Here is a 115,799-nt window from a genome sequence, read left to right as displayed (position 1 = left end):
AGGTGTTTCCAGGAGAGCCTATCTATACGTTATGCTGCAGAAGAGCTGGATTCTAGCCATCAGGGTGATATATAGTCCATGCCCACATGCCTTTCAGCAGTGACACTTCAACCTTTAAAGAGTTCTTGGCACCCCATGTCCTTGCCACCCCTGTTGTTAGGCCCTTCTTGGCTTAAGGGTTTTGTATAACATCTTAACGAGGAAATAAGTGGAATAAGAAAAATAACAATAATAAAACAGAAGTTAACCCTTCCAGAAGCTCACAGTTCAGTAGGCTGCGGGCTGCAGGACCGACCCCCTCTGAGCTCCAGTTTCGCGCCTGAAGGTGACAACCTGTCTGCACCCCTCCCCCCGACCTGAGTGGAAGGGGATGTTGGTCCCTCACGATGAGAATCTACAAAGCCAGTCTGGGCAGAAAAGCCAGTGCTTTGTGGCCTCAGGTGGATGATGCACATCTCCCTTTCCAGGGAGATGTCAGATGAAACTGGGTGATTGTTTTCAGCTTAGCGTTTCCTCCTGGTTTATAACTAGCTGCGGCTCTTAAAGTTGGAGGGCTGGTGAGACCACTCACATGTGAAGGTTTTAGAGCATAGATAAGTTAAACTAAAATCCCATGGAATAGGCATTATCCCTACTTAAGAAGTGAGAAGACTAAGACGTTAAAGCACGTGCTCAAAGGCAGATGCCTCTCTGCCTGCTTCCAAAATCCTTTTTGCTTTTTACTCTGCTGCAAGACAGTAACAGGAATGGGCCCATGATCATCCTTGGTGTGTATTTTATTAAAATTTGGGTCTGAGGAATGACCACCAGCGGCACTGTAGCTGCATATTCTTAAACATGCTGACTTCCCTGGGGGCATGGCAAGACCTGGAAAACTCTGAACTAGAACTTCTGTTCCTCTACTTGACTAGACCACCACACCTTCCACGCTGGTTCACATGGAGTCATGACAGAAGAGGGCTCTTGTGAGGGAGGGACGTTTACCCAGAGCGCTGCCTGTCCAGAGGCCAGTGGGGACAGCTCTGGCCCAGGACCCAGGCCAGCTGCCAGGCTCGGCGCACAGGCCCGCAGCCTCTCTGATGAGCAAGACAGGTGGGTCCTGTGGTGGAAGGAGGCTGTTTTACAGTCTGGGCCCCTGTCTTCATTCCTTGGCACACTCTGTAGGCCTTGAGAGTGAAAGGCAGTGCATCCGTCTCTAATGTTTCCAGTCGTGCGCAGAGCCCATCTCAGGTGTCCTGAGAAGCTGCATTTAGCTTGCAGACTGCTGACAGTGCCCTCTGCACACACAGCACCTTTTATGTGACGCAGCTGCCATTGGCATTTCCCATGTTTTCTATCTGCACAAATTCAGCATGAGAGTAGAAACAGAAAAGTTCAATTAGGTAGTCGAACAAATTCCCTCCCCAGTTCCCCAGGAGAGCCAGACGAGGGACAGAATAAAAAGAAGGGGAAGTGAAATGTGGCGATGCACTTCCGGCCCGCCCAGCCCCCAGCCTCCTGCACTCTGGTCCCCAGGCCCAAGTGGCCAGGCTCCGAGTACAGAGCGCCCTCCACCCTTGGGCCGCCAGCACCACTCAAATCCAGGGCATAGGCTTTGTCACCACCTCAGCCTTCAAAGCTCTTCTCTCCCCCTCAACTCACCAAAGATGTAATTATCATTCATTTGAATAATTTTCAAATATGCACATGAAAAGATTAAGGGAGAGGGCAAATACAATCTTGTAACTACATGAAATGCTATTCAATAAACTCCGGAGATTTATCAGTTTTCTTTGTTACCAAATTAACAAGACCAGGACAAAGCGCCTTGCACAGTTGTGAAGGCAGCACACGTTAAAATGCTACAAATTATAAAGTGCAGAGGGGAGGAAAACGTGCATCCTAGTCCAAGCTCAACTTCACGGACTAATGTGGGGCTCGGGCCTGCCAAGAGCTGTGGGAGGGGCGAGAGAGGGCCTTGGAGGAGGCCACTGGCCCAAGAGGCAGTGCAGGTGAGGAAGCCACCAGTCCCAGGTTCTTACCCGCCGGGAGAAGAGCTCTTGCCTTCACACACTCCGCCCTCTCTTCCTGCTTCTGAATCACCCAAAAAGGTGAGCATCCTCAGCTCTGCCCCCTCACCCTCCCCAGCCAGAGTTTGCCTGAGGATTGAGATCACCAGGTGGCCATGGACCTGGGGAAAGAAGAAAGAAGATGGCCACTGGCTTTGAAAGATCCCCTCCATTTCTCGAACAATTTAACATAGAGACTTCTGATGCCACTTCCCAGACTGGGAGCCGGAAATGCCAGGTGATTAAAGGGGAGGTGCAGGGATCCTTTGAATCTAGCCACAGGCTCTAGCTCTGTCATTAAAATATATATGCATTCAAGGATCGAGCAACCCAGCTCTAGCAGCCCCAGCAGAAGTTAGAGGGCAGTTGCCCCGGCCCGCTTGCTCAGGTCCGGGGAGCCCTGGGAGTGTGGTTCCTAACTTGCAGCCCATCTTGCAGGTCTGTGTGTTCACTTAAACAGGTAGCAGTGCCACCAGACTGCCCTTCTGATCCTTCTTTTCTGAATGGGAGGCACAAGACAATTTTCTCTGCTCTGCTTGGTGTCAAAGTGCACCACCTCCCCAGCAACCACCAGTAAGCTCTGCCCACACCGCCCTCCCCTCCAAGAGCGCCAACATTTCAGAGGATAACTGTATCCCCCCCGGGAAAAGAAATGGTTTTGAGAAACATTGGGCCTTTCAGGTTGTAAAGCAAAAACTTGTAGTTCACAGTAATACTGCACCTAGGACTTGGGGCAAAGAAGAGACGCTAACAGCAAGGAAAGCTGGGCGGAGGGAACCAGTGATGAGGGGATGGAGGGTCCAGGCTCCCTCTGGACTGGGGAACAGCAGCGCTAAGTCCTGTGGGAGAAGGTGCGGTGGCGGGGGTGGTGGGTGGACCAGCAACTCTGGAGACAAGCAGACCTGCCTGCTGACCTGGCGCCCCATGGCCACACCTACAACCCTGAGCAGATCCTTAATCCCGAGGCTCAGCTACTTCGTCTATTAAAAAGGGGGATCTTTTTACCCACCTCCCAGAGGTGTCACTATAATTAAATAAGAACTAGAGCCTGGGACATGATAGTTGCTGAAAGATGTGAATTCCCTTTCCATCCAGAGCCCTGAGCCTGGCCCAGCCTCCCTCTGCCTCCCCTGGCAGGCAGGGCACACACTGCAGCTCGGCAAGGCCTCCACTTCACCCTTTCCAGATCTCACTTCATCACCTCCTGCCCAGCCTCCCCACCGTGCTGGCACAGCCTCTAGAAACCCCGCTTCCCTGGGCAGCCTCCCTACACAGTCCCGCTCAGATCCACCTCCTCCCTGTAGCCAGACCAGAGTTAACCTGCACTTCCCAGGAGCCCTTGAACCCCCACACCCCTCCCGCACACACTTCCTGTGTGATGCAGCAGAATTCCTTACAATAGTCAAAGCTCACATCACAGTGACATCCAGTGCACCTCTGCCCCTCCTCACCTGCTTTGACCACTGACCCTGCAAAGTATGTACTGCAAGTGCTCTCATTCCTCCAGGCTGTGTCCTACAGGCTCCACCCCCTCGATAACCTCCCTGCAGACAGGAACGCTTCCCAGAGAAAGCGGCCTGGCACCTAGGTCCCAGAGGTCGGCTGCTTTGGGGCAGCAGAAAATATAAAAGTCAGAAGACACTTCACTGGGCGGGAAGACGTGAGAGAGCAACTTCCAGGACAGAGAGGCTCAGAGCAGCCGAATGACTGAGTTCATGGACAGGAGGATGGGAGGCCCGTTGTGGACACTCAGGATGCGGGCCTTTATGCTGAGAAGGACCAACGCGGCGCGCGAGCCTGGTGGGATGTCGGATGCACGTGGTGGTGGCGCAGCTTTCTTGTGGTGTCTGTCACTGACCGCCTCCAGCCCGGGCCGCACCACCTAATCAGGTCATGCCTGGCTCCTGAAGCCATTCTGGTCTGGGGGGCCCTGCAAACAGGCAATACTGGGGCCAGTAGAAATACTAAAGATTTTGACACAGGATCACAGACTTGAGGAGGTCGGCGATGGGGAGACTTCTGGCTACAACTGCCCGCCCTCCTGAGGGTGAAAACAAGGCGCGTTCAGTGGGCGGAGCGGAGGGCGGCCGGACACGCCTCTGCAGCCCAATCAGACTCACGGATTAGGTGGGTGATGCTGAGAAGGACTTTGCCGCCTGGGCCTTCATGACCGTAAATCCTGAGCCTGAGGCAGGGTAACGCCTAATGCCTCTCCCTGAAGCCTTGCGCTGGCCCAGAGCCGCTGCCCAGCAAACGTCAGTTCCCTGGCCTATAAATTCTCTCTAGAACATTAAGGCCTCCTCGTCCCAATTCTACTCTTGTCCCCAAACCCACTCTCTGCGGAGCAGCCAGGATGTTCTGTATACATTATATACTGAAAACCCTCCCTCGGGTCTGCAGCTGCCGCTGGGCAAGCTTTATCCTTAGACTTCCGCACACCGCTCTTGAGGAAAGCTATCCCCTTGTAAAATTTGAGGCCACATGTGTAGATCTGCCTTGTCCTTCGGGGTCCCATCGTTCTGTGTGGCAGCCAGATCAGATCAGAAGACGCCCTGTCCCCTCAATACCGCCAAGGTTTTCCTGACCAGCTCCAGCTTTGGGCCTGGACCTGCTCCTCCCCCGCTGCACCTTCCAGAATCTGGCAGCCAGAGCTGAGGCTGCTGCCTGGCCGGCATGCTCTCCCATCACCTCCTTGATGCCAGGTCCCACGCTCCCTTGTCACCTGCTCCCCAGGTCACTTCATGGGCAACAAATAACACCATGATCACCCTGGCTCTGTTCTGTGGGGCTGCAGTCCCTACACTGGCCTTCTAGCCACTTCTATAGCTTCAGACTAGGCACCTTCCCACCGCAGGGCCTATCGGCTTGTGATGCCTCTGGCTGGTTTAACCTCCAGGTACCTGCATGGATCCCTCCCTCACCCTCTACTGCTGTGTGGCCCCCCCCCCCAGGGAGGCCTTTCTGACCACCAGTAATAGAACTGCCACCCGGGCGCTCCCTCGGGGATGCGCCCCATTTCCGTTTCTGCACAACACGTCTCACCATGGAGCTTGTTTTCTGCTCATCTTCCTCAGCTGGAAACAGAAACCCCATGAAGACAGGGGCTTGATGTTGTTGGTTGTTCGATGCATGTGTGATAAACATCACATTGCATGGGAAGCAGAGGAATGAAAGTTTTGGAAATACTTCCTTGATAGAGTGACAATTCAAAGACTATCACATTGATCCAGGTGAGAGATGCTGGTGGTTTGCACTAGGGTATAAGAGTGGAGTGGTTGGATTTGGAGTACGTTTTGGAAAAGTAGACATGACTATGAAGCAAAGAAGGGATGACTCATAGATTTGGGAGAGTCTTTGAGGTTTGAGGGAGAGAGGATAGAAGATAGTCAATGGTTCTCCCTTGGCCATGTTAAATTTGAGATCCTCATTTGTATCCAGATGAAGATGCTAAGTATAAGTTGGATGAAAGAAGACAGAACTCAGTGGAGTGATCTAGGCTGTGGAAATACATCATTGATACACGAATTGCACTTGAAACTGTGGAATTGGATGAGATCACACAAGAGGAGGGTGGGGGAAGGGGCTGAGGACAGGTTCCTATAAACCCTGATCTATTTATAGGTTTTGTAGAAGGGAGGATCCTGTAAAGGAGCTTAGAAACAAAGGGCCTATGATGTAGTAGGAAAATGAGGCAAATATAGATTGTGGAAATCAAGACAATAAATAGAGAAAAGGAATGTAGAACCATTCACTCTGAAAATTCCTGTGTCTTGTGAGGATGCAAATCTTTCCTGATGGATTCACTTGGGTGATGACCTACTACCTAAGCCTGAGCTGACCTGACATTAAAAGGTGACCTGTTCTGATAGATCCCAGTTCTTTGTGTTTATATCCTACCAATCACCAAGGAATGCCATCAAACTACAGAGACATGCTCAAACCTTTTGAGACAAGAAAAGTCCAAGGAATAAAGATCCCCAAATTTTTTGTAAATAGGGAAATAAAGGTCTTGAAAAGCTGAGGATTTGGGCTCAGTATCCCCTTTGTGTCCTCTTCCTTGCAAATCCAGAGGTAAACAGCTTGCCATCCTCCCAGGAGGTAAAACAGTGATGGAATAAACACATTCATCTTTCCCTCTGTTCTCATGGTGTGCACAGTTTGTCATTATAACTAACCCCTGGCATACAAGTTGGAGCAAAAGCTCCAGGTGGTCTCTGCTCAGCGAAGTTTAGGTGTGAATTTGGGATACAGGCAGAAGAGGCTACACTGTGACTCAGAAAGGCAACCCTGGCACCAGGACATCACAACACCCTGCATCTTTTCCTTGAGAAGAGAAATTCATGAGTCACACAATAAAAATATAAATTCTAGTAGGGAGGCGCAGGATAGGGGTAGGGGATTAAGACATACAGTCTACTCTGTATAAAATAAATAAGCTACGAGGATATATTATACAGCACAGGGAATATGGCCAATCTTATATAATAGCTATAAATGGAATATAACCTTTAAAAATTGTGAATCTGTTGTACCCCTGAAACTTACATAATATTGGACAACTAGACAGCAATAAGAATATATATAAATTCTAAAAAACAAAAAATCACATTGTAGAGGGAGCCTGGATCTGCTTGAGTGAGCACAGCTTGGGCAGCGGCAGGGACCCAGGCCGCACATACTCGGTGCTGCAAGGCTGTGGGTCTGAACTCTAAGGCCATGAGCTACTGGAGGTTGGCCCCTCCTGGCACCCCTGCTGCCCCGGTCCTGGGTAGGCAGAAGGTCGGGGGCCTGGAGCCTCAGGGCTTGGTGGGGAATGGGGCCGCAGCCCCTGTGCCCTGGGGTTACCATATGTGGGTTTGAAGGGTTTCCCACAGATGGCAACGGACAAAGTCAGAACCCAGCTGTGCGTCCAGAGCTGAGCTCTCGTCCAAGGCCTGGTCAGCATGCAGACAGGGTGACACTGACCAGAGCAGAGTCATTCTCGGTGGGCTCCAGCATCCCCAGCAACAGCCGGCAGGGAAGGCAGCTTTTACACTACCCACACCCCCCCACACCCCCCGCCCTGCCCCGCCGCCGGCATCATTACCTGCACCTCAGACCAGTGGGCACACCTGGGAGTGAGCGTGATAAGTCAGTACAAGCACTCCCCATGTGCGTCCGCAGGCCCTAGGCTCCCTCCTGCCCTCTCAAAGCCCACTCCTATCCCCCACCCCCAGGTGGCTGCAAGACAAGGCCAGAGCAGGAGGAAAGCAGTGAATGGGATGAGACACACAGCAGCTGGGTTTGCTGCTTGAGCAGCTTCCAGTTCTACCATGAATTATCGGCAAGCAAGGCACCTCTGGGCCTGGCCCTGGTGCCAGGGACGTGGGAAGCCAGGGACCTCTTCCAGCCACACATTCTGAGACCACTGCCTGGGACCCCGCGGATGGTCCTAAACCCGGCAGATGAATGAGTGAAAGAGCGGCCTTCTCTCAGGTGACCTTGTTCCTCGTAGTCATGCGCAAATGCTCCTTGACACTCGTCCCAAGTCCTTCATTTCTACCTTCAGGTCACCTTCTGGGCCAAGTGAACAGGCTCCCCAGGGTGACAGGACTAGCATTGCTGCATTAAGTTAAGCCAAAAGGAAGCAAAACTGAGTTCTGAGAACCTACAGACTTTATTTGTGGGGAAAAATTGTGCTGAAAAAATGAACTTATTTCCTTATAAAAAAGTACTTTCCATTTTTTATAGAAAGTAAAGCCCAGAGAGGTTAAACAAGTTGCCCAAAGTCACACAGCACAGGATGGCAGCTTTGGAATGAGAACAAGTCTCACTTCAGGCCACAGAGGCCAGTCCACTGTGAGGACAGGGCAGACTGATGACTTGCACATGCTAACCTGGGCTGCCTTCACCTTGGTGCAGCCACCACACCAGAAAAAGGTGGTGCAGAAGAGATGCAGGAGATTCAGGGTGCAAGAGTCTGTGTATTCACGTTCCAGGGCTCCAGTTCCTCTCAGGGCCCGAGGTCAGTGTTGGCCCATGTGCAGTGAGGGCCCGCAGGTGAGGGCTCTGCCCAGACCTGCTGTCCCTGAGGAGGAGGTTGGGTAAACTGCTCCGGTCCCCTCCTTTCTCCACCACCACTCCATACCCTGGTCACCTCTGTACTTCACTTCTTTCAGTGGCCCTCTCAAGGGAACAGGCCACAGACCACAGTCCAGTCTGGCTGTCTTCCCGTGCCATCATGATCTGGTGGGAGTAATGCAAGACCTGTGCACAAGGGAAGCAGCAGTGTGGACCACGGAGCTCTCTGCGGGGTGCCTGGGACCCCCACCCCCACCCCTGGGCTGGGTGATGCTTGAGGGGCCGCCTTGTACACCGCAGGACATTCACCAGCATCCCTAGCCCCTCCCCGCTAGATGCCAGTACCTCATACACACCCCTAGGTCCTAACAAAACATGTCTCCAGACATCGTCAAATGTCCCCTGAGAGGCGAAATCGCCCTGGTTGAGAACCAGTAGTGTACAAAACATAAATGCTGTAGGGTGATACAGAGAAGAGGGAGCATGGTGAGGGCCCCAGGGCAAAGGAAGACAGAGACTGGCCTGGAAGAGTCTGACCGAACAGCGTGGCAGAGACAGGGACACTCACCAAACATCCCCTGGGCTCCCCTTCCTCTCCCAGCCCCCCTGGAGCTAAGAGGGGTCGTGTGACTAGTTCTGACCAATGAAATATGAGCAGAAGAGACAAGGGTCACACGGGGGGTGGTGGGGGGGAGATGGTGAGAAGCCCACATGGGGTTCTCCAGTCTCTACCCCCTGCGACAATGCCTAAGAGACCATGTGTTCTGCACAGTGCAGGGGAAACCAGGTGCCTGCAGAGCCAGGAGGAGCAACGTGACCCCAAGCACACACAGAGCAAGGGATGAGCCTCAGAGGCCTGGATGTTGTGGGGACCAGGTTTGAGCCTCGCCCATTCTGACTAAAGGAAATGGGGGCGGGAGCCTGAGGGAAGACCTGGGGGTGGGCAGGCCTGGCTCTGCTGGAACAGCACACAGGTGGGGACGTGCGGTGGTGAGCGGGGCGTAGCCCCATAGAAGTGGCCAGAGAGGCCAGAGTGAAGTGTCGAGAGGCGGGCGACAGGGCAGACTGGATGCGTGTGATTTTTAAGAATCCATGAGTCGGCTGAGTAAAAGAAACCATTCACTAGGGTATGAGCAGAATAACTGTGTTTATATGAAGAACTCAATAGTAAAACCTAGGTCTCCTGTTAGAATTCAAGATAGCACTTGCCCTTGGAGGAGAATTGAGTAAGAAAAGCACAAGAGACTTTGGAGGGAAGAAACGTTCTGTTTCTGGTCTTGTGCTGATTCCACTAGTGCATTCAGTGTGTGAAGATTCTTCATGCTGTCCACTAAACTACAAATGTTTGTACTTTATATTTCAATGAAAAGTTCTTTCAGTGCAGTAGCTTCAGCGTTATCAAAAAGCCCCAGTTAAATGTCAATTTGTGCAAGGTTTTATCAAAGGAGAGCCACACACAGGTCTTGGATTCTGGTTTTAAATCCGCATTTCAGGGCTGATTTTTGGCCGGCATTGATTCATCTCGTGTTTTACCTAGAATAGAAAGAAGTCATAAGCATTTGTCCCTGCCCAAGGCAGTGGGCTAGAAGAGGACACTGATTTGCGAGAATTACTCATACAGACGGAAGAATGTGTGCCGGCCCCAGCTGAGTGAAGGGCATCTGGCTGACTCAGACAGCCTTGAGAACATTCAGTTCTGGAGTCTGACGGGACCAATAAACAGAGCTCCTTCTCTCCTTCCAGCGCCCCCTGGGTCTCTGAGTGCGGTCCCCGGTCCATAGCCTCACCTGTGTACTTGGTAGAGGTGCATGTTCCTGGGCCCCACCCCTGACACTCTGGGGATGGGGTTAGCACCTGTGGTTTCACAAACCCTCCAGATGATACTGATGCTCATCAAGTTTAAAGTAAAAACCACTGGGTGAAATCAGTTGAGAATTGAAGCAGAAGAATAAGCAGGTGGGTGGATGGACCTAAAGACTGTCATACAGAGCGAAGTAAGCCAGAAAGAGAAAAACAAATACTGTATGCTAACTCATATGTATGGAGTCTAAAAAAATGGTACTGATGAACCCAGTGACAGGGCAAGAATAAAGATGCAGATGTAGAGAACGGACTTGAGGACACGGGGTGGGGGGTGGGGGGGCGAAGGGGAATCTGAGATGAAGTGAGAGAGTAGCACTGACATATATATACTACCAAATGTAAAATAGCTATTGGGAAGCTGCTGCATAACACAGGGAGATCAACTCGATGATGGGTGATGCCTTAGAGGGCTGGGATAGGGAGGGTGGGAGGGAGTCGCGGGAGGCAGAGGATATGGGGATATGTGTATAAACACAGCTGATTCACTTTGGTGTACCTCAAAAACTGGGACAACAGTGTAAAGCAATTATATTCCAATAATGAGCTTAAAAAAAAACAGGTGAAGCCCATTAGATCACCTTCATCCCTGATGAGGCTTGTGCTGGGAATCTGGGTGTATGCCTAAGGCAGCTGGGCTCCCTCATATTGAATCCCACATTAGACAGCACCCCTCTCGTGTGGGAGCCGGGCCTGCCTCAGCAGAACCAGGGCATGGAGGAGCAGACCACAGTGTGTGCTTCCTGCAGACAGAGAACCGGACTGCGTACACAGCTCCTCTCCAAACCCACCGCCCAAGCCACTCGTCCCCACTGCCTGGAAAGGAAGGAGGGGGACAAGAGGGCAGGAGCGTTGTTCTAAAGAGAGTCGTGTCTGTGCTGGAGGAGGTGGCGCTCCCCTCACTGTGGTCCTAATTGTGGAGGTGGAGTATTTGTGACTGGAAGTGAACAGCGTTTCTCTCTGCGGGTGGCGACACCCCATGGGCTTTGCTTGACCAGGACCGAAGTCCAACAGTTCACAAGGGCCTGGGGTGCTCTTCAATGCGCTGCCCCGTCCAGTGGGTGTGAGCAGCTCCTGAAGACAAGTGGCTTCTTGTTCTGAGGCTTCAATGCCCACCCGGCTGTCCCAGGGCACAGTGTAGACAGCAGTCTTTCTGCCCGGCGCAGAAGAAAGCCTGTGAAGAAATCCAGCCAGTTTCCTCTCCTGTGGGAAGTGAGAACTGAATAAAATACATTGTTTCCTCAGAAGGGGTTTGAGGAAGGTCGCGCTTTAGTGTGTCTTTATCTTCGTGCCTGTCTTGTTACCTGGAAATAAGCGATCTTCATTCACTCTCCTCTGCTTCTCAGCTGCCCACCTGCACCGACCCATGACCTTCCTCTTTAGCATTAAAAGTAGGCTAACTCCCTTCCCTTTCCAAAGGAGGAGGCTCAAAGAACAGAAAGGATCTTAGAAGTCTGTTTCGGCAGACGCGTCCGAGGCCCAGGGCATCGGAGTGACCTGTCCAGGTTCTTAGCCATGACCCAGGTTGCAGGCTGAAAGCCCTCGACCCTCCACAGCTCCACGAACAAGCTTGTGAACTGCTGGCATATGGCATTGTCCATAATTATGTTTATCTCTTATCGCACTAGAACCAGAAGCAGCTGGTAATTTGTCCTGTCTCTTTTTTAATAGTCTCCCCCTGTGTTACCGGTCCTAACCGGACCCATCTACGTGTAGAAAAGGTGTGTCCAGTGGTAGCGCTTGGGAATTTCCTGTGCCTTCTTTACCTGCTGACCTTGAGCCTCAGGCTCCCTGATGAATCTACTAAAAGGTGAAAGTGAGAACACCCTGGCATGATTGTTCACACGGTCACCTGATCAGTGGTTCAAGTGCCCCAACCAGATGATTTCCTCAGGTGCTTCCAGTCTGTCTTGTTTTAATATGTAAAAATCAGTCTTTCAAGCGCTACCTGGGAACCTCGGCCACACGACACCAGCTTCTGGTTCCACTGCATCCTCAGGCCTTAGGGCCGAATGGTTCTACACCACCTGCCGCTTGTAATTGAGGAGAGGCCTGGGAAACAGCAATTTGATAAGAAACCACACAAAGTATGTGGTTATCTTTCAAGTTATAAAAATGGCTGATAAGCAAGGATTTCAAATAAATTATGAGAACACTTTGGGAAAAGATATTCCTTGATAGTAGACGAACAGCCCTATTTCTGCCAAATAAAAGGGTTGTTTGCTATGTGTCTCCTTTAGAAGGGCACAGTTTCTCAAACAACCAGACTTATTTAGTGCCCTTGAAAAACATCAGGGACAGATGGAAAATTCAATGTCACATTAGCATATTTTGTGTGATTTTTCTGAAAATCTTTAAGGGGTAACTTTGTGCCTGGCAGGTGAGTACCTGTCATCTAATTGAAGCACAATACATTCTTGAAGGATGTAAAAGTGAATATTAAAATAGCTGACTCCTGATGCAAACTGTCACCCAATCCTCTAAGCTTCAGTCTTGAGACATTCAAGCCACCTCGGAGTGTCAGGAATAGTGCCACCTAGTGAATTAATAATGTGGCTTCATGTCCCTGCTCTGCCACCATACCCCTCATCCTTCTTTCTCCAAACACTGGCCAAGGCCAAGCTAACACTTTGTGAAATCAGAGAAGATGAGAAACTGAGATGGGGCAGGTGAGCCCACTGGTCAGTAGGGCAATTCCTCGAGAATGTGATATTCACTGCCTACCATCAGTGTGGAGAATCAAGCAGAAACTAATGCCCCAGGCTGATGTTAGAATATATTTATTGCTACATTTATATACAGTTATACAAACAGCCTGGACAGGAAAGGGAGTGTTGCAACAATTTCTCCAGATGCCACAGATGTGTGCCAGAAACAGAGCTGTATGCCACTGATTTTGCTCTCAGTTTGAAGCCCCAAATAAGCCATGTACATTTTCTTTTTTAAGTGGAAAGTTCTTGAAAATTCTCTCTGCATAGCCCTCTTTACAAGCTAGTCATGCAGAAAAAAAGTGGGTTCTCAGAAGCCTATGGCTTCAGGCATCTGTTGGGGGACGGTGCCTTGAAGATAGGATGCAGAGGATCTGCAGTGCAGTGCAGAGTTCCCACATCCTGGCCCATCTCTCTAAGGTCTGTCCCTAGAAAGGCGATTGAGAGGGGTGAGGAGACAGAATAGCAAGAAAGGGAAATCCAACAGTCGACTGAGGTGTGGAAAGAACCATCAATGAGAGCCCTGATTGAGGGGACATTGGTCCATCAGGTTGCAGCTGACATTCTGGACTTCGGGGGATACAGACATTCAGAACATCAGGCACGTCTTGGTATGACCTTATCCTAAAGCTCACCAAGTGTGTCAGATGCCAGGGACCTGCATGAAGACACAGAAAGTGAACAGGAAAGTTAGGCAAGAAAGAAGAAAACTTTTAAATATTACCATAATAGGGTTGAAAAGGGCACAACCCTCAACACCTTTCCAGTAACATGTAGCTGAAGAGTTTACTACTGAATTATGAATGCCGCCAAGGAAACACACTGACATACAAATTGCACCAGAACAAAGGTGGTTCCACAGACTCTACACTCTGACCTTGGCCTTGCTAGAATTCTTTTTTGGTCTCAAAAGGAATCTAACATGGTAGATCTTGCAATGTTCAGATCCAGAATCATGATGTGGATATGCGATCAAGGTATAAATATACTCCCCTTCATGTCACAGTCTTATAAGCTTCCGTGATGAGAATCACAAGAGAAGTAGCTAAGCTGCCTGTGAGGCAGGTGTGCCCAAGGGATTAGTCACCTTATTTACACCAGCTCTGTCTTACCCACCTCAGGCTGCTTCTCCCACCCCCACCCCTGGGGTCAGGAAAGAAGTCATCAGATCAGGTCTAACACAGCCTCCTAAGCTAAAATCAGCCTAGCACCCCTGAGAAATTACAAGGCCTGAAGGCTGAGAGCAAGAAGCCTGTGGGTCTGAGTGCACCAGACAACCAGAGCCCTTTGGGGTTGATTCCTGCTTGGATACCACCTGGCACACAGGGCTGCAGGGCGTTCTATCCCTGAAGAAACCAGCCAGCCATAGCTCATCCACGGCTACCCATGGGCTATCAATGTCCTCTCTCGTTCCTCCTCAGCCACCACAATCCCACAGGCCCACCCTATCACAAGGAAGAGGGTGAGGATTCTGATGCAGAAGCCCTCAGGACAGTGGAAGTGGGACAGGAAACCTGTCAGAAGTCCCTGTGGCTTTCCTTGGGTCAGCAACACTATAATCAGCTAAGGAGGGCCCAGCTGTTCTGAGGCTGTCAACTATGCGACTTTTCAAGCTGAAGGATGTAGATTGCCAACTCCCTTGACCTTTAATAAACTCAGCTTTGGACAATTCAAAGTCTCTGTCATCTGATCTTGACTCTTCTGGTGAGTCATGCAGAAACTTTCTTTTCCTACTTCTGATGGCAACAGCAGAGTCAAACTCAAACAATTCACTCTAAAAAGCAAAAACATTAATGGGTGAAAATCAATGAGGAAAAATTGCAAAACATCAGGCAAATTTCAGTTGGAAGGATTTTACCAATCAGCAAACAACGTGGAAAGAGTTACAGAAATTCCTGTACTGGAAGAAATGGTTTAAAGACGGATAGCTAAGAACAGTATTCTTTGTGGCAAGCTATGGGTCATTAAGAACATGTTTTAACCAAGGATCTTAGCTCAGATATCAGGAATAAGATTAACTGGATTCTAGAGTCACAAACAGCCACACCTCTTTCAAAACAAGTGAAAGCAAACAATGATGGATGTGTCACAAGGCTTCATGTGGATTTTGAAACAATGAAAATATTTTGGTGATGTCATGGAATGTCAGAGATTTTTGCATGACCTTAAACTTGTTTCATAGCAATCCAAAAGTCAAGGTCATTAAAAAGAATGAAATAATACCATTTGCAGCAAGATGGATGGACCTAGAGATGATAATACTGAGTGAAGTAAGTCAGATAGAGAAAGACAAATACCATATGATATCACATGTGGAATCTAAAATATGACACAAATGAACTTATCTATGAAAGGGAAACAGACTCACAGACATAGAGAACAGACTTGTGGTTGCCAAGGGGGAGGGGGAGTGGGGGGAGGGAAGTATTTGGAGTTTGGGTTAAATAAATAAATAAATAAATAAGCAAAGTCAAGGCCAAAGAAGCAAATCATTTCTAAAAATTCCCAGCCTAAGTGAACATATACCACCACTTTTTTATGTCACATGAAAAAACCCCAAAATAATACTGTTATAACAGACATCTTTAAGTGTTACCTCAAATATATTCACATATTTGAGTCTGATTTAGAGAATTTGGGGAGGTTTAATCAGCAAGTTGGGGGAACTCAACTATACCATTCAAGATGTACAAAATAAACTGCATTGCTGTAGTTTCATTTAGAAATGGAATGGGTCAAAAAATCAGTTAAGGAACTGTGAAACAACCTCTCATCATGGTCATCTGTTGATCAATGATTTTTTAAATATTTCCAAATTGAGATCAATGCATAATACTAATCTGGCTTACGAACCAATTCTGGAATTCTTCTACTTAGTATATAGGTATGGCACTTCATTTTTAAGTATATCTGGAGATTTTTTTAAATAAGAAAAAAAAATAACCTTCCAGCAGCACACAAGTGTCATATGTGTGAGCTTACACTATAATACTCTACAGCAAGAGGGTTCCTTCACAAAGGTAAGGGAACCGTCTAAAGTAGCATGTCTAATTGGCTAACCAAGATTATAGGTAAAGTCTCATTTTAATAAACTCTGTCTGACCTCAATGTTCTTGATTGGCAAAGAGTCGAAGAGATGCAAACAGTAACTGAGAAAGAATCTGGAGGGGGTGGGATTAGGTGCTCTAATGGTAAGGCGAGCCCTGGGTCAGTTCTTTTGACTGGCATTTCACTAGGCTAAAGGCTCTGGGCTGTGGATTAACAGATTCAGGTTTTATGGGGTCCCCCCAGCATTTCTGCAGTGGAGAGGGTGTGGCAGGTCTAAAGGGAAGGTGGGCTAGCCCTGGCCACGGCTGCCAGTTGTACTTACCCAGTGAGGGAGAGAGCCTTCTTCCTAACTGTTACATTTGCTTTATACTGCTTTGGCAAGAACGCATCTGGAACAATGCATACAGTTTGGGTCCCCACCTTTTAAAAGAGACATCAAAAGGTTAGAAAGCATTTAGCAAAAGAACACAGAAGGAAGCCAAATACTGTAGTACAGAAGCCAGAAGCACCCTTGTCACCCTGCATTATGTAGAGCCTTCGAGGCAACCAAACTGCCAAATCTTTAACCTCTAACTTTTCTTTTTCAATCACTTTTGAATCTCCACTATTACAACGTGGAAATAAGAATAACTGTAAATCTCCCTTTTAAAGAGATGCTAGTTTTTTGGGGGTTATTAATGCATTTTATTTTATTTGCAATATTTGTAGCTTTAGTAGGGCTGGATGTTTTTCCAGGCTTTTTAATTATTTTTGCATTCAAACCATTAAATCCCAGAATTTCAGCAATGATCCTGGTTATTCATTCATTCAACAAGTATGTGTCAAATGCCGACTACATGCCAGGCAGTACCCTGTGCTAGAATTCTAATAGTTGCAGCAGCTCTGCACAAACTAGTCAGTTTCACAAGCCTGCCAGATCTCAAAGCCATCAAAAGCTTTTTAAGTACTAGAGTAACACTGAAGACCAGATTTTATATTTTGAGGTTCTATCTTGATTCAAGTATCTTTCAGGCACCAACCAGACTTAGGTACCCAAAATGCTTTGTGGTGCCTACTTTAAAATCAATACTTGCTATCTATGAATAAACAAAGGTTCAATATACTGTATCTGCCTACTAAAAGACTAGGGTGAGTAAGGCAAACACGCAATCAAAACCCCGGCCCCTGCAGCCACGTTAGCACTACAGTGGCTAAAGAGATCCGATGCGGCCCTGCTTTCCCTGTTCTGTCTTCTTCAGCTGACTCTCCTGCCATTCTCAGACACAGCCCTTAGAAAGACCAAAGTCACAATTAACTCTAAAAAGAGATCGCTAAACCAATGAAGCTTATCCATGTGTGAGTTTTCTGACTGGGGAGAATATTGTTTACACTATCTTCTATGTCTGAGGGTTAAGCAATGGGAAATTTGCTTACTGGTAATCTGTGTCATATAAGTGGCTTATATATCAAAAGGGCATCTGTGGTGGGCTATTTCCTATGGAAACCATGTTATAGATGATTAGTTTGGTTTTCAAACAGTTTAATGCTTAATGAAAAATGGAGTCTTTGCAGTAAAATACAGTATAACCCTCACATTTGGATATAGGAACACAGAAACAACGAAACAAAGCAGTTTTAGAATTTTCCCTTAATAGTGAACTTTGATGTTAAATGGGCAGAATTAATTAGAGGGTAATTAAGTAGTATTTGACATTTAAGAACACTTCAAAGAGAATTTTAAGTATTTTCAAGGACTTTGACGGTTAGCAGAGTTGGCACCTTATTGTACCAAAGGTCATTTTAAAATGTATTGCTGTATCTTTTCCTCTAGTAACCAGCACTATTCTCACCATTCTGAACCATAATTGAGGTGGATTTACAGTACCCATAATGGAACAAAAGGGGAGAGAAAGAAAAAAGGAAGGAAAAGAGAACGATTTGCATGAGCACACTGAAAAAAATTTGGAAGAGCAAGAGAAAGGAGGATGGGGGGGTAAAGTGACTAGATATTAAGGTACAAGAGAGAAAATCAAATTAAATGAGGGGTCACAGTGATAACAGAGGAAACTACATGTATGGATTTGCCTGAGAGAAGAAAGGAGGCGAAGAGATAGCATCAGAAATGTTGAAAATTTGCCACCAGGTGGCGCGACGAAATTAAAATACATCTAGAAAATAGCAACCCTTGATAGTGGGGTGGTGGTGGTGGTGGTGAGTGGGAGGTACACACAAATCAGAGGGACAGGATATTCACAATCATGTGACTCGTGTTCACGGACCCTTAAGCCATAGCTTAGGACATGCATCGTATCAAGTTAGCCCAGGAATGAAACTTGGTTTAATATTAGACCAATCTACTAACTCAATATGTTAACAGACAAAAAAGTACACACACATATTATGTCAATATACACAGAAATTGCATATGATAAATTTTAAACATCTTTTTTATTTTTAAAAAACTTATAGCAAAATAGGCGTATATATATAAAAGGAAGTTTCATTAACCTGATAAAGTCATCTACCAAAACAGCAAACACATGTCATGGTAAACTTTAGACGCATTCTTCTTAAATCAGAAATGAGGTCCACTTTTATGTTCAACATTGTACTGAAAACTTCAGTCAAATCAACTTGGTAAGGAAAAGAAGTAAACTGTATGGATAGAGAAAGACTGAGAACTGTATTAATTGCAGAAAATGCCTAGTTATGCAGAAAGCCCAAAAGGCTTCACAAATTATAAGAAACAATAAGAATTGACCAAGGTTCTCGAATATAAGGTCAGCAAACAAAAATCAACTTCATTTTTATATACCAGCCACAAATAGCTTTAAAACGTAACTAGTAAAAAGACAGTAAAAATAAGATGCTTAATAATAAATCTAACAAAAGATATAGATGATCTTAATGGAAAATTTAAACTCTACTGAAAGGTACTGAGCAAGAAAATAAATGGAGAGATATTACATATTCATGATTAGGAATACTTAAAAATAATACATTTCCAACCAAAATGTTTCTTTTCCAGAATTATTTAAACTAATTCTAAAATTTATGTAGAACAACAAGGGTCAAAACTAGTCAGGATTTTATTATCAAAACAAGGTGGAGAAACTTCTTAAGAAAATAGGCAAACAAAAAAAAATGAAAGACATAAATTTAAGAAAAATTCTGAACTATGTTAGTAATCAAGAAAATGCAAACTAATCTATCAAATTGGCAGAAAGTTAAAAAGGCTGGTGATATCAAGTGTGCTGAAGTCAGAGTGGATGTATCTTTCCTTTGGAAAACAAGTTGATGGTTACATAGCATGTGGAATATGCCCCTGTAACTGAACAATTCCCCTCCCTAGGTAGAGATACTGTTGCTCACATTACTAGGAAACATGTTCAAGAAGATTTTCGGCTATATTGTTTGTAAGATAAAAAATACTAGAAACTATCCAAGTGTCCATCATCAGAGGAGTGCACTCATAAAACAGACACCCTCACGGCAGCGAAAATGAATGAGCCACAGCTATATTCATCAAAATGGATGTGTGTGGGCGCATGTGTAATCAAAGCAGGCAAAGTTCATCTGCATGCAAAAGAAGACATTATATTGTGGATACAAACAGTTAAAATCAAAGAAAAGGGAGACCTGATGGAGGAGGAATACAGAGTGCCAAAGTTACTGGCAATGTTCTATTTTAAAAACTGATACATGAGTATTTATTATATATATATTTACATGTATAATACTATATAAGAATATATACTCTATATAATATTTCTTTATATTTCTCCTAGGCACTGTTGTAAAATAATCTCTAGTTTGTAAATGTTTAAAAAGTTCAGAAATTGATATTATAATAGACAGAGAAATTATAAATTTGGTTCCAATTATCTTTGGTCTTTGAACCATTAGAATTCTGAAGGTGTCAAATCGTCTGGGTAGAGAAGTCAACAGCTACTTTAAGGACACTGAGTAAAAGAAGCAACTGTGTTAGTCCCACAGCGTCAGACACCCTCATCTCTAAATAAGTGATTCTCAAAGTGTGGTCCCAGGATAGCAGCATCCGCCTAACCTATTACAAGTCCAAGTTCTTGGGCCCTTTCACCTGTTACAAGTCCAAGTTCTTTGGCCCCATGTAGACTTACTGAATCAGAAACTTCAGGAGCCCTGCAATCTGTATTTTAAGTCTGCAAGGGATTCTGATGTAGCCAGTTTCAGAACCACTGCTGGAAGTGTTTCAAATGTGTAAGGAAATCTCTTCATTGCTACAAATAAGACCCTCTACCATGAAATAAACAACCTAGACAGCTGAGAAAGCCACACCACCGGCCCTTGGAAGAACTTAACTGCTTTTAAAATCCTTTAATTCAGGGCCAGCAAACTATGGCTCATGGCCCAAATCCAGCTCCCCATCTGTTTTTGGAAAGACCACGACTTAGAAATCAAAAGAAGATAATTTTATGACATAAAATTATATGAAAGTCAGATTTCAGTGTCCACGAATGAAGTTTTACAGGGAGGCAGCCAGGCTCCTTCACTTACATATGCCTACGGCTGCTCTTGTGCACTATTTGGCTCGCAAAGTTGAAAATATTTAATATCTGGACCTGCCTTTACAGAAAAAGTTTGCTGACTCCTTCTTTATTCAGTAATTACACTCTACTAACTTCAAAGCAAAATATAGATAATCATAGTGATTTTCTCTTAAAAGTACAATTTTCCTTTCAACTCCACAGGCGAAAATCTAATAGTTTAAAAGAATTCTTAGGAAACCGAAATTAGATCCATTTTTATCTACAAGGTAAGTCAAATAACCCACACAGGACATCTGGAGAATATTGTTAATTATGCTACTGTTCTCTCTGTCATCAAATATTCTAATAAGTGACAAAAAAAGACTGGTGAATTTTAATGAAATCTTCCATCATGTTTTGTTCTGAAAACTAGTTTAGCAATCTCCTCCACAGGCATTTCCTCAGGTGGTTCACTTAAGCTGTGAGCCTGTCTCAAGGCTGCCCGGTGACTTATTTCTCAGGCCTCACGTTGTGGCCACCTTCCTCTCCAGTTCTTCCCCAGCTGAAACTCTCCAGGCAATCTGATCCTCAACCTCTTGAACTTTTCCTAGACCAAGTTCAGTTCTTATCACTGAAGTCCTGCTCACCAAATTCCTGAAATATTTTATTTAACATGTTAACTAGCTGAAACAGCCTATTTCTATTCATATCCATCTTCACGTCTCAAATTTCATCTTCTTCTAAATTTCTAAGATCCCTTGAGCACAGTTGTTTGATTTCGAGGGATTTAACACTCAATAAAAAGAAAAGGTGCTTTCTCACCCCCACAAGAATAAATTGTGTATTTCAACTTCAAATCTTTAAGCTATACTCACCTTGTCTTGAAAATGAGAGCACTGAGCTCTTCACAGGTTGGCACTACAAGCCCATACAAAACAGTGGAATAAGTCTGGTCTCCAATTTGATGGGGTTTAATCTCCAGGTCACTGTTACCCTGTATTCAACATAATATTTAGAGCATTCTTCTTTGGCCTCTAAACTAATGAATACATTCACTTTAAGTTATGCAGACAAGAAAATCCTCCAAAGGGCACTGTCACGTGAACATGTCTCAATTGGAAAGTTAGCGTTTTGTAGTTTTAGAAAAGGGTGGGAGAGGCTTTCAATTCAAAGAAACCCAAACCCAAATGCAGGCTCTGCTACTATGCTGGCCTTTGGGCAGGTTACTGAACTCTAAAATGGGATAGTGTACCTACCTTCAAGGACACCTGCAGCATTTATAACATCTTTGTACAGATTTGGAAAGGGCGTCCCTTCCTCCAGGCACGTGTGGTCCCAAGGTGCATGCTTGTCTGGTACACGCTATATTTGTACGTCTGTCTTTCTACTTCTGCCCCTGTGCTTCTGTGAGATCCTTGAGATGTGGCTCCTTTCCAACTTCATCTCACAGACAACTCTCCCCTGGGCTCACTTAGCTCTGGACATACTGTCCTCCTTCTTGTTCCTTGAACCAGTAAGCCCTTTCTTGCCTCACGGTTTTTGCATATGCTGTTTTCTCTACCTGGAATGCTTTAAAGCAAAGCATGTAAATTGGTGTCCCTAGTGGGCCACTTCTGGAGAGCAGATACATTATTTGGCTTGCAAAACATTTTCTAAAATTTTTAAAATAGCTGACAAAATTTGAGAGATTTCACATAAAATTACATTTCTATTTAAATATTTAAAGCATTTTTCTTTGGATCCTTTTTTAAAAGCTGTTTGCTGGCTTATCTTGGAACATCTGAAGGTATAGCAGCACTGAGGGTACTGCTTTGAGGAGCTGCTGCTCTCTTTATATTGGGCGTGAAGATCCCCCACCAGACCCAGTGTGCTCAGCCATCTCGATTGGCTAGCCTTCTCTTTTTTCAGGTGGCAACTTATATGCCACTTCCTCACAGAAGCTTTTTCCAACCTTCCTATCCCCAATTATCATCCTTCTTTCCCCAACTCAGTCCCTTGTTTCCTTCATAGTATTGATATAAATTTGCTGCTTTTATAGGTCAAAGATGGTTCAATATTAGCAACTTTACACGATTCAATCTAATACAATTTACAACTTTTAAATTATTCTGCATGTTTCATGTCTTACCATAGAAAGTAAGTCCATTGAAAGGGATCTAGTCTTCTTCACTGTTATATTCTCAATGTTTAGTAAGATGGTACTACGCACTAAAATATTTGGATGAATACATGCAAGGACACCTACCAAAAGTTCCTTAGTAGCTCCAGAACATACACAAAACCCATTTTTACCTATCCTGAGGTCCCTAGAAGTAGCCCAAGTTATAAGTAGACTTTCCTAACCCGCAGTCCAACTCTAGAGCTGCTTTGATCCCAGACTTCATCAGCCTCTGCTTACATAGCTGACGCCCCTGGTTCTAGCATTGCAAACTGCTCCTAAGGTACGATATTTTTCAAGGAACCCCTGTGCAAACCAGCCTTGAGACCACCACTGGACATCCACTGAGTGTTGCCACAGCCTTAAAGGAAAGCTGGGGGAAAATGGTACTTGTTCCTGATATACCTGCTGACAATTGCAATAACTTCTACATCCTTGGAGATGTTATCAAGGGGTCTACTGTTCGGCAGATCTTTGTATTTATTGGGTTGGCCAAAAAGTTTGTTTGGGTTTTCCTGTAACATCTTACTTCCGTAACCCTGAACGAACTTTTTGGCCAAGCCGATAGCTCTTGTTTACTCATCTGTCCCTCTGTATCTTAACTCTTCATTTCCTCCTGTAGACTATGTTTTTAAGAATTATCTGTGAGAATGATTTGAGTAAAAGCTGCTCTATTTGATTAAAAAAAATTATGAATCCACAGGACCTAACTTCAAGCACTTAATAAGTGCTTAGTGAATGAAATTATTTGAATGGATTAAATCATTCAGATGCCACCATGGTGCACCCCTAGAAGGTAAACATGGATACAGATTTTCATTTACTGGTACAATCTCACAGACTTGAGCAGGGGTGTGGGGTGGAATTCATGCCAGTGTCAGCTTCAGACACCTGGAGTTGACAGAGGACACTACTAAAAAGAGCATTTTCCCATTCTCTGTTTGTGGGAACCACTTCCCAGAAGACACTGTACAGTTAAGCTAAGGGAAAAACTAGCCTAATTCCAAAGAAATTGCGCTCTTCAATGATTTTCTTGCTGCCAAAGCCAGCGTACATTTAAACATTGTAACGCACGTCTGTTTCGTGTGGCATTGGCAGTCACTGGTGATGCTTAACTCTGCCCTGCAGTGTTTCTGCAGCTCTCTCTTCTGAATGTACTCCTCTTGCTTTGGGCAGTGCTTAAATGTTGGTGTTCACCAAGGCTCTGTGCTAGCTGTTTTTTTCTTACACTTTCTCCCTGGGATCTCTTACGACATTCCATCAGCATTCCAAACTTCAAACTGTCCAAAACAAGCATCACAGGCACATCCACACCTGCTTCCCCCCGATTCTCCAGTGTTTCACAATCTCAAACTTCATACTTTGTCAATACAAGCAGGTAGTTCCAGCACACTCCAGGTCTTTTTGTGCCTGGAGGTATGTGCATACACAGTTCCTGCTATCTGGACAGCCCTCCTAGCTTCACCGCTCACCCCCTCCTGCCGATTAAGAATAACTCATCACCTCACACCAATCAGAATGGCCATCATCACAAAGTCTGGAAACAACAAATGTTGGAGAGGGTGTGGAGAAAAGGGAACTCTCCTGCACTGTTGGTGGGACTGTAAGTTGGTACAGCCACTATGGAAAACAATTTGGAGGTTCCTTAAAAAACTACAAATAGAACTACCATATGATCCAGTAATCCCACTCCTGGGCATATACCCAAAGAAAACCATAATCCCAAAAGAAACTTGTACCATAATGTTTATTGCAGCACTCTTTACAATAGCCAGGACATGGAAGCAACCTAAATGCCCATCAACAAATGAATGGATACAGAAGATGTGGCATATATATACAATGGAATATTACTCAGCTCTAAAAAGGGATGAGATGGAGCTATATGTAATGAGGTGGATAGAACTACAATCTGTCATACAGAGTGAAGTAAGTCAGAAAGAGAAGGACAAATATTGTATGCTAACTCACATATACGGAATCTAAAAATGGTACTGATGAACTCAGTGACAAGAACAAGGACGCAGATACAGAGAATGGACTGGAGAACTCGAGGTATGGGAGGGGGCGGGGGGTGAAGGGGAAACTGAGAAGAAGCGAGAGAGTAGCACAGACATATATATACTACCAACTGTAAAATAGTCAGTGGGAAGTTGTTGTATAACAAAGGGAGTCCAACTCGAGGATGGAAGATGCCTTAGAGGACTGGGGCAGCGAGGGTGGGGGGGACTCGAGGGGGGGGCATCAAGGAAGGGAGGGAATACGGGGATATGTGTATAAAAACAGATGATTGAACCTGGTGTACCCCCAAAAAAATAAAAAAAAAATAAAAAAAAAGAATAACTCATTCTTCAAGACTTGGCTTAGAAATCATTTCCTCCAGGAAGCCTTGCACCAAGATTAGAAGCCTTCCTTCTGAGCTCCCAGAATTCATCCACCCCATTCATTCAACGAAAAATACTGAGCGCTATCATTGCTCGAGACACTGAGCGCATTTCATTGCACAAAACAGTAAAATACCTGCCTTCGTGAAGCTTACATTCTAGTGGAAGACAAATAATAAACAATAGGTAAAAAAAAATTAAAATATATAAACATAAAATATATATTAAAATATTAAAAATATATTTAGTATGTCAGATTAAGTGCTATAAAGAAAAATAATTAAAAGACATGGGTAGGGAATATTGGGGAAAGTGCAATTTTAAATAGGGTGGTAAGGGAAGGCCACATTGAGGTGACAGTTAAACAAAATCCTGGAAGTGGCAAGGAAGTGCATCATAAAAACACCTGAGGAGAAAAGGCATTCCGGGCTGAGGTCACAGGAGCACCAGCTAGTTCAGAGAATAACAAGGAAGCCAGATGACCTCAAGTCAGTGGGAAAAGGGGAAACCAGAAGATGGGGTCTGAGAGTGACAAGGAGTCAGCTCACCTTGGGCTCTGAGTGACCACTGAGAAGGGTACAGCGCCTACTGAGGCGGAAAAAGTCTGGAGGATTTTTGAGCATAAGTGACAGGACCTGACTTACCTTTTTAAGGCTACTGTCTTCACAGACTGTAGAATAGCAAGAGAGGGAGCCAGAAAACCCATCAGAAGGTTCTAGCAATAATACAAGCAATGCTGGTGTGTGGAACGGGGTGATCACTGTGGAGGATGTATGAAACAGTTATTTTTTGGAATATATTATTTATTTTGAGTGTTGGGCCAACAGGTTTGTGGTTGGATCTGGTGCAGTTTATGAGACAAAAGGAAGAATCACATTACAGTCAAGGTTTGGACCAGATCCACTGAGAGGAGGGACAGAGGAGAGAAGACTGAGGCAGGATCACGTGGGCGGAAGCGGGGAGAAGACCTCGAGTTCGGTTTGACATCATGGCAAGTTTGAGGTGCTTATTAGACATCAAAGTGGAAGTGTCAGCTGGATACACACATCTGGAGTTCAATGGAGAGGGTTCTGGCTGGCGATCTGAGTCTTTAATATACAGATGGTATCTCAAGCAACGCTGGGTGAGGTCACTAAGAGAGCCAAGTGCAGACGGGGCAGACTCCAACATTAAGAGGCTGAGGAGGGAATCTCACTTATTCAAACACGCACACTATTCACCTTGTCTCCTGGGAGCAGACCACGCATGCTTTACTGCTCAGGACAAACCCTGTCTACTTCATCTCTACACACTCAGCACAGGGCCTGGCCCACACTCAATAAACATATGCTGAGTGATACCTTCTGAAGAGAATCACAAACAAAATCCTTAACAGGCAAGCAGGCAGAAGACAAAAACATTGGAATCCAAAGGACTGGGGCACAAATACTAATGCCCATAATACTGAAGATGAGCAAATGTATTATGAGAAACAAAATGACAGAAGTTAATAAACACCTTTAATACGCCAGGCTGTAAACCAAGTATTCCATGTATATTATTACAGTCAATGCTCATAAAATCAATAGTTACTCCCACTGACAGAGGAGGAAACAGAGGCTCAAATGGCTGAGTGGCTTCCTAGCGCCACACATCTAGAAAGTGGCCAGGCCATAATGCAAACCCTGATGCAATTAACTCTACATCATGCTGCTTCACACCTATTTCAAACACTCTAAATGCCAATCAGGCTGCCTGTGTATCTATCGTGCTCTGGACCAATAAAACCTGGATCTAAGTATCCACTGTAAAAAACCAAGAACAACTGCTGAAAAAGCAAGAGAATCTGGGAAAGGATCCCTGCACCCTTACAACACAGATAACCATGGACTACGACGTCTGTAATAGGTGACTTGACAATTTCTGAGCATGCCTGAAAACGTATGCAGAAACAGCAGGGATCAGAACTCAGCAGCACTGGGCAGCTGGAAGAGCCATAGAAAGATCAAGGACTATAGACCGAGGACCTAGACTTTGTGAGCCTCTCCAGTATATCAGCTTAGAATTTACCGTGAATCTCAGGGAACAGGGGAAGAGAGGGAGACTACAAACCACTAAGATCAGTGTTTCTTCTATCTGATTAACATGAAATATCATTAGCACTTTGAAACTAATCTAGGCTATACCTCTAAAAATACTTAGTGCCCAAGAAAATCACTTAAGAACCAAAAGTTTATAGGTACAAGAGCAATATTTGATCTGAAAAGTAAGGTCTGAAATCAAAGGACATTTTCTTAAGGTCAGAAAGAAATCACATAAATAATAGGATGAATTAAGTTGATCTACCTCCTTTAAAATCAAAGAAAACTTTGATATTCTTTGAAATACTTTTGCTGTTGCTTGGTGTCATGGTCGAGTATTTTGCAATGATCTGAGTTTGTCATTTTCCATTTTAATAAAAGTAGACAAATGAAAATCTACACTGAGGAAATGGTGGCACTCAAAGGAAATTAAAAACCAAAAAGCTCCCAAAGTACTTTTAGAAAATCCTATCCTATTGATTTGCTTCTTTTTTTAAAATAACATTTTCTGATTATAAAAGCTGAAGAAGTCAGAGAAGTTTAAGTACTGGCACATCTTTTACACTTGGACCCTCAAAAGTGACACACTAAGACCACTACACCTATGTCACCTTTTAAACCTGAAATACAGAAATTCAATTTACGAAAAGTGCCTACTTATAAAGCTGCTTCAATAAGCACATTACTATCTAAATTTTTAAAATGTAAAAAGTGCACCTACATCATTTAAGTAAAAAAATAACTCCCTATACTTTAAGAACACCCAAATCTTATGTAAACTACCTCACCCACTGGACTATAACACAGTATCTTCGGATAAAACACAGTGTTTGTACAAGAATACATGGCAGTATTATATAGTTAAGGTGCACCCACGTAATTAAATACTGTGGCATTTTTGTACTTATATGCAACGATTTCCAAAATGCTCCACTCAGTGAAAGAAGCGCAAAACCGTGTATACATAATGCTATACCTTAGGTAAACAACAACAAGTATATAACATATGTATCTTTCTACATGTTCAGGTAATTTCCAGGAGGTACAAGCAGAAAAAACTAGTTACCTTTAGGGAGAGCTGCAAGATTAGAAGACAGAGGAAGCAGACTTACTTTTTTGTGTTACCCTATTTCTATCCATTGAATTTTGTTTCATGGTCACTAATTTTTTTAAATTTAATGATTTAACCAAGTTTTTTACAAATTAGACTTAAGTCATGAAGTAGCTAAGTATGACCTAAAGCACCTGCAGTATTTGGCAACTCCCAGCACATAACATGATACTAGAAGCCAATGAAAAATATACTTTTCTTAAAATAGCTTTAACTTAAGACCTACTTTTCTAGTTTTTAGAAAACAATTTTCTTCATGCATAGCTGAAAACTGTTTTTTTAATGAAAAAGGGGAAACTCTGGCAATAATAATTATTTTAATACTTAAAATAATCTCCAAAGAAAATAACCAAAGGGGGGGAAATCCTTAAATATCCCAGTTTTCTGAAGCTTTGCTATGATACAAACTATTGCTATATACATTTACAAAAATCAGCACAGACGATTAACCAGTGTTTGAGAAGGAAATTCTACCTGTACTGTTTGAGGTAATAGATATTCTGATATTTACTTAAAGTAAAAAAAAATAATTTATAGGAAAAAAAATGGTAAACTTAAATAAGTAAGTAACAAAAGGGCTGTAAGAAAAATTTAATATTAAATTATGTTTCAATACTGGCTATTCTAATATAAACCATCATTAAGGTTGCTTATATTCAATAAACTCTATAATAAGAAAACCAGACACACTGATATTAAGGAAAATGCAATTCCTTAGTGGCAGAGAACCAAGTTAACATTAGCTTGCCTACCTGGTGATTAATTTATAACTTCGATGCTCCCCGGCGGCTGCAATTTTACAAATGGAGAAAATACTTCTCAGCCTCATTAATCAAGTCAATATTATGGTTCTTTGCATGCTAATTAGCACCTACTAATAACCTCTCATTTTAACTCCTGAACCTTTTATCTCAATTTGTCTTTTGGTTTTTACTACTTTTACTTTCTATACTGTAATTTGAGTCCATGTCTCAAGTCCCTAACTACAATTTCCTTGACATAGTCACAGGGTCACATCTATCTCCTGTAACTCTACCAGTGCTTTGCATAAATAGCAACTGCTCAGTAAATCACTGGAAGAATGACTGCATCTATGAATGCGTATGATTATATATATTAACCTTATTACCTTATGGAAAAAAATCCATGCCTTGTTTCCCATTCAGCTTTCCTTTCATAATACCATTAAACTGAAAACCTCTTAAATTTCTAACACCTAAGAACTAACATAATTGCTCAAAAATAAGGTGGTGGAGGGACTTCCTAGGTGGTGCAGTGGTTAAGAATCCGCCTGCCAATGCAGGAGACATGGGTTTGATCCCTGCTCCAGGAAAATCCCAAATACAGCAGAGCAACTAAGCCTGTGCACCACAACTACTGAGCCTGTGCTCTAGAGCCCGTGAGCCACAGCTACTGAGCCTGTGTGTTGCAACTACTGCAGCCTGAGTTCCTAAAGCCTGATAGAAAGTACTTTTAAAACACATAATTAAAAAATGGCAAAATTCTACATTTAATCTACATACCAATGAGAAACCAGCCTATGTTAAAGTCAGTGAGGAGAAAAACTATGCTCCTGTAACTTTCTAGAGGACCACACGCTCATGTACCTATATTCAAAGTTTTCATGGCCTAAAAATTCAGAAGTATATCGTATTAAGAATCGTATCGGGAAAACAACCAAAAACAAGGGGAAAAAAACTAACATATCATTTGGGCATAAGCACATGAATCAAATCTAGCAAGAAAGCTAAGTCGATGAGCATAATCGAATGATGCTTGACTTTAAAAACCTACAGAAATTTGCAACGTCATTTGTTCAAAGCTGTCACAGCCAGTAACTAGTCAATTATGCGTGTATATTCTAAGATAACGTTCACTGAGCTGTGTTTTGATGAATACAACCCCTTCATGATGACCTGAAAGAACTTTTTCCCTAACCCCTTAAAACCTATTTCAAAAAACCCTTCGTTTCTTCCAGTCACATTATTAGAATCATCTGACAGCAAAAGGATGTTAATAGAACTGTTGTAAGCACATTCTGCAGTAATAGCTTTTCAACTATTAACAAGTATTAATAATTCAAAAGTACATGAATATTAACATTAGTTATTACTTTCTAGTGAAACATTGAATCTGGAATCTAAATGTCTGTATCTGATTCCAGAGAAATGCTCTGAAACAATCTGATTCAGAATTATGAAAATGCTTATAAAACTAGAGCACAATAGAGTACACGAACCTACAATTAGAACTCAGAATCAAACCTACTTGTTTTTGGTTGTCTTTAATTTCTAGTTCTCTTTTTTGTGCCACTAAAGAACCCATTCTTAAAAGGTCATGGATAAAAGAGGTCTTAATTGTCCCCCAAAAGAGGTCATTTGGAAAATAAGCAGAAGGAAAAATGTTACTACATATAGCAAACATGAGAGCAAATTACATCCAGATATTTCCTTTAAATACTCAGAAGGTAGTAACATCATTCCCACTACCACAGCCTTTCTCCAGACTAATTACATTATAGCACTTTCTAGTACACTTTTCATAGCAGCATGGATTTTCCTTTGGAGCAAAGTTTAGTTATTAACCCCTCTGTAACTGCATTCCCAAAGGCAACAGATGTCTTCAAATCAAACTAAACCACCTCAGCAGAGGATTAAAGGCTCCATAAATTCCTGGCCCAACCTACCCTAGCTTTATCATCTCGCAGTCAGTACACAGGAAATTACATTTTCTATTCTAGTCAAGACAATTTACTTTACATCTCTCTAGACTCTGGCCATTGTACACCATCTCTTCTGTTGCTTTAATACCTTCTTCATTAAAAGATATTTTTTCTCTTTAAAAAACGATGAAAAGTACAGGCAACAAAAAAACAAATTAAACTTCATCAAAATTAAAAACTTGTGCATCAAAGGACACTATCAATAGAATAAAAAGGCAACTCACAGAATGGTAGACTATTTGCAACTCAAGTATCTGGTAAGGGACTAACGTCCAGAACATATAAAAAACTCCTACAATTCAACAACAAACAATTCAAAAATGGTCAAAACATGAATATACACTTCAGCAAATAAGATACAGATGGTGAAAAGCACATGAAAAGATGTTCAACATCAGCGAGAAATGCACCATAGGGAAATGCAAATCAAAACCAGAATGAGATGCCACTTCACCCGCTTGGATGGCTAGTATCAAAAACAAACAAAAAAGGGATTTCCCTGGTGGTCCAGTGGTTAGGATTCAGCACTTTCACTGCTGTGGCCTGGGTTCAATCGCTGGTCTGGGAACTAAGATGCCACAAGTAGTACAGCCAAAAAACAAACAAAAAATAACAATTGTTGGTGAGGATGTGGAGAAACTGGAACCCTTATGCATTGCTGGTGGGAACACAGAATAGTGCAGTTGCTGAGAAAGATAGCTGTGGCAGTTCCTCAAAAAATTAAACACAATTACCACATGATTCAGCAATTTCATTTCTGGGTATACACTCAAGAAATGAAAGCAGGAACTCGAACAGATATTTGTAGACCAATGTACACAGTAGCACTGTTCACACAGTCAAAATGTGGAAATAATCCAAAAGTTCATTAACCAATTAATGGATAAAGAAAACGCGGTACATACATACATTTGAATATTATTTGGTCTTAAAAAAGAACAAAACTCTGATATGTCCTCTGTTCACATGGATATGAATGAACTGAAAAATATTATGCTAGGTGAAATAAGTTAGACACAAAAGGACAAGTAAGGAGCCAGTCCACTTACATGAGATACCTAGAACTGTCAAGTTCAAAGACACAGACATTAGGATATGATCACCAAAGACTGGGAAGAGGGAGGAATGGGAGTTAGTATTTAATAGGTACAGAGTCTGTCTGGGATGATGAAAAGTTCTGCAGATGGATAGAGGTGATGGTCGCATAACAATGTGAATGCACTTAACATCACTGCACACTTGAAAATGGTTAAAATGGTAAATCTTACATATATCTTAACACAATAAAGTAATCAAGATTCAACTGAAATCTCCTAACTCCACTAAACTTCACAGTATTTAATACAGATTACTAATTACTACATATTGAGTGGTTTGTCAACTGGGTATAAAATGAATCTTTCTATACAGTTAGAAAAACTTAGGCACGTTTTTTAGGATATCTTTAAATATTGATCAGTGTTTAAAATTTGACCTATAAAATTAAAATTAAGCAATTTATCAGAGAACAAGCATACTTGAGAAACTGTACTGTGTATTCTTATTCTCTGCCAGTTACTTATCTTCCTCTATTGCTCTTCTTTACGTTGTAGTAGTCTCCTTCATCACATAGTGTAACTTTTTATCCAAATTAGCTAAAATTTAAAAGCAAATAATTACATAAATGGAATGATGGCATATAAGACTCAAATGCTAGATATGAATTACACAGACTTTTCAGTAAAAACAAAAGGAAAGTTGGGGAGGAGGTAGTACTGCCCCATGAGCCTAAGACATACACGCGTTTCTAGGCCTAAAACAAAAGATAGAACATCTTAAGTTGCAAAAAATTAAGAGATAGCATGGCATACATTATAACACAGTGCAGGAAGAATTTGATATAACAAGTCCATATTTTATCAAAAGGAATTTTTCTAAGGATTATTACATAAATCTCAGAAATTCTGATCCCATGTTACCATTAGGAAGATGGACATTTGGCTATATAAGACTTATTAAAGATAAACCTGTAAACTACTTTTAGGAGCAAACTAAATGACATGCATAATTACCAAAGCAAACCTAAATTTTAAAAATGTTCATTAAATAAAAGTGAACAATTAAAACAGAGTAACAAATTACAAGGATGGAAGCAACTGACTAGTTATAAGCATGGAGCAATCTGGGCATACAAATAATGTGAATCAACAAAACGGTGTTGCCATCTTAAAAGAAATCTAGTATTGTAACATATTATTACAAATGATCCAAGAGCTAAGATAAATATTTGAAGTTTCACAGTTTAAGATAGTCCAAACGAAAGGGTCACAGTCATTCTAATCTTGCTTCTATATCCTAGAATATAGCATGTACTTAAACTGTACTGGCTAAATGAAGGTCATTAATAAGAACCTGGAAGCGTTAGTAGCTAGGCAACTCCAGAGCCACACACAGACTTGAATTTAAAAGCTATACCATGGGGTAATTAATTATCTTAGTCATAATTTTTAACCTTAAAATTTTGTGAGAAATAATGATGGATACTTCAACTCCTAAAGCAGCATATGTAACCTCTAATCAGAAAACTCTTGTCGTCACAGTTTAAAGGAGATTGAAATATTGAGGCAACAAAGCAAGAAATCATCATCTTTCCAGAGGGAAAATGGCAGCTCTTAAAAAATCACTAAGGATGGAGATATTAAGAAATAGGTCCACTAGGAAAAAACGGGAGTTAAGACTATTTAATTGGAAAAGCCATGGATGGAAGGTGATAAGCTTTAATATATGAAACACGATCGTGGGCCAATTATTCCTTGCTAACAATGTAGAATGTGAAGGGTCGTAACTGCCTCAACATTTTATGACGTTATCACATCTGCTGAATCCACTTGTGCTTCTGAGATGTACTAGAGTATTATCATTCTACATGATAAAACACACTAGAATGTTTAACAGATTACCGTCTAGTTAAAAAAAGAATGAAGTACAGAATAAGAAAAGCTAAAGTTCTGTTCATTTAGAACAAACTTAAAGAAGAGAGGACTGTCTACAAGTATAGTTCCATATTTAAATGTTTCCCCTTATTCTTATTAAAAATATCTAAGCTTTGGTTTACTAATCGGTTCAGTAAATTAATGCTAAAGGCAGTAATTCCTATATTTCAGTTTTAAGTTTTAGATTTTAAAAAGACTATTTTCATTATGCATACATAAAATGTGATGCTTTGGGATCTAAAAAGTCTTTTATCTTCAATTCTAAAACTATCACCAATCAACAGGTAATAAGAACTGAGACAGAAAGTGATGGGGATTTTTTATTTTTAATAACAACACTAACATTGGAACTCTTTTTAATGATAACCAGGACTGAGTTCCAATACAGTCTAAGATAACTTTCTAAGTGCTAATTCTAGTTCTTAAAGAAAAACTTGAATTAGATATAAAGCAAAATCTTATAATACAAAATTCCCTTTTCTTTTCTAACAGGACCAGAATAAAGAGATCACTACCTGTCTTTGAGAACAGAAATAAGAAAGTGACACTTAAATATTACTATAAACTGAGAACACACCTGGCTTTTACTATTCTTAGCACAGATTCATCACTTGTTTAAGAAGAATAATCTTTATGATAAAAATTAGTAAGAAGCACTTAGTATATATAGTTCTTTAAAGAACACTAGCATTTTAATAGTGAGATTAATCAATGACAATGAAACTGTTTCTTCCTGAGGAAAACTAAACACTCACTATGCAATAAAACCAATGACTAGAAATCTTAAATGATATTCTATTATGCAGAGAGTCGATTTAAAGATTTAATTTTCCCAGAGAATTAAGAATTACTTCCTGCCAAAAGAGCTATATAATTTGGGGGAAACAAATTTAAGAGAATTTTGAACTTTATCCTATCCACTTCCTGTTTTTAAGATGTAATGATTTACGGATCTAATAGAGATTATAATTTTCAGGAAATATACAAGAAATCCATGTTAAATAACAACAGTGAACCTTGAAGGCATGAGCTTTTGTCACTTTATTGTTAACCAATGATTGTTATCCAAAATTATAGATGTAATTGTAACTTAATTGTACAACACAAAATTATGCTAATGGTAAAAGCCTACTGGAATTTACCAAATACTCATTAATATATTTTTACATTGCTATATGAACATGTGCTTCTCAACTGCTAATAATAAAAGTTATAATTGGTTTAATGAAAACCCATATATTGCAAATAGTTGTTCCTGTTTAGAAAAATTCACACAGCTTTAAAAATGGATTAAATCCATCTTAATCCTAATCTACAAATAGATTATAAACAGCAAATATAACTGGTAATTTTTCAACACTGATATCAAACTGATGCAGGGATGGTAGTGCACATAATTCAAAATGAAGCAAATTAATAAAAATCCAACAAAAATCCAAGTTTTCACCTATTATGGCAATTGCTTTAATGCTCTGGAAGAGTGAACACATGCTTTAAACTATGAATAGTAGGGCTCAATATCTACTCCTCTAAGGTGTGCAACGAGAAACATCCTCTTCCACAGTGTTCTGAAGCATGTGCACAACCACCATACAACAGTCACTTCAAGGCTAACCAGTTATCCTTTGTCCTACTAAACCCAAAAAATATATTAAATGCAACCTTTCCTTTTCATAATGTCTGCCCAGATTAATCCTTTTAAAGTCAGCAAAATCAAAAAAGCACAAGAGATATTTTCAGACACAACTTGAATCTACTGTGCATGAAAAATGTCTAACAAAATGGCAATTTTAATAGATAAATGTAAATTTGAATGCATAATACCAAATGGAAAGTAGCTGAACCACACAGAGAAAACAAGGCTTTCCTTATCTCCAAATCTAGATGTTTTATAATAAAGAAAATGTTAAAACATGTGAATATTGAACATCTGTCAAACTGGAAAAATTTCTTTATAAAACATAAGTGAATTAATATAACCTAAAATTATAATTTCTAAAATAGAATTAACTAACCAAATTTAACTATTTTTCGTTAGAGAGTGAAAAAAAATAAGCACAATGATTTAGCAACCAAATATGCTAAAATGATTATGTAATAATTACATCAAGAAATGAAGGTACAAACATACATCATATGCTACAAGGGCAATCTCTCTTTCACACACACACACACTCTTCCTCAGACATACAACACCCCTCCAGGAAGATAGTATACCAGCGAGAGCTTACAATTTTAACACAAATCAGTGTCCCACAGTTCAGTTCAACAAAAAGGCAGTAAAATTTAGCACTCTAAAATATTCTGAAGGAAAAGGAAATCTCAAAAATATTCATTCATGATTGAAAGTATCACTATGTATTATAAAACATACAGCTGACACACTTCACTGTGTTTGAATAACCAGTCATTGCAGGTATAGTAGTGAGGTAGTATTACTGTCCCCTCCTTGGGACCAATGTTTTCATATGCAGCCCTTCCGGGAAGGTCCAGGGTTTTTTTAATGATGACAATCAATTACCAACAAATGTACATTTTCTTTTATTAAACATCTGCTTTTTAAAATCAATCTATGAAAGAATCTTTCAGAGACAACTGTTATTTGCAGTAGTGTTTCATCAATAAACTTTCCTAGGGAACTACTTACTACCTACTAACTATACCTCTGTGAAATCAGTGGGCAAAGAAAACCAAAGGATGATAGGAGATAAAATAATCAATTCAGCTGTCAAAGATGACTGTAATTAAGTAAGCAAATATCCAATATCCAATAATGTTATTAAACTGGGATTTAAAAAATTAACTACTAGCCATACACTACACTATTAAACATCCTAATCCTTTTCATGACTCACAGCCATCTTCTACACAATGATCAAAGATTGCCCACCCTGTCACCTATGCTCACATTAATCACTGCCAATGATCTGTATAGTGGCAGCGCTATGCTTACAGGGCTTATCAAGGTATGAGAAGTACTCACTGAGAAAACATGAATGAGAGAGAATTGTGGAAATACACACAGGTAAAATAGGGAAGGAGAAAGGAAAAGAGTGCTCTACCTAAACACTCATCGAGTCACCATCAGCCTTGAAAATGTACAAAGTGCTTAAATCATACAAACACATTTGTCAGACATGATAATTAGTGTTAATCTTCAACAGAAAAGAAAATGGAAAATGAAAAATGTGAAAAAGGCGATGGAACACTGTTCTCTAATCCCTGGCCCAAAAGAAAAAGAAAACCAAGCATGATATCACACTGCCTTAATGTTGAAAAACTCCCCTTAAATGTCTTTCAGCCACCATAGTCAAACTGGTATAAGTGCTTTGGCAAGGTGGGATGCATTCCATCACATCTGCAAAGGCCTGCTTTTCTCTGTTGGTGGTTCAGCTTATGAAGAACACGTATGCAAAATAACAGCTCTCACATTGCTTCAAACTCATCAATACGCTGCTTTGTATTGCCTTGCCGAATCTGTCGCAGAGTCTTGTACTTATCACGGCCTGCTTTAACATTCTCAGCGTGAAGAACATCATTTTGTGTTTTCTTGGTTTCATCTCTGGCTTGGGCTAATTCTGAACTTAATGCCTATGTTTAAAAAATAAAAAGTATGACTATTATTATAAATTTTTTTTACTGTAAAAATCTATGGAAAAGGTTTAAAGACAAAAAATTATCACTGCTTTTTAATGTATACTGTTTAAAAACGAAATTTGTTTCTTAAACAGTATTAAAATATGTACTACTTTTTAGCATGGGTCAAGCTATAATTAAATAACTTACTAATTAAGGCCTCATTACACAAGGCTAACAAACATCTGGTATCAAGAACATACAATGGAAAAAATGAAATAATGTGACTGTGGGCCAAGCACTTACAAACCAATCACAAGGCCAGCTACACATAAAGCCTTCCAAAAATCAAATATCTCTTTTTAACAGATCTGTCTTAACAAAGGAGGAAAATGAAACTATATTTAAATGTGCATAGGACTGCAAATTTTAAATACCTGGAGTTGTTTTTTCACACGCTCGTTTTTCTGCGTCTCTGTCACGCGCTCCTCCTCACTTCTGTGGTCTGGCACCCCGTCACTTGACAACTCAGCACTAGCCTCCGCATTATTCTCATCGTGCTCATCATGCTCATTTTCTGTCGGAGGAATGACTGGTGGAGGTGGAGGTGGAGGCGGGGCAGACATCACAGTCTTTAACTCCTCTTTGGTCTTTTCCAAGTCTTCCTGGGCTGCAAAAGCCTGAACATAAAAAATAAGTTCATCAGCAACGTACTTTGAAAATGGGTGATTAAAAGAATCAAGTGATCCTGTCTTTCTAATATAAACTATATTTCAGGGTAATGAAAACAGGCCCTATTGATAAAAGCTTATTTTTATAGAAGAATGCCAGCAGGTACGTGACAGAATTACAGAAATCACTGTGCAAACCCTAATAAAATTATTAATTCTGGCAAGGATTATCAATTGTTGCTAAAATCATTGCACAAATGGTTGATGAGAAAATGGATATAAGTATTTGAATTCCATATCAAATAGACCACATTTTACCAATGATAAAATATAAGCAGACAACGGAGGAAACAGACTTATTACTCTAATCCGATGATCAATTAAAATAACTAATGGTGAATTAATCAGATATTAAGTGTCTTCTGATATAATACAACAGGAAGTATCCAACATCACCAATTATTTGAGTAATTAAATTGTGCTGGTTTGCCTGGAAAAGTATTGCTTTACACTGTTTGTTGTCCTGGTATAATTATTAACATCTTTTCACTCTCAAAAGTGTTCTAGTTTGGATGATAAATTATCTGAAAGTCTCACCTATGAGGCACCATAACCAGAAATTTTTAACTTGAATCCTTCAAGCTTTTAGGTTTATCTTCTAGCTTACAAGAAATACTGATGATAAAAAGATAAGTTGAATGACACCATAAGGAAGGAATTAGACAAATACAGGAGGAGGGACAATCTGTGGGTCCTTTTGATAAACCAATGTCATAAAAAGAAGAACTGCCTTACTTTAAAAGAGACTTAGAGTGAACGTATGCAATGCAAACTCCTACTCTGGACACTGGCCGGGCAAATTAGCTATAAAAGACTTTTTGGGTCAATTCTGAATATAGTCTGAAATAAACCCACACATATGGCTAATTAATTCACAACAAAGTAGCCAAGAATATAGACTGGGGAAAGGACAGTCTCTTCAGTAAGTGGTGCTAGGAAAACTAGAGAGCCACAAACAAAAGAATGAAATTGGACCCCTACTGTACACCATACAGAAAAATCAACTCAAAATCAATCAAAGATTTGAATGCAGGACATGAAACCATAAAACTTTTGAAGAAAATATAGGTGGTAAGCTCCTTGATATAGGTCTTGGTGATAAATTATTGGACTTGACACCAAAAGCAACAAAAGCAAAAATAAACAAGTGGGAATACTTCAAACTAAAAGGCTTCTGAAAGCAAAATATATATATATCAAGAAAATGAAAAGGCAATGTATAGAATGGGAGAAAATATATGTAAATCATATATCTGCTAAGGGGCTGATACCCAAAATATATAAACTCATACAACCAAACAGAAAAAACAAAACAAACAAAAATTCTACTTAAAAAATGAGCAGATGATATGAATAGACATTTTTCTAAAGACGACATAGAGATGGCCAACAGGCACATGAAAAGGTACTCAACATCACTAATCATCAAGGAAGTGCAAATCAAAACCACAATTAGATAACACCTGATACCTGTTAGAATGGCTATTATCAAAAAGACAGGAAATAACAAGTGTTGGTAAGGATGTGGAGTAAACAGAACCCTTGTTCACTTTCACTGGGAATGTAAATTGGTGCAGCCACTGTGGAAAACAATATGAAGATTCCTTAAAACACTCAAAAACAGAACTAATGCATAATCCAGTAAATCTACTTTTGGGTATTTATCCACAGGAAACAAAAACACTAACTGGAAAAGATATATGCACCCCCCGCGCCTAGAGTCTGTGCTCCATGACAAGAGAAGGCACTGCAATGAGAAGCCCACGTACTGCAACAAAGACCCAACGAAGCCAAGAAATAAATAAATGTAAAAAAAAAGAAAGAAAGAAAAGATATATACATCCCCCCATGTTCACTGCAGCATTATTTGAAATAACCAAGATATGGAAGCCACGTAAGTGTCAGGCAGTAGATGAACAGACAAAAAAAAACATGGTATACATATTACTTTATAGTGGAATACTATTCAGCTATAAAAAAGAAGGAAACCATGCCATTTGCAACAACATGGATGGACCCTGAGGGTATTATGCCAAGTGAAATAAGTCAGACAGAGAAAGACACATCACCATATGATCTCACTTATATGCGGAATCTACAAAATAAACCAGAGATTGGTTCAAGATGGCAGAGTTGAGGATGTATGCTCACTCCCTCTTGCAAGAGCACAGGAATCACAACTAACTGCTGAACAGTCATTGACAGGAAGACACTGGAACTCACCAAAAAAGACACGCCACATCCAGAGACAAAGGAAAAGCCACAATGAGATGGCAGGAGGGGTGCAGTCACAATAAAGTCAAACCCCATAAGCGCTGGGTGGGTGACTCACGAACTGAATAACAGTTATACCACAGAAGTCCACCCACTAAAGTGAGGGTGCCGAGCCCCATGTCAGGTTTCCCAACCTCCCCTGGGTTCGGCAATGGGAGCATGAATCCCCAGAGAATCATACTTTAAAGGCCAGAGGGATTTGATTGCAGGACCTCCACAGCACTGGGGGAAACAGAGACTCCACTCTTGGAGGGCACATAAAAAGTAGTGTGTGGACCAGGACCCAGTGGGAAGGAGCAGTAACCCCATAGGAGACTGAAGCAGAAATACCTGCTAGTATTGGAGAGTCACTTGCAGAGGTGGGCAGGGGGAGGGAGGGCTGTGACCAAAGGGATGGGGACACTGGCAGCAGGGGTTCTGGGAAGTGCTCGTTGGTGTGAACGCTCCTGGAGTCCACCAGTAACCCCGTCAAAGAGCCTGTAGGTGCCAGTGTTGGGTTGCCTCAGGCCAAACAACCAACAGGGAGGGAACTCAGCTCCACCAATTAGCAGACAAGCAGATTAAAGTTCTGCAGAGCTCTGCCCACCAGAGCAACACCCAGCTCTACCAGTCTCTCCCATCTGGAAGCCTGCACAAGCCTCTTAGATAGCTACAGCCATCAGAGAGCAGGTAACAGTAGCAAGAAGAACTATAATCCTGCAGCATGTGGAACAAAAACCACAGCCACAGAAAGATAGACAAAATGAAAAGGCAGAGGACTTTGTACCAGATGAAAGAACAAGATAAAACCCCAGAAAAACAACTAAATTAAGTGGAGATAGGCAATCTTCCAGAAAAAGAATTCAGAATAATGATAGTGAAGATGATCCATGACCTTGGAAAAAAAATGGAAAAGATGCAAGAAATATTTAACAAAGACCTAGAAGAATTAAAGAACAAACAGCGGTGAACAATACAATAACTGAAATGAAAAATACACTAGAAGGAATCAACAGCAGAATAACTGAGGCATAACAACAGATAAGTGACCTGGAGGACAGAATGGTGAAAATCACTGCTGTGGAACAGAATAAAGAAAAAAGAACAAAAAGAAATGAAGACAGCCTAAGAGACCTCTGAGACAACATTAAATGCACAAATATTTGCATTATAGTCCCAGAAGGAGAAGAGAGAGAGAAAGGACCTGAGAAAATATTGGAAGAGATTATACTCAAAAACTTCCTTAACATGGGAAAGGAAATAGCCACCCAAGTCCAGGAAGCGCAGAGAGTCCCAGGCAGGATAAACCCAAAGAGAAACACGCCAAGACACACAGCAATCAAACTGACAAAAATTAAAGACAGACTATTAAAAGCAAAAAGGGAAAAATGACAAATAATATACAAGGGAACTCCCATAGCTGATTTCTCAGCAGAAACTCTGCAAACCAGAAGGGATTGGCATGATATATTTAAAGTGATGAAAGGGAAGAAACTACAACCAAGAATACTCTACCAAGCAAGGATCTCATTCAGATGTGACAGAGAAATCAAAAGCTTTACAGACAAGCAAAAGTTAAAAGAATTCAGCACCACCAAACCAGACCTACAACAAATGCTAAAGGAACTTCTCTAAGTGGGAAACACAAGAGAAGAAAAGGACCTACAAAAACAAACCCAAAACAATTAACAAAATGGTAACAGGAACATACATATTGCTAATTACCTTGAATATAAATGGATTAAAATGCTCCAACCAAAAGACACAGACTAGGTGAATGGATACAAAAACAAGACTCCTATATAGGCTGTCTACAAGAAACCCACTTCAGACCTAGAGACACACAGAGACTGAAAGTGAGGGGATGAAGAAAGATAGTCCATGAAAATGGAAATCAAAAGAAAGCTGGAATAACAATATTCATATCAAATAAAATTTAAAATAAAGAAAGTTGCAAGAGACAAGGAAGGACACTGTATAATCATCAAGGGATCAATCCAAGAAGAAGTAACAATTGTAAATATATATTCACCCAACATAGGAGCACCTCAACATATGGCAAATGCTAACAACTATAAGAGAGGAAATTGACAGTTATGCAATAATAGTGGGGGTTTTAACACCCAACTTACACCAAAGGATGGATCATTCAAACAGAAAATTAATAAGGAAACACAAGCTTTAAATGAGACATTAGACCATATAGATTTAATTGATATTTACAGGGCATTCCATCTGAAAACAGCAGATTACACTTTCTTCTCAAGTGCACACGGAACTTTCTCCAGGATAGAACAGATCACATCCTGGATTACAAATCAAGCCTTGGTAAACTCAAGAAAATTGAAATCATATCAAGCATCTTATCTGACCACAGTGCTATGAGATCAGAAATCAATTACAGGAAAAACCCTGTAAAAAACAAAAACACATGGAGGTTAAACAATATTCTGCTAAATAACCAAGAGATCACTGAAGAAATCAAAGAGGAAATCAAAAAATATCTAGAGATGAAGGACAACAAAAACAGAACAATCCAAGACCTATGGACTGAAGAAAGAGCAGTTCTAAGAGCGAAGTTTATAGCAATACAATCCCATCTCAGGAAACAAGAAAAATCCCAAATAAATAATCTAACCTTACACCTAAAGAAATTAGAGAAAGAACAAACAAAACCCAAAGTTAGTAGAAGGAAAGAAATCATAAAGATTAGAGAAGAAATAAATGAAATAGAAAAAAACCAATAGCAAATATCGATAAAACTAAAAGCTGGTTCTTTGAGAAGATAAAATTGACAAACCTTTAGCCAGCCTCATCAAGAAAAAAGAGGGAGAGGACTCAAATCAATTAAATTAGAAATGAAACAGAGGTTACAACGGACACCGCAGAAATACAAAGCATCATAAAAGACTACTACAAACAACTGTATGTCAATAAAATGGACAACCCGAAAGAAAGGGACAAAATTCTTAGAAAAGGATACCTTCCAAGACTGAAGCAGGAAGAAATAGAAAATATGAACAGGCCAATCACAAGTAATGAAAGTGAAACTGTGATTAAAAATCTTCAAACAAACAAAAGTCCAGGACCATATGCCTTCACAGGTGAATTCTATCAAACATTTAGAGAAGAGATAACATCCATACTTTTCAAACTCTTCCAAAAAATTGCAGAGGACATAACACTCCCAAACTCATTCTATGAGGCCACCATCACCCTGATACCAAAACCAGACAAAGATACTACAAAAAAAGAAAATTACAGACCAATATCACTGATAAATATAGACGCAAAAATAATAAAATACTAGCAAACAGAATCCAATAACACATTAAAAGGATCACACACAACAACCAGGTGGGATTTATTCCAGGGATGCAAGGATTCTTCAATATATGAAACTCAATGTGATACACCATCTTAACAAATTGAAGGATAAAAACCATATGACCATCTCAGAAGATATAGAAAAAGCTTTTGACAAAATTCAACACCCATTTATGATAAAAACTCTCCAGAAAGTGGGCATAGAGGGAATGTACCTCAACATAATAAAGGCCATATACAACAAACCCATAGCAAACATCATTCTCAATGGTGAAAAACTGCAAGCATTCCCTCTAAGATCAGGAACAAGACAAGGATGTCCACTCTAGCCACTACTATTCAACATAAGTTTTGGAAGTCCCTGCCACAGCAATCACATAAGAAAAAGAAATAGAATCCAAATTGGAAAAGAAGAAGTAAAACTGTTACTGCTTCCAGATGACATGATATATATGCAGAAAATCCTAAAGATGCCACCAGAAAACTACTAGAGCTAATCGATGAATTTGGTGAAGGTGCAGGATACAAAATTAACACACAGAAATCTCTTCCATTCCTATACACTAACAACGAAAGATCAGAAAAAGAAATTAAGGAAACAATCCCATTCACCATTGTAACAACAACAACAACAAAAACACCTAGGAATAAACCTACCTAAGGAGGTAGAAGACCTATACTCAGAAAACTATAGAAAGAAATGAAAGGCGACACAGATAGAGAGATATACCATGTTCTTGAACTGGAAGAATCAATATTTGAAAATGATTATACTACCCAAAGCAATCCACAGATTCAATGCAATCCCTATCAAATTACCAATTACATTTTTCACAGGACTAGAATAAGAAATCCTAAAATTTGCATGGGAATGCAAAAGACCCTGAATAGCCAAAGCAATCTTGAGGGAAAATAAACGGAGCTGGAGGAATCAGACTCCCTGACTGCAGACTATACTACAAAGCTACAGTGAGACAACATGGTACTGGCACAAAAACATAAATATAGATCAATGGAACAGGATAGCAAATCCAGAGATTAAACTATGGTCAACTAATCTATGACAAAGGAGGTAAGGATATACAATGGAGAAAAGACAGCCTCTTAAGTGGTGCTGGGAAAACTGGACAGTTACATGTAAAAGAATGAAATTAGAATACTTCCTAACACCATACACAAAATAAACTGAAAATGGATTAAAGACCTACATTTTAAGTCCAGACACTATAAAACTGCTAGAGGAAAACATAGAAAGAACACTCTTTGACATATATCACAACAAGATCTTTTTTGACCCACCTCCTAGAGTAATGGAAATAAAAACAAAAATAAATAAGTGGGACCTAATGAAACTTCAAAGCTTCTGCACAGCAAAGGAAACTACAAGCAAGACGAAAAGACAACCCTCAGAATGGGAGAAAATATTTGCAAACAAATCAACAGACAAAGGATTGATTAATCTCCAAAATATATAAACAGTTCATCCAGCTCAATATCAAAAAAACCCCAAACAACCCAATCAAAAAATGGTCAGGAGACCTAAACAGGCATTTCTCCAAAGAAGACATACAGATGGCCAAGAGGCACATGAAAAGCTGCTCAACATCACTAATTGTTAGAGGAATGGAAATTGAAACTATGAGGGGGACTTCCCTGGTGGTGCTGTGGTTAAGAATCCGCCTGCCAATGAATGGGAACAGGTTCCATCCCTAGTCTGGGAAGATCTCACACGCCTTGGAGCAGCTAAGCCACAACTACTGAGCCCACAAGCTGCAACTACGAAGCCTGGGCACCTAAAGCCAGTGCTCTGCAACAAGAGAAACCACTGCAATGAGAAGCCTGCACATCACAACGAAGAGTAGCCCCCTCTTGCCACAACTAGAGAAAAGCCCAGGCACAGCAACAAAGACCCAACACAGCCAAGAAATTAATTAATTAATTAAAAAAAAAACCCACAACAATGAGGTATCACCTCGCACAGGTTAGAATGGGCATCATCAGAAAATCTATAAACAGTAAAGGCAGGAGAGGGTGTGGAGAAAAGGGAACACTCTTGCACTGTTGGTGGGAATGTAACTTGATACAACCACTATGGAGAACAGTATGGTTCCTTGCAAAACTGGGAAGAGAGTTACCATATGACCCAGCAATCTCACTACTGGGCATATACCCAGAGAACACCATAATTCAAAAAAAACACACACACTCCAATGTTCACTGCAGCACTGTTCACAACAGCCAGGACATGGAGGCAACCTAAATGTCCATCAATAGAGGCATGGATAAAGAAGATGTGGCACATATATACAATGGAATATTACTCAGCTGTAAAAAGGAATGAAACTGGGACATGTGTGGAGACATGGATGGACCTAGAGACTGTCATGCAGAGTGAAGTAAGTCAGAAAGAGAAAAACAAATATTGTATATTAACACATATATGTGGAATATAGAGGAATGGTACAGATCAGCTGCTCTGCAAGGCGGAAACAGAGACACAGATGTAGAAAACAAACCTATGGACACCAAAGGGGGGAAAATGGGGGGGGAGGTTTGAGGTGGGATGAATTGGGAGATTGGGATTGCCATGTATACATTACTAATAAGAAAAAAAAATGCATCAAATTGTACACTTTAAATATATGCAGTTTATTGAATGTCAATTATATCTCAGTAAAATTTTTAAAAACATAAATTTAAAAAGATTTAAGAAAAAAAAGAAAAAAAAGAAACCAAAAGAAAAACAAAAAAAAATTGAGCTTATGGATACAGAGAACAGACTGACAGTTATCAGAGGCAGAAGTGGAATAGGAATGGAATTAAAAAGTACAAATTCGCAGCTATAAGATAAATGAGTTATGGGGACACAATGTACAGCATATGGACTATAGTTAATAATACTATATTTTATATTTCAAAGTTGCTAAGAAAGTAAATCTTAAAAGTTTACATCACAAGGAAAAAATTTCTGTAGCTATATGTGGTGATGGATGTTAACTAGACTTACGGTGATGACTGTTTCACAACAGATATAAATATCAAATCATCATGTTTTATACCTGAAAATATATGTCAATTATACCTATATGAAAAATTTTTAAATACAGTCTAATATTAGATGAGATGAAAACTGACTAAAATGGAATAGTATGTACAGCATGATCTCACTCTAGACATATAAAAATGTATGTATACAGACTGCAAATAGGAAGAGATCCTGGAAGCATATGTACTATGGTGTTAAAACAATGATCCTAGTTTGTGGGAATGTGATTTCTCTTTTGTGTGAATTTTCTAATTTCTACAATTCACAGGATTTGCCTTTGTGGTATGCTATTTTTATAAGTTTATGTGTCGCTGAAGTTCACAAATCATCCTTAAAAAGCGATCATACAATTCTAATAAAGAGTGTTAACAAGTAAGTGAAGTGTTTTTCCTTTTGCAGAGTCCTATTCATAGGCACATATATATGGTAACTCTCAATAGCAAAAACTTCCCTATAAATTTCAAACTTCTACAAAGAAAATTAAGAATGAAAGAAAACTGATTTCTCTAATAAGTATATTTTGTCATAGAAAAATCATAGAACTGTATGTCTTTGAGTGCAAAAAATGGTTATTATTACAGTTCCATTTAAGAGTTAACATTATTTAAAGTTTGAATTAAATTCTCATATTTCCCATCCCTCCAACTAAAGCCTTATTTTTCACTTTTATGCCATTTCACACAAAAGTGGTTTCATCTGGTTAGGAACTCAAAAATCTCAGTATCATCTTCATTGCCTTCTTCTAATTCAACTCTATATCCAATTGTTTGGTTGCTCAGCCCCTTTATGTTTACCACAAAATGTCCTTCAATAATTGCCCTTCCTCTTTTTTCTCAATGCCACATCCTTAGTGTGAGTCATTAGCTCTTAGGCAATCCGGCCAACTATCCCAATGCATCCTTCCCGCGGGACTGCTAAACTGTTTTTATAAAACCATGCTTGATCATATTACAATTCTTTTTTGAAATCTTCACAGCCCAAAGTCTACAGATACTACTCCCAGCATCTTGCCTTAGCAGGGTATTTATTTAAAGCCTTAGACAACTTAATTCCCTAACTTTCTAACTTTGCTCACTTACTAGTTGACCTCAAATCTGTCATGCGTTTTTAATACTTCCTATGTGCATTCAATTCCCGCAATCTGGAATGACTACCTCTTCAGTCCCCGTCTTTTCTACCCCCAAACTGAAGGTATTATTCAAGAGCCAGCTTAAACTTATAAGGGTTTCCCCAAAAGCTGCATCATTCCCTCAGAAATTAAACATTTCTTCTGTGTTCCCAAAATACTTAGATTCCCAAAGTACTTATATCACTAGATTAATATTTACTACAATACGTACACATTCATAGAGAGGTACCTCTTCCCCTCTAAATCATGACAGTATCTTATATTTATCTCTATAAATTCCGCACACTGCTGGGCACAAAATAGGTGTTCACTAAATGACAGTGATGAACAAATGATTACTTTGTGTTGCCACTCAGTAGCTTCCTCTTCCTTTTTCTTCTTGGCTTCCTCTAGCAGTGCAATCTTGGCAGTGAATTCGGCAAGTTCTGCAGCCTAAAATAAACAAAACAATTACCAATGCTAAAAAAGTAATATATTTTAATAATTTATATTAAGTCAAAACAGCTTTAACGTACAGAGACTGTTTTTTTTTTTTTTGGCCACACTGTACTGCTTGTGGGATCTTAGTTCCCTGACCAGGGATGGAACCCATGCCTCCTGCAGTGGAAGCACAGATTCTTGACCACTGCCCCGCCATGGAAGTCCCACGTGGACTGTTTTGTTTGTTTTTCATAGATAGTCTTCCATTTAAAAAAGGGAACTATTTCTTTAAGATCATAAGTATCTTATTTGTACTAGGTATAATAAGGAGCTAATTAGGAGACAAAGTGAAAAATATTTTATTATTCTTTATACACATAGTTATTCCTGTTTTCGTAGCAGGAACCTAGGAGTTATTTTTTAACTTTCATCAATAACATATATGCTAAAGGCTACAGAAGGAAAAAAAAATGCTATTTACGTAACGCTTTATAATTTAAACAGCACTTTGTCAAATAACCTCATTTGATTCCCTAACAATCTTATTCAGGTGGTATCACTCCTTTTTTCAAAGGGAGGGTAAGGCTCAGAAAGCCCCAAAGACACATAGCAAGGAAATGCCTAAAACAATATTTAAATCCCAAATCTTCTAGGTGTCATGCTTACTCCTCATTATTTGCAAATCCACTAAATACACAGAAAAACCCAATCAATTATGTTGATTAACCTATGTTATTGATTATGTTAATAACTATGTTATTGATTATGTTGATTGACCTATGTTGATTAACCTATAGTTAACCTATGGTTATCTTACAGGATTCAGAATATAGGTAATTATCAATTTATCTAAAACAAAACATGCCAGTGGCTTATATAAAGTCTAAGCGAGTCAGAATCTCTTGTTAGCAACAGGCTCCATGTATCTTTTATGGTTTAATTTTTAGGCTTCTTTTTAAAAAAAGAAATAAACCTTTTAGGCTTATTTCCATACTCTTGTTACTAAGTTACTTGTATCTTTGGTTTGCTTTCCAAAAGGTGTAATATACTTAATTTTACAAAGGTGTGTTTTTTTTTTGTTTCCATTATTTGAACTTATTTTATTATTTTATTGGTACTTATTAGCAAACAAAATTTTAGTGTTGATTTTGGATATATTACAACACACTTTTGGTAGTGGCTGCATAATACTGATCATTTATTTACTATACTAAATACTGCAACCTCCGAATTGTCTATTTCTACACTGGTATTTCCTGTGTGGTGATGCGTATTCCTCTGTCTGAATACAGAAAATGGTCCATTTAGTCTATGGTTTTCAGATTTCTTTGTTATTCTACTTACTGCTTTAAAATACAGTTGAGGGACTTCCCTGGTGGTCCAGTGGTAAAGAATCCATCCTGCAATGCAGGGGATGTGGGTTCGATCCCTGGTAGGGGAACTAAGATCCCACATGTCACGGCGCAACTAAACCCACACACCACAACTACAGAGCTCATATGCCCTGGAGCCTGTGCGCCACAACTAGAGAAGAGAAAACCCGTATGCCACAACTAGAGAGAAGCCCGCGTGCCACAACAAAAGATCCCACGTGCCACAAGGAAGATCCCATGTGCTGCAACTAAGACTCAACAAAGCCAAAAATAAATAAAATAAAAATACCAAAAACAAAATATTCAAATAAAAAAACGTAAGTCCCTTGCAGTGAGCACACACATACCACAGTGAGGAGAGTTGAAAACATAATCAACTGACAGCTTTGTGCTCAGAGAATAAATAGTCTGAAATTGTGGAACCAATTCTGTCCATGCTTTTGTGTAGATTTTCTTTTTCCCTAATAGAACCCAGGCTCCCTACCAGCTGCTCCTGATTCTTCATCTGGTCGGCAGCCTGTTTTGCTATAGCAGACTTGGCCTCTTCAGCAGCTTGACGCTCCTTTTCAAGCCTTTCTGCTTCTTCTTTTGCTCGTTTTCGTTCCTGGTCCAGCTCTAGAGCTTTTCGAGTCTGTTCTTCCAGTTCTGTCAAATATATGTATCCCCCCAAAACAATGATTAATTCTAATTTTCGCATTATCAAAAGAAGTCCAAATAGTAGCAAGGACTCTAATTTGTACAGTTTCTAAAAAAACAGCACATCTGCAAATGAACATTACCTCGTTTTTAACTTGGCAAAGGCCTAATAACTTTTAAAACTCTATTACACAATTCAAAGATGCAAAAGAAATGAAAATTCTCTGTAATTCAAGTTATATCATAAAGCTAGAAGCACATCCTTTATTTTTAAAAAATACTCTCTCCAAAAGGGGACCCTCCTACACTGTTGGTGGGAATGTTAACTTGGTGCAGCCACTATGGGGACAGTATGGAGTTTCCTTAAAAAACTAAAAACAGAACTATCATATGACCCAGCAATCCCACTCCTGGGAATATACCCAGAGAAAACCATAATTCAAAAAGGTACATTACCCCAATGTTCATTGCAGCACTATTTACAATAGCCAAGACATGGAAGCAACCTAAATGTCCATCAACAGAGGCATGGATAAAGAAGATGTGGTACATATATACAATGGAATATTACTCAGCCATAAAAAGGAAAGAAATAATGCCATTTGCAGCAACATGGATGGACCTAGAGCTTGTCATACTGAGTGAAGTAAGTCAGACAGAGAAAGACAAATATATGATATTGCTTATATGTGGAATCTTAAAAAAAAAGGGGTACAAATGAACTTATTTACAAAACAGAAATAGAATCATGGATATAGAAAGCAAACTTATAGTTACCAGGGGACTGGAGGGGGTGGATAAACTGGGAGATTGGGACTGACACATATACATTACTATATATATAAAATAGATAACTAATAAGAACCTGCTGTAGAGCACAGGGAACTCTCTGTAATGGCCTGTTCAGGAAAAGAATCTACAAAAAAAAGGCGGGGGGGGATATTTGTATAACTGATTCAGTTTCCTGTGCACCTGAAACTAATACAAGATTGCAAATCAACTATACCCCAATGAAAATTAAAAAAAAAAACTCTCCAAAGTTCTGACCTAAACTGCCATGTTTCAAAAGTCTATAAAATAACACATTTTAAAACTTACATAAGTTTTTACTTATCTAAACTAAGTATTAGATATGTAAACCCAAGACATTAAGACTGAAAACAATACTTACTGACTCAGGGAGGAATTCTGATGTGAATTTATGAATTACTGAAAATGTTGAGTTATTAGTATATAGCCATTCCTCAAGCACGAAGACAAATAAGTAATATTTGGAGATGAATGAGATGAATTTTAATCCATAAGTGTATGGGTCTTAAAGTTAATTCTCTTATTCTAATGAGTTGAGTGAGAAAGGAAAATACTACTAGTACAAAGCCAAAAGATTTTAAATCAATTTGAAATATTATTCTGACAATCTTTGTTTAATAGCAAGGACATCTGTGACAGAAGACAAGGGAATGTCATCTATTAGGGTGTGTGCAATGTCCTACGAAGAATGACTCCCCCTTTCTGTATACTTTAGAAAAGAGGAAAAACTGAAAATCTATACATCAAAAGATTTGAAAGCTAACTGTAATGTACAAATCACCTTACTGTTCTTAATTTGTTGTTCTTGGTCAGAACTAATTTAAGTAACTGCAGTAAAGACTTTGGAGGTTTTGAGAAGACTGGGAAGAAAAAAAGACTTTAAACTCCAGATAAAATGTAAAAATTCTATGTGACTATTTGGCTATAAAGATGAAATGTACCTAACAAAGGATGTAACTGAAGCTAGGGTTATTCATTTTAGTATTTGTCTTCCAAAACTTGGACATCAGAGATAGCCCATCTAACTTTTTTTATGATCATTCTTTCCACCTGGCTGACTGACACATAAAATAAAGCTCACAAAGTTCATGACTTTACCCTTATTCTAAACAAGTAAACAAATAGTTAAATAAGGAAAACAATGCTTTAGTTTCTCTCATAATAAAAATTCTTTCTGTACTCTGAGACAATAAATAAGCCCAGGTTACAAAGTTAAATGTCAAAATAAATACTCCCCAATATTCTTTATTTTCTATCAGTTTTTTTGTACTAAGTAGTAATTTGAGGAATAGCAAACAAAGCAATGGTAGTTCTGTGGTATGTTAAAAATTATACAAAAGTCTAATTTTTTTTAATATTGAAAATGAACTGAAAACTTCAAATTTACTCTACTCTCCTCTAGAAAGGAACATTTTGCAGTGCCATCCAGCCAACAATGATCCTCTTTCCTTCCTCTCCAGTTAACCATGATTGGCCCACTGACCAAACCCAGCCCAATGCCCTATTTTTGTAAATGAAGTTTTACTGGAACACACACCTTCATTCGTTTAGGTATTTTGAACATGACTGCTTTCACGCTGCAATGGCAGAGCTGATCGCCGTAACGGAGACCATGTGGCCTGCAAAGCCTGAAATAGTTACTATCCAGCCCTCTCCAGAAAAAGTCTGTGAACCCATAAATTAGAATATTTCAGGAGTTCCCTGGCGGTTCAGTGGTTAGGACTTGGCGCTTTCACTGCCATGGCCCCAGGTTCATTCCCTGGTCAGGGGAACCTAGATCCTGCAAGTCACACGGCACGGCCAAAAAAAGAAAAAAAAAAAAATTCTATGAAACAAGCATCTCTCCAGACCTTGGATCCAGTTAGAAGCCCCTGAGGAGAAGGATTAGATGAGAAAGGTGAATAACATCAATGTTTTACTTATCTGAGTCATAAAAATCTAGAACCTACAATTTTGAGGTCTGGCACGTGGGAAGAAGGTACCAAGGAATCTGGCTTCTTTTAGAACCTCAGCTCTTTCAGGACAAAGATGAAAGGTTACAATAATAAATTGTTTCTCTCAATAGTACACAGTATATTGATGTAGATGGTTATGCAAGTTAATGAGGAGTAGACTAGGGAAGTTAGAAGTTCAAGCTAATAAAATTTGTGAAAGCTTCCCTTTCTCAATCAGGTTTGAACATAAGCATCGCTCGATTTTGTTAGGTCTAAGACTTTGCAAGCTAAATGATCTCTAATGTTACCCCCAAGGGCAAAGACTGGAAGCTATAAAATTCTAACAGTATTAGTAAAAAATATATTAATAAAAAAATCTTAGAAAGATTACAGATTTCTTCTTCCTCTTTCCAGTCTAGGGCAATAATTTATTTTTACCCTGGGGAAAGAACTAATACTATTATAAAACAAAAGCAAATAAAAGTTCTATTATCAAAATTCTTAAAAATCATAGAATTAAGAATATGATTACAAATTACTGAAAAAGCAATTTTAAAGTATCTGTAGTACATCTCAGCAATGCTAACTGAAAACAGCAAGGTGCAAAAGGATATATGTACCTTTTGTTTAAGAAAGAAGTGGAAAGAAAAACATATCTTTGTATGTATATCATGTATTTGCTTGTTTTATATATAAAAACTTGGTATATAATATTCCTGGTAGAGTGGAATAGAGGCAGAGCCTGCAGTATTCTATCAGGCTAACAAGACAGAGATTTAGATGGTGGGCTTGCCAAAGCGTCCAAGGCTTGAAAGGACAAGATTCTGAAAAAGAGTAAATAGAACAGTCTCAAGATCTGTGTGTACTTCCCTTCAAGGTATCTGCCAACTCCTAAAATGTACACATATGGGCTGAAATACTAGGGAACAAGCAAAAAGCAGCTGTAAGAGGGCAAAGAGCTTACCAGAGAGATTAACACTCTCTTACAGCTTGAGAGTCAAAGGTTGGAGTTCAAGGTGCTCTAAGATAGAAGGGCCCCGGTAAACACTCAGTCATTCAGATGACACTCCCAAAGGGCTACAGACGAGCAATAAAGGAAAACCAGAAAGAGACCAACCTTAACAAAGCCTGAAACCCAGCTCAACTCCATCAAGGTGATCTGCACATATTCTGCCTGTCAAAAGAAAATTAAATCCTCTCTAAAGGAAAATAACGCCATCCAAAGTCTCTATAACTTTTCATATACAATGTTGGACATTCAATCAAAATTACCAGGCATACCAGATAAGACCAAATGAGCCCCTCTGCCCCCTCCCCTCACCCCAAAAAGGGAAAACAGACTATAAAACAGGCCCATAGATTACCCAGATATTGGAGTTAGCAAGCAAGGTCATTAAAGTGACTATGATTGATACTGCTCATCTAGGAGAACGGGAAAAAAAGCAAAGCATGAGGAAAGAACAAAATGCCAGAGGAACACTGACAATAATGTAGAAACAGATTTTCAGGGGTCCTACAAACCCTCTGCAAAGATGCCAAGGGCCAGAGTCCCCTTTATTATAAAAGTTCAATTCATCAATGTTTTCCTTATGGTTACAAACATATTCTCTCCTTTACTACCTTCCAGAAACTTCATTCTGTCTTTAACGTTTAGCTTCACCATCCATAGGCCCTCTATAAAGAAGCTCTATGACAACTAAAACTTCAGGAGCTCTATGACAGGGAACCAAATACACTACTAATTTTTATTTTAGCAGAATAGTGAGCCACTGCACTAGAATCATGCATTGAAGGGGGGGGAAAAAAGGCCCCCTCCCCATCTCAAAAAAGATAAAACATTTATAACCACCAAATAAACAGCAAAACTGCAAGTATGAAGAGCATGTGAAGCTCCTCCTATGGCTGAGAATGAAAGATTAAAGCAAGAAAATCTGAACAGGCCAGACTCGGACAGCGGTGGGGAACGTAACAGAAAGCTGGATTATAAATGCCAACTTAAAGATAAATCAGAGTTATGGAGCTAGTCATCGCGTTTAGAAACTGTTATTATCACATTCTCAACCCACAGAAGTCTGCAGCAAAGAGATTTCAACAGTTGATCCTCCTCTCGTGGATTTTCCATCTCCAGAATTTCCTCTCCAGGAGCTCTGTATGCAGGAAAGGACTGTGAATGACTAGAATAGGAAGCTACAGAAGATGTGAGGAAAGGAAAAGTACAGTTAATACAGCAAAGAGAAAACTACCAACCCAGGAATGATCCAGGAGGTGCATCCCCTAGCAATACTATGGGAGGAGAGGGTTTATTCTGTGAGATACGAAGAATATTCAGACTGTTGATTTAAATGGAGGAGTCTAGTCTTGGCAGATATTAAACTCTTCTGGAGACTTACTTTGTCCTGTTATAAACTAAATAGCTCCCTGTAGTAACTTTTTCAAGTAATTATTTTCCTTTTCTCAACTTAAGGATTATAATTCATAAAAAGTATATAATGTGTAACAATTAACAACTAATACCATAAAAGATGAAAGATAAAGTTAAGTGACACGGGAGCCTAAGAGTTGCCTTGTTTCTGAAACATGCTTCTTACCATTTTATTATATACCTATGACTTACTTATGAGACATGTCAGTTAAAAATCTTTCTAGATACAACTAGTAACTGAACACTGGGGCACTGGCAACAGGATAGACAAATAGGTAAGTGGGATAGAACAGAGTCTAGAAATAGATCCATACACAGAGACTTCTGGATTTGTGACAAAGGTGATGCTATATATGGTACAAAGTCTTTGCAATAAATGGGTCTGGGTCAGTTAGAAATACATATGGGGGCTTCCTAGGTTGCGCAGTGATTAAGAATCTGCCTGCCAACGTGGGGGACACGGGTTCAATCCCTGTTCCAGGAAGATCCCACATGCCACGGAACAACTAAGCCCATGTGCCACAACTTTGAGCCTGCGCTTTAGAGCCTATGAGCCACAACTATTGAGCCCATATGCTGCAACTACCGAAGCCTACACACCTAGAGCCCGTGCTCCACAACAAGAGAAGCCATGGCAACGAGGAGCCTGCACACCACCACGAAGAGTAGCCCCCACTCACTGCAACTAAAAGAAAGCCTGTGCACAGCAAAAAAAGACCCAACACAGCCAATAAAATAAATAAATAAATAAATAAATTTATTAAAAAAAAAGGAAAGAAATACATATGGGACAAAATAAACCTTGACCCTTATAAAAATCACTTATATATGGATTGTGGACCTAAGTGTGAAAGGTAAAACAAAGTTTCTAGAAGGTAGTAAAGAATAATAGACTCACAACCATAAGGAAAAAGAGTGATAAATGGAGCTTAAAGTTAAGACTGTCTCTTCATTAAAAGATACCATTAAGAAAGTAAAAAGGTAAACCATGGATTTTATTTTACAATATATGTAAAGACCTCCTACAGATCAATAAAAAGAAAATTCAATTTTTTTTTTGGTAGGGACAAAACAAGTGAAAAGGCACTTCACAGATAGCTATAAACATTTGCTAAAGTGCTCAAATCATCAGTTATCAACAAAATGCACTGTACTCACTGTATTCACCAGAATCGCTAAACAACAAAACAAAAAAGAAACCCTGATAATAACGAGTGGTGGATATAGTGATGAACATGTAGTGCACTGGTAGGAATGAAAATCGATACAATCACTTTGGGAAACCGGTGGCAGTACCTACTATAGCTCTGTATAGCTGCGATCCCCCAATTCCACTCCTAAGTGCGTACATCCCACAAATTAGTAGGTAAGTACACCAAGTGCTATGGTCAAGAATGCTCATAGCAGCCTTATTTTATAACAGCCCCAAACTGGAAATATTCCAAATGTCCATCACCTGGAGAATGGATAAACTGCGGCAAATACATGCAACAGAATATTACACAACTATGTGAAAAAACAAAGTAGTTTCCTGAATAAGTATGAGCAAAAAGAAGCCAAAAATAACTATAGACAAATTCATGTCTATGTAGTTCAAACATAGCCAAGATGATTCTAAGGCATTACACCAAAAGCAAAAGCAATAAAGCCAACATAAATAAATAGACTGGATGGATTTCATCCAAATTTAAAATCAAAGAACACCATCAATGTAGTAAAAAGATTACCCAAGGGACAGGAGAAAATATCTGCATAACACATATCTGATATATGTTAAGGGATTTATATACAAATATAAAAGAGCTCTTATACCGCAACAACAAAAAGACAATGTGACTGAAAAATGGGCAGAAATTTTTAAAATACATTTTTCCAAATAAGATATATAAATGGCCAATAAGGATTTGGAAAGATGCCCAACATCATTAGCCATTAGGAAAATGCAAATCGAAACCACAATGAGCTACCACTTCATACCCATTATGGTGACTATAATCAAAAGACAAACATTAACAAGTGTTGGTGAGGATATGGAGGAAACATGCCTTGCTGGTACGAATGTTACATGGCATATAGTTGTTTCAGAAATCAGATGGGCTGGTCCTAAAAATGTTCAACATATGACTCAGCAATTCTACTCCCAGGCTTATACCCAAAAGAAATGAAAAATACAGATACACAATTACTTGTACACAAATGTTCACAGCAGCATATTCACAACAGCCAAACAGTGGAAACAACCCAAATGTCAAACACTGATGAAAAAATAAAATGTACCATTACATGCAGAGAATGGAACATTATTCAGCAATAAAGTCCTTGAAACATGCTAAAATGTGATGAACCTTTAAAACATTATGCTCAGCACAAGTCACAACAGACCACATTTTGCATGATTGCAATTCATATGAAATGTCCAAAACTGGCATATCATGATTTGGATATGACCTGAGTTACTGCATTTGAATGAGAATTCAGCATAAATTACAAGACAATAATACAGAGTTTAGGACAGCCTGGAAAAGCTTTATTATTAGAAAAAAAAACAAAAACAAAAAAAAGACAAACTGGATGTCCTTTGTCTTAGGATGACTGACTTGAAACTGTCTTGACAGGGATGCTCTATATTCTGTCTTATGTTCTATCTTCCTTATATTCTTAGGTGCCTCTTTACTTGAGTACTTTTCTCTATGTAAATCATTTAATATTTTTATTACACAGCCAAAATAAATGAGATTGAAAGATTCAGTGAACAGCTATTCTCTCAGAAAAGGTATCATGTAAATGAAAAAGTGCTATCCTTCAATCTTCTCAGTACAGTAACATAAATTTCTGTAAACTTCCCTTTTTCAAAAAAAACACACTTTAGTACATTCCAGAATTTTTTTTAATAGCATTCTTCCTCTAAAACTGTTGCTTACACTCTTCACATGGTGCTCAGTACATGTTACCTCACTTTATCAATGTTTTTTTTATGTCTACATCTCATTTCTGTCAACCACACAGGCTTCACTCCTGTGCATGCTATGTATCTGTCTTTCTAAAATACAGCACAAAGCAGGTACATCATGAATGTCTGCTTTAACTGATGAAAAGGCATGTAGAATGCTAGAAACAGCATCAAGTTGGAATTCAGGAAACAAGTTCTACCCTTGTGCTATGGCCTGTAAACAAGTCTCTTCACTACCTCTGGGCTTTAAACTAAATAGTTTCTAGGTCTTTTCTAGCTCTGAGAAATGAGGCTTCTAATGAGTCAGAATAAAATCCAGGTTTTTTTCTATTTCCTTTCTTAGAAATATTATTTCCAGTCTTCTTGCAGTTGGAATGATCGGTTCGTGGATTTACAACGTCCTCTGTGACTTCCTCCTCTAGCTACCCCATCTGCAAATTATACTACCCACTGCTCAAGAGCATCTCTTCAGCGAAGCAGGCGGATGCGAGGAACAAAATAAACCTTAAATAAGACTACTAGCTATTTCCAATAGAACTCAGTGCCTGGTGCTAGTTGTCAGGAAAGCAGGTATTAATTCTATTTTTATAAATAATGTAGATTTCATGTTATCCCCTAGATCCTACTGCTTAGGAAGGAGCATAACATCTTATTTTGTTTAATATCATTTTTCTTTTGTTCTCCCCACTATTTCTTGTTTGAAAGTAGTATATTCTAGAGCTACTTTATATCAACCACACTCTCTAAATCCAATGTATCCTTTCTATACATATACTGTAGCATTTTGGTTACCTATGGCCTAGGAAGGAGGTTCTTCCAAACAAGTTACCAAAAACAAAACACTTGTATGTGCTGTGCATTTTTTAATAAACTGAAATTAAATTTACAGACTGAGTCCCAGAAGAGTTTAGTCAGAATAGCTTAAAATGCCTTAAACTACCTAAATGCCTTAAAGTTCTTAAATATCCACAAAATGCTTTTGTTTAAATGCCAGAAAATATGAAAATGTGTTTTTGTTTATGGAACCCTGAATAGTGATAGGAATAAATGAACACATACAGTCATTTGCAATACACAATAAGAGTACATATAAAAATATTTGAGTGCTTAAGTAAATGAAAGACAAAAAATATATGAGCGTTGTATAGTTAAATGTGCCTTAAACATGTTTATGATGTAATTCCACTAAGTATTAAATTGGCAATTAAATGTAATTATTCTATAGATGACAAGATTTAACAGGGTAAGAAATACTATTATCTGTTGACAGAGCAACAATTTTGAATCCTGTGTCAAAAAGAAACTTTTACCCTTCTGGGCTTTTGCTGTCTGTTCTTCAATTTGCCTCAGACGTTCCATTAGCTCTTCCTTTTCACGTTCTATTCTTTCCTTTTCCTTTTCTGCTATTTCTCTTTTCTTCTTTTCATTCTCTAATTGCGCCCTTAAAAGGAATTACAATTGTGTTATTACAAATTAATATATGGAAATATTCACATGAGCCTAAGTACTAACTACGAATCAATTAAGAAGAAACTACAGCATAAATATTTTAACAGGGTCCTCATTATATTCAGATGTGTTCAAAAATCATATAGTTGAGAATATAGAAGTCACTGTTACATACTCATACCCTGGATTATAATGTATTTCTTACATTGAGGTCGCAAAAAGTATAGTGAATGATGGTTTAAAATTAACTCCTGACACTAAATTATATGTTAGCACAAAGCAAGTTAACAGCACAGCTGCCATCCCCAAGAACATGCTTTCTTTAGACTAGCAGGAGCACTCCACTGGGCGAAATAACAAAGGCTTGAAGGGAGTACACAAGGCTGTGTCACTTTAAACAGCAAGAAAACGTGGGAGGGCAACAATTTTCAACCATTAACAATTAATTAATACAAGTTTAATTTCTAAGGTAGTACCAACTTGCACTTAGATACAAGATGACAAATCAGTTTTATCTCCTTTGACAAATCCCTTCGAATGATAGCATGTATCTAAATACAAACAAATTCATTCACTAAACATCTACCAAAGGCCTACTGTGGGTCAGACTCTATGTTGAGGGCCAGAAGTATAATGATGAATAAGAGTTAGATGAGATACTATGTTAATTATCAGATAATACTGTCTACTTTAAGGGGGATAATTTTCCCTTTTTTAGTTAAAAAAATCGATTATGATTTCCTCTAAAACTTATCTGAACATACGTGAATATTTCTAAGACACTGATGACATGATGTCAATTCTGAATTTCAGACCCAAACCATGTAGTTTCTCAACTTACAATCTCTGATAAGCTTATCAGCAAAGATTTCTTACCAATTTCTTACTCAATAAACCTAAATGTAAAAATTCCTGCAGCTCCTAGTACCTATCTGCCTCCAACATGAAAAGAGAACCCAGCTTTAGGACAAACAGGTAGAGTTGTGACAAGTCAGCAAGACATAAGACAGACAAAGGACGGTGACTGCCTAGTGACCAAGCCAATACGCTGAGTGTAAGGGTGATCATACCTCCCCAACTGGCTTTAACAAACCCTCACAGCATTTAATAATCTAGGGCCTGGGGTTCGTTTATTCAGGGGAGCTCCACCTCTGTTCTAGAGTTCCCTACAAGGTACTCTCTCAACAGCCAGGGGGAAGAGTCAATAACTAAGCACTCCCTGCCCCCAAGACTTGGACTCCCTCTGCAGAACATTCTCTTCTTTCTTCCTATCCTGTTTCAATCTATAGAGTATATACAGTTAAAGAGAGCCCCTACCCTTCTAGAAGACAGGGGTGACAGAGATTTAAGGAAATGTTTGAGTTTACCAATCTCCTTGTGCAAAGCAAGGGCCTGGTGTCCCCCACAAAGGGTGCTGCCTTTCTGTATTCTTCAGAAAGCTGAAAAAGCAGGCTTGTCGGTGAAAGCAAGAGCACAGTACTTTCCAAGTAATTGCTAGTATGGCCAAGAACTACTTTTTTCCATGCCAGGCTGCCTACTACTCTAGGATGCTGAATAGCTTACCCCCAACACTCTCCAGCCTTTGCGCAATCAAATCCAGTACTGCGGCAGTTCTCCAAGACAGTTACCCTCCTCCCTCCCTCCCTCCCTCCCTGAGGCCCTGAGACACTTCATGAGGACTTACACCACTAACCATATCTCAAGACCAAAGGCTACAATAATATTCCATGAATTCAGAACCTTTCAGGTCCAGCTCTGGCACACAGATGGCCCCTTCTGGAGATGGGCACTGGTGTTACTTAGCTTTTCCCTATTGATGTTTCATTTATTATTCCTCAAGGATGGAGGTAAAGGAGATATGGAAGCAGAAAAAAAGACTGAAGTTAACAACAAGCAAGTTTGGGGGAAAATTTAGTCTTTGTACTGAAAAAATGGAATAAATGTATAGCTGATATTTAACTTGACTATAATATTTAAAGCATTTTGCAAAGTATACTCTGCTGCACTCTTATGAGGCTTGTGTCTCATGTCTTTTAAGAATTCTCCCCTGACTACAGCCATCACCAACTAATGCCTCATTCAATTAATACAAATGCCTTTGGCTCTCCACATTTCTTAAGGATAACTAGTTTTTGCAGGCCTGTCTTGTCTCCCTCATGAAAATGAAAAGGCTTGCTTCTCCCCTAAATACTGCTGGAGGACCAACCTGGTCCATTCATGGGCCACTAGGCATGCCGTGCATATTCTTATCTTTACACATTTGCTTAGGCTGGCTTCATCTTCTGAAAATATCTTACCCCTGTCTCTAACTCTCAAAGTGAAGTCCCCCTTTCCCCATGAAGCCTCTTGTGATTACTCTAAACCACAGATATAAGTATTTTTACTTAGGGTTTGAATTTGGAAACACTTGTTTGACCAAGTTGGTCTATTTTAAGAACATAAATAACACATTAATAAACTATCAATTCTCTGTACTAATATGCAAAAAATATTTTAGAATATATTACTTTTTAAAGAATACCAGATGGTCCCAATTACATTTTTCTTAAAGTGAAGATTAAAAACTAACATATTCAGACCAGCTTCTCACACTAACTTCTATTCAGACTATGTATTAATAATATTAAGATTTATTGCTACTATTTATTAAAAGCATCAGGTACTTTGCTAAATGTTTCTATATTGAAACCACTATTTCACACAAAAAATCTTCAAAGCAGAACTACTATTTTCATAGCAAGGGCAAAAGAACAGTGGGTCAGAAGTTACTTTTCAGCAAGTATCATAAAAGAATTCAGACCCAGATTTACCTAATTCCAAAGCCCGTATTCTTTGTATGACACCAGCTTAGTCCTAGTGACACAGGCAGTCAGACACACAGAATACCCTGCAGCTAGCCCACAACTGGTGTATCTGACTCTAAACTGTACACTCAACCCAATTTGCATGCAAATGACTTAAGAATACAGAATACAGGGACCAATAACTCATGGAAAGTAAGATCATTTCCACTCTGCCACAAAGCAACTAAACCCGTGCACCACAACTACCGAACCTGCAAGCTGCAACTACTGAGCCCACGTGCTGCTACTACTGAAGCCTGCACGCCTAGAGCCTGTGCTCTGCAACAAGAGAAACCACCACACTGAGAAGCCTGCGCACCACATTAAGAGTAGACCCCGCTCACCACAACTAGAGACCCAATGCAGCCAAAAATAAATAAATAATAATCTTAAAAAAAAAAAAAAAAAAAAAGGCCATAAATGCCATACCTTTCCAGCTGCTTCTGATGTTTCTCCTCTCTAGCCTGAGCCTTCATCTGTTGTACTTCAATAGTATCAGGTTTCCTTCTTCGCATGTAGAGTTCATGGTTTCCCATGCATAAGGCCAAAATCCGCTTATTGATTCTCAGACGAGGAGCATAAAAAACAAAATCCTAAACATAAAGGAGCCTGAATTTAAAACCTTCATGAAGGACAGTCCCTCCCACAACAATTTGTACTAAATTTCAACCTGTGCTATGAATTCTAATGTCATACTCCATACAGTTTAGAAATCACAAAATTCTTCACTCCTTGTGTGCATGCCACACTTTCACATTAGCTGGCTCTTCACCTTTTCATTCCCTACCAGTTTCGGGGAGAAGCTAATGTTCTTACCCTCTCAATGCATTAAATGTCATTATTCTTTTTTCTTCTCCAAAGGAACTATGAGCATCAGTTCCTTCACCTCAGAGGAGAAATTTTTGTTTGTTTTGCCTTTTGCCATTAATCTCAAAATCAGACCTTTGTTCGGGGCTGTTAAGCTTTTTAACCTAGAAATGTTCTCCATATCTTTGTCTTTCCAATAACTGAGTTAAAATACTGGAGTATACCTGACACTAGAGGAATCAAAAAATCTATTTAAATATAAAGATTTCTTAAGTTCAGGGCTTCGAGTTACAAAAATACAATGTTCATAACGCAAATCTCTATAAACTACTTAATTTAGAGTAGAGCTACCTCTATTAATTCTAGCCACCAACATGTTTTTTTAAAATAGGAATGGTGATTGTTTTCAACCACCTCCTAATAAACATTACCTTCCTTATAGCTAAGCCTCAGTTAAAATAAAACTCTAGTAATTTATATGTTGTAAAAAGATTAAAACCTTGTATTTTTAATGTTATTTCATCATTGGGAAAGTTAAACTATGAAAGAGAATATTCCTCAGAAGCAATTCAATAAATGAACAATGCCATTCTTCAAGTGACAGCATAGCAAAGTAGCAGAAATTTAAAGAGTTAACACACAAAATGAAAGAATCTTACTTACGGGTGCCTTTTTGTCAATCGGCTTTATAACAAATTTTTTGTCATTAAATGAAATATTTCTGATTTCACTCCAGGGAAAACCAATTTTAGGTGTTAACCTTAAAAAATGAAAACATCCCTTAAGATAAATATATTCTCATTATAAAGAGAAACTGAACCATTCCGGTTAAGTCCAAAGTCCCCCATCCTAATCCCTCCCATCTTGAGCTAACCCCTCTTTGACATTCCCCATCTTTATCTGTAGTCATAACTATAATAGGTACTCTAACAGAAACTCATTCAAAAATTTCTTAAAGAAAGAAAAGATTTCATCCACAAAAATTACTCTTGAAGTCATTTTTGCTTTTCATTCAAAAATTTCAAAACTTTCTCTTCTGAATGATATAGCATTTTAACTTGCTTTGTAATATGGGGAAAATATGTCAGAATAAAATCAGTAAAATCCTCTCTTTTGGAGTTAGTATATTTGCTTAAGAATATGTATTTTATTAGATACCCATAAATAATAAAAATAAAGTTCTGGAGCCAACCCAGAAAAAAAAGAAACATCTTAGGAGGAGGCATTACTGGCACAGACTTTGATGTTTATGTGATATGGTAAATTAAAGAAAGGTATAAAGCAATTGTAGCTATTATTACTGAAAAGTGCTCAAAGAGCCTGACATATTATATATTCCTGGTCAAATTCAAAATAAAATCATACTGTTCACTATGCATGATACAGGAATATTCTACTTTATTGATATCCAAAAATATTCAAAACAATTCCTGTAAGATAAATGTTCAAAAAAGAGTGTTACAAAATACAGTAAATTATACACTTATTAATCCATTATCTCATCGCTCCTGATTTAAACATGTTAATTTCAATTTCAATCTATAGGCCAGGCATAACATTTAAGAAATCACTCTTCATCTGTGAGAGAACAAATTGTAATTAAGTTACTAGATATAACTCATAAGACATCAAGAAGCACAGTTCAAATAAAAGTGAATCATTCTATTTGATAAATACACTTGAGAAACAGAATTCTGAAACTGCAAGATATTGAGAAAACAGATATGTTATGTGAGAGTCTATGTGGCACTAACTAATCTTTTAATTTGGGAGGGAAAAAAAGCAGTTAAGGGTAATCAAACCCAGAAAGAACTATACAAACATAAAGATTGAAGTCACTAACATAAAATTAGTGAACTATGCAACTAATTTACTTACTTGTCATCATGTTCATAGATATTCAGACCCAAAGCATCAACGCCTAGCCACAATTCAGTTCCCTTTTTATTTTTTATTTCAAAATAGTTGACTCCATACATTTCTAGATCCTGTGCAATCTTCAGGTATTCCATCATAGAATCTTCCCTGTTGAAATTAAGGTAATTTTAATATATATAAATAAAAGTAACACCAAATTACAAAAACACTTTGGATTAAATTTAGTGTTTATATTTATTCATATAAATCAGCTAATCTTTTGGGGATAAGCTGATGTAACAATAAATGGTATGGGAAAAAAACCAACTTTAATTTGAGGAAAAACACTAAGAAAATCACCTAAATACCTTAGCATTCCTCTATGTTCTTCATGCCAGTTCTGTATTCTTTCTTCCCACTGTTCTTTTGTTAGTTTGTGTTGTTCCAAAACACTGTGAGGAAAAAAACTCTATGAAAACGCCTCAAAGATTTAAAATCAATATTTTTTTTAAAAGCCTAGAATCATTCAGTACCTTAACTGTGGTGGTCATACAAAGCTATACACATGATAAAACTGCACAGAATTAACAAATACATACATACACACAAATGGCTGCAGTAACACTGATGAAACCTGAATGGGGTCAGTGGACTGCATCAATGTCAACATCCTAGTTGTGATATTGTACTTCCCATTAGGGAAGGCTGGGAGAAGGATACATTAGACCTGCACCTCACTATCATTTCTTTCAACTGTGTGTGAATCTACAATTATCTCAAAATTAAAAGATTCTATGATCCTGAAATTATTTTACATAATACATGTTTTTTAAAATAGTTGTATGGATACTTTATGGGAATCCAAATGTTTGAAATGAATAAAATATTGGACCAAAAAAACGGGAAAATGGCTCGCTCGTGATTAATAAAACTATTAAAGAACAGATTGAAATCAGAATTCTTGGGTCTTAATTATTCTATGACTCTATGTATTTACTTTCTTTACTGCTAAATTTAATTTTGTCATTTTCTATAGGTAATACTTTTATATAAGAAGTATACAAGTGAAAAGGCATTTTTTTCATCACCCTCCAATGCTTCAAATAACTTATTAGTTTTTTTGTATCCTTCCAGTGTTTCTTCTGCAAATGTAAGCAAACAAATAAACATTCTTATTTTCAACTACTAATATTTTAACACCAAATAAGCAAATTCAGCATGCATATAATTTGCCTTCTATGGTTACTACTCTGCTATGTATTTCTACTCTCCTTGGGAATTATGATGATAATTACCCGTCTTCCTATATTGGTGAATACTCAGATCCTATTTTACTGATAGCAAAAGCTGTGGTGTTAAAATATTACCTTTTTCCTATGTAAAAATTTTAAGGTAAACCCATGGACTTTTTGGCAGCATAAATGGGATAGAATCTTCCCTTGGACAAGTTACTCACTTTTTAGAATGAATTCCTTAGCGAGGCCTCAGACTGACCATGATGTTCTTACTACACACCACTTTCTCTATGTATCCTCTTTTAAGCGCTTGCTTTTGGGGAGATATTTTTCTTCCTCTTTACAGCACTTAAGTTTCCACATTTTTCTTGTCTTTATACTCTCTCTTGCCATCTGGCCTCTGTGCTCACCAAGGCGCAAGCCTTGAGGGCATAATCAGTGAAGCCCACTGCAGATATTACAAATTTAACTAAATCTGAAGGTATGGATTAATTAAATGCCACTAAGATTTATGTTCTGGCTTTTTATAGCCTGCATTTCAAATCTCATTCGTTTGCATTTTGTATAATGTGCTTGTATTATTAATCTGCATGACTGATTTGCAGATATCCCAAAATTCCCACTTTGGAAAAGAATCTGAAAAAGAATGGAGATATATATATAGCTGAACCACTTTGTCATATACCTGAAACAGACACATTTTAAATCAATTATACCTCAATATAAAATAAAAATTAAATTTAAAAAAAAGATAAAAACTAAAAACAAAAAAAACTAAACTAAAAGTTCCCACTTTTTTTTTCTTCTGTCCAGAAAAAAGTAGTCCTTCTTCAGGTAAGGCTAATCTGTCCGACCTGGCTTTAAGTCTGTCTATGTGGGGCTTTAAATGACTTACCCCTCTATTTTTCAGGATCTTCACTCCATCATTTATTGTCCCCTGCCTAGATACAGACATACCTCAGGGATATTTTTGGTTCATTTCCAGACTACCGCAGTAAAGCAAGTCACACAAATTTTTTGGTTTCCCAGTGCATGTAGAGGTTATGGTTATTCTATACTGTAGTCCATTAAGTGTGCAATAGCATTATGTCCATAGAAACAATGTACATACCTTAATTTAAATATATTTTATTGCTAAAAATGCTAACCACCATCTGAACGTTCTGGAGGTCATAATCTTTCTGCTGGTGGAGAGTTTGCAATATTGTGAGAAAATGTGACACAGACCCATGAAGTAGCTAAAGCTGCTGGAAATAAAATAGTGCTAACAGACTTCCTTGATGCAGAGTTGCCACAAATCTTCAATTTGTTAAAAAAAGAAGAAAAAAAAACAATACCTACAGTGCACAATAAAGCAAAGCGCAAAAAAAAAAGGAGGTATGCCTATATACTTATTTGTGTCAAGAGAGCAAAGATCACACCCATGTTGCTCACCACTAATGCCCAGAGCCAGAACAGAAGAGGCAAAAATTTGTAGAGTGATTACAGGAATTCCTTCTTTTCTACCTTTTAAAGAACATGTCTACAAACTCATGCTTCCCCTCCTCTTAGTCTTTGTCTTTGTCACAGCCAAATTTCTTTTGAGAACTGTTCATATTCACCATCTTTCATTTCCATACCTCCCATGATTGCCCCCAGTCCACTACAATCTGGCTTCAACCCCAACACTGTACTGAAACTGCTTTTATACTGGAGATATTTCAAGCTCAATAGGTTCAAAACTGAAATCTTCCTCCTCTGAAATGTGTTCCTTCTCCTCTAACCTTGAAAAGGTATTAACAAACCACCCAAATGCCCAAGGCAGAAACCTCATACATAAAAACTTATATATATATATATATGTACAGCTCTTTTTAAAAGAGAGGGACGCTGGGACTTCCTAGGTGGCATAGTGGTTAAGAATTTGCCTGCCAGTGCAGGGGACATGGGTTCAATCCCTGGTCCAGGAAGATTCCACATGCAGCAGAGCAACTAAGCCTGTGTGCCACAACTACTGAGGCTTCGCTTTAGAGCCCGTGAGCCACAACTACTGAGCCCATATGCTGCAGCTACTGAAGCCCACACACCTAGAGCCTGTGCTCCGCAACAAGAGAAGCCACGGCAATGAGGAGCCCACGCACCACAATGTAGAGGAGCCCTGGCTTACCGCAACTAGACAAAGCCCGTGTGCAGCAACGAAGACCCAACACAGCCAATAAATAAATAAATAAATGAATGAATGAATGAATGAATAAATAAATAAATAAAAGAGAGGGATGCTATCTGGTGGAGCTGATTACTTGTATCAGCAGACTGCTGAACTCCACTGTGGGAGAAGAGATTGCTTATCTGGGTTTTTCAATACAAGAATTATAAACATCCATCAAAATCATCAAAATATTGTGTTTGATTTAGATTCACCAAATAACCTGATTACTAATTTTCCCCCAGGTATTTAGTGGTAAAAGTTTGTTATATACTATACGTGGAATAAATCAACAACTGAAGGTATCTTCTACATTCTAAACCAAAAACTTAGTATTCTGACTTTATAAGTCTCTTTTAAATTTGAATTAGTCCTCCTTAGACTAACAACTTGAAGGACACCTGACTGGACCTTCAAAGTTAAAGACCAAGTCTTGACCAGCATGTGCTATCTTCCTTCTTTCTAAATACAGGGGGTTACAGCACATGTGCATATAAAAGAAGTTAAATTAATTGTGGTTAAGTGTGATTCCAGTATTCCAGTGATTCTAGAAAAAAAAATTTTTAATCACATGACTACTAAATGTAAGCCAATTACTTCATCTGGTACTCACCAAAACAGCAATCTGATCTAACATTGAAAGAATTATCTATGTTATACTTGTTGAAGTAAAACATGACTATTTTATGAACAATTAAGAATTTTAAGGGTAATTTTGATTATATATAATATTTACCTTATGTACTGATTTAAAAGCTAACCTGCTGGCATTTTACTATATATAAATTATACCTCAATTAAAATAAAGACTCTTATCTGAAATGAAATTCTACTGTACCAGTAATCAATTACTCAATTCAGTGCTTAAAAAATCTGAGACAAGGAATTTTGGAGTTGGAATAATAATCAAAAACAGACAGAGACTACCAAGTATCTCATATTCCTGATCCTTTCAGTGAACAACATGCATTATTTTACCTTCTAAGATAACTTGTAATATTAAAGAACAGGACAGTATAACATTTAATAATCAATTATTAAAGCTACCATACTTAATGGTACCTATAAAGCATATAACAACATATAACAACAGAATATAATTTATTCGCGAAAAATAATCGTTAACACAACCACAGCAAATTAATAAAAAGTAGACAAAGTACTTTTGGGTTTCTTCACATTCAGTACTTATGAAAAAAGAAATTATACCTAAGAGCTTAAATACTATGAGGAAGTGATAGAGAACTGAAACTTGAGGTTAATAATATGCAGTTTTGCCTTTAAATAGAAATTTTAAAATTCAGGTATTTGCGCTAAGAACTATAATAACTTCTCTGGATTCTAAAGAAAAATCCCCATCTACATTCTAATATCAGGGTCATATATGCTACTATAATCAAGAACTGAGATATTTAAAAGTAATATTTGATGTACTTTCTAGATTTTATAAATACTACTACCAACTAACACCTGTATCACACTTTACAATTAAAACTGTAAAGCATACAGTTCATGAACTGTAATCATAAACAGTAAAGTTGACAGAGCAAAACTGTTATCCCCATTTTGCAGATTCAGACAGTTATCCCCATTTTGCAGATTCAGAGGCTCAGAGAGTTAGGTTATGCAACCTAAGGCCACATAATTAGCAAAGGGTAGAATCAGCCTTCAAAATCTAGGTCTTCTGCTGATGATGTTTTCCTATGCCATGTTACTTTAAAATAACTGTTATATTGAAACCGAGTCCCCCTAAACCAAGTTCTCTTATCGAGTTTTTCATTAAGCTCTCTATCCAAAACTTTATTCCCTTTTTTTGTCCCCTCTGATCCTCAATCATGTGCTAACTGAACACTGATCAACCAAGTCAGATGACTAAAGTTGCTACTGTCGATAACACTGCTAATGTACTAAACTTGCTATTACAGATATCATCACTAATGTACAAACTCAGGGTGTTTCTCCAGGGCAGCATGAGCTAGCAGACCCCTGAGTCACAGAGCACCTGGCCAGAGGATCTTAAACCACAGACTTCTGACTCCCAAGGTGTCATAAGACAGTGGTTAATTCTAGTCCCTTTGTTCTTCCCCTTTAAAAAGCCCCTCACTCAAAGGCCAAGTGGGGGTGGATCTTAGGCTTGTCTCCCACTGCCCTGCTTGGTGCCCTGCAGTAAATGCCGCACTTTCCTTCACCACACCAGGCGTCAGTAGCCTGGTTCTGCTGCCGGTCTGCATGCTGCAGGTGAGGATAGAGCACTAGACTGAGTCTGAAAACCAAGTTGAAAAGGCCTTTTGAAAAGTTAGAAAGTTAATTTTAATTCTATGGAGGAAATATAACCTGGCACTTATTATTTTCAAAAGCATTTATTAAGCAACTATCTACCTGTGTGAGAATTTTTACTAATAAGCAGCAATAATCATGTCCTCCTCAAGCCCAAATTATCACTGCCTCCATTTACTGCTTACCTTGTGAAATAAGAAGAGGCAGAAAGTTTAAGTAATTACAGCGTATATAAATCTATGTAGCTTCTGGGTCATAACTTTTAAAAGTATACTGTCTGATCCAGCTGGCAACTTAAAAAATCTAAAAAAACAACCACCACCAAAAAACCCACAAACATTTACAAGCTTCTAAAACATAATTTTTCAGAGACTATAACATAAAAGCCTGTTTCACTCACCGCTGGGGTAGGAGTCTATCATTAGCCAGGTACCCCGGCTTATGAACCTCTTTATTATAATCTCCATACTTGGCTTGGACAGCATAGGAAGCCAAAAGAACTGCAGTTTCTGGTGGACAATATATCTCATCATTTAAGATAGCTTCTTTAACTTGCAAGAAGAAAAGTCTCTGGGTTATTTCTTGAATTAATTCCTCAGAAACATCTTCAGGAAAGAATTTAGCTCTAAACTTGAACTGCAAAGGATTCTCTTTTTTAACATCTTGCTGTGTCACCTGGAACAGTAATTTCAAGTATAATCAATAAAAATGTCTTAAGTTCACAATAACTAACCATAGTCACATAAAATTCTCTTTGGAACAAAGTGGGATGTAAAACATAAGTAAAATTTTAAATCTATGAGGTAAGATTCTAAACCTGTAAAAAAAGTACGCTCACGAATGTGACCGATAATTCACAGATCCTAATAACCAAATTGAAATTTCTCTTGAGAAGCTTATCCTGAAGATGTTTAAATTAAGGTCAAAGTAGTAAGTAACACCTCGTAATACTTCTTACTACTGAGTTTTCAAACAGGAAAAGTGAACATTTCTTTCCTTGAAGACGATAAGTTGATGGTACCTTACTAAATTAAAAGACATGACACCTCTAATGATTTACAGAGGTAACTGTAAAAGGAGGCTTGAAATCAGACTCTGAGCTTTTCTGGCACAAATTCACGATCGTGATAACTTCAAAGCAACTTAATTATTAGCTGGATGTTCTCATACACACTTTACCTTTTTATTCAGTTTAAGCCATGTAGAATAACCCTTGCTGTCCACATACTGCAGCCCAAAAAACCAGACCTCACGCAAACCAACTGTTTTCACCACCTTAAAAAAAAAAAGAAAGTTAATTATGGTTCAACACTCACATTATAACTAGATGGCACTATACTTTAACAAGAGAAGAACAAAACTACATAGAAATTATAGGTTTATTTCCCTGCTATAGAAAAGATTTTTCCTAAATTTAACATAGTAATTAAAGGAACATTTCTAAAAATTTAAATTCAGGTTTGGTTTATTAAATTTTGTATGCTGTCATAGCAATCTTGTTTTGCGTGCTCTTTTCCTTCTCATCTCCCATCATGACCCTAACAGATAAAAAGAAGAATCTGGGGAACAGATATAGAGCTATCATAATCCCACTTTCCTATTTCAGCTTACCCCCCCCCCACCCCCCCCCAAGTATACTATCAGGTAGCCTAGACAAATAGTATGATTTTGGTGATAAGAGTCTCTGAGGACATGTTAATGTCATGCCTGAGGCTATCCAGCCGCTGATTTCACCCCCATTCCTATTTCCCTTCATTCACCATCATATATTCTATGTTCCACCCTCACCGAGCAAAAAACCATTCTTGGAACATGCCATAAATTTTACCCTTCTACACCTCTGCTCATGCTTCTTCCCGTGCCTAGAGTGTTTCTTCTGTGCTTTTACCACCTGTTAAATAATGTATTCCTCAAGGCCCAGCTCAACTAACATGCTTCTGTGAATGAAGCTCTCCTATCATCTAGATAGAATTAATCACTTGCTCCTTGATAATCTCATAGTACTTTATCTAAACTGTTATTTGAACATTTATTTTATCATAATTAACTACTATTAGTAAAGTGTCTACCCTCCTTGACTAAGGACAGAGATTACTGCCTTATTGATCTTAATATTCATTTCATGTCATCTCCAAGTACCTGTGGTAGGTACTCAACAATATTAGAGTAAATAAAGCAGTGAGCTAGGATTATTATTCCAAACTTAGGATTATGCAAAAAAAAAAAGAATATTTTTAAATCTATATTTAACATAAAATGAGGAAGGTGAAAGTTTATTAAGATTTTAAAAGCTTTACAGAAAGATTCAACATTAGTTCTTAAGTAATTAAAGTAAAAAAAAACTTATTGGTTTAAAATAAGCAATAAATATTTCTTTTTAAATAAAAATCTAAAAACATGCCAGGCTTTTGGTTTCAAGATAGCAAATTGAACCCTTCAGTTTACTTTCCCTCTTGAAAAATTTCACTGAAATGACAGACAAAATTAAGCAAAAATATTTAGCTGTGCTAGGAAAGGTGACCACACTAGAGAAAAACCAACCCCACTCCCCGCAAAAAAAAAAACCTGAGAAAGTTCTGAATGGTATGGGATATAAAGATCCACACTGCTGGAGAAAGCTGACTGATGCCAAATCACCAAAACTTTCATGTGGACAAAGGAGACCCCAGATAATTTAACTTTGGCAAAAGACAGGTGGTCCCAACAGCAGCACAGAAAACACTCCAGCTGCGACTGGCAGAAGCAGGAAATGTCAAGAGCAGGGAGAAGTGTACCACAACAGGCCTCAGCCTTCGTTTCCAGGCTTTCTGTGATTCCCACTGCTGCTAGGTAAAAGGGGGGGATTCGCCACAGCGGGGCACCAAGACAAATAAGAGCACAGCTGTGAAACTCCTGAGGAGGCCCCATCCTCCCCTACTTCTGAAAGTGTTCTAGGAAACTTTAAATCATGACCTTACAAGTAAAAGCATACTTGGGCACATAACTACAATATATGTATATTTTACTTGTAAGCTATACACATGCTATCACATTAATATATTAGAAAACATATTTTTAAAAAATAATTTGAAAGAGGAAAGACAAAAATATAGACTAACTTTTACCATTTTTTCTTGTATCCTAACAGATCACGCTGAGTAAGTACTCCTTGGGGGTATTACTATTCTAATCCCACAGGCAGAAGCTGGAAAAGGAGGCCAGTGAAGAAAGAGTCAACAGGGAGCAAACTGAAGGACTTCAAGCACTCAGCTAGAGCCCTTCCAAATGGCAGACAGCCTCAAGCTGAAATCCTAATCAGAAGAGAGGTTTTGCTGCAGGTGGATTCATTTGAGAGAACTCCTACCCCTAGGTCTGCTGCTGGCCTGACCTTGAACCTACTCACCTGACAGCTCACCCATATACTCACTACACCCAAGGTAACGCCTGCTTTTAGATCCTGGCATTCAGGCTCAGGTTGTCAGGAAATAGAACAGGGACCACAAGAATTAATTGCTGAGAGAGCCCATAGTAGGTAACAATACTTTTTAATTTAGACCTCTTCATTTACAATAGGAAATGTGTGTGTGTGTGTATCAAATACTGTTCTACATACTTTACATGGAGTGTCAATTAGTTCTCACAAAAACCTTCTGAAGGAGTAATGTTATCAACCTAATTGTACAAATGAGAAAAATGAGGCAAAGAAAATAATCTGTGTGAAGTGAAACAGCTACAGCTTGGATTCTACTGCAGGCAGTGCAGTTCCAGAGCCCCCACTTTTCAACTACTACACATTACTGCAATATAATATGTGTAGTTCCATTTTCCCTGGTTTCCAGCTAAAGCAATTCTGCTTAGTAAAAAACAAATACTTTATTTCTCACTATCCAATACCAAAAAGGCCCAGTTGCTGATTAGTTTGTGACTAACACAAAACATTTTGCTCACATTTTGCTAACACATAACATTTCAATTTGTTATGAAGTTCAGTAAATGCTAACTCCAGATAGGATCAAGAGAGCAGAGTAGGAGGACACGCGCTCACTCCCTCTTGCAGGAGCACCGGAATTACAACTAACTGCTGAACAATCATTGACAGAAAGACACTGGAACTCACCAAAAAAGACACTCCACATTCAGAGACAAAGGAGAAGCCGCAATGAGATGGTAGGAGGGGTGCAATCGTTTTAAAATCAAATCCCATAAATGCTGGGTGGGTGACTCACAAACTGGAGAACAGTTATACTGCAGAAGTCCACCCACTAAAGTGATGGTTCTGAGCCCCACGTCAGGCTTCCCAACCTGGGGGTCCAGCAACAGGAGAAATCCCCACAGAATCAGATTTTGAAAGCTAGAAGCACTTGATTGCAGGACCTCCACAGGACTGGGGGAAACAGAGATTCCACTCTTGGAGGGCACACAAAAAAAGTGTGCTCACCAGGATGCAGGGGGCAGGAGCAATGACCCAATAGGAGACTGAACCAGGCCTGCCTGCTGGTGTTGGAGGGTTGCTTGTGGAGGTTGGGGCAGCTGTGGCTTACCGAAGGGACAGGGGCAATGGCGGCAGGGGTTCTGGGAAGTGCTCATTGGCGTGAGCCCTCCCAGAGTCCACCATCAGCCCCACCAAAGAGCCTGTAAGCTCCACTGCTGGGTAGCCTCAAGCCAAACAACCAGCAAGGGTGGAACACAGCCCCACCCATCAAGCAGATTAAAGTTTTACTGAGCTCTGCCCACCAAATCAGAATAAAGTCTTACTGAGCTCCACCCACCCAGCCCTACCCACCATCAGTCCCTCCCATCAGGAAGCACCAGCAAAAGCCTCCCAGATAGCTTCCTCCACAAGAGGGCAGACAGCAGAATCAAGCAGTATCAGCAGTATTTCGTCTTGCAGAACTGAAAACCACAGCCACAGAAAGATAGAGAAAATGAAAAAGCAGAGACTTTATACCAGATGAAGGGACAGGATAAAACCCCAAAAAACAACTAAATGAAGAGGAGATAGGCACCCTTCCAGAAAAAGAATTCAGAATAATGATAGTGAAGATGATCCAGGACTTTGAAAAAAGACTAGATGCAAAGATCGAAAAGTTTACCAAAGACCTAGAAGAATTAAAGAGCAAACAGAGATATGCAACACAATAACTGAAATGAAATACATACTAGAAGGAACCAATAGTAGATTAACTGAGGCAGAAGGGTGAATAAGTGAGCTGGAAGACACAATGGTGATAATCAACTGATGGGGAAAAAAATAAAGAAAAAAAAATGAAAAGAACTGAAGACAGCCTAAGAGACCTCTGGGACAATGTTAAATGCACCAACATTCGCATTATAGGGGTACCAGAAGGAGAAGAGAGAGAGAAAGGACCTGAGAAAATATTGGAAGAGATTCTAGTTGAAAACTTCCCTAACGTGGGAAAGGAAATAGCTACCCAAGTCCAGGAAGTGCAGAGAGTCCCAGGCAGGATTAACCCAAGGAGAAACACGCCAAGACATATAGCAGTCAAGCTGACAAAAATTAAAGACAGAGAAGAGTTATTAAAAGCAACAAGGGAAAAACGACAAAGAACATACAAGGGAACTCCCATAAGGTTAACAGCTGATTTCTCAGCAGAAACTCTGCAAGCCAGAAGGGAGTGGCATGATATATTTCAAGTGATGAAAGGGAAGAACCTACAGCCAAGAATTCTCTACCCAGCAAGGATCTCATTCAGATTCAACAGAGAAATCCAAAGCTTTCCAGACAAGCAACAGCTAAGAGAATTCAGCACCACCAAACCAGCCCTAAAACAAATGCTAAAGGAACCTCTCTAAGCAGGAAACATAAGAGGAGAAAAGGACCTACAAAGATGAACAACAAAACAATTAAGAAAATCGTCACAGGAACATACATATCAATAATTACCTTGAATGGAAATGGACTAAATGCACCAACCAAAAGACACAGACTGGCTGAATGGATACAAAAACAAGACCCATATACATGCTATCTACAAGAGACCCACTTCAGATGTAGGGACACATACAGACTGAAAGTGAGGGGATGGAAAAAGATATTCCATGCAAACGGAAATCAAAAGAAAGCTGGAGTAGCAATACTCATATCAGATAAAATAGACTTTAAAATAAAACATGTTACAAGAGACAAGAAAGGACATTACCTAAAGATCAAGGGATCAATCCAAGAGGAGGAGGTAACAATTATAAATATATATGCACCCAATACAGGAGTACCTCAATACATAAGGCAAATGCTAACAGCTATGAAAGAGGAAATGCAAGGCAGAAATAGAGACAGATGTAGAGAACAAACATATGGACACCAAGCGGGGAGGGTTGGGGGGGGGGGATGAATTGGGAGATTGGGATACCAGATTGTACACTCTAAATATATGCTGTTTATTGTCTCTTAAAAACAATAACAACAACAACAAAAAAGTAAATGCCAACTCCATCCGCATTTTTATTCAAACAAGACAGGCTATGTATTTACAAACAGGAGACCCAGAAGAATCAACAGAAGTATCAGTTCACAAAAGTAAAATATCTATAACGTATGGTGCATGCAGCTGCTTATGTTGCCTTAAAAATTTGCTCACTCACACCAAAACAGCCTTTCATCCTCCAAAAAGACTATCAGGGCGTTCAAGTTCCTTAGTTATCTAATAAGGAGATTACATTTACTACTTTGTCAAGAGAAGAAACAATTCCCCAGGAGCTTTTACATTCTATTTCATCATATTTTGGATCAGCAAATCTCTAACATGTTATTTATTGCTGTAATGCCAGAAACTCTCTCCCCCATTTTCTAAGGTCAGTAGTTAGCTTGATCGCAGACTATTGCTCTCCTGCCCATGTGTATCAATAAAAGTTTATGCAAAAGTCACCTTCTTCCTTTTTGTGATCAGTTCACTTATTAACCACTTGACCTCTGGTCACCAATCTCTTTCCTCCTTTTCTCAATAAAACTTGATTACTTACAACATTATATACAGCATTACCTGGGGAGCCTAAGTAAAAATACCAACAGTTTAGAGTAGGTTCCAGAAAATTAAACAGGATCTCTAGAGGTGGTTTCCAGGCATTGCTTTTTTTAACTCTTTAAAGCTCCCCAGGGTGGCTCAAATGCACTCTCAAGAGTCAGAAAAAAAAGACCAGATCAATAGTCCAAGTTCTTTAACATGACATCCATGCTCTAACTCCAGGCTAGCATATCATGAGCCTACCACATCAAACTGTTGTCAGGTGCCTATTTATAGCCTGTGCCTTTGCTCCTGCCATCCCCTTGAAACCAAGACTCCCTAAAACCGAGCTCCCCTGCCAAGTTTATGATTAAGCTCTCTATCCACCTTTATTCCCTTTCTTGTCTCCTCTGACCTTAATCCTGTGCTAACTAAACACTAATCAACCAAGTCAGATGACCAAAACTGATATTGTTGATAATATCTTTAATGTGCTATAATTGCTGTTGTATCATCAGATATCATCATTAATATACAAGCTACTTCTCTAGGGCAAGATGACTTAACAGACCCCCGAGTTATGGACCAACCAGCTAGTGAATCACAAAGCAGAGACAGCCTGACTCACAAAACCAAAACTATGATTAAGAAATGTCACAGAGACGTCACAACACGATGATCAATCCCAGCTTCTTTGTTCTTTCCCTTAAAAAAAAAAAAACCTCTAACTGGATCTGAGACGTCTCTCACTCCACTCCCTTGCTTGGCGCCCTGCAATAAACCCTAACTTTGCTGCAGACTCTAGCTGCCAGTTTGGCTTTCTGCACTGCGGGAACACAAGCCCATTGCTTGATTACACCCTCCATCTAGGGTTTCTACCTACACCACTCACAGACTATGGACAGTATCTTTCAATTCCTTTTAGTCCTCATTACAATGATTTGGAAAACAGATGTTAAATAAATACCTGCTAATAATTACTTTTTAAAAGTCCTGGGGTTGATTAAAAATCTCCCAACAAACAAAAGTCCAGGACCAGATGGATTCACAGGTGAATTTTATCAAACTTTTAGAGAAGAGCTAACACCCATCCTTCTCAAGCTCTTCCAAAAAACTGCAGAGGAAGGAACACTCCCAAACTGATTTTATGAAACCACCATCACCCTGATACCAAAACCAGACAAAGATACTACAAAAAAAGAAAACTACAGACCAATATCACTGATGAATTGAGATGCAAAAAAAAATCCTCAACAAAATACTAGCCAACAGAATCCAACAACACATTAAAAGGATCATACACCATGATCAAGTGGAGTTTATCCCTGGAATGCAAGGATTCTTCAATATACACAAATCAATCAATGTGATACACCATATTAATAAGGTGAAGGATAAAAACCACATGATCATCTCAACAGATGCAGAAAAAGCTTTTGACAAAATTCAACACCCATTTATGATAAAAACTCTCCAGAAGGTGGGCATAGAGGGAACCTACCTCAACATAATAAAGGCCATATATGACAAATATACAGCTAACATCATTCTCAAAGGTGAAAAACTGCAAACATTCCCTCTAAGATTAGGAACAAGACAAGGATGTCCACTCTCGCCACTACTATTCAGCATAGTTTTGGAAGTCCTTGCCACAGCAATCAGAGAAGAAAAAGAAATAAAAAGAATCCAAATTGGAAAAGAAGAAGTAAAACTGTCACTGTTTGCAGATGACATGATACTATACATAGAAAATCCTAAAGATGCCACCAGAAAACTACCTGAACTAATCAATGAATTTGGTAAAGTTGCAGGATACAAAATTAACACACAGAAATCTCTTACATTTCTATACACTAACAATGAAAGATCAGAAAGAGAAATTAAGGAAACAATCCCATTCACCATTGCAACAAAAAGAATAAAATACCTAGGAATAAACCTAACCAAGCAGATAAAAGACCTGTACTCAGAAAACTATAAGACACTAATGGAAGAAATTAAAGACAACACAGATGGAGGGACATCCCATGTTCTTGGATTGGAAGAATCAACACTGTGAAAATGACTATATTACCGAAAGCAATTTACAGATTCAATGCAATCCTGATCAAATTACCAATGGCATTTTTCACAGAACTAGAACAAGAAATTTTACAATTTGTATGGAAATGCAAAAGACTCCAAATAGCCAAAGCAATCTTGAGAAGGAAAGACGGAGTTGGTGGAATCAGGCTTCCTGACTTCAGGCTATACTACAAGGCTACAGTGATCAAGACAGTATGGTACTGGCACAAAAACAGAAATATAGATCAATGGAACAGGATAGAAAGCCCAGAGATAAACTACAGTCAACTAATCTATGATAAAGGAGGCAAGGATATACAATGGAGAAAAGACAGACTCTTCAATAAGTGGTGCTGGGAAAATTGGACAGCTACATGTAAAAGAATGAAATTAGAACACTTCCTAACACCAAAAACAAAGATAAACTCAAAATGGATTAAAGACCTAAATGTAAGGCCAGACACTATAAAACTCCTAGAGGAAAACAAAGAAAGAACACTCTTCAATGTAAATAACAGCAAGATCTTTTTTGATCCACCCCCTAGAGTAATGGAAATAAAAACAAAAATAAATAAATGGGACTTAATGAAACTTCAAAGCCTCTGCACAGCAAAGGAAACGATATGCAAGACGAAAAGACAACCCTCAGAATGGGAGAAAATATGTGCAAAAGAAATCAACAGACAAAGGATTAATCTCCAAACTATATAAACAGTTCATCCACCTTAGTATCAAAAAAACAAACAACCCAATCAAAAAATGGGCAGAAGACCTAAATAGGCATTTCTCCAAAGAAGACATACGGATGGCCAAGAAGCTCATGAAAAGCTGCTCAACATCACTAATTATTAGAGAAATGCAAATCAAAACTACAATGAGGTATCACCTCACACCGGTTAGAATGGGCATCATCAGAAAATCTACAAACAGTAAATGCTATGCTGGAGAGGGTGTGGAGAAAAGGGAATGCTCTTGCACTGCTGGTGGGAATGTAAACTGATACAGCCACTGTGGAGAACAGTATGGAGGTTCCTTGCAAAACTAAAAATAGAACTACCATATGACCCAGCAATCCCACTGCTGGGCATATACCCAGAGAACACCATCATTCAAAAAGACACATGCACTCCAATGTTCACTGCAGTACTATTTACAATAGCCAGGACATGGAAGCAACCTAAATGTCCATCCACAGATGAATGGAGAAAAAAGATGTGGTACATATATACAATGGAATATTACTCAGCTGTAAAAAGCAATGAAACTGGGACATGTGTAGAGACATGGATGGACCTAGAGACTGTCATACAGAGTGAAGTGAGTCAGAAAGAGAAAAACAAATACCGTATATTAACACATATATGTGGACTATAGAAAAATGGTACAAATCAACCGGTTTGCAAGGCAGAAATAGAGACAGAGATGTAGAGAACAAACATATGGACACCAAGTGGGGAAAGCGGGGAGGGTTGGGGCGGGGAATGAATTGGGAGATTGGGATACCAAATTGTACACTCTAAATATATGCAGTTTATTGTAAAAAAAAAAAAATTTTTTTTTACATATTAAGGTTAAAAAAATAAGAAAATAAAAAAAAGTCAAAGTCCTGGGGCTTCCCTGGTGGCACAGTGGTTAATAATCCACCTGCCAATGCAGGGGACATGGGTTTGATCCCTGGTCTGGGAAGAGCCCACATGCTGCGGAGCAACTAAGCCCGTGAGTTACAACTACTAAGCCTGAGCTCTAGAGCCCACAAACCACAACTACTGATTCCCATGCGCCTAGAGCCCGTGCTCTGCAACAAGAGAAGCCACTGCACTGAGAAGCCCACGCACCACAACGAAGAGTAGCTCCTGCTCACCCCAACTTAGAGAAAGCCCACGAGCAGTAACAAAGACCCAACACAGCCAATAAATAAAAATAAAATAAATAAATTAAAAAAAAAAGTCCTGTCTCTCAAATCTAGGAATGAGAAAGACTATCCCTACAGTTGTTCAAGACATCTGAATGGGTTCTGTGAAAATTTCCAAGTGCTACATTGTTGCACCATACATAAAGTTATAGAAAAACACAGAAAGAAGTATGCAATAGCATCCACACTACTGTGTCAAAATTACACACTTCATGTAGTACATGATACCTGGTCAAAAAGCTGTTTGCCAGTTGTGTTGGGCTGAATGGCAAATTCCAGCTCAGCATCCATTGTTGTTACTCTTACATTGATCTGCAATAAGAACAAAAGGGATAATTAATAGAAAAGAGAAAATATTTAAGTATCAGGCATAAGAAAATACTTTTATCTGATTTATAAAATAAAGGGGTAGAATATGCAGGCAGTAAAAAGCAGTTCTATAATGTACCTAGTATTTATTAAAGTGATAGTTTGATTTATTTACATTTATTTTTGATTTATTAAATACTTAACATATAGTAGGCACAAGGCCCTGTGCTTTTCATACTCTTATTTAGCCTCTGCTACAGTACTAGGAGATAATGTGCATTTCTATACAAAAATTCATTTATATAAAAAGTTTCCATCACTTGCCCAAGGACATATGGATATCAAATGGCAAGGCAGAGGTATAACTCCAAATTCTTTGTAAGTCATTGACTATTCCATATTTCTTTCAACACAAAAATCAAATATTTAGTTTTATTTACACTGCAAACATATTCTTCACTTTATAAAAAGCATTCATCTATTGCCTTTTATTTGCTAGACTTTTTTAAATTCTAATTTTTGTGTGTAAATACCTTTCTAGTTGTATATCTCACCAAAAATGTAACATGCCTTAACCAAAATAATTTTTATTCCAAAGAAGCATCCTGAATTCACCATATGGTAAAAACTATCTTTTTAATTTTAACTCACACTATTAAAACTCTAAATCAGATTTATTTCCCCTTATGTTTTACTCATTCCAACAACCACATGTACCTCAACACGTACTTATATTTGAAATACCTTCTCTAATCAATCTTACAGAGTGCCTTCTTTAAAATAATCTTTTAGGAACAATTAATGCATATAAAATACATGTAACATATATAGAAAACGAAACACAATAAAACTCACTGTAATATAACAATAAATGTATATTTGGTCTTCATTCTGGTTCCTGGCAGAGCTCCTAAAATTGCTGTAATTTCCTGAGTGATAGATGTGAGGAAGACCTTTTGTTATTCATAATAAGCCCCTTTCAACCATACCAGAGTTTATGGTAATGAGGTGACTCTAGATGGACCCTAATAGCTTCAGAATGGGGGCTGGTAGCCAGAGAAACCAACCACGTGATTAGAGGATTGACCCTTTTAGCCACCCACCCCAACTGCCCAGGAGGAAAATGGCTGGGGAATGAGTTGACCACCAATGACCAATGATTTAATCAAGCACAGCTATGAAATAGAACCTGAGTAAAATCCTAAACAAAGGGGTTCAGAGAGCTTCCGGATTGGTGCATGCACCCACTTGCTGAGAGGGTGGTATACCACGAACTCCACAAAGACAGAAAGAAGCTCCTTCACTCGGGGCCCTTCTGGACCTCACCCTCTCCACCTGTATCCTTCATTTGTATCTTTTACAGCACCCTTTATATTAACCAGTAATAGTAAGTAAAGTGTCTCCCTGAGTTCTGTGGGCTGTTATAGCAAATTACAGAACCTGAAGAGGGGATAGTGGGAATCCCCAAACTTGAGCCAAGTTAGACAGAAGTGTGAGTCATTTGCACTACCTGTGATTAGCTTCAGAAGTCCAGAGCATCTGGTGGGTCTGGGCCCTTAACCTGTGGGGTCTGCACTAACTCCAGGTAGCTGTGTCAGGATGAGTTAAATCGCAGGACACACAACTGGTATCCACACAGAACTGGAGAACTGCTTGGTATGGAAAACCCACATATTTGGTATCAGAACATTTTGAATAAAGAAAACGTTTTCCTTTTTGGTGTCAGAACGTTTTGAATAAAGAAAAGGTTTTCCTTTTACCCACACCTAAACCTACCATTCAACTTAAAAACTAGAAATGACAAAAAATATCACCAGTGTACTACTTCTTTGTGAAATTTCCCTGGCCCCAATCCCCACAAGTACTAACCTAAATTTTGTGTCTTCTCCTTAAGCTTTTTAAAAAACAATAGCTCTGTCATAAATGTAGGTATCTATGTATAAAATACTGTTTAGCTTTAAATTTTTGATTTTTAGCTGTATTGCTGTATTAAAATTGTACAATACTTGCTAATAGTCTTTCCTGATGTGGAAATGATTACATATATATATTTACTTTATGAAAATTCATCAGCTACACACATATTCTTTTGTATATGTATATTCTATTTCAATAAAAGGTTTAAACAAAATTTATTTTCTTCTAAGCTTAAGAGGTGTTGGTTTTTATTTTTTAAATCATGAACTGTTGTTCAATTTTAGCAACTGTGCTTTCTGAATTTATTATATGATTTTTCTGCTTAAAACTAACCATATGATTGTGGCAGACTACTTGTTGTTTGACCAAAATCTATAACAGAATTACAGTTTGACCTATGGCTACTGAGCTACTAGAACATTTCTCAATGTCTCTTGCAATTAACTATGGCTATGTGACTAAGATCTCACCAAGACAACATGAGCAGAAGAGATATAGGCCACTTTGCAGCCTAGGCATGAATAGTGAGCATGCTTCCTTATGCTTTTTCCTCCCTTCCTGCTGGTTAGAGCTCAGACTCAGCAGCAATTTACCTTTAACTAAAAAGACAATAATAATGCCCTATGCTAGAAGTTCTCAAATTTTGTGGTCTCAGGATCTCTTTATCCTCTTAAAAAATTACTAAGTAACCCAAAAAGCTTTTGTTTATGTGATTTCTCTATCAATATTTACCACATTAGAAATAAAACTGAGAAAACTGTAAGAAATTAACTCAAATAGAGCAAGAATAAACCTTGGATGATAACATAAATAACATTATGAAAAATGAAAATACTACTTAAAAACACGTTAACAAAAAAAGCACCAGAAGACAACTTTCAGAGCCGTTTCATTTGATCCCAACAGCAATTCTGAGGTAATCAAATACTAGTTATTAAATCAACTTTATTTTACAATTAAAAAATTAGGCTACAGAGTCATGACTTAACCGAGATTACAAGAGGATCAGTGCAAAACATGGAAATAAAATTAAATTTCTCCAAGCTTTGTGGTTTTTTTGTTTTTAAAAACTTTATGTTTTGGGCTTCCTAGGTGGCGCAGTGGTTAAGAATCCGCCTGCCAATGCTGGGGACACGGGTTCGATCCCTGCTCTAGGAAGATCCCACATGCCTTGGAGCAACTAAGCCCGTGCACCACAACTACTGAGCCTGTGCTTTAGAGCCTGTGAGCCACAACTATTGAGCCCATGTGCTGCAACTACTGAAGCCCAAGCGCCTAGAGCCCGTGCTCCGCAACAAGAGAAGCCTCGGCAATGAGGAGGCTGTGCACCACAATGAAGAGTAGCAAATAAAGAAAGCCTGCACACAGCAAAAAGACCCAATACAGCCAATAAAATTAATAAAAAAACCAAAAACTTTGTTTAAAAGAAAAAGTTTAAAACAAAAAAAAAACCAATCACTGTCAATATCTTAAAATATTTTCTTTCAGAGTTTTTATGCATTAACAACACATATAACACATCCAACTGTATATACAATTTGTAATCCTTAGTTTTAGGAATAATAAATGTTCTCCACTCAATTATTCAGACAATTTTACAAAGTAGTTGTAACTTTCACATTCCTACTAGAAATATATTACAGTTCCAGTTGATCCACATCCTTACAGACTCAGTATTTTCAGTCTAATTTTAGCCCCTCTACTAAGTATAAACTGATATCTCACTGTAGTTTTAATTTATGTTTCTCTGATAACCAAAGACATTGAGGATCTTTTCAAGTATGTTGGCTATTAATTTATCTTCTTTTGCGAAGTATCTGTTCAAAGTTTTTGCCTACTTTTAAAAAACTGGGTTGTCTTATTGAGTTCTAAGAGAACCCTACATTGCAATTATTTTCTCCCATTCTGCCTTGCTTTTTCACTTTCTTATTGCTCTCTTTCAAATAGCAAAAGTTTTAAATTTTGAAGTTCAATTTTTTTTTTAATGCTTCAAACTTTCTTTGTATTATCAAAGAAATCTTTGCCTACCCACCCCCCCCAGAATGCAAAAATGTTTTCTATTTTCTTCTAGAAGTTTTATAGTTTGGGCCTTTTAATTTAGACTTATGATCTATTTAGAGTTAGTTTTTTGCATAATTGTGATATGAGTCAATATTCATATTTTTCTGTATGGATAACTCTGTTTCAACATTATTTCTTAAAAAGAATTTACTTTCCCCATTGAATTGTGTGACACTGAATTGTGTGACATCCTTATTAAAAAATCTAATGAGTATGTGCATGTAGGTGTATATTTGTTCCACTGATTCTATTATTTTTTAATACCACACTTTTATTTTTGTCACCTGAAAATAAGTGTTGAAATCCAGTGTAAGTGTTCCACCCTTGTTCTTTTTTAAAATTGCTTTAGCTATTCCACATAAGTTTTGGCTGTTCCATCAACATTTCACAATCAGCTAGTCAATTTTAACCAAAGGGATTCAACTGCTGGGATTCAACTGACTGGAACTACATTCATTCTACCAATATATTTGGGGAGACCTGATATCATAATAATATTTTCTAGACATACCTACGACCAATGTGTACTTTTCTATATATTTTGGTCTTTTTAATTCCTTATAAGTTTTCAGTGTAGAGATCTTGTACAATTTCTGTAAATTTATTCCTAAATATTTTATGTTTTTGATACTATTACAAATGGAATTTTTACTTTATTTTTTAAATTTTGCTGCTAGTATATAAAACAGAAAATTGATTTTTAAAAAATATAACCTTATGTTGAACAATCTTGCTAAATTCTGTTAGTTCTAATAGTTGTTTTGTAAATTTCAGGTGATTTACATAATCATGTCATCTGCAAATAGAAAAATTTAATTCTTGCCTATTGATTATGACTTTTCTTTCTTTTTATTCTTCTTTCCCTCCAACAATGCACACTTTTTTACCTGCTAAATCTTTAAAAGTAATTCAAAAGTGACATCCATGCCAGAAAATTTAAATAACCACAACCAATGATTTCCTTAAGTAGATAACTGGCCAAAAAGTTCTTAAAAAAACCCAATTTTGTTAGATGAAGAAAAGCATATTTATCCTAAGATAAAAGGATAATCCTTAGTCACAAATTATATAATTATAAAACTTAATAAAATGATCACATATATACCCTTAAATTAAAAATCTAAGACTATGTATAATATCAGCACTGGTATCACTAGCATCAAAGCTAGAATTCTGAGAAAATTAATACTGCATGGATCCTTCTGACCTCTCATTATTTTCTCGTTTAACTATAAGTTACTTTTTACTGAGCACTGAATGTACATGTACCAGGATCTTTTAATCTTCACCAGACTATCCAGTAAGTAACTATCTCCATTTTACACAAGAAATTAAGAATTGGAGAGACTGAACTAATCTAACAAAGGTCAGTCATATTAAGTGGCAGGGCAAGGATAAGAACTAAGTTTGACCCCACAACCTATGGTAATCTTAATTACAATGTCACCTAAACCTCTTCATCACTAGCCCAGGTAACACTGCACTCTAGCCACATTAGTCTAAAACAAATAACAGTAATATCAGTGCCTTTTCTTCCCCCAAAACTCTACCATAATACTTTGCCTTCTTCCAAAAGGAACTTAATGCCACTGATATTTTATTAAGTACGCAGTGCGAAAAGTAACCAAATATACTTACTGGTTTCGGCATTTTCCTTCTCTTTCTGTCACCCTCTTTAAAAATTCTCCACTTTTATAAATTCTGTTGTACTTCTGTTAAAGAAAAGAAAGCATAATTAATCTATTATTTTTATATACTAATGTTTTTATTTAACAATATAGTTTGTATAGATTAAATAAAACTTTAAACTCACATTTTAAAATGTTACAATTAACATGGAGCTCTCATTTTAACTCTAATTTTCAATTTCTAATATTCCATTCTTTAAAAATACTTATATCTGTGATTTAAAATAGCACACATCTTAAATAACATTGTATAAAGCACCTTGATCAACTAAAAGTTTTAATTTTTTTCCTCAGATCTTTATTGGAGTATAACTGTTTTCCAATGTTGTATAGTTTCCACTGTACAACAAAGTGAATCAGCTGTATTTACACATACATTCCCATATCGCCTCCCTCCTTTCCACCCTCCCCACATCCCTATCCCACCCCTCTAGGTCATCACCAAACATCAAGTTGATCTCCCTATGTTATGCAGCTGCTTCTCACTAGCTATTTTACATTTGGTAGTGTTTACGTCTATGCTACCCTCTCACTTCGTCCCAGCTTCCCTTCCCCCACCACACCCTCAAGACCATTCTCTATGTCTGTGTCTTTATTCTTGTCCTGTCCCTAAGTCCCTCAGTACCATTTTGCTCTGTTTTGTTTAGATTCCATATACAAGGGTGAGTCAAAAATTATCCTCCCTATAGTCCTGATCTTGCTCCACTGGACTTTCACCTGTTTGGTCCCCTGAAAGCCACCCTACACGGACAAAGTTTCACTTTCGAAGAACTGAAGACACTGGTGCATTCGCGGCTGGCAGCTCAGCCTAAAACATTTTTCATTGAGGAAATATGAAAGCTTGTTGACAGATGGACAATGTGTACTGAAAAGCAAGGAGATTACGTTGAAAATGATGTAATTGTCTTTTCTATAATTAGAATAAATTCTATAGCCAGAGTGTGGGTAATTTTTGACTCGCCCCTGTATATGCGTTAGCATATGGTATTTGTTTTTTTCTTTCTGGTTTACTTTACTCTGTATGACAGACTCTAGGTCCATCCACCTCACTAAAAATAACTCAATTTCATTCCTTTTTATGGCTGAGTAATGTTTCATTGTATATATATGCCACATCTTCTTTATTTATTTATCTTTTGATAGGCATTTAGGTTGCTTCCATTTCCTGGCTATTGTAAATAGTGCTGCAATGAACACTGTGATATATATATCTTTTTAAATCATGGTTTTCTCAGGGTATATGCCCACTAGTGGAATTGCTAGGTCATATGGTAATTCTATTTTTAGTTCTCCACAGTGGCTGTATCAATTTACATTCCCACCAACAGTGGAGGAGGGTTTCCTTGTTTCCACATGCTCTCCAACATTTACTGTTTCTAGATTTTTTGATGACTGCCATTCTGACCAGTGTGAGGTGATACCTCATTGTGGATTTGATTTGCATTTCTCTGATGATTTGTGATATTGAGCATCTTTTCATGTGTTTGCCAGCCATCTGTACGTCTTCTTTGAAGAAATGTCTATTTAGGTCTTCTGCCCAGTTTTGGACTGGGTTGTTTTTTTCTGATATTGTGCTGAATGAGCTGCTTGTATATTTTGGAGATTAATCCTTTGTCAGCTGCTTTGTTGGCAAATATTTTCTCCCATTCTGAAAGTGGTCTTCTTGTCTTGTTTTGATTGTTTTTTAATATAAATTATTTATTATGTATGTATTTATTGGCTGCATTGGGTCTTTATTGCTGCACACAGGCTTTCTCTAGTTGCGGCTAGCGGGGGCTACTCTTCATTGTGGTGTGTGGGCTTCTCATTCTGGTGGCTTCTCTTGTTGTGGAGCACAGGCTTTAGGCTCAATTGTTGTGGCACACAGGTTTAGTTGCTCTGCAGCATGTGGGATCTTCCTGGAGCAGGGATCAAACCCATGTTCCCTGCACTGGCAGGCAGATTCTCAACCACTGCACCACACAGGAAGTCCCACTGTCTTGTTTATCGTTTCTTTTGCCATGCAAAAGCTTTTAAGTTTTATTAGGCCCCATTTGTTTATTTTTGTTTTTATTTCCATTATTTTAGGAGGTGGGTCAAAAAGGATCTTACTGTGATTTATGTCAGAGTGTTCTATGTTTTTCTCTAAGAGTTTTATAGTGTCTGGCCTTACATTTAGATTTTTAATCCATTTTTAGCTTATTTTTGTGTATGGTGTTAGGAAGCACTCTAACTTTATTCTTTTACATGTAGCTGTCCAATTTTCCCAGCACCACTTATTGAAGAGACTGTCTTTTCTCCATTGCATACTTTTGCCTCCTTTGTCAAAAATAAGGTGACTATATGTATGTGGGTTTATCTCTGGATTTGTAGTCTAGTTTGAAATCAGGGAGCCTGATCCCACCAACTCTGTCTTTCCTTCTCAAGATTGACTTGGCTATTTGGGGTCTTTTGCATTCCCACACAAACTGTAAAATTTCTTGTTCAAGTTCTGTGAAAAATGACATTGGTAATTTGATAGGGATTGCACTGAATCTGTTTATTGCTTTGGGTAGTATAGTCATTTTCACAATATTGATTCTTCCAAGCCAAGAATATGGTATATCTCTCCATCCGTGTGTACCATCTTTGATTTCTTTCATTAGTGTCTTATAGTTTTCTGCAAACAGGTCTTTTGCCTCCTTAGGTAGGTTTATTCCTAGGTATTTTATTCTTTTTGTTGCAGTGGTAAATGGGAGTGTTTCCTTAATTTTTCTGATTTTTTGTTGTTAGTGTATAGAAGTGCAAGAGATTTCTGTGCATTAATTTTGTGTCCTATTACTTTACTACTCATTGAGTAGCTCTAGCATTTTTCTGGTAGCCTCATTAAGATTTTCTATGTATAATATGTCATCTGCAAAGAGTGACAATTTTACTTCTTCTTTTCCAATTTGGATTCCTTCTACTTTGTTTTCTTCTCTGACTGCTGTGGCTAAAACTTCCAAAACTATGTTGAATAATAGCAGTGAGATTCGGCACCCCTGTCTTGTTTCTGATCTTAGAGAAAATGCTTTGTTTTTCACCATTGAGAATGATGTTTGCTATGGGTTGTGTATATGGCCTTTATTATGTTGAGGTAGTTTCCTTCTATGCCCTCTTTCTGGAGAGTTTTTATCATAAATAAGTGTTGAACTTCGTCAAAAGCTTTTTCTGCATCTATTGAGATTATCATATGGTTTTTATCCTTCAATTTGTTAATATGGTGTATCACATTGATTGATTTGCCTATATTGAAGAATCCTTGCATTCCTGGGATAAACCCCACTTGATCATGGTGTATGACCTTTTTAATGTGTTGTTGGATTCTGTTTGCTAGTATTTTGTTGAGGATTTGTGCATCTATATTCATCAGTGATATTGGCCTGTGATTTTTGTGTGTGTGTGTGACATCTTTGTCCGGTTTTGGTATCAGGGTGATGGTGGCCTCGTAGAATGAGTTTGAGAGTGTTCCTCCTTCTGCTGTATTCTGGAAAAGTTTGAGAAGGATAGGTATTAACTCTTCTCTAAATGTTTAATAGAATTTGCCTGTGAAGCCATCCGGCCCTGGGCTTTTGTTTGTTGGAAGATTTTTAATCACAGTTTCCACTTCAGTGCTTATGATAGATCTGTATATATTTTCTATTTCTTTCTGGTTCAGTCTTGGAAGGTTGTACTTTTCTAAGAATTTTGTGCATTTCTTGCAGGTTGTCCATTTTATTGGCACATAGTTGCTGGTAGTACTCTCTTATGATGCTTTGTAATTCTGCAGTGTCAGTTGTTTCTCCTTTTTCATTTCTGATTCTGTTGATTTGCATCTTCTTTATTTTCCTGAGGAGTCTGGCTAATGGTTTATCAACTGTGTTTATCTTCTCAAAGAACCAGCTTTTAGTTTTGTTGATGTTTGCTACTGTTTCTTTCATTTATTTTTCATTTATTTCTGATCTGATCTTTATGATTTCTTTCCTTCTGCTAACTTTCGGGTTTTTTGTTCTTCTTTCTCTAATTGTTTTAGGTGTGAGGTTAGGTTGTTTATTCAAGATTTTTCTTGTTTCTTGAAGTAGGAGTATATTGCTAGAAACGTCCCTCTTAGAAAAGTTTTAACTTAATTACAGACAACACATAGCAAAGGAAAGACTACTAAGGGCCCAAATGCTTTCTCTTTCTGAGTCAAGTTCACTCCTGTGCCCAGACTGGTAAAGAGAGGGACAGCAAAGAAGAGAACAGACAGATTCAGATTCTAAAGAAATGAACTCAGGAACAGTTTTCAACCTTTCTTCTGTACTGTCAAAGACAAAAAAGGAAATACTGATTAATGTAAACTACAAAAAGATAACTTTTTTTAAAAATTCACTGATTGACTGGCTGTGTTGGGTCCTCACTGCTGCACGTGGGCTTTCTCTCTAGTTGCAGCAACTGGGGGCTACTTTTTGTTGCGGTTCACGGGCTTCTCACTGTGGTTGCTTCTCTTGTTGCGGAGCATGGGCATAGGCTCTAGGCGTGTGGGCTTCAGTAATTGTGGCACACGGGCTTAGTTGCTCTGCGGCATGTGGGATATTCCAGGCCCAGGGATTGAACCTGTGTCCCCTGCACTGGCAAGCGGATTCTTAACCTCTGCACCACCAGGGAAGTCCCAAAAGATAACTTTTTAAAGAAAATTTTTCCTCCTTGAAAGTTTAAAAGTCCCAGTAGAGACAAATATATGAGTAACTTTTTCACCAAAGGTGGATAAAACAGCCAAAGTCTGCATACTAGCAATCTGCATGCTATTCATCAGCCAGCTAATGGCCTTCACTGAAATATAGAATTGCCCTTAAGACTAATGTTAAATTATATTTTCTCCCATTGAGGCAGCAGAGGTAAATCTTAACCCAGGAAAAACAACATGCTATTTTACGGTAAATGTTCTTACAAACATCTAACAAAATTGGGTTTTTCCCCTACAAACCTACCAAAAGATCTAACATTCTTAACCATTTAGTTGTCCAGAAAAAAATGATTATGATTCCAATTTGAAAAGCTACAATAAGAAGTGCATTAGATAATTACCTGAAAATCAGCTTATACAGGTAATATCTCTGCCGAGAGATATTTATTTGTTGCACTACTGACTAAATTAATACACAATTCTAAATTTTAAAAATATATTATCAATTGCTTTTTAAGATGCTGTTATTAATAAAACTGAAAATTCTCCAAATTGAAATAAAAACAAAAGATCGAAGTAAGGTCATTTCTCTAAATTTTAGCCAATCACATGTCAATTAACCTTCCTATAGCAGGAACTTCATCAAGAGAAATTTCTTATCTAATACAATGGGCTACGAAATAGAAGTATTAAATTCCTCACTTCCTAACTCTTACTGCTTAACTCTTAGCTAGGAAATGACAGATAAGATATTCCCTAGGTAAAATCACCTACTTCCATGAACCTAACTGTACTTCAGTCCTATCTTCCACTTCTAAATCTTCTTTTAATCCCCTACTATCAAATTCATCTCAGGTCTTAAAACCAACCTTCTGCACAATTTATAAGCCAGTAACTCTCAAGTCTGTAGCCCCAGGCTTGCCTGGCTAACTTGGCTTGCTCAATATTTAAAAGGTACCTCAAATACGACATGACTAAAACATGGCTTAAGTCTCTACACCCCACAGTAAAATCTTTTTCCACAAGTCTTGGTGACATATTTCTATAAAATTATTCATAGTATTCTCTCATGATTTTTTTTTATATCTCTACTACATCAACAGTTATGAGCCCCTTTCCATTCCTAATGCTGTTAATTCTTGCCTTCCCTTTTGCTTGATTACTCTTGCCAGAAGTTTGCTTCTAAAACCCAGCTTTCAGTTTTGTTGATCATCTGTGCCTTTTATTTTTCTACTTTGTTAATTTCTGTCCTTTTCCTCATCATCTTTCTTCTCATTAGTTGGCTTTTACTCTGTGGCTCCCTGAAAGTTTACCTAAGTAATTTCCAATCTTTTTTTTCTAATACATGCATTAAGGTCACAAACTAAATATGGCCCACCATAAGGCAATTCCAACATAAAGTGATCTCCCTATTTCACCAGTGAGACTATTTTAAAATAATTATCATCTGATTATGTAAAATAATCTAAATTCCTCACACACCAGACATGAGCATCTACATCAAACTTTTGAATCACAGTGAGTTTTCCAGATTACATAAAGCACTTTTTGAATCTATCACTAAAATTTTTATCCCAAGCCACAACTACCCACTTATATAAAACTTTAGCAGGACTTTATTTTTTCCTATTTGTATTTTTGGAATATATTTTAATATCCACAGTATAACTAGGTGTGTTATTTTTAAGTGACTTTTTAAAAAACAGATCTCCTCTAGACTTCTCTTTTTTACATTTAAATCACTTATCAGATGAGCTCCATGAGCTTTCCATATTGACACCTACTAAAGGCATTTCAGGTTAACATGCCTCTCTTAAACAGTACTTCCATATGCAAGAGAAAGAGGGAAGATAGGATTAAGATGGCGGAGTAGGAGGATGTGTACCCACTCCCTCTTGCAAGAGCACCAGAATTACAACTAACTGCTGAACAATCATCGATAGAAAGACACTGGAGCTCACCAAAAAAGACACCCCACATCCAGAGACAAAGGAAAAGCCACAATGAGACAGTAGGAGGCGTGCAATCGTGTTACAATCAAATCCCATAAATGCTGGGTGGGTGACTCACAAACTGGAGAACAGTTATACTGCAGAAGTCCACCCACTAAAGTGAGGGTTCTGAGCCCCACATCAGGCTTCCCAACCTGGGAGTCCAGCAACAGGAGGAGGAATCCCCAGAGAATTAGACCCTGAAAGCCAGCAGGATTTGACTGCAGGACTACCACAGGACTTGTGGAAACAGAGACTCCACTCTTGCAGCGCACACAAAGGAATGTGCTCACCAGGACCCAGGGGGAAGGAGCAGTGATCCCATAAGAGACTGAACCAGACCTACCTGCTGGTGTTGGAGGGTTGCCTGCAGAGGTGGGGGGGGGGCAGCTGTGGTTCACCGAGGAGGCAGGGGCACTGGCAGCAGGGGTTTTGGGAAGTGCTTATTGGTGTGAGCCCTCCCAGAGTCCACCATTAGCCCCACCAAAGAGCCTGTGGGCTCCAGCACAAGGTGGCCTCAGGCCAAACAACCAACAAGGTGTGAACACAGCCCCACCCATTAGCAGACAAGCAGATTAAAGTTTTACTGAGCTCCGCCCACCATATTGGATTAAAGCTTTACTGAGCTCCTCCCACCCAGCCCTACCCACCATCAGTCCCTCCCATCAGGAAGCACACAGGAGGCTCCTAGATAGCTTCCGCCACAAGAGGGCAGAGAGCAGTATCAGCAGTATTTCATCTTGCAGAACTGAAAACCACAGCCACAGAAAGATAGAGAAAATGAAAAAGCAGAGGACTTTGTACCAGATGAAGGGACAGGATAAAACCCCAAAAAACAACTAAATGAAGAGGAGATAGGCACCCTTCCAGAAAAAGAATTCAGAATAATGATAGTGAAGATGATCCAGGACTTTGAAAAAAGACTGGATGCAAAGATCGAAAAGTTTACCAAAGACCTAGAAGAATTAAAGAACAAACAAACAGAGATACGCAACACAATAACTGAAATGAAAAATACACTAGAAAGAACCAATAGCAGATTAACGGAGGCAGAAGGGCTAATAAGTGACCTGGAAGCAGAATGGTGATCATCAATGATGCAGAAAAGAATAAAGAAAAAAGAATGAAAAGAACTGAAAACAGCCTAAGACACCTCTGGGACAATGTTAAACGCACCAATATTCGCATTATAGGGGTCCCAGAAGGAGAAGAGAGAGAGAAAGGACCTGAGAAAATATTGGAAGAGATTCTAGTTGAAAACTTCCCTAACGTGGGAAAGGAAATAGCTACCCAAGTCCAGGAAGCGCAGAGAGTCCCAGGCAGGATAAATCCAAGGAGAAACATGCCAAGGCATATAGTAGTCAAGCTGACAAAAATTAAAGACAGAGAAAAGTTATTAAAAGCAACAAGGGAAAAAGGACAAATAACATACAAGGGAACTTCCATCAGGTTAACAGCTGATTTCTCAGCAGAAACTCTGCAAGCCAGAAGGGAGTGGCATGATATATTTAAAGTGATGAAAGGGAAGAACATACAACCAAGAATACTCTACCCAGCAAGGATCTCATTCAGATTCAACGGAGAAATCAAAAGCTTTCCAGACAAGCAACAGCTAAGAGAATTCAGCACCACCAAACCAGCCCTAAAACAAATGCTAAAGGAACTTCTCTAAGCGGGAAACATAAGAGAAGAGAAGGACCTACAAAAACAAACCCAAAACAATTAAGAAAATGGTAATAGGAACATACATATCAATAATTACCTTGAATGGAAATGGACTAAATGCACCAACCAGAAGACACAGACTGGCTGAATGGATACAAAAACAAGACCCATATACATGCTGTCTACAAGAGACCCACTTCAGATGTAGGGACACATACAGACGGAAAGTGAGGGGATGGAAAAAGATATTCCATGAAAATGGAAATCAAAAGAAAGCTGGAGTAGCAATACTCATATCAGATAAAATAGACTGTAAAATAAAAAATGTTACAAGAAACAAGAAAGGACATTACATAAAGATCAAGGGATCAATCCAAGAAGAGGAGGTAATAATAATAAATATATATGCACCCAATATAGGAGTACCTCAATACATAAGGCAAATGCTAACAACTATGAAAGAGGAAATGTAGAAATAGAGACACAGATGTAGAGAACAAACACATGGACACCAAGTGGGGAAAGCGGGGAGGGTTGGGGGGGAATGAATTGGAATATTGGGATGCCAAATTGTACACTCTAAATATAGGCTGTTTATTGTCTGTTAAAAAAAAAAAAAAGAGAAAGAGAACATCTTGCAATGAGAGTTCCTATGAAAAGAAATATAAATCTCCTTTCAGATGGAATAATTTGTGGGGAAATCTTATATTTAAAAGTCTACTATTTTTCTAAGTATCACTTTAGTAGCTTCCCACATAGGTTCTTACAGTTTTTTTCATTATTGTTTAGCTCTAGGTCTTTCAGTTTCCAATTATCATTTCTACTCATTACTAGTAAATTTTAAAGTTTCAAATAGAATGGTTAGAGGCCCTGGGGGACAGAGTGCTGTCTTTTTATTATTTATTTCTAAGTTTACCATATACTACAGTCAAAGAATTCATTAAGATTTCCTTCATGCTTAGTGCTTGGTCAGTTTCCTTTCTTTTTTGATTGTTCCAGATATAAATGAAAATAATGTATGTTTTGCATTTGATAAGTTAGATCGAGCCAGATTAAGTATCTAATGATTTGTTTATAGTCTCTCAATCTCAGTTTGGTTTAGTTAATCAAACTGAGAAGAACTGTATTAAATTTTCCCAACTCTGATTGTAGATGTTAATTTCTTCTTCTAAATTGCTAATTTTTAATTTATATGCTTTTAAGCTATGTTATTAGGTGAGTAAAGGTTTAGAATTATTATACCTAATGAATATTTCTTTTTTTCATTAAGTAATAATTTAATTGCATACAGTATTCTAAATTAACTGTTATTTCTTCAGCTTTCGGAAGATACTAGTTTTCTTCTGCCATCTGTTACTGATGAGAAGAAGTCTATCAATTCAACTCATTTCTCTGAGGTAACATGCCTTTTCTCTGCCTTCCTTTAAGATTCTGTGTGTGTGTTCTTCAGATTTGCTTTCATTTATCTTGTTCAGGATTTGGTAAACTTCCTTATTCTGAAGACTCATGCTTTTCTTAAATTCAGCAATTCTTATTAGATACATACCGGGTATCTTATACTCTAGTCCATGCCTACTCTTTCATATTTTCCATCTCCTTACCTCTCCGTGCAACATTTCTCCAGTCACTAAATTCTCTGCAGGTGTTCTTAACGTTTTACCTGTTCACTAGTCTAAATTTTCAGTGATTATATATTTTAATTTGTAGAAATTCACTTTTGGTCTTTTAAGAAAAATTTTAATGCTATACTATTTTATAATTCATATGAATCCTCCCTTTACCCCATAATGTTTATTTTATGTCACTATAAAATTTTCTATTTCCAGTTCATTAGGACTTGTTTCTTTATGGAGTTTGTAATTCTGGACAGAAAGCCTTTGCAAATAAGGATATGGTTGACTTCCCAAAAAAAGCTTATAAAAATGCATATTTTCAGACCAGTGCTCTCTCTTAAATATACTCTGAATAAAAAAAAGATATAAAACAAAGTAATCTGTACCAAGACAGTCTCAGCAGTACAAAGATATTATAACAGCCAATGATTACAATCAAAGTCACAATTAAAGTTGAAATTACGTGATAACAAGATGGACAAACTGTGTCAACATTACATAAGGATAAGTGAAAAGGCAGAATACAGTAGCCGTCTCTTATAACTAAGTAAAAAAACAGCTGTCCTTACAAAGGATATTGGGATATGCAGAACTGAGCACTTAATACTAATCAGGGTCTTATTTTTGTTAAGTTACTCATTTTAAAAATCAGGTATGAATTTTAAAAATATAGGACTTCCCTGGTGGCACAGTGGTTAAGAATCCGCCTGCCAATGCAGGGGACATAGGTTTGATCCCTGCTCCAGGAAGATCCCACATGCCAAGGAGCAACTAAGCCTGTGCACCACAATTACTAAAGCCTGCGTGCCCTAGGGCCCTCGTGCTGCAACTACTGAGTCCACACGCTGCAACTACTGAAGCCTCAGAGCCTAGAGCCCATGCTCTGCAACAAGAGAAACCATGGCAATGAGAAGCCCATGCACTGTAACGAAGAATAGCCTCTGCTTGCTACAACTAGAGAGAGGCCATGCAGCAATGAAGACCCAAAGCAGCCAAATAAAAATACATATATACTTCACTGAATTGTCTATATACCAGTCTATTCATAAAATATCATGATATGCATAAGAATTCTACCTTAAGTTTTTTAGGATGAAACTGTGTATAAATGTAGTTAAAACCTAAGTTTTTAGCCAATGTAGTGATCTTTAAAAAATATTTATATCACGATAATATTATTTAACCTCAATAGTACATTTCTAGTCCTCCCATGATTGTAGTAGCATGTTTTTATTCTTGAAAATGACATGTTAGTAGTAAAATGGACAATTTAATAAAATGTCACGTGAAAAGCCAAGGTACCTAGGTATATGTCCTGGATTTGTACCTCTAACTGGCTCATCTTGAAAACTGTGTTTCAGTGCCTTCTTCTCTAAAAAAAAAAATGACACCATATAATCACCTAAACCACTATATATCAAAGATGTATAATAAAAATCAGGGACTTCCCTGGTGGTCCAGTAATAAAGAATCTGCCTTCCAATGCAGGGGATGCAAGTTCGATCCCTGGTCGGGGAACTAAGATCTCACATGCCGCGGGGCAACTAAGCCTGTGCACTATAACTACTGAGCTCACGTGTCTCAACTAGAGAGCCTGTGTGCCACAAGCTACAGAGCCCACATGCCCTGGAACCTGTACAAAACAACTAGAGAAGATAAAACCCACACGCCACAACTAGACAGAAGCCTGCACAACACAATGAAAGATTCCGCAGGCAGCAACTAAGATCTGATGCAGCCAATAAATAAATAAATAAATATCAACTCTTCCCCCTCTACCCTCATGATAATTATTTTTTAAAAATTTACTCCTTCCTCCCCACTCTTCCTAAATTTCTTCAAGTGGTCTTACCCTACCTCTTTTTCACACTGACTCCCACAAAAGCAATGAAGCACAGGCATGCCAAGCAGCATTAAGAAATGCTGCCAGCATATATATCTCCCATTTCCAGAAAATGTATGAATATATACACAAACACAGTGCCACATTTCAGAGACAAAACATTCACATAAAACATTCTTTATCCTTTAACTTTGAGGGTGACCCTAAAACAGCCTCTTTTCTACAGTACAATGGAGAAACAGCCTTATGCTTGACACCTTGAGCTCTATTAGTCAGTGGCACAACAATGGACTCTCCCCACCTGTCGGGTGGTAAAACAGGTTGTTAAAGTCTGTCCATACTGGGCCTACAATAATGCTTCAATAATTTATACCAGGCTGCCTAATTTTACTCTTAAGATATTCTTTTCCCCAAGCATAACTGTCCTTTTTTCCTGTCTTTTGAGACACCATCTCTGAACATAACTGTGGTCTCTCCACAGACCAAAAAATTACTAAAGAAGTCCTCTGCCAACTTAATGGGAGAACAAGGAGCAAGGTAACAAAGAGAAGTATAAACTGAATTAACAAGGTAATTCTGGAAGTCAAATTAACACAATAATGGCATCTACAAAAAAAGTTCTTAATCACTTTTTTTCCCCCAACATGGGCCCCTCTGATAAAGCCTATGAACCCCGTCCTAGAAAAGTATTTTTAAATGCACAAAATATACAATATTACACAAAAAGCCAATTGTACTGAATTACAATTATCAAAAATATAAAAAGCACAAATTTACAATCCAGTAATATATGTGCTTGTTAATCTTTAAATAACAATATCTACCAGTGTGTCTAATAATTAAACTTTAAGTAATGATGAGTATTAAATGTCATTTTGAGATCTACAACAACGGTAATACATCACGAAAATATCTGCAGTTTCTATTAGAAACAGTCTCTGCTTCCCTTGCCCACTTTCGTAATGGAAGAAAACACGTAAAGATGTAACTTTTTTCACCATTCAAGTTCACAGACCCACAGGTTTAAAACCTTGAATATACAAAGAACTATGCTTATTAAGTTTTTTAGCTCTGTTAAGTACTGAGTTTAATAGCAATAATTATGTGTGACTCTACAAGTCAAGCAGAGGACAAGAATTTTTAGTTCCATTTTGCAAAAAAGAAATAAGGCCAAAAGCAAGGACAAGGGTAGTAAATGGAATTATTTGTGGAATTAATGTAGGTAAAGTGGCTCACTTTTCAGCCACTTTATCTAATCTTACCAATAACTGCCCTTCCTCCTTCTGCCCAAGATAAGTATCACAATCCCTTGTTCCTCTAATTAAGGAAATTGAGTTTCAGATAAGTCACCTGCCCAAAGCAATAAGGCTAGTGGAAGAAGTCAGAGGTCCTTCTAAATCCAAGTCCTGTGCTCTTTTGGCTATCCTATTCTGCCTTCCTCTGACATCATTCTAGACAAGCTCATCCCAATTATAAGAGCTTTTCAAGAAGTTCTCTTTCCTCTGTTGTTTTCAGATGAAAAAGACTACCTCTAAAGACGTTATAAGTGCACATCAATAATGGTATAATTACCTCTGTAAATTAATTTCCTGTAAGGGTGACATGCAGTGCTAAATAAGGCATTAAGTGCTTGCTTATGTAGGAAATGCCTTTTGTTCAAGGAAATAAATTATTCACATTGTTCTGGGCAATATACACATTACTGGAAATGCAAGACAAATTTCTAGAACTTAAAACAAATATAAAGCAGAAAGCAAAGTTTTACATTGAATTTCAATTATTTTCTAAATGAATTTTGTAAATTTAAAAGAAACATCATACCTGCATTGTTTCCTAGGAGGGTAGAAAAACAATACATTGTCATTTTTGCAAAAATTAAGTTTAAATGCTAAAAGGTAGGAAAGTTAAATCTAGTCCAATTTCTTCATTTTACACTTAAGGAAACACCAAAAATTCATATAATAAATGTTTAAAAATGGAAAAACAAAGATAGGTTCATGTAAATCACCTAGGTAGAAGAAAACTCTCAAGCTGACCTGAGGAATTCTCACAATTCTATAACTGTTTTGAAATACTAGATATTACAGTAGCTTATTTTCAAAACAGAATAAAGTCAAGTTTCTTTAATATCTTTAAAATTAGACAGTATCCGCTGATGCAGTCAATAAGGCTATATGGCAGTTCTATCATTGTTTCTAAATTTTGAGATATTCAATCCCCCTTCTGAGAAAATTGGAATGGTGTCTGGCTCACAGTAAGGCCTCAGATGTTTGTTGATTTTGCTGGTGAATGAAGTTTATATATAATATTCACTTGAATTTTTCTGTTGATCATTATCAAGGGCAATATTTTCCTCTCATCTTTTACACTGTAAAATGAGCAAACCAGCAAGCAATAGGCTATAAGAGATAGCAACCATGAACATGGGGAAAAAAACCAAACTTCTCCGAAGTTCAGGCCTTTATCATCTCTACTTAAGACTCTTTCAATAATCTCATTTAATTTGACAATTCAAATTAAATTTAAAGGCCAGCTAATCTGACACATTTAATAATATCTATAATAATCATGCTGCTTGGTGATTAGATGTAAACAGTAAGCACTTTAGGTACACAGTCATCCTTTGGTATCCACAGTTGATTGGTTCCAGGACCCCTATGCAGATACCAAAATCTAGGAATGCTCAAGTTCCTTACACAAAGTATATGTACATTTATATACATATATATAAAATACTGTATTTGCATATAACCCACACACATCCTCCCATATACTTTAAATTATCCCTAGGTTACTTATAATACCTAATACAATGTAAATACTTGCCAGCATGTGGCAAATTCAAGTTTTACTTTTTGGAACTTTCTGGAATTTTTTTCCAAATATTTTCAATCCAAGGTTGGGAGAACCCACAGATGTGGAGTACCAACTGTATATATCAACTTTGCTTAATAATCAAACTAGGTATTTATAGTTTCCTTCAAGTCTCGAATCTAGAAACAGCGTAAATATCAACACTACTCATGATGGCTAACAAAGTTTAGTCCATCCCACACACTCAATAAAAGCCAAAGGGTGAGTAGATTCAATTAACCATGGCTGAGATTTCCTACGTCCCCATTCTCTCTTTTATTAATGGTCCCTCTACTATACTCGTGCCCACATCATTCTGAGTACTACCAGGATTTTCAGTTATAAACAACTACTCTGGTTAATTTATCAAAAGGTTATTAGTTAACTTACAGAAACAACAAGTGTTTTTTTTTTTTTAAGTACAAAACAAGAAACACCAGAATTCACATCACAGAAGACTATGCTTACAACTGTTACAACGAATATGAACTCCAGTCTATACACACAGAGCACTTAAGCAAAAACGCTCTATGGTATACAAAACGGCAGAAGAGTATTTTCATTAGACTGTGACGTTCTCATTATCTTACTTATTAACAAATTAGAATATCTGGCATATGATTATGTCTGAATGTATAAATGATACCTTAAAGGGTCAGCAAACTTTCTGTAAAGGTCCACGTTAAGTAAGCTTTCTACGTTTTGTGGCCTATACAGCCTCTGCTGCAATTACTCTGTTGCTGTACCACAACAGCACCTATAGATAATATGTAAACCAATGAGCTATCATGTGTTCAAACAAAACTTTATTTACAAAAAACAGGTAAGTAGGCTGAACCTGGCCTACAAAACCAGTTTATTGACCTCTTCAAATGGTTAACGGTAAAGAGAATATCATTTTCAAATAAATCAACTTTACTAGAACCCAAAAGTTTCTTATTTCAAATGTATGTAAATAATGTAGAAAAGCAGAAAAGGAACCAGTGTTTCTAGAGCATCCTATTCATATGCATTAGATCACCTAATGTAAAAGAAAGTCCACTTACCATATTTACATATATAACTAGCCTCTATAAAATCTATGCTAGAATTCTGCAATAGGAAAAAAATTAAAACTTTGTGCATCTGCAAGAATGTCTGTACATACTGGCTATTCAAAGAAAAAAAACAGAAACGAAAACAGAAAACCTATACAACTACTAACCTGAAAGAACCCCTCTCTTCCAGGAAGATAAAGCTAAGATTCACTATTAAATGGAACGAAGAAATAAAGAAGTGAATCATATGGACCATATTTCCTTTCCAAACAGTTCCCAACTAAAAAGCTACATGTATCACAGTGACATTTCACTACCCCAAATCGTAAACCCTTTTTTAAAGGACACCATTTTTCAGTCAGTTATATACCATACCCTAGGAAGAAAAAAAGTGAATTCACCTTCAATTATTAAGAAAATTTGCACTTGTACATGAACACTTTTGAGATTATAGTAAATTCCCTATTTTTATTTCATTCAAATGATGAAAATCTGAGAAATATTACTCAATGCTCAACACAGTAATAAACAACACCCTTTCAATGTTTGTTACAAAATAACTTATTTTTAAAGACTTTAAAATCACAAATAAGGGGTATATGTAAAGTATATGTTTACCCTTGCAAAAATACTGGCATTTTCTATATACTACAAGAATAGCTAATAGCAATTACCTCTGAAAAACAGAGTGGGGGCGGGTCTGGAAAGTTGGGGTGAAGTTTTACTTTCCCCTTAATATCTTTATGTGTTTTTTAACTTTGTCATAAAATTCACTAATTTTATAGTCTTTAAAAATGGTTTAAAATATGTTCAATATAAATTAATACTGAAAAATATACCAGGAACTAATATGAATAGTAAAGGCAGGATTCCTCTAAAAGAGGTTAGAAATTCAGGAACTCTCTGGGGCCAGGCTGGCCACTTCTACCACTCAACAGGTGAGCATATACTTGCTGCAGAAGTTAGGGAAATTCCCTGAGGGGCTTTTAACACCAGGAGGTTTTAAATAACCTTGTAAGGCTGCAGTCTACAGCAACCCAATCCTGTTCCACTCAATCCAGTACCCCAAGGGTAATATGAGGGTCATGAAAAGTGCCCACTAGCTCCTGGTCTGCAGGAGGTCCAAGCCATCCAAGAAAGGGTGACTTCCCTGACTTCCCAGATTCACAGCAAGAGCATGAAGTTATATTAACCATACCTATCAAGTATGTTCACCAACATGGCTATCTTCACAATCGTAACAGAACACATTTTTTAAAGCTTTGGTCTTTGGGACATATTGGTTAAAATTTGTCATTTTTAAATGGTATAAATTGAATAAGTTAAAAATAGATGAGAAAACAAGACTCCCATCATCACTCAAGATTTCAGGTTCCATTCTATTAGACTATACACAGATTATATTAGAAGATAGAGAACTGAAATTAAGATAAAAATATATAAAGACTTTCATTTCAACCACCTACAAAAGATAAAAATGAATAATAAAATCCAATTCTGCTCTTGGGAATAGTGACACAAAAAACCAAGAAATAACCCGTGTTCTCTGAGACTACTGAGAGTTAGCAAAAGAGAAAGAACAGCAGAGTCATTTCTCAAAAAAAAGACAGTTTAATTTCCAGTTAATACAAATGTCCCAAACAAAGGACAGACTAAACATACTTTCCCCACGCTGAAATTAATTGCATTTAATTTCTGAGCCTCGCCTACATGCACGGCCACGCTTGTGAATACAGGAGTGAACAAAACAATCCACAACGGCAAGAATTTAACATTCCTAAATGCCACAAATTTTGTCTCATTTAAATAAAACTGTATGAGGACTGGCACGGGGAGGATGGGGGGGACTCGAGGGAGGGTGGGGGGGGAGTCGAGGGAGGGAGGGAATACGGGGATATGTGTATAAAAACAGATGATTGAACTTGGTGTACCCTCCCAAAAATAATAAATAAATAAATAAAATTAAAATAAATAAATAAATAAAACTGTAAAGAATTTCAATGCATGTCTATTCATTCTTCACTAATAATATATTGTTTATTAAATCCCATCATACAGTAAAAAAGTGATTTGGCAAAAAAGAAAGTCAGTGCAATCAACTTTACAAGATACCATTAACTTCAAAACAAATATTTTACTGAAAACAGTTTGCCACATTTGAGGTGATTAGTCGTCTCTGGAAGATAAAGCACACTGGTGAAAGTAATGTAATACTAAGAAATTTAAAAAAAAAATGCAATCCTGAATATTAGTCTCTTCCTAAATCTATCGATAATTACGCTGTTAGGGCCCATAAATGGATTAAGCCATTATTTATCCAGCAAAATGAACGGGGCAATTGTTCATTCAGAGCTCCGTCCAAAATATAAAAGAGTATTTAGTGTTCTAAAAAAATGTATGCTCCGTAAACAATAGACTGCAATGTCTATGTCCAAGTGCTCGTTTATCAAATAAACCATTATCATCTTAGGTTTTTACATTTACATCAAGAACTCATTAGAATGTCTTCTACAAAAATCTCAACTGTATTTTAAAATACATCTTTAATGAAGCTAACGTTGAACACATTTCCAACCTCATTAATAACCACTCCTTAATGGTAAAAAAAACTCTAAATAACATGTTGTGAATGGTTAAAGAACCATGCCACATCTGTGTAGGAAGTGATGTGCTCTATTTAAACTGAAATAATGTAGTGCCCCCCCTTTCAAAGTTAGCCCGGGAATTAAGTTTACAACCCTTCAAAGGAAGGGGGGACTATAATGCACTCAACTTGTCCACTGGGGTTTAAGATACTAAACTGGGCTGCCTCAAAAGGGAGAAAGTTATGGGGCTGGGAGGCCGCCTGCAGCAGCAGCAGGTAGAGCCGGGGCAGCAACGGCGGCCCTCGCCGCGCGGGTGCGGGTGGCCGGGAGCGGCTCGCGCCCCAAACCCCGTCATGCAACATCCCTCTGCCAACAGCGCGGAACGCACGCTCTCTAGTAATCCAACGCCCTCACTTTCTAACCGGAGGCCGGGGAGAAGTGGTACTAAATTCCTTATCTACATGGCAAAACCTAATTTTCCCTACGCTTAAATCTGTATTCTCCAACTACCTAGCAGGGACGAGCCAGGCCGAGCCCGCGGCCGCGCCCGAGCGGCGGGAACCCGCCCGAGCCCGGGGCAGAGGGGACTCGGGGTCGACGCTGAGAGCGGACCCACGGCCGGGGGAGAAGCGCGCGGCGGCGTGTTCAGGCCGCAGCCACGACTCGGGCCGAGCCTCGCGGCTCCCGCGGCCCCGGGAGCGGCCTGGCCCGCCGGGCCGTTAGAGCAGCGGCACCGCGGCCCTCGCGGCGCGGCCACCGGGCAGCACGGGGCCCCGAAACTTCTCGCCGCCACCTCGGCGTCTCCGGCGGAGCCCGGGAAAGGGAGTGGGGGAAGGGAGGGCGCCGGCGGCTTACCCCGAGAGCGGGCGGCTCCTTCCCGCCCCGAGTGTGGCCGGGGCACTGCGCGGCGGCGCCGGGCGTCGCGGCTGCGGCAGGGAGGGAGAGGCGGTGGAGGGAGCGCTTGGCCGCGGGAGAGCAGAGGCGCCGCCGCCACCGCAGACAGCTCCGCAATATGGCTGCCCGGCGGCTCCTCGGGGGTAAAGGCGGGGCTGCCCCGCGCCCCCCGCCTCCCCCTGCCGGCCGGCCGGCCCGCCTCGCGCCGCGGGCCCGAGCAGCGACGCCGCCGCCGCCAGGCCGCCCGCGCCCCGCCCCCGCCCCCGGCCCGGCCCGGCCCAGCCCCGCCCAGCCCACCCCACCCCACGGGCTCGCCGCCGCCCGCCTCACGCGGCTTCGCTCGGGGGTCCCGGTCTGGGGCGGGGACGCGCGAGGGCCGGGCTGCGGCTCCGGAGCCGGGAGGGTAAGGGGGAGAGCGCGGGGGTGGGGAACTCCTTCCGGGGAGGACTAGGCTTGAGCGAAGCGCGACCATCAGGGGAGAGGAGCCGCCCAGCTCAGGGCTGGGGGTGGGTCCGCCGCCTCCTCGCGACGGGTGGTAACTTGAAACTCCCGCTGGTGCCAGAAGAGCTCACCGAGGGCGTCGCCAGCGCCCCCGAGGAGGAATCCTTCCCCGAGGGAATCCGGAACAGTCGAGCGTGTTACTCGGCTGCTGAGCTTGAAAATCCTGGACCTGGAGAGAGAAAAGGGCCTGCCTTGGAGGAGTTTATATATGCACTAAAGAACTTTACATTATTTGGACAGAATTTACCTAACTAGAAAAACTTGCTTTTTCAGGGGCAATTCTTAAATCCCCACCAAAATCTCGATGGATGTGGCCCCAGTCGAGAGTGCAGATTTTTATCCAGGCAAGGATATTTGATAAATGTTTATTATCTCTAGCGTTCTTCGGCAGTTGGAAGAAGTCGGTTAAAAGGAACATGTCGGAAGTGGGACCCCAAAGAGCAACAAAACCTAAATTATCCTAGACTTTGTGAAAGTTGGGCATTTGATCATGGTCTGACTCTATAGCTCACTCACTTTAGTGGTTGAGACTAGATAGACTTCTGCTCGATGTTGTGTCATCTTACCCCCACGCCTCTGGGATTTTTTTAAAAAGCAAAACTTGCTCCGTGTATAGAAACAGCAAGTGCAGAAAATCAGATTAGCCCAGCTTGACCTGTTTGCAGTGCTTTATATACTTTTTATTAATATGCTTTACATTCAAATAAAACCTCACGAGCGTACTTAACTTTTACAGAACAAATAATTTATATCTTTCCTGCTTTAGCATTTGCCTTCCCCGAGACAATAGCTTTTCCAGGAACTCTCTCCCCTGATTACTTTCGCTAAATTTACTCTTCAGTGAGTTTCCATCATTGCCCTTTGAGACCCCTCTGAACAATTAAAAGCCCCAGGAGTTAACTCAAAGTCCTTTAAAGTGCAGATTCCTCATGGGTGGGAACCAGGTGTGTGCCTTTTTTTTTTTTTTTTTTTTTTTTTTTTTTTCACTATGAGCTTACTCCCTGACCTCCCTGGGGTGCAAGAATTATCCAGGTGATTGTTCAGCCTTCCACAGCAAGCTGCGTGCATAAAGATCGTCAAAGCATTATGTAAGTTCCTAGAGAGCACACTAATAAAACATACTTTTGCAACAGAAAATGAAGCATTCATTGTCGTTTGTCACATGCCAGGCACTGGTGTGAAATGCTTTACATGACTTTTAATAATTACAACAGCCCTGAGTTTGGGGTAAATAGTATTATTGACCTTTTTAAAAAACCAATGAATAAACAAAGAGAGCCTCAAAAGAGTTAAGTAATTTGCTCTATATATTATAACATGGCTAGGAAGTTGCAAAGCTATGACCAAACCCAACATTATTTGATTCCAAAGCCTTGATTTTATCCTATGCTCTTCAGCAGCAAACAGACCAGAAATTGTAACGTCAGTCAGCTATCATATTAGTAAATATTTAAGTAAAGGATAATATTCAATGCTGGTGAGATTAAAAGGGTGCTACCAGACATGAGTGGGAGTACAAACTGAAACAACCTATCTAGAAAAAATTTGGTGCTGTGATTCAGTCTTAAAAAATGTTCATACTCTTGGAACCCATAATCTCATAACTGGGATTCTTTCTGAATGAAATAATCTGAAATAGAGCAAATATTTTATTCATAAACTGTATGTCACAATATTATTTATGAGATGTAAAAATAAAAATTATGGAAACTAAATGTCAAAAGTAACTAAACACGTTGTAGCATTTTAGGTACCAATTTAAAATGTATAATATTAAGTGGAAAAAAAACCCCCCACAAGTTATGAAACTGACCATGCCATGTGATCACATCTATTTTTTTTTAAACAACTGTGAAGTGTTAGGAAAAAGGAAAGATTGAAACCCAGAGTTGTCTCAGGATAGTGTTTCTATGGGCATCCCTCCCCCATGCCCCTTATTCTGTTCTTCAGTATTTTCTATATTAGTTGTGCAGTGGGGAAAAAAAAAAAAGGCTTAATTGACAATTGTCTTTCTCAGTTTAATCCCAACATTTCATATTTTAAGTGGTGAAAATCACACACATTTACTAAAACTACTTTTTTTAGAAAAAAAAATCTGATGATATTACCAGTAGTTACAAAAAAAAATTTTATGTATAGCACATAGGATGCATAAAAAAGAAAGACAAAACCAATCTATTTCCATACTTAATAACAGAGAGAATCCTGCTCTACTCCACCACAATATATTGGCTAATTCTGAATTCTGGGATTCCAATGATTAGTTATAAAGCATTTGTGTCACCAGCACATATAAGTCTTTCTTAAAAATGAAGAAAATTCACTTTTGCAAGTAGGGTTTATAAATGGAAGGGATTTTTTTGCTTGTTTTTTGTTTTTTATGGGGGTTTTTTGTTTTTTGTTTTATTTTGTTTTGTTTGTTTTTTATCTAGACCTAACATTGTGTTCCAGCTCTTTGCTAGTTTGAATAAGACTTGGTCATTGCCCTCTAGATTCAGTAATGAGAAAGGCAAACAAACAGCGCTGTGTAATATGCACGGTAATGAAGATAGACACATAGTGTCCAGGGAGATACAAAAGAGGGTAATTAACTCTGCCCAGAGAAGGGAAAGCTAGAAAGAGAAAGGGAGAGTAAAGGAATGAGTAGAAGTTCCCCAAGAGAAGTGAGGGGAAAGGCAAACAGCTTGAGAGACACAGTGGCAAGATGGGGTTGGTGTTCAGACCTAAGAATATCTATAGCCAGAGACTTCAGAAAGGTTAAGTTGAGATCCCTTTGGGAAGTTCAGAATTTGTCCTTCATCCTTGAGGAAATAAGAGTCCATAGGAGGTACCCTTTTTTTCCTTTGTTGTTTGTTTGATTGGTTGGTTTTGGTTTTTGCTTTTTGTTTTGGCCACCCACTTTGTGGGATCTTGGTTTCCTGACTAGAGATTGAACCCCGGCCCTCAGCAGTGAAAGCGCAATCCTAACCACTGGACCGCCAGGAAATTCCCATAAGAGGTATTAAGAAGAGGAACAATGTGATCCGATTTATGTTCGTAAAGTAACTGGCAACCGTGTGGATTGCTTGGGAGAGAAGTTCAATGACAGTGAAAGTGGATGGTGAGATCATGAGGGATGCCTTATGCACACAGTCTTGCCAAAAAAGGCCCAAGCACGAGGGGATGAGGATCTGAACTTGGGAGGTTTATAAGGATGAAAAAGAGGAAATAGAATCTTTTAAAAGATTTGAAGAGTGAGAGAAAAGGAGAAGTGAAAATGTTTTCAGGGTTTCCGATGGGTGCCATGAAAATAAATGCAGATTATAAAAGAAGTAGAACTGACAGATGAAGATAATTAAACAGGTTAGGAAGATGCTGACTTTTAAGTGTCTATTGGCAACCTAGGACTCAGTAACTGGAAATATATGAACTCTAAGTACAGCAAATGAGATATCCAGTAAATACTTGTTAAAGAAATGAACATAACATGCTAAAACAGGCCTTTCATTCACAACTATTTCTTTGGAAAATATAGTTTCATTCAAGCCAAGGATTGTACTACAGTATTAGAATTAAATAATCTGGAGCATCATAATATACTAAAATATTTTACATCAAAAAGTTTATTCACTATTTTTTTCACTATTTTTAAAAAGCTACAATGTAAAAATCACTATTTTTAAAACCCATACATACAAAAAATACAAATGAGAATCTTCTGTTGTAAACTATGATATTTCATACTATTCACACTATCTTGCATATTTAAGTACATATTCACAATCTGTTCACCAAAATAATAGACCTCACAAAAATAGGCAAAGTAAATAAAACTATCTTATCATCTGCCTTGTATGCGTAGAAAGCTGTACAAATTTAACTGCTGATATAAACTATAAGATTTCAGTACAGTCAATAGAGGTTTGATGTCCAGTGTACCTAAACTGAGTCAAAAAACCACGTCTATTCCTACCTTTATCCTCTCCCAAAGATTAAATTACATAAGTACATAATTCATAATGTGATCACAGATATGAGCATCTAGTCTTCAACAAAGACAAGATAAAAGTTATTGCTTAATCCTCTCTGCTTAGGTAATAAAGCCAATTTAGTTCATGATAAACAGCAATAACACCTCAGAGGTAAGTAATAAATGGAGTGGCAAGGGTCCAAGTAAGGAAAGCTATAACCTTGGCTTCCTTCCTAATTCCTACCAACAAGTTGCTGATTGAAAGATCCAATGAACTAGTCTGTAATTTATTTGCAAACAATGTTAAAAGAGGGAGAATGTTAAATACACCTTTTGGGTCTGTCCCAGAGATTGTTTTACGTCATTGTAGATTTTCAGAACTAGATGAGGAGCTCAAAGAGCACTAAATCCCCTCCCTGGTATTACTGTGAAATGGCCATCCAACCATCAGCAGTGGCTTCCTGCCACTAACTGTGTGAGACTCTAGGAACAACTTTTTATTTTTTTCTGTCTTTTTTTTTTTTTTGATAATCTCAGTTTTCTTATCTACTAAATAAGGGAGCTGGATTAGACAGTCCATCAGTAAGCTTTCTTCAAGCTCTATAATTCTTTAATTCTGACTGTGATTCGCATATAAAATATTTGATTCTCATACATAACAATGTGTAATTTCTAAAATTCATTATGTATTTTATAACATAAATCTTTTATGTAGAGGATCACTTACCATGATACTTCACAATTTTTAACTAAAATATCCATTAGTTTATGACCCATTAAGCTTTGTACATTGCTAGACTTTCCTTGCCGCATTAGAGATAGAAATAAATAAATTAATTAATTAATTAATTAATATTTGCCCTGAACTTAGCACTGAGTATTCTAGGCAGCTGTTTTCTAGTTTATAACACAGAAGTTTTATTTTAATTTAGTTAAATCAACTAAATTAAATTAAATCAACAGTGTCATTTACTGTCAAGGAAAGGTACCCAGCGAAGTGTCAAGAGTTAAACTTTACTGTGGGGACTTTTCTGGTGGCACAGTGGTTAAGAATCCTCCTGCCAAAGCAGGGGACACAGGTTTGATCCCTGGTTAGGGAAGATCCCACATCCTGTGGAGCAGCTAAGCCTGTGCACCACAACTCTTGAGCCTGTGAGCTACACCTACTGAGCCCATGTGCTGCAACTACTGAAGCCTGTGAGCCTAGAGCCCATGCTCCGCAACAAAAGAAGCCATCATGATGAGAAACCCAGGCACCGCAATGAAGAGTAGCCACCACTCGCCCATGCACAGCAACTAAGACCCAATGCAGCCTAAATAAATAAATAAATGGCCAGGTAGTAAATATTTAAAAAATAAGTAAATAAATTTTACTGTGGTAGTTTTAAACTATAACCACAAATTATTTGATATTTCACCCATCAAGAGATGGAGCCTAATTTCCCTCCCCAGGAATACGGGCTGGACTTAGTGACTTGCTTCTAACAAAAGAATAAAGTGGAATTGATGGTATGCGACCTCCTAGATTAGGTTATAAAAGGCACTGCAGCTTCCTTCTTGCTGGCTCTCTGTGGGATCCCTTGCTTTGGGGCAAAGCAGATGCCATGTGAGGAGGACACTCAAGCAGCCTTATGGAGAGGCCCATGTGGTGAGAAATGGAGCCTCCTGCCAGGATCCTGCAAGGAAGCAAGGCCTTCTGGGAGTGAAGGGCAGTGACTCTTCCAGCCCCAGTCAAGCCTCCAGGTGACTGTATCGACATAAAATCTGAATGCCACCACCTGAGAGACCCTGAGCAGGAACTACCAGCTAAGCTGCTCCTGAATCTCTGACCCACAGAAATTGTGAAATAATGTCTGTCAAGTCACTGAAGTTTGGGGTAATTTTTTTAATGTAACAGGAGATTAATGCGTTTACCTATAAGGAATTTCTACTCTAATTTAGCCACTCCTTATTTTCAAAAAATGATTGAATTACATAATACAATCATACAATTTTACAGTAGACCTGGACAAGACTTTAAGGAAAAGTTTGCCTCTTATTTTGCAGAAACAAAAATAAAGATCTGCAGTGTGTCTTGCTCAAGTCTGGTGTGCTTCCATTATTCCCTACCTCAGCTAGAAATGCAGGAGCCAGCCTAGCACTTTCCTGCGCCTCCTTCATACCCAACCTGTTACCATTTAGTTGTGTTGCTTTTACCCCCTCTTGCATCTGTCCACCTTTTTATATCCATCCCACGCCCAACCAGGTCACACAATAGTTTTCTCTTCTGGACTCCAGCAGTAGCCTCCAAGCTGATCTTCTCATATCTGCTTGTACCTCCTACAATTCATTCTCAGTACTGAATCCAGAGTTAGTTTGTTGAAAAAACTATGATTATTTCACTTCTTCCATCTCCCTGCCCCTCCCTGCCCCACACTACATGTTGACCGCCATTGCTGGTCATTGGTTTGCACTTGTTCTCTAAGCTCAAGCTGCTCTGGCCTCTAAGTCCTAGAATATGTCTGATGTCCCACCCAGGGTACTGGGACTTTGCATATGCAGTTCCCTCTGTCCCATTCACCTAGTTGACACCTAACTATCTTTCAGATCTCAATCACAATCAAGCCTGTACTGACCACCCTACTCCCTGGTCCAATCTCCACATAACTTTTCTTCATAGTATTTAATAGCAGGCGCATTGTTAACACATAGGTTTTTTCAAAATTGATGTCTATCCTCTCTTTTACACTGCCAGTCTATAAATATAGATACAACGTCAATTTCTTTTTACTCTTGTGCCCTAGCACTTAGCACAATGTCCAGAACATTATAAGGTGGCCAAGAAATATTTGTCAAATGAATGAATGAAATCACCCAAGAAGTTAGTCTGAGACTAAAATCCAGGTTTCCTGACTCCAAGTTTAATGTGACTTACAATCCATCTGCTGCTCTCAGTTTGATGTACTCAAATCTAAGTACCAACACAATGCATTTATTAAGTGCAAAGTAAATCATTGACATTCCTCAAATATTGTTTTTGGCAACACTAGTGGTATACAATATTTAGGCATAGTTACTGTATTATAATGACAAAGCTGTCATGTAGATGTTTACTTTGTGACTTTGCCACTTATTTCCTGAAATACAATTGTGATGGTTAATTTTATGTGTTAACTTAAAGCTTAGATAGCTGATAAAAAAAATTATTTCTGGGTGTGTCTGTGAGGGTGTTTCTGGAAGAGGTTAGCATTTGATTGGATAGACTGGGTGAAGAGATCCACCCTCACCAATGTGGATGAATCATCCAATCCATCTGGGGGTCGAATAGAACATAGAACAAAAGGGTGAGAGAAGAGCAAATTCTCTCTCTCTCCTTCTTCTCTCTCTCTCTCTTTTTTTTTTCACCTGGGAGGTGCATCTTCTCCTGCCCTTGGATATCAGAGCTCCTGGTTCTCAGGCCTTTAGATTCTGAGACTTTTACCAGCAGTCCCCTGGTCCCCAGGCCTTCAGACTCAGACCAAATTATAACACTGGGTTTCCTACTTCTCCAGCTTGCAGGTGGCAGATCATGGGACTTCTTCATCTCCGTAATCACACGTGAGCCAATTCCTATAAAAAGAGAGATCTCCTCTTAAACATATCTCTATATATCCTATTGGTTCTGTTTCTCTGAGAATGCTGAATGATACAACAACCATTACTTAAAATAACTAAAAAACAACTTGTACTGTAAATTGCTTTACACACTATGAGTTTATTAAGTTAGTGATTGAATGTGTGAATGCTTTTTTACACAAGAATTTAACACACAATCTAAGTGTGATGATTACAGAAAAGTTGGAGGGCTTGTCTGAATCAGAGTTGGCAACTGCTGGTAAATATCTAGCTGTTACTGATAACTATGTGTGAAGAAAAGCGACAAACTCTAGGCCCTCTGCAAATCCACTTGTGTCCTTGATCTGGTCCAATTATTAGTCTGTGGAGTTCTCTTCAAGTCACTGGGTTGTGCCTCTGTTCCCTTCCTCAAGATTCTTTCTATAGGCCTTGTAGTGACCTGATTCCAAAAGAGGGTGCCTAGGGTGGCACTGAAGCATTGAGGTAGTGACCACTCAATGCTCTGACCCAGTTGTAGGGTGAACATGATGGCTTCCAGGATGCAGGTATAGGGTGTTATGTAAGTTCTTTGGGGGAAATATAAAATAATGACATTCCCAGCTAGTGAAGGACCTTTTGGTTCAAAAGTGTGGTGTAAACTCACTTGGAATTTGAAAGGTGCCACCCCCGTGGAAATGATTTTGAAGGATGGTTCAATTCTGAGACTAGTCTGCAGAAGCTTATTAAAACATAATGTAGGGCTTCCCTGGTGGCGCAGTCGTTAAGAATCCACCTGCCAATGCAGGGAACACGGGTTTGATCCCTGGTCTGGGAAGATCCCACATGCTGTGGAGCAACTAAGCCTGTGCGCCACAACTGATGA

General features: G+C 38.7%; 1 protein-coding gene across 2 annotated transcripts; it reads right to left on the bottom strand.

The window, feature by feature from the left end:
• Window positions 1-16,062: 16,062 nt before the first annotated feature.
• Window positions 16,063-106,992, bottom strand: RDX (radixin). Of its 2 annotated transcripts, XM_057695742.1 has the most exons (15): window positions 106,855-106,992; window positions 87,721-87,794; window positions 82,024-82,107; window positions 72,058-72,153; window positions 71,279-71,553; window positions 65,550-65,633; window positions 65,203-65,349; window positions 63,988-64,084; window positions 62,947-63,110; window positions 59,536-59,666; window positions 49,958-50,118; window positions 48,020-48,112; window positions 37,632-37,874; window positions 37,049-37,209; window positions 16,063-16,144 (listed from the first exon to the last, which is right to left on the bottom strand). In XM_057695742.1, exons 2-15 carry the CDS (start codon window positions 87,730-87,732, stop codon window positions 16,078-16,080), a joined length of 1,815 nt encoding a protein of 604 aa, XP_057551725.1. In that variant the 5' UTR covers window positions 87,733-87,794; window positions 106,855-106,992; the 3' UTR covers window positions 16,063-16,077. The 2 variants fall into 2 exon arrangements, with proteins under 2 accessions (XP_057551725.1, XP_057551724.1); XM_057695741.1 differs by lacking the exon at window positions 16,063-16,144 and having other exon boundaries at window positions 34,645-37,209.
• Between the last annotated feature and the right edge of the window lie 8,807 nt (window positions 106,993-115,799).

Source organism: Hippopotamus amphibius, chromosome 9 (assembly GCF_030028045.1).
Source record: "Hippopotamus amphibius kiboko isolate mHipAmp2 chromosome 9, mHipAmp2.hap2, whole genome shotgun sequence".
In the NCBI taxonomy this organism is placed as follows: Eukaryota; Metazoa; Chordata; class Mammalia; order Artiodactyla; family Hippopotamidae; genus Hippopotamus; species Hippopotamus amphibius.
This window is presented reverse-complemented; position numbering and strand designations above follow the sequence as displayed.

Excerpts from the sequence above, each read along its gene's own strand:
- RDX (XM_057695742.1), bottom strand. Across the intron at positions 65,350-65,549 it reads GAACATAGAGGAATGCTAAG|GGAAGATTCTATGATGGAAT; the intron begins GTATTTAGGTGA and ends TAATTTCAACAG. Across the intron at positions 37,210-37,631 it reads GTGTGAAAAAACAACTCCAG|GCATTAAGTTCAGAATTAGC; the intron begins GTATTTAAAATT and ends TTTTAAACATAG.